The following is a 112,325-nucleotide window of genomic DNA, read 5'->3' as shown; positions in this document are numbered from 1 at the left end:
ATGGCGATAATGACCAAAACAAAAGTGACAGTTACCTCTGGTATTACGCACACCATTGCAACTGCTCGGAAAGTGTTTTTTTTTTCAGCTGCAAAGCGTAGTCCGGGACGGGATAGTCCTGCCGTAAAAACGAATTCGACATAAAAACAACCTCTAGCACACCCCCCTATACACCCACAGACAATCCCCACCCCGCTCCCAACCACTCCAACAACAATAAAAATGGAAAATTCACCGTATTCATCACCATCATCATCTGCATCGATTCCGGATGTCCAACATAGGCCTTCGGAGAGATGCCTCGCGTTGCAGTGGAACCTCCGTGGTCTACGCGCTAACAAGTGTGAGTTAAAGCAACTCATTGCGGACTATCAACTTGCTGTAATTGCCATCCAAGAAAATATGGTCAACGCCGAAACTCTACCCGCAGATTTCATTGGGAAGGATTACACACTATTGGTTGAAAGCGGTCCCAGCAATACGTGGACCCATGGGGTTGGCCTAGCAATCCACGAAGGGATACCTTAGGAAAACCCCAGATCCAGACCAATAAGGTATATTACAAAGGAGTGGCAGATAAGTTCTCGATATGCGATCAGAGGTGGCGAGTTAAAAGTTGTGACGTCACAAAAATAGTTTACGTTCGACATTCAGTGCGGATGTTCGACGAATTGTACTTTTTTCGAGTTTCTAACGTTCTACGGTTACCAAAAAACGCGAATGCATTCGTGTGGAGATAAATCATATCAAGCCTAAAAGTTAGGCATAAGCATACAAGCTTCTCCCAAAAATCCGGATGTTGAGAAACGCTGGCGTTTGTACTGTCGGGTACCAAATCTTCTCGCAATGTTTGAGGATTTCGAGCATAGGTTCTAGGCCGATTCCTGGCGCATTTTAGCATCGGAAGATAATGTATCAATTCATCATTCGTAGCGGTCCAAAAGTAATTGTTTACGTTTTAGCTGTTCCAACAATTTCTACACTTTCATCGGTGAATCCATCATCACGGACGGAGCAGTGTTTTTAAGGTAACACAAGATAGAAGCACCAGCTGAAAAATACGCTCTTTCGGCCTAATATCAAAATACATATTTCACACCATTCGAAGAGAAATTCATTATGAGTTGCCACCTGGACAAACCTGGAATCGCGGAAGAACTCACCCCAAGTGTTGAAGAGGATGACATGTGGACCTGAATTATGTCGCTCTATTGGTTTTGGAAAGAAACCCCAAAATGGGCATTTAAACCTATGAAATTGAAGACTCTCCCGAAGACGACTGCCATAAAAAAATATTTTGAAGATCTCTCTAAAGGTGGGCTAGTTTAGTTAATCTATGACACATGTTGTTCCTGATATTATCATAGTACAACAATATAATGCATTTTATACGATTTCAAACAAAATCTATACATTTTCCTATGCCAAACTGTGTTCAATTGGTTGTTGTGACGTCACGATCTCAGTACGCGAGAAATGTTGCTGCCCAACACTTGCAGCCACGCTCATCTGCCGCTCCTTCGTATATACCTTATTGGATCCAGACCATCTTGCAGGCGATAGCGATTCGCATGCAGATACCCACAGCTGTACAGTGGTTTCAATCTATCTTCCGTCTACTTCAGGACACATTGGTGACCAACTGGCAGAGCTTCTCGAGCAGCTGCCTGAACCAGCTTTGGTACTAGGAGATTTCAACGTACATCACCCTGCATGGGGATCCTGTCATGCAGACTCCCTCGGTCGATTTATTCCCGAAAAAGCTCTCATGAGAAAACTTGTGATCTTAAACGATGGTTCTCCTACTCGCTTGAACCTTGCTACTGGTTCCATGTCATCGATCGATCTATCACTTTGTTCGGACTTACTCGCCACAAAACTAGTCGCACAACAGTGATCACTTCCCTATCGGAATTTTTCCTCGTGTGGTCATAGTCTGCGAAGGCTAGGCAAAAATGGCTCTACGATCGCGCAGACTGGATGCAGTTCGAACGGCTAACTTCAGCTTCAATCCTACCCGGCGCTTCGGTCGATTTGAACACCATCGTAGAGCGAATACTGTCGGCAGCAAAGCAAGCATTTCACAGATAAGCGGAAAGACGGGTCCCAAGGCGGTACCATGGTGGTGCCCGGAGGTTAAATTTGCTATCAGACTTCAAAGGAAAACTGCGAGCCCTACGGCGGCTTACTGACGACGAACCGAAAAAACTTGAGGCCCTGCATGCGTTCCAGCATGCTCGAGCAACCGCAAAAAAAAGATGTCCGGGACACCAAAAAGCAATCATCGTGGCCAAGATCTCTCCTACAAGTTCGACGACGGAATTGTGGCGGTGCATCAACACACTGAGTGGCAAACGCCGCCATTACACTAAAGCTATTCGAGGCCCATCAGGTCCAACTGACGATCCTGCAGAAGTTGCTGAAATATTGGCTCACCACTACAACGAAAGGGCAGCAACCTCCAGCTACCCAGCAACATTTCAAATAGCAAAGGAGAAAGCTGAGCGCAGTTTCTCTAACCCTGCGACCGGTGTATATAAGGAATACAACGATAAAGAGAGAAGTCTCTCCACAGGCCCCGACTCAGTCGGGTACCCAATGCTAAGACGGCTTCCCTTGTCAGTAAAAACTGCACTTTTGGAGATGTTCAACCGGATCTAGCACAACTGTGTTTTCCCGAGCAGTTGGCGGACTGGTATCGTCATCCAAATACCCAAGCCAAACTCAACCGAAACTGGACTGGTGGCCTTTCGACCCATTACACTCATAAGCTGCATATCCAAGGTCTTCGAGAGGATAGTTAAAAAGAGACAAACTACGGAATTGGAAGCCAATGGACGACTCGACAGACGACAACATGCCTTCCGATCCCCACGGGACTGACACGCATTTCGCGGAGCTAGAAAGGTACCTACCAGACAAAGACGAACACTATTTGATCGCGTCGCTGGATATTTCCAAGGCGTAGGACACTACCTGGAGGCATGGGATTCTAAGGACGTTGAAGAAATGGCGTGGATCAGGACGACTATTCAACATACTGGCCAGCTTCTTATCGAATCATACGTTTCAAGTAGCGGTAGCAGGGCAATTAACACAGATAAATACACTAGAGAACGGAGTCCCGCAAGGCTCTGTTTTATCCGTCACTCTATTCCTCGTGGCAATGCAACCGGTTTTTCAAGCTGTTCCTAATGAAATCCAGATTCTTCTCTACGCCAATGACATCTTGCTGGTTGTGACTGGCTCTAAAAACAACGGCTAGGTCGGAAACTACTAACTGCAATCAACGCGGTCGTCAATCGGGCAAAAAGCATCGGCTTCGCAATATCGCCGACCAAATCCACCATCTTCTATGGGAGCCCCAATCTTCGCCGACAACCTAAGAAAGACACAACTGTTGACCGCATCCCTGTTCCAAAAACGAACCAGCTCAAAATCTTGGGAGATATCTTAGATTGAACTTTCAGCTTTAGAGCACACTATAGGCTGACCGTTAAAAATTGCGCCACCAGACTACGCATTTTGACCATCGTTGGAGCAAGAATAACTCGAGGTGCCCACGCACGCTTACTCTATGGAATTGGAATAATTAGCAGAGGAGACTCGACCGTGAAACTACTAACACCAACATACAACCGGATGGTCAAACTCGCTTCGGGAGCCTTCATCACTAGCCCTACACTCGCTATTTTTTTTGAAGTAGAATACTTCTCTCAGGAAGTTCGGCTACATAGGGATGTGAAATGAAAATCTAAAACTGGAAAAAGTGAAAAATATGTCCAATTTCAAATGCTAATAAATCGGTTAGTATTCGATGGATTTCCTTCGTTTTTGCAGCAATAGATTGGAAAATCTTCTAAGATTCTTCTCAAAATAAGATAATTGTAATTTTATTATTCACACTATTGTACTATTGAAAATAGTCAAGCCTTGTCAAAACGAAAAATTCGACCTCTGATTGGTCGTTATATGCTTGCTCCCCAAGCACGGTCGACAGGATCATATACCTTGCAATTGAAAACATGCTATTTGGCCTATATAAGAGCCTGTTTCAGCCGGAGCCGCTCATAATAGTTCAAGACAGCGACAACAGCAGTCGTCCTTCCTTAGCAGCAGCACTAGCCCTGTGGTTGGTCACCACGTCTCAGGAGCAGCGCGGTTTTTCTCAACGTGTGTCGCCAGACAGCCATTATTCCCCCCGTGTTGGGGCAGCATGAAGATTGCTATCAGGAAATCCAATTTTGGAAATCTTAATGCCTTTTTCAAAGCAAATAAACAAGTCATTGAAAGTTAATAATTTTTGTCAACGCAAGCAAGCATTCTGTGTTGCATCCTAGCAATTCAAATTTGTCGCACCCGTCGAATTTACTAATGTGAAATAGCTTCCACAGTGCATGTTGTCCGTGTATCTTAATTCCCCCAATGTTAGGGCAGCTCAAAGGTTTTAATTAGCAACCGATTTGAACCGCAAAATGCTTTTTTCAAGGCAAATAAAATAATTGAAGGTTAATAATTTTCTGGCATCAACACAAGCAGACATTCTGTGCGGGATGCAATCAAATACTGTTGTAGTTGTCTAATTTTTACTTTCACTTTATTTAGTAAACCCCCCACTGTAGAAGCAGCGCAAAGGCTGCGATCAGCATAACCGACATTGAATAATAAACTGCCCTGTTAGAACGCATTCACAAAAGCAGTTAGTTCGACTATGCAGAGCTAATATGAAGTCGATTCAATCAATCAGCATAAACAGAATTTCGTCGTCTGCCAGCTGCCAAGTTGCAACATGATGCAACACGCAACAGCGAGCAAACGAAATCGCTTGATGTTACAAACCACAGTAAGATACGGGATAAAACCGTTGCGTATGTGAGAGCACCATCGGTGTTTATTCGCTGGATACAAAAATCAAATGCGAATTGTGGAATAATTCGTCTAAAGAACATAAGGAAATGGCAAACCTGAACTGAAAGGCGTGGCCTACTACGTAGCACCCTTCGGATATAAAAGAGTGTTTTTGGGAAAACTAGCTACATTCATTAGTCGGAAGGTGAATTGGATGGACCGTCCACAATGTTGACAGCAGTAACAGCAGATATCGGCTCTCAGCAGTAACAGACCATAGCAGCGGGTCGCGCCTGTGGCTGCCTTCAAATTAAACACTTGTCCTGTGGTTGGTCACCACGTTTCAGAAGCAGCGCGGTTCTTCTCAGTGTGTGTCGCCAGACTGCCATTTCTCCCCCACTGTTGGGGCAACATGAAGATTGCCATCAGGAAATCTAATTTTGGAAATCATAATGCTTTTTTCAAGGCAAATAAACAAGTCATTGAAAGTTAATAATTTTTGTCAACGCAAGCAAGCATTCTGTGTTGCATCCTAGCAATTCAAATCTGTCTCACCCGTCGAATTTACTAATGTGAAATAGCTTCCATAGTGCATGTTGTCCGTGTATCTTAATTCCCCCAATGTTAGGGCAGCTCAAAAGTTGTAATTAGCAACCGATTTTGAACCGCAAAATGCTTTATTCAAGGCAAATAAAAAAATAATTGAAGGTTAATAATTTTCTGGCATCAACACAAGCAGACATTCTGTGCGGGATGCAATCGAATTCTGTTGTAGTTGTCCAATTTTGAAGTAGAATACTTCTCACAGGAAGTTCGGCTACATAGGGATGTGAAATGAAAATCTAAAAACCGAAAAAAGTGAAAAATATGTCCAATTTCAAATGCTAATAAATCGGTTAGTATTCGATGGATTTCTTTCGTTCTTGCAGCAATAGATTGGAAAATCTTCTAAGATTCTTCTTAATTGAAGATAATTGAAATTATATTATTCACACTATTGTACTATTGAAAATAGTCAAGCCTTGTTAAAACGAAAAATTCGACCTCTGATTGGTCGTTATATGATTGCTTCCCAAGCACGGTCGACAGAATCATATACAGAATCATATAATAGTTCTAGACAGCGACAACAGCAATCATCCCTTAGCAGCAGCAGTATCAGTGCAGTGGATACCAGCGATAGCGGATAGCGGCCACAGCTGTGGCGCAGCAATGGATAGCGCACTAGTTGCAGCGGATCTCAGCATCGATAGCAACTGGGCCAGCTGATGCAGGGACAGCGGATACCAATGGCTGCGTATAGCGGCCACAACTGTGTCATGGCTACGAATAGTTTGACAGTCGCAGCGGGTATAACTGACCATGAAGCTTTTATGCAATAATTGAATGAAAACTGCAATTGCAGCAATCTGCCTTTTTCAAGGCTACTAAATGTTTTTGGAAGAGCATAATGAATGGTTATTATAAAACTGCAACTGAGGTTTGATGCTGCTGCAAATGCACAGCAGTGTGATGTTTATTACGATTTGTTGATACTGTGCCTAACAAGCGGTAAATACGAAACAAATCCGATTTCAAAATGACTGACACGCAAGCAGCCGGGTTATCTTTCTTGTAAAAGTATTCTACTTCAACCTTGCGGTCGTGGCTTTGCACACAACCCTCCTGTGATTTTTATTCTCGCTTATTTTCCGTCGGTCTAGTTCCGCCACTGTTGTGGCCAATCACCGACGCCCAGGGAGGCGACTCCACACCCAGGACCCTAACTCACGACCCGTTTATTAACGGACCGGCGCCAACGGCTTTACTTCCTCATGCGATGGAAGGCGTGATCCCAGAGATTTTTCGCCTCAGAAAATCTCCCGGTGTCGGCTAGGATTGAATCTAGACCAGTTGGGTTGGTTGTGAGTGGATCACGCCACCTCACAACCATCGACACCTATGTCGGCGGTGGGATTCGAACCCAGGCGTCGAGCGTGGTTGGCGGAGACATTACCAACCACACTAGGCCTCCACCACACTCGCTATAATGGCCGAAGCTAGAGTACTGCCTATCGACCTGCTTGTTCTACAACTTCTAGCACGACTAACAATCCGGCTGCAAGAAAAAAACTGTGACACTTCGAACCTCCCAGTGGTCCGCAGAACTCAAGATCTTTTCACTAGGAAGACCAATTCGACCATTCCCAACACCTGCCGACGGCCAAGGTCAACAGACCGTGAATGGAACGCGCCGAAACCGCTTGTAATATGGGACGTGAAGCAACAAATAAGAACTGGTGTCCCTCTTTCTGATTCCTAAGTTGCATATCTGATATGTACCAGCATCAATTATTAAATTTAAAAAAAAAAGCCTTCAGCCTTTTTCAAATGTTACTACAGATAAGTTTTCGAAAAAAGAATTGCGAAGTAGCTTAGGCTTTGCGTAAGGCCTACAAACCCACAAAGTTAGGTTAGTAAGGCCTACAAACCCACATCTCGTCGAGTTAGCGCGAAATCTTTCTATTTTGTCGAAAATATCATATCAAGAAAACTGGGAACTCTGTCTGAAACCGGGTGACAGTTTTAGCAGCGCAGTCTATTGAGCTCAGGTGAAACTGACGCATGCTAGTATGTGTGCTGGCGTTGTGAATGCAATCCGAATGACATGCAGGAATATCATATACGCACACAATGACTTCGTAGCGATGTAATTACCACCACTCTCATAACAAGCTACCACCTTCAATAGATGGAGTGCGCTGTTTGATCAGGCGCTTGTCATTTGTATGGAATCGATCCAGAGATGCCTGTCTTCTTGATATGATGTTTTTGGTCAGAGTCAAACAGTCGACGTGGAACTTTTTTTCTGCCAGAAAAATGTTATTTACTTTTTTTTTTATTTTTCGATTGATGTTCATTCAAAGATTTTACTGTGTTGAACGATATTTTTTACATTCGTTATACAGCGTTTCCGTTATTGAAATCGCTGATATCAATAAAAATTCAGAAGTTTACGGCCCGTTTTCATTGATTGATGAAAGTAGGCGCCACTGTTTAAGCCGTTTCTCAGGATTGTGCTCCAACAATGGATTAATACTTTCGAAGAATGGTGATCGAGAAATTTATCAAGCATTAATAAATGCCCTAAAACTTATCCCTATTATTTTGATCACGCTCCTGATTTAGGAGTCACACTTGATTCTGGATTCTCATATCATCTTCATTATGTCAATATAATAACCAAGGTTTATGAGAGGGTCCTGATGGCCTCTCAGTCGAGTTGGAGCGAAATCTGACTTGATTTAAACCAAACTTTAATGAAAACATACAATAATTATTAAACTATCTTGAGAAAATCTACCGTTTGAAAACTTGCCTCAACTGCAATACTTCTCTTATTTCATGGAATCAAGTCTTTCGGTTCACAGTAACAGATTCACGCTGACATTTGTGTAATCGCAAGTAAACTCAGCTGTCATTCCTCTTTCAGGTGATATCAAAACAATGATTTATATAACGCTAAGTCGAAAATCCTCAGTACTCAGTTGACGACCGACACGGTTTAACTTGCAAGCTATTGATGATAAGCCAAACCGGTTTCTGGAACTGAACTCAATCCATTTTATCACGGGTTCACAGACAACAATGATAGACGAGTTCATTCGAAACCAGTTCAGTTCGCTATACAGCCTGGGAATGCGTACGAAAGTAGCATAATCTCAGCGCACAATACTGCCCGTTACTGTTCATCGTTATCATTCAAATACTTTCGTTCTTAATCATTACATTAATGCGTAGTTCAATTTGCTTAGCCTTCACTTCTAGTACGAGCCTAGATTGGCTCGGTCGTTGTACATTGAAAACTGACACGCGACGTTCCAACAAGTCAGTCGACTCTTCCGTAAAGATTAAAATTTGGGTAGATCTCACTAGTCACGAGATTTCAATAAACGAAAATAACGAAATTGTTGCACAGCAACAAAGCACTGATAATCCAGTATTCGGGGCTTTGAGTTGATAAGCTGTTAGTGCTTTGTATTTACGTACAAATACATTTTGTAGCTTGTATTGGACGAAACCGGTTCAGAACGAATTCGTCTGTTCCGGTCATTCGTTCAGGTTATTATTAGCTGTGAAAACGCGATAACATCTACCAATCGTCATACGGTATCGTTATTTGTTTTGGTTCCACTAACTTCTCAAAAATCAATTGGTTTTTATTAATCTCTTCTTGATAACCATGATTAATTATGTGATTATAAAAAGTATTCTGACAAAATTAGTTAGTAGAATCGGTTTCATTAACGAGAGAAGATTCACTTGTTATAGTTATTCGGTTAGTACTCACGGTTCCACTGTTAGCCATCGTTGAATCGCCACACTGTCGAAGCAGTAGCTCCAGTGGAGTTTCCTGCAGAAATCGAACAACTTCGGGCGATAATTTACCTGCAAAATCTCTCAGTAGTTGCTCCAATTGTTCACCCAAACGATCGGCCTGTAATTCACCGGATGCAGTCGAAAGAAGAGACGCCATCTGAGCGTAAAGATCGTACAAACGTCTGTCGAAAAGGTTCCGATTTGCTTCGGTCGACAGTGAACTATTCACGGTGGTCGTATTATGACCAAGAAATTCACCGCTCAACTGCCGGTTGATCTCCACCGCCCGCTGGATCACGCTTTCCGGTATGTGAACGCATCTTGCCAGCGAAATGCCATAATTTTTCACGGTTGTCCTACCTTCGGTTACACTGTATTTGTAACGTAGACGATTCACTCCATCTAGATCCGAAGTTTCCGTTTTCATACAAAGCAGTGATACGTTGTTATTCTGTTCCAGCGATCGCAGCATGTCGTGACAATGGGTGGTAAGGTAAACGAAAGGTCGCCCAATGGCAGCCAAACTTTCACAGGCAGCCCCTGGTTGGAAATCCATAAACTTAACAATATGCTCCAACAGTTTCCAGCGAGGATCAGTCGTAGCCGGACAGGGCGTGTCTCCAAACAGTTCATCAATGACAACCAAACTGTTGACGGTCAAACTGTTGCCGATAATTGTCATCTGTCGTGACATACGCTTCGAGTTGGACGAATCCTGTTCGACATTCTCGGCAGCCCCAAAGATGGCCATCAGCCGATCTGCGATATGGAACTCAGCCCGGGCAGCCGGTACGTAGCAACCCAGCTGGGCCATGATCTGTAGCAGGCAGATCATTTTTATGTAGACCGTCTTGCCGCTCATGTTCGGCCCGGTTACGATGAACACGTTGTATTCCGGAGTTGCTATCTGTAAGAAGGTTAAATGTTGAGGAAGTCTTTCGACCTCAAAGAAGGGAATCTTACGATGTTGTTTTTAATAACTTTTACGTTCTCGGCGTAGGATTCGAGAAGGGGGTGACGTGCCGCCACTACTTTGGTTGATCTTCCGAAACACGGGCGACAATAGTTGTCAGTTTGGCTGGCAACAGTTAAAGATTGCAGTATATCTAGGACGGTTACGTGTGATACCAATCTATAAACGAGGTCCACTTCCAACCGTATTTCCTCGATCAGCTCCTTAATGATGCAATAGCTGACGGTTTCAATTTCCACAATGATACCGTTAACTCGTTCATTCAGTACCTGAAGATGTCCGGTAGTCAAACTGAGACGTTGACCCGCCTGTTTCAGGACGCGGAAAGTACGCGGGAGACATCCATTCTCAGTCGGCTTTTGGTTGACTTGAATGTGAAAGCCGTAAGACTTGTTGCAGGACATTTTCAGTGCCATATTGTTATCACGTGATAACACAGCGACGTATTCTAAATTAAAATAAACATGATTTGAAACTGATTAGTAAGAACAATAAATCTGTCAACCTCTAATTTCGTCAATCATTTCCGAGTACAGCCCCCGAAGTGCGTCCAAAGTTGAGGAAACCCCAGATTTCACCAGAAAAAGACGATTATAGTCTGCGGTTGGCGAAACACTCTCGCTGGAAGTGAGAACCGTCCAAATTTTCTCCGACAGCGAGTAATAAACTGTATTTTCCAACGACTGCCTTATTCCACGCAAGACAGACGATTCGGTTGGCGCAAGTAAGGAGTTCAACTCGGGGACATATTTTAGAGCGTTGCGTAAAGTGGAGGCTTGATTCAAAACGTGGATCGTATTCTGTTTAGTGGTTTTCTGAAAAAAAAAAAACGTAATCGTGGAAGGTCACTATTATCAATTAAATAAAAAAATAAACAAACCAAATTATCGACATCCACCGAAAGTCTCATCAGTCCTCCAATGTCAACCAGGTCCCGTAGAATTCTTTGAACACCGCACAAAACGTCAACCTTTGCGAGCAGCTCGGCAACACCTTCCAGTCGAGCTTCGAGTGTCCGCTGACATGAGCTAGGTTCCAGCAGATTCGCCCGCAGGTGTCTCTTTCCGACTCCGGTTATAGAGTGATTCAAAACCCTATACAGTGAGTTCTTGTCCGTTACATTTTGCAGAGAATAGATCAACTCCAGATGACGGACACACTCGATGTCGATCGCTAAGGTGTTCTGCTTGTTGAGGTACTGAAACTGCAGCGATTTCGAGGCGATTCGCAGCAGATTACTCTCCAGGCAGTGTCTCACGAGGGCACCAATTGCCGCTAGTCCGTAGTACTTGGAGACAATGGAATCCTTCACAACAGTGTAACTAGAGGTACAATAACCTTCCAGGAATCTCTTAGCGTTGACATCGTTGAAGAACTGCCTGGGAAGTGGAACAATCTGGACCTCTGGCATGACCGTCCGTATGACACCCGGCAGGGTGGATGACTGATTGTTTAACGAGCGCTCACTGAAATATATCTAATTTAGGGTTTATATTTTTGTTTCAACAAAAAATTCGAAATTTTATACTGAAATTGAAATAAAATCAGACCACTGGAAAGCGATTCTGATTCGAGTGGCTAATATTTAAAAACAGTAGAAGATAGCATCTGAGACACGGTCGCACTACTGACGAAAGGTATTACGCAAATTGTTATGCACTTGATATTTTTGGTGACCCTGGAAAGGAGTGTTTTCATTGTCTGTGCGGACGAACACCTTAAAGTGGAAGTGTGTTGAAGCCACAAATGGCCGACTTCGAATTTTCAATGGCATACCTTTCTAAAATAGTAAATGCGTAACATGTGAAAACATATTCTCATGAGGGACGGGACACGAGGCATATGGACGCTAACTTCGCAATAGCGAGGGGGTCCTACAGAGCGGGGGGTATTCCAATCAACACAAAAATTGAGATTTTTCCAAAAAGACAGTAGATGAATAATTTACCCAACTGCAAAATCTGCGATGGTCGTGTCCAAGTGGCATGTACATTTCGTTTGGAATGACCCATATGGATATTTCCGTAATCGAGATGATGCATAGAAACCAAACATTGACCCTGGACACCATTTTTAACTTAAAGATGACTACTCGGGTGGGGAATCGTTATATGGAAAAAACGAAACTTGATAGTCGAGGAAGTCGATTGGTCTTGTCTCCGCTTAGCGCATTGCATTTTAAATTTATATGGATTTGTATAGAAAAAACAACATTTTTGCATTTTCCATTCTAACAAGCTCAAATGGCTTGAACCATAGGTTTCATGACATCAAATGGTAGGTTTTTTGATGCCTTACAACTTGGTCGAAGACATTAAATAGCTAGGGTGAGCCAATAAAATACTAGAGCTGTTCAAATTTGAGTATGTCGAAATTTATGTTGCAAATCATTTTTCTGCCAACGCTGCAAGTGTACCGGTGTCAGTCAGATTTCCATCAGAAGTAACCTTTGAAACACGTTGTAGATTCCACCTACGCCTAGTATGTTGACCTAAATTTGTTTGGTTGATCCAGCTGAGTGTATAAACTCGTTACGACAGGTTACTTCTGATGAGAGTTCAACTGACGCCGGTACATTGGTAATGTTGGCAGAAAACAAGATTTTCTGCATTTAAATCGACATAAATCGACATACATCGACATCAGTGTCTTCTGCAAAGTTGTTAGGCATCTAAAATACTATACTTTAACATAATGTAGTGCATTATTAGATCATTATTGAGCTCTCTAGAAAGGTAAATGCAAAAAAGTTGGTTTTACCATATGAATTTTCATACAAATTTGAAATGCAATGCGCCAAGCGGAGACAAAACCAATCGACTTCAGGTAAGTTCACTGTTGTTTGGGACCCCAAAAGGAACCAAAAAAACTTGGTTCTGGAAAATCGATCACTTTTCCCCACCCTAATGACTACTTTCAGTTTCTGGAAAACAACCAAACTAAATGAGTATCACCCAATATGGGTAATTCCGATGTCAGGTTGATGCCAGAAAAACAACTGGAAATGGCCGAATACCACTCAATATGAATATATTCAGAATAAAGGTGATTTACAGAAGCCAAAATTCAAGGATGTTGTCATTCCGATAAAACCAATCATTTCAAACGATTTGTCTTTTGACTTTGATCATATCCTATGCCCGATTCGTCGTGCATTTGTACATCGCAAGGAATCAATGATTTGGGAATGTTTTTTTTTTTTAAATAGGGGGGGGGGAGTTTGTAATGATTTATTTATGTACTAAAATATTTATTCAGAACTAGTATTGTGTGTTCTGCCACAAATGGTGACATTTCAACACTATTATATATATTTGTACGCTTTTTAGTATTATTGAATGTTATTAGCTTTCACAGTTAAGATAATGTAATTGTAGGAAAATTATTAAACCTACTTGTCAAGAAAAAAAAGGAATAAAACGAAACTTAAAACTATCTTACTGACTATAAAGTGAGCTAATCGTTGCAATTGAGGATTGCAACGATTTTTGTCGGAATTTGTTGATAATTTGGCTTGACATATTTTCTAATGTTTCTACATTAGTGAGCCTATGTAGCTCGTTCGTGCTAAACCAGGGAGGACGCTTCAAAATCATTTTCAAAAGTTTAATGCTTTGAAGTGTCTTCTTCCTGGTTGCACAACAACTTGTCCAGATGGGAACTGCATATTACATTGCTGGTCTAAATATTTGTTTGTAAATTAACAGTTTATTCTTGAGACAAAGTCCTCTAGACTTCTTCCTGTTGATAAGAGGATATAAACATTTGATATACTTATTGCACTTTGACTGGATATTTTCAATGTGCTCCTTGAAAGTAAGATTCTTATCATAAATTAGCCCTAAGTATTTAACTTGATCAGACCAATTTAAGACCACACCGTTTATCTTAATAACGTGGTTATGGGTGGATTTGAGAAATGAAACTCTTGGCTTATGAGGAAAAATAATTAACTGTGTTTAAGAAGCATTAGGGGAAATCTTCCATTTTTGTAAGTATGAAGAAAATATATCTAAACTTTTTTGAAGCCGACTGCATATAACACGAAGGCTTTTTCCTTTTGCGGAAATGCTTGTATCGTCACAAAACAGAGTTTTCTCACAACCTGGTGGTAAATCAGGAAGATCAGAAGTAAAAATGTTATATAAGATTGGGCCCAAGATACTCCCCTGAGGCACACCAGCTCTAACAGGCAATCTATTAGATTTACCATTTAGATAGTTAACCTGGAGAGTGCGGTCAGTTAAATAACTTTGTATCATATTTGTGAGGTAAAGCGGAAAACTGAAATTTGACATTTTAGCTATTAAACCTTTATGCCAAACACTGTCGAATGCCTTTTCTATATCTAGAAGAGCAGCTCCAGTCGAATAGCCTTCAGATTTATTAGTTCGAATCATATTTGTTACTCTAAGTAACTGATGAGTAGTGGAATGCCCATGGCGAAAACCAAACTGCTCATTTGCAAAAATTGAGTTCTCATTAATATGTGTTATCATTCTATAAAGAATTATTCTTTCTAAAAGTTTGCTAATAGAGGAAAGTAAACTAATTGGTCGATAACTTGATGCCTCAGCTGGATTCTTTTCGGGTTTTAAAATTGGAGTGACTTTGCATTTTTTCATTTCGTAGGAAAATGTGCTAGTGCAAAGCATCTGTTAAAAATTTTTACCAAGAAATTTAAAGAGTTTTCGGGAAGTCTTTTGATGAGGATAAAGAAAATCCCATCATCTCCTGGTGCCTTCATGTTTTTTAATTTTTTGAGAATGGTTCGCACCTCATTCAAGTTTGTCTCCAATACCTCTTCGGAAAGAAATTCTTGGGTGGTGATCTGAACATACTTTTGGTTTACTTCATTTTCAATAGGACTTACTACGTTCGAATTGGAGTTATGAACACTCTCAAACAGCTGAGCAAGTTTTTGAGATTTTTGTTCATTCGTTAGAAAAATGCAATCACCATCTTTAAGGACCGGAATGGGCTTCGAGGGTTTCTTAAGAATCTTCGAAAGCTTCCAGAAAGGTTTTGAAAAAGGTTTTAGTTGTTCAACTTCTCTCATGAAATTCTCATTTCGCAAGAGAGTCAATCTATGTTTAATTTCCTTTTGTAATTCTTGAAAAATAATTTTCAAAGCAGGATCACGAGATCTTTGGTATTGACGTCTCCGTATGCTCTTCAAACATATAAGAAGTTGAAGTTCACTGTCAATAATTGGTGCATTAAATTTCACTCTTGCCTTAGGAACTGATAAATTCCGGGCATTGAGTATTAAGCTGCTAAAATTTTCTAATGCTCTGTCAATGTCAGCACTATTTTGTAAAATAATATCATCATTCAAATTTTCCTCGATCGTAGAACGATATCTATCCCAATTAGTCTTGTGATAATTTAACACAGATCTAGTGGGATTTAAAATAGTTTCATGGGAAATAGAAAATGTTATGGGAAGATGATCAGAATCAAAACAGCATGAGTTAATAAATCACTGCATGAATGGCTTTGATTTGTTAGTACCAAATCAATTGTAGATGGATTGCTAATAGAAGAATAACATGTAGGACCATTTGGAAATAAACTGAATAAAATCCAGCCGAACAATCATTTAACAATATTTTTCCATTGGAATTGCTTTGAGCATTATTCCAAGATCGATGTTTCGCATTAAAATCACCGATGATTAAAAATTTAGATTTATTTCTTGTGAGTTTTTGCAAATCTCCCTTGAAATAATTTTTTCGCTCACCAGTGCATTGAAAAGGCAAATACACTGCGGCTATAAATAAAATGCCAATACTTGTTTCAATTTCAATTCCCAAACTCTCGATAACTTTGGTTTCAAGATGGGGTAAAACACGATGTTTTATTCGACGGTGGATAACTATTGCAACTCCACCACCGGCAACATCAATTCTATCAAATTTATGAACCATATAATTTGGGTTCTTTTTTAGTTTAGTATTTGGCTTTAAAAGCGTTTCAGTCACAACTGCAATATGCACATCGTGGACTGTTAAAAAATTGAAAAATTCATCCTCTTTCGCTTTTAAAGAGCGAGCATTCCATTTAGAAAATTTACAGCATTATTTAAAACTATTGCTGAATTTCAATTTCATAACAATATTAGTTGTAAATTTTATACCTTCTTGAACAGCCTCGTACATCGAGTTACAGTTCAACAAAACGGACATTAGCTGCAGCATGGATTGTTGTAGGTATTCAATCTTTTCTGGAGTTGGACTACCTAAATCAATACTGGCTGACTTTTCAGCACCAAACACGAATGGTTTGTTACTGTTTGAATTTGAAATATTACCTGTAAGGACACTGGCATATGAACAGCCTGGTGTTGCCTGAACAGGATTTTTTGTCTGAAATTTGTTATCTGAATTTAAATTATTACCTACAGACACACCTGCTAATGAAAGTGCTGGTGATGCCTGAACAGTACTGAAAGTCTTTTGATTACCCACATTGAGAACAGATTGTTTAGAATTCCTACGTTGTCTGGAAGCAATAATTTTTGACCTTACAGGACAATTAAAGAAATTAGATTTGTGATTTCCCCCACAATTTACATATTTGAAACTATTAGTGGTCTCTTTCACGGGGCAGATATCTTTCGTGTGACCAGTGTCACCACAAATCATACATTTTGCTGCCATATGGCAGTTTCGAGTTCCATGACCATAGGCTTGACAATTCCGACATTGAGTAAGATTATGGATTTCTCCATGTCTCTTGAAATTTTCCCACTTTATTCGCACGTTAAATAAAACACGTATTTTTTCCAAACATTTCAAATTATGTACTTTGGTACGATCAAAATGTACCAAGTAATTTTCCTGGTGTATTCCAGTTTGGTTAATTTTGGCATTTCCCCGTTTCATCAAAATTACTTGGTTGGGAGCAAAACCAAGTGATTCTGACAAACAATCTTTGATTTCATCAATACTTTGATCATTTGAGAGACCTTTCAACACAGCCTTAAACGGTCTCTCGTTTTTGGCATCAAAAGAGTAAAATTTATACATCTTTTCAGTCAAATACTGTAAAAGATGTTTATGGCCATCAAAAGATTCGGTCAAAATACGAATTTCGCCTTGGCGACCAATTTGAAAATTAACTTTCACATTCGATAGAAATGATGAAAGTTCTGATCGAAATGCTTTAAATACCACAATAGGTGGAACTTTAACCTTCTTCATAACGGCTTTATGCTCAGTATGAGAAGTTTGGAATTCTAGATCCCCAACAGAAGAAAGAATATCATACCTGTTAGTCGAAATTTCAGTGTCACTTGGAGGAGATGCCTCACGTTTCCTTGATGCCGCATCAAAGCGAGCTTTTTTATTTTTTCCAGGCATAACTGGACAACTTTACTACACTTTCACTTCACTATAGAATTTAAGTAGAAATATCTCAAACCAAATTAATTCACTAAACACTCGTTAACTTTAAAAACAAATTTATTACTTTGCCTTTCAACAGGTAGTCTTTTAAAAAGATTGCCTGTTGAAAGCAAAAAACAAAATTTTAATATCTCTCGGTAGTCTAAGACTTAGCCTCGAGCTGTTGGTGAAATGCGACCGTACTGTAGGACAGTTCAAGTCGATCTCGATTTGGGAATGTTCAAAAATATTTAATTGAACACAAAAATGGGCGGAACGAAGTTTGCCGGGTAAGCATAAAATGTTTGTATCCCCTTATCAACAGAAATTCTAGACCTTGTCTGAAAAAAAAGTTAAAGGGTATGGCTTGGGTGCACAAACGTAGACTTGCCGTGGGACTATGGTGGGTGTAAAGATTTAATTCTGCCAGAGCCATAGTATATAACACACATCAAACGTACAAATACCATACACAATAATCCATGAACATTTCACAAAAAAAAAACACATACACCTGTCATAAACTACAAATACCAATACCCACATGAACTGCCTATAAATGCATAACAGTCCCATGCAATTTCTCATCACTTTTTGTTTAAACCTCAAAAACTTCTTCACATATCCGGTGCTCTCAAAAAATCGCAAGAAAAAGCTTTTTGTTGCTAAGGGGCCATCCACATACCACGTGGACAGCTTTGGGGGGGGGGGGGGGGGGGTTTGCTAAAGTCCACGGTCCATACAATTTTTTTAGAATTTATATGGGCAGTTGTCCACGGAGGGGGAGGGGGGGTCAAAATCGTTAAAAATCTGTCCACGTGGTATGTGGATGGCCCCTAAATTGATTAAAAAATATGAATATCGGTCGGTCCCATGTTATAAATAAACGCAAAACAAGTTCAGTGCGATAACTAGCATAGCTAGCATAAAATATCACTGTCATAGAAATACTAGTTGAAGTACTAATATGAAAAATAATTGACTTGTTGCCATAAACATATTTACCTGGGATGAATGCATTTTTGCACACACATACACGTAATACACACACACGCTATACAAAAAAAACACACACACACCCAAACACACACACATACATACCCACACACATAAATACACACATACACACCCACAACTCACACACCCACAACTCACACACATACACACACATGCACACACACAACTCACACACACAAGCTACTTACACACACAGACACATACACACACATACGCACACACATACACAAATACGCACACACACATACACACGCCACTCGCACATACACATACACGCACACGCCACTCACACATACACACACAACCACACATACACACCCACACGCTACTCAGACATACACGCTTGATATACGACACACTATACCTACACTATCGGCAGCACCCAAACGGCTTACAAGTCTTCCAATGGTCCCCAGTGCCGTTCACGTCCAATTCCGGGCTGTATTCCAACAACGATACCTGAATTAGATTACCACTGGTGGGGTCCAACTCAGATCGAAGGGAAGCCGAACTGTTCGCCTTGACGGTCGACCAGGGAATGATCTTCTCTCAACGCGGAATGTCCTTTTATAGCGTCACTCAGTGTGGGGAACTTGGGTGATTGGGGGAAAACCAATCACGTGAAAGCATTTTTGCTTTCTTTCTTCATCGCTTACGTTGGGTGATGAATGCGATGCCAATTGGCTGGCATTGCTAGCCAATGACTGAATGCGTGAAATCATTTCGTCTATGTTTTTGAAGTCTGCGTTAGGAAAATGTACTAATCGTATTAAAAAAGCATGTGGATTAGAGATGCACTGAATATTCGGCTGCCGAATGTTCGGGCCGAGTATTGGCAAATATTGGATTTTGCCGAATATTCGGCCGAATATGCCGAATAAGCCGAGTAGTGGTGCTAATTACGGGAGTCACTTCACGGTGAAATCAGAGTGAAGTGAATAAAGTCCTATTACCTCACGTAAGTGAGAAAAACGTCGCAAGGTGACATCTGCCAAGAAATCTGGGTTATTATGAGTGTCATACGAGTGAAGTGGAAACGGAAAAAGCGACGTTTCGCGTGGAATTATTTCACGACCATTTTGAACGGTGAAATGATTCCACGAAGATGCCATAAGTCTTAATGTTGATTGATTTGTGATCTAATGGTAAATATTGGATTGATTCTTCAGTAACGAAACGAATCAGAATTTGATCCGTGCCTTAAAGCGGTCAAATTTTCTGCAGAACATGCCAAGATTTGGTGTTATCTAAAAAAAGGAAAAAACGACTTTCTGGGACTTAGAGATTTTTGAGCTGGGAAACAATCTCATTTCACTTGTCCTATTCTCAATTTCACTTCACTGTCAATCTCACTTCACGGAGGTGATTTTTGTCACCTCACTTGAAGTGGAATCGGAAATAGGTCTAAAAAAGTGAAGTGAGCGTGAGAGTGAAATATATTTCACCGTGAAGTGACTCCCGTAATAAGCACCAGTGGCCATTGATTATCAGAAAATAATATAAAAGTATAGTGCAAAGTTTTATGAACGGGGGTAAACGAAAACTGTAGATGTAACTTGGGCTTAGAAAGGAATATATCTCATTGAAACGGAACACGAACCGCAATCTCCACACAATATTTCATGTCTTGTCTGGATGAGGTATATTTTTTCTGAGCCAAAGTCACATCCTTAGTTCTCGCTCATTTCTCGCATTTTTTTTTTTTTTCAAAAACACTTAAAATGTACTTGTGACACAAACTTTTAAATTGTGTTAACCATAATCCTCAAAAACATTATTTTTAAACGACAACTCAAACAAGAACGAAGGTAGGCGCGCCACGGTTTAACGGGCCTTATTCCATAGGCGCAAAATTAGTTATTTCTTGTGCAATAGTTCGGACAATTTTCAATCGTTTTCGTACATGAACAATTGGAAAGCAAAAGAAACAAATTAAACTTCAAACAATGACCATTTGGTTATTTTGTTATCAAACGATCAACGTTGTGTTCAGCCGAATATACGGCCGAATATTCGTCTCACCGAATAATGGAAAAAAGGTTATTCGGTAATAGTGCTATTCGGTGCATCTCTAATGTGGATATTCGACCTTCAAACTTTTTCGCAATTTTCACGGAGTAATGAGAAAATGGTAACTAAAATTATCATGTTATAAAAATCTTGTATATTTTAGCTTTCCAACGATATATTAACTATAGAAATCGGAACAGTTGTTTGAGCGCTATTAGCATCTAAAATCTTCCATTCCACCAACCAAAATCGTTACATGTTCAATCCAGTTTTCACAGAATATACCTTAGTATAGTGAAGAAAGACGTAGTTCCACGTCAAAACTGTTAATGTACAATCAAATCTTCAGACCTGCAATGTTATGTGCAGTCCCCATCCGAACAAGTTGTTGTACAACCAGAAAGAAGATGCTTCAAAGGATTCAGAATAAACTTCTGAAAATGATATTGAAGCGTCCTCGCTGGTTTAGCACAAATGAACTACACAGGCTTACTAATGTAGAAACATTAGAAAATATGTCAAACAATATTATCAATAAGTTCCGACAAAAATCGTTGCAATCCTCAATTACAACGATTAACTCACTTTATAGTCGATAAGATAAAAGTGAGGTTAGGTTAAGGTTTAATTTTTAATTCATTTATTATTTCTTAGCAAGTAGGTTTACAAATTTCCTACAATTATATTCAATTAACTGCGAAGCAATTTCTATCTTTCAATGAAATAAAATTTTAAAAAGTATATATGTATAATAGTGTTGATATGTTAACGCTCGTGGCAGAGCATAATTCATCACAAAATATCCCCCCCCTCAAAAAAAAAAATAAAAAAATTGTGTTTCTTCTGCTCCTATTTTCCGATTTTTCTTGTAAGTATTGCAAAATTAAAATTCATCAGGAATTGTTTGAATTTCCGCATCATAAAACGATGTACAAGCACTATGGAACCATTGTTTACACTCTTGATTGCATTGTTAAGATTACCCGTTGCGCGAATTATATTTTTTTTTGCACTTCGAGTACGGTTGAACTATGTGAGTCGCCATATTGAAAATTATTCATAACAAATTATACATATATACCACGAGTAATTTCTCGAGGTACTGTTGCTCAACGCTAATTGGAAGAGTAAACAATCGTATGTCGTGCTTTGCTGATGGTTTTTTAATTCTGTAATCTATACGTAATATTAGCTTGAAGAAATATATACTAAATAATGCTATCAGTTAGTTGCAAGGCAAAGTCACACCAAGCATGGAATCTAGGAGTTCTACCAGATTTACTGTTGCGATTGCTTCAATCTTAGTCTTTCCTGTGATGTCCAGTATGGCAAACGTCACGATGTCGACTACACATTGTAGCGTTTCCGATACATCAGAATTATTTAGCTATATCGGAACATTCGAAGGTACTAAACACGTTGCAGGTGACATACGGTGTTACTGTGGATGCGCATTCGAAAACATGAAAAGCCATTCGAATATGAGTGGCTATTTCAGAACTCGCTTCGTACATTGTCCTACCAAAAAAATGATTTTGGAATTTGAATATATATGTGGCTGCTGTGGAGCTGAACTTTCTGAAAATTTCACTAGCCTCGACGGCTGGAACGCGCCACGTGGGGATTTTATAGAATGTGTGGAGAAAAAGCTGCATCGGAATAGAATCAGTGAGAGAGGAAATATCATCTTACTCAATTATGATTTTCGTCTCACCAACAGTGATTGATTTGTGATCTAATGGTAAATATTGGATTTATTCTTCAGTAACGAAACGAATCAGAATTTGTTCCGTGCCTTAAAGCGGTCAAATTATCATTTTTTTGCCCGATGAAAAAAATGCAAACTAGTTCAGGAAATTTTCGATACCGAAAAAAAAAACATTTTTTTCGATGCCGAATGTTTTAGAAATGCAGAACACGTCAAGATCTGGTGTTATCTAAAAAACGGAAAAAACGACTTTCTGGGACTAAGAGATTTTTGAGCTGGGAAACAATCTCATTTCACTTGTCCTATTCTCAATTTCACTTCACTGTCAATCTCACTACACGGAGGTGATTTTTGTCACCTCACTTGAGGTGGAATCGGGAATAGGTCTAAAAAAGTGAAGTGAGCGTGAGAGTGAAATATATTTCACCGTGAAGTGACTCCCGTAATAAGCACCATGGCATCTTCGTGGAATCATTTCACCGTTCAAAATGGTCGTGAAATAATTCCACGCGAAACGTCGCTTTTTCCGTTCTCACTTCACTGATATGACACTCATAATAACCCAGATTCCGCGGCAGATGTCACTTTGCGACGTTTTTCTCACATACGTGAGTCCCGTAAGAGGATTTTGTTCACTTCACTCTGATTTCACCGTGAAGTTACTCTCGTAATAAGCACCTATGATGATGACATTAATCATATTGATGCCATTAGTTTTTGTATGTAGTACACTGAACTTGCTTTTCAGGATCGTAGCAAGCTGTGACCGCGAGTGGATGAAAAAAAGTTCTCGGTTGTGATTTTTCTGTGTATTTCTAGAAAATTCGCTAATATTTTCCGATTTGTTGTGCTAAAGTGCTTAAGTACCGTAAAACGGGGCGAATAGAAACAGTGGGGCGAATAGAAACAAAACTTCCGAACTTGAAAAATGCGATTTTAAGTTTTCGATTACATTTAAAAACCATGCAAAAAATATTTTCTTGGATAGTTCAATAGTAAACAAGTCCTGCAAACCCATTTTTAGGTTAGCAGTACTACTGTCGGTTTGCTTAAAAAAATACAAAATGGGGGCTCAAATTCTGAACATTTCCGAGTACCAGAAAACTTTGTCTGTGGAAGCCATTCTGCTTCACTTAGAACTTGTTCGTGTGATATACTGGGTCGGTAAGGAATGTTCATTTTATAAAACGGACATTTTGAATAGACGATAGAAACTAAACGTTAACCCCAAATTTGGTGAATCTTCCTTTATCGTGTAGTTGAGTTTGTTGACATTGTGCCGGTGTTGTGGTTTTGGTGTCAGAACGGTTAAGTTTCGAAAAATGGCACGAATCGATCAAGATACTCGTTTTTTGATTATTCAAAAGTACTGTTCCGAGGGACTATCCTGTAGAAATATTGCAAAACTTGTGAAAAGGTCTAAGTCTGCTGTGTACAAGATCATCAGAAAGTTTGGAGAACACCATACTCTTGAAGATTTGCCAAGATCCAGAACCAGAAAAGGTGCGGCTAATCCACAAATCGAGCAGAAATGTGTGAAGCTTTTACTGTCCGATAAATGTGACTCTGTGCGAAAAATTGCTCAAAAACTCAGAGTTAGCATAGGAACGGTTCAAAATATCAAACGGAGGAATAACATCAGAACCTACAAAAAACAGAAGACACCGAAACGGACTAAGGAACAGCATGAACGGGCAAAGGAACGATGTCAGAGGTTGGATAGGATACTGAAAAAGCAAAGAAACTGTTGCATTTTAATGGATGACGAAACTTACTGTAAACTGGACACAACAACACTTCCGGGGCCACAATTTTTCAATTCTATTGTAGGCAGGGAAGTACCAGATGTAAAACGGTCGATTAGAATGGACAAGTTTGGCAAGAAAGTGCTGGTATGGCAAGCTATTTGTTCTTGCGGAAAAAAAAGTTTGCCCTATTTCACAATAGGAACCATAAACGCTGAGAATTATCGGAAGGAGTGCATTCAAAAACGTCTTGTTGCGTTGTATCGTCAACACAAGACCCCACCAATGTTCTGGCCAGACCTTGCATCCGCCCACTACGCTGCTGCCACTCTTGAAATGCTAAAGAAATATACGATTAAATTCGTCGAAAAGGAGAATAATCCACCAAACTGTCCAGAGCTACGTCCGGTTGAACGCTATTGGGCAATTATCAAGCGGTATCTTCGAAAGGATGGTAGAGAAGCACAGTCAATTGATGAGTTCAAGAAAATGTGGTCATCTGCAAGCCGAAAAGTTAAGCCAGAAACTGTAAAGAGGCTTATGAGTGGAGTTCGAGGAAAAGTTCACCAGTTTTATAGTTAGATGAACTTAGTTAGGTTTTACATTTTATACTTTTTGTTGAGAAATAAACCGTCATTTTGCAAAAAAACCGTCTAGAAATTGCTTGAAAAATAATAAAGATATCACCAAAACAAAGTGTCCGTTTGATAAAATGAACAGTCCTTAGTTAAGCATTTCAAGTTTTTACGGTGAATTAAGGGATTGCCGTAAGGTATTCATCACCACGTTAACTATGTTTCATGGAAAACTCGCGGTTCTCAGATTAACGGGGCGAATAGAAACAACGCCGTAGCGGCTATTTTTTGTACCAAAACATGTGTATTTAAGAAATGCTATAATGTTTTATGTGTAAAATGATGTCTGGAACATGTTTTGTGCATTTTCAGCCCATCATGGTCAGGACTTACCAACAAAAAAGTCCAAAAACGTATTCGCTCCGCCTGTTGCTGTTGCGATTTTACGCAAAAAAACTGTTTCCTTATCAAGCGGTTACGAATTATAGAATCAACTACTCTGTGATAAATCGGATGTTACTTCAATCCAGTAGACAACAACGCTTGTTTCAAAAAACTAGTGACAGTCTGATTTATCTGCTGCATGATGCTCGACATGGACTGACCCGAGAGATATGAATCAAGTTTTCAGTTCCACCAAGACAAAATGTTCCCGGAAGTCGTGTCCTAGATGAAACACCGAAAGATGCCAGACCGGTGGAAATGCTTGACCCAACCCCGAGTCCTTCTGTTTTTGATAAGGACTCTAATAGAACATATTCATTCATAAGATAACAAACATGAAGTAATAAACCGAACATTTCCACTATTTTGATATTTTATATCGTTTTCTTGCCTCTCATATCAATGAATATGATGCAATTGTTCTGTTTTCTTCGAATTAAAACTAGAATTTTCTATCAGAACAAGGTAAACGTATTTTATTAGCGAGTGTTTCTATTCGCCACATTGCGGGGTGAATAGAAACATGCAACATTTAAAAAAAATGAATTACTTATTTTATCAAAATGGACGTTACAACCTTAATAAAGGGAGGCAAGACCCATGTTTTAAAACTTTTATATTCATTCTATATTTTATAGTATTTTTTGTACACGGCAAGATATATCGCAGACTGTTTCTATTCGCCCCGTTTTACGGTACTTGGAGAGAATTTCAATCACCCAAAACCCATATTTTTCGCTGTTGTGCGTGGTTCTTTTTCGTTTATCACTGTGGTTCTTATAACGGGAGTCACTTCACAGTGAAATCAGAGTGAAGTGAATGAAGTCCTATTACGGGACTCACGTATGTGAGAAAAATGTCGCAAAGTGACATCTGCCGTGGAATCTGGGTTATTCTGAGTGTCATATGAGTGAAGTGAAAACGGAAAAAGCGTTTCGCGTGGAATTATTTCACGATCATTTTGAACGGTGAAATGATTTCACGAATATAGGGAGGTCTAAAAATCGTTTGATTTGTGATCTAGCGGTAATATGCATGGTATTTATTTTCCAGTAACAACGCGAATCTTTTCTTTTTTCCTGGAAAAAAATCGACTCTCTGAGACTTTTGAGCTGCGGCCAATGGAACGTAAGGGAAAAATTTACCTTCGAATTTCGTTTAGCGGTAGGGCTCAAAAGTTCCCACTTGTCGAAAAATTTCCTCATATAAAATTTCAGCTCAATCGACTTTCCGAGACTTAGAAATTTTTGAGCTGGGAAAGTCGCTCATTTCACTTGTCCTATTCTCTTTTTCACTTCACTGTCAATCTCACTTCACGGAGGTGATTTTTGTCACCTCACTTGAGGTGGAATCGAGAATAGGTCTCAAAAGAGCGTGAAAGTGAAATGTATTCCACCGTGGAGTGACTCCCGTAATAAGCACCTGTGCCAAAGAAAGCATACGCTTTTGTTTCTTAGCTTGTAATGCACACATTTAGGCAATGAGTTTGATCCAAATCACGTCAATTTACACTTAAAAGTTTGGTTAACGAATGCCGCAGATATGGTTAAGTTACAATAAACTATAATTATGCTAAAATTAAAGCAAAAAGTTGAATTTAATACCTGTTAAGGGGTTATATCTACCAAAAAAATTTTTTTTTTGGTGCTTATTACGGGAGTCACTTCACGGTGAAATCAGAGTGAAGTGAACAAAATCTTATTACGGGACTCACGTAAGTGAGAAAAACGTCGCAAAGTGACATCTGTCGCGGAATCGGGGTTATTATGAGTGTCATATCAGTGAAGTGAGAACGGAAAAAGCGACGTTTCGCGTGGAATTATTTCACGGCCATTTTGAACGGTGAAATGATTCCACGAAGATGCCATAAGTCTTAAAGTTGATTGATTTGTGACCTAATGGTAAATATTGGATTTACGATGGTAACAAAACGAATCAGAATTTGGTCCGTGCCTTAAAGCGGTCAAATTATCATTTTTTTGCCCGATGAAAAAAATGCAAACTAGTTCGGGAAATTTTCGATACCGGAAAAAAAATTTTTTTGATGCCGAATGTCTTAAGCAGGTATTAGACGACGCAAATATTTGCTATTTTTGGTACGATTTTTATTTGCACAAAATAAAATCTGTATTGAAAAATAGCAAATATTTGCTTCGTCTAATACCTGCTTTAGAAATGAAATGCTTTAGAAAAACGACTTTCTGGGACTTAGAGATTTTTGAGCTGGGAAACAATCTCATTTCACTTGTCTTATTCTCAATTTCACTTCACTGTCAATCTCACTCCAAGCAGGTGATTTTTGTCACCTCACTTGAGGTGGAATCGGGAATAGGTCTAACAAAGTGAGGTGAGCGTAATAAGCACCTTTGTCATTTTTTTATTGGCTTAAATCATGCTAAAACTATCCTAGAGTCAAAATCTACATTGCCCAAGTACTGATCTAAACTCAAATTTCGTTTAAATTTATTGTTACCGAACAACTTTCATGCTCCAAAAAAAAAAACATTTCTCGTTTATTTTGGTGATGCTCGTTTTTGTTTTTAATTTCGAGGCTTTGTAAACTAGTAGAAGTTACCTATGATCGATATCGTGTTTCAAATTTATAGTATAGAGGTCGCTGCATCAAGTTTCGACCGTTACAACGTCTGTACAGCACGTGTTTACCCACGAATTCCATTTGTTTAGTCGATCAGCCGTTCTCGTTGTGTACGTTCTTTGTTTGAGTTTTTTGATACTTTTTAACTGTGAGTTATACTCAAAAGTACTTAAATATGAGTGACAAGTTTGAGTTTTGCGTGGGATCGGACGCCAACTGCGACAAAGTCACTGAGCGTCGCATGTCTGATACCACGAAAGAGCGTAAGCGCAGCCTTAGATCAGATAAAATAAAAGGAAGAAGAGGAAGATAAAGCCCAGAAAGGACAACTTTGCGGCTCAGGGGTAGCTGACTGAAGGTTAAAAAATTATTAGGGGCTTTACTTTTGCGATTCTTTAGATTTATAGCAATTTGAAACTTTAAACGCGTTTTTCTCAAAACCGTGTTTTCAAAATCGGCGAGCAGTAGAACTGAAAAAGTTCACATCCGATTGACTTGAAATTTTAAGTGTAGCTTCTTCATTAGATTATCTAGTGAAGTACACATGATTTTAGCGATTGATTAACAGCAACTAAGGTTATAAACAATCAAAGTAGATTTTTTTTTGTCGAAACAGAACTTTTTTTTTTTAAACCGTTGCCATTTTGCGAAGAAAAATACTAAAAATATAATCATGTGTACTTCACTAGCGACACTTATGTAGATAATGAAAAAATTTTTGTTTTGATGTTAGGTGGAGTTGGGCACGACTTCTACTGCTCGCCGCGGAACAACTTAAAAAAAAAGCGGTTCACGGCAATCGCTGCACAACCGCCTTTTTGTAACAAAAATTGCGAAAAAAATATTTTTTCTATTCTGCAACAGTTGCTCAATCCAATGATATATTATTCATATACCTTACATCTCAAATGTCCTGTAAAAAAATTAATAAAAAAAGCCTTGTTTTTGAGCATTTGGTAGATATTATCCCTTAAGTGTATCTTCAGTTTCTAGTGCACTGCCATGTTCAATATGGCTGAAATGAATAATGGGTCGAATTCCTAATCAATTTGCTGTGGAATATACTTAGAAAAAGAAAAGATATGCTAAGTAAAACATTGTTCTTCGAATTGAAAAGAATAATGTCAATCACTAATTCAGAAGATCAGGTAGAATATGGTCAAGATAAAAAATCAGTTTCGAATAACAGTTTATACATAAATAGAAAAAAAAATGCCAAAATTGTGTAAGGCTCATATGCCCAACAACAATTATAGCTGAGAGTAGAAACAGTTATAATTTTGTGAAATGCATTACAAGTTCAAAAACTAACAAATAAAAACACAGTATGAGCGAGAATCGAACGTCTTACCACAGCCGGATCCAGCGCCTTCAATGATGTCAGCGCATTCGAATAGCAAAAGTTGTCACTGAATTGTGACATCCTTAAAACCGGAGCGACCAAATCGATGGCGGCCAATCCAACCTCCAGCACCGCATGTCCCCGACCTTCCGCAATGGCGCACACAACGTACGGCTCACCGGCTGCCAGTGTTTCATTCAAGGTGTCATGGATGCTTCCGAAAGTTCAGTTGTGAGCGTTATCTCCGGTTCACACAATAAAAAAAAAACGATCTTACCTTCGCGTGTTTCCCCGATCACAACCCGGTGGGATGTGACGAAATATGCGTGGCTCAGGTAAGGGATCCACCCGACGATCATTACGATTCCTGATAAAATTCATCCTGCGACACAACACAGCACGTGGCACTTTGACGGTTTTTTGACGTTCGAAGCCAATAAAAAGAAAACTCAATGTTTACTTTGTTTCCCCATAGCGCGTGTATGTCAAATGTATATTTTTTCTGTCTTTTCCTGTCATTAGAGAACAATAATACTTATCTTTACAAAACATGGTACTTATTATTTTTTACAGTTTCGGCTCTCTGCTTGTTGTTGCTTTTTTTTATCTCCGCTGCTTCTTTCTGCTCTCCTCCTCTCAATCAAGTTTACAAACTGCCACAAACGTCCACTCATCCGATTTTCGTTTCCTACTTGCTAAATTTGCTTTGCATATTCGCCCTGTTCCAAATTGCGCATCATCCACTAGTTATGTTCATTACACTCACAGTTAGCTCGTTTTTTTATTTATACAGTGCTTCACAATTTTTCTCACCTACGCGTTCAACAAGATGGCGTTTACCGCTTGCTGTTGTTGTTGCTGCTGTTTTAGTTTCACATTAATTTCACACCGTCCATCATCGCTTGCTGTGATGTCTGGGTTAGAGCTTCGCCCACTTGTGGCTCCGCTAGGAGTGAGTTTCCACGGTTTTTTTTTGCTTTGTTTAGATTCTTAATAAATAGTTAATACAGCAGTTTATGAAAATTACTTCACAATTACTGGCAAAAGTTTCACAGTTTAGTATGGGTAAACTAGTTTGTTTTTTTGTTACCTTTTTTTATACGTGTTTTAGAGTATGTTTCGCTGCTGTTCCGTGAATGTAGTTTTAGTAAATTCTAAATGCTTGTGGCGGATTCTGCATCGAATGTGATAGTAAGTTATACTAACTAAGCGATATTTGATTAATATTTGCTGTGTAGTTTTTTTTTATTCGCGAGCCTCCCTATTTCTAGCCAACCCGCCGAGGGTGCCGTGTCTCTTCCACACTTTGGTTTAGTTTGTTTTGTTTATCTAAAGGTAAGCCGATGCTGTCAATTATGGTTTCTTGTGTTGCTGTTGTGTAGTTTATTGCGTAAAAACTAATAAGCGTTTAGTTCTTTGATTTTCTCCCATTCGCGTTCTTCCTTTTACATATGAGTTTATATGCTTCTATTACATGTAAGCCGGGAAATGGTACAATCTCAAACAGTTTGCGTTGGAATTTATAAACTGGAAAACGTAAAGCAATTTCACTCTCTTACTAATACGTTCAATGGGTTTTTTCCCATCGGTAATGAATGCTTTATGATTAACAGTGGCGATTATTAGTGTTTGTTTGTTCCCACAAAAATAATGCTTTGTTAAATGTTAAAAGATTGATTCGTTACAGTATCGTTACTAAGTTGAAAGTTACTAGTGTGGTGAGTTGTCACCAAGGGAAACATAGAAATCTAGCAAGCCTTGCGATTTTTCTCCACATCACTTCTAGTTCGGCGTTTTTACTTACGCAGTGTCATAGTTGTTATGATGTATGTGTGTCGTTTCGATTCCTGCTGGGGTTTGTTTTCACTCTTGTTGTATGTGCGTACCATAAAAGCTTGGTTTATTTTCGAAAGCCTACTACGGTTACCAGCTGCAGTCGGTTTTAGTAACTGAATTTTCATTCTATGATTATACTTCTGTTTGATTCTGCAATGTAATGTTGGCTAGTTTTTTGTCTTTGTTTGCTTTCCTATCGCCTTTCTGTGGTTGGTGGTTTTGTTAACCTCTTTCTCTCTGTACTTATAACCTCCTAATACTATGCCGTTTCAACAGCATGTCGTTGACTTTGTATAAGTTTAAAGCAGTAGAAAATGTTATCGTTTGCTATTTGAGTAGTTATAATTTATTCAAAACAAGTTTGTTTTTTGTTAGCACAATGACCAAAAACCTGCTGCTTGCTTTCAATTTTCAAGAGGAAATTTTCGGAATCTGTATTGTTATAATGAGGTTGCTAAAAACATTAGAATTCCGGAGAACGTAATGCCGTTTGAGTAGGGTTGCTTAGATAATGGAATCGCTCCACGTTAGAATTTTTTCAAACACAATTAATTGAAATGATAATACGTGTTCAGTTTTACATTTTCAGTGTTGTTGTTCATAATGCATGTAATTGTATACCTGTCATAAGCCTAGCAGTATTTATAGCTTTTTTGTTTGTTTACTGAAAACACAAAACTTCAACCAGGTTAGGTTGATGATAACTCCCCTCACGTTTGACTAGTTTGCTCGTTTTATTCGATTAGTTTGCCGGACTTTGACGCGCCGCGACGGCTTCCACACCCTCAGCTTCAGGGTTGCCAAAGCGCGTGGAATCGCTGGTAGGAGCAGTAGGATCATTACCAGTAGCAGATACGGATAGTGTACCATGGTTGCCAGCAGGTTCTGCATTTGCCTCCACCATCGACGGTGACGAGGGGTTTGGTTGTGGCTGGTGAAGCGCACTTCTGGACTGGGACTCGACCGAATCGTCACCGTCGACGGGAATGGTGTTCGGTAAATCCTATCAGAGAAATAACTCTCATACTAGTGCGCTACCGGACATCGCCGCCGTCCGTTCGGCGCTGCGCTCCCGGTCACGTTCCGTCGATTCGGAGCTGTGGAGTGAAAAGAAATGTTAGAGCAGCTGTAGTCGATTTTTCTAGTTTTGTTTTGGATCCAAAAACTTTCTAAAAAAGGAAACTCAAAATAAGACGAAACCAAGTTCTCAGTCACTAAGAGTACCCAGGCTGTTCCATAAATAACTTAAAAACAATATTAACTCACCTCGATCGTACAGTTTTAATTTCGATCTCGTCCGAGGAAACTGAGTTCTTATTAGAGGACGTAGCCGAAGATCGTCTCGCTTTCCCGATGCTACTGTTGTCGTAGAACGTTTCCGTTTCAAGATCCGACTCTTGCTGCCAAGAGAAAATCGAATAACCATTAGCTACTCGTGACAATATCTCAATTTAACTTCACTTACGTGTTTATTGTAGTTCACTCGATCACTCGAATCCGACCCGCACGATATGCTCTCGGCGACGGAACCCGTGGAAACCTTATTGTTGAGCTGATTCGTCGGACTGGTTAGCGCGGGGTAACGTTTCGAGCAGACCTGGGCTTGGATGTGTTCGCAGATACGCCGGAAGCGTCGAATATTTCCGGAGATCAGGGTGAAGGTAATCGCAAACAGCATATCGTTCACATCGCCCTGCTTGCAGATCGTATTGATGTCCACCTGTATCCGAACGTGCCGCTGGAACATGGTCGGTCCCGTGCCGCCGCGTTTGTACTCTACACGGAATGACATCGGCGATAGCACGCTGTGTGACAGCTCGGTCATCTACGGATCAAATCGGGAAACCATATTAGAAAACGACCATACCATTCTCAGCTAAGTTAGGGATTCTCACCGATAGGAAAGCGTGGATAAGATGGGCTTTCACCGTTGCCAGGGGTTTTCCCTTAACCAACACGGTAAACGTTTCGTCCTTCTCCGTTGTCATCAGATTTCCGAACCACGACTTTTTCGTCAGCTCCGGGGATGATTCCGGGGTAAGGTGCACTTCTTCGGTAGATACTGGAATTAAAAACGTTAAAAGAATTACCATTTCGAAGCTTAAAACAATAGAAAATTCTACTTTGCAATTTCCTCCGGTGGAATTTTGGACTTCCCAGGAAACTGTTTTTGATGTTTGTTAGCCTCGTTTTCCACAGTTGACTTCCGGTCGTTACTCCTGCTAGTTGAGGGCTGCCGAGGATTGGCGAGCCGGGAATGGCGTTGATCGATGATGTCACTGGAAGAGAAAGGTTTTACAGGTTATAATCAAGCAAGTGGTGACCCAAAAACTTACTATTATTGGAATCCGTCTCCGAGAAGAGTCCCACCGTGATGGCCGGACCGGAATTCGCTCGATGGTGCACCGGCGACGAAGGATCAATAAGCTGGGACTTGCGGTCTCGGCTGGCATAGTTGGCATGTCTATTCACTACGGAGTTCGGCGAGGATGGAGGGTGAAGTTGAGCTGAAATAAGGGCGAATGAGTAATCGAATAATTCCACGACATCATTATGAAACGCCTACAAAGTGGTTGACTAGAGTTTATGACCACTCCCCGGGTCGGACTTTGATATGAGCTGCGTGACAGTGGAACGGACGAGGGCGAACGTCGACTACTACCGGTGTGACTGCGGCCATTGTTGAACGTCTGTCTCCGGGAAGTCATCGGTGAACCTTCACTAATCTGACCGTAGGAAAGACCACTACTACCGTTGATCCTACAGGTGTCGAGCCGTTTCCGGGGTGGATCGGCTATTTCGATGATGTCGTTCCGTGGTCTGAGCACGTCGTCGTCGTCCTCAACCGCCGGACGTCGTCGTTTCCGATCTAGCAGTAGAAAGTAGATAACTTTCTCCGTGTTGTGGCTGAAAGCAAGGAGAGTTTAGAATCGAATGGCAGTCGGATACGAATGACCTACTTTGGGCTTAGCAGCTCCTGTATTAGTTTGTCCTTTTCCTTGAAACAACCTAGCGAGCAGATTGCATTTAGAACGTCTGTATCGACGGCGGAGGCATTAGGGATGACGTGTGTTTGGACGACTTCCATCATTGGCAGCTCGAGCTCCAGTTCTCCCTTGCCGCCAGCGGTTACCCAAGGGTGTTTGTTGATCTCCGACAACTGTGAAGGGGCATTATTTCAAGATCAATTTTATTAAAAGAAACCAGCCAAAACTCACCGTCAATCGCTTCTCCGGGTTCACCTCGATCATGCCCTTCAGCAGACTCTGGCAGTCGGGCGGTACAAAGTGCGGAATGTGAAACACTCCCCGTTTCACCTTCTCCAGCAGTTGCCGCAGGTTATCATCGTCAAAGGGTAACGCACCGACCAGCAACGCGTACAGAATGACTCCACAGGACCACACATCCGCTCGTCGACCATCATATTTTTCACCCTGAAAGTAAGAAACGCAAGTTTTGAAGCAACTTGAAAAGATAACAAGAAAAAAAAACGAAAAACTCACCCGAATCACTTCCGGGCAGGCATAGTGCGGGGACCCACAGGACGTTTCCAGCATCGAGCCGGCCGGCTGCAGTGATGCCATTCCAAAGTCCGCAATTTTAATATTGTTCTTGTCGTCCAGCAGTAGATTTTCCGGCTTCAGATCGCGGTGGCTGAAAGAGGAACAGGTCGAAAAGAAAAGTGAATAAAACAATCACGTCATAATTGATTCGGAAATCCGACCTAAACTGGTGGTAGGATTTGGCAATTGAATTTCCTTCGATTAAGATTTATCTTTCAACTACTCGAGGAGAGAGGCGGCCATTGCTGACGGCAATCTTGGCTCTAGTTAAAAGAGTTACGTACTAAAGATTTTGGAAACCGTTCAAAATTTAGGACGATAAATAGTAGGGAGGTAAGTGGATTTAATTGCCATTAGCTTATCCTTTGCTCTCATGTTGAGTTTGAGTGTCGAAATAAGACCTGCATCCGAAAGCAACGGGAGATCTGCATCAGCATGCGTTGCTTTGAGGTTAATTGTTTTGTTGTCAATGGTAACGGTGAAAATTCAATAAACAGTTGAAATGGAGAACTAAAAGTCTCAGTTAAACAGTTTCTGGCTCCTGTGGTGTTTGAGTCAATATGTGTTTCCGATTAGTGACATTACCAATTAGGTACAGAATATATCATATTTCTGTGTACAGAAACTTCGTCTTAGTTATTGTCATCTTGTAAGTAGATTTTTTATGGCTTTGATCATTTTAATATAAACCAACAAAACCACGCCTTAAACCGTACAAATTCCTAAAATTATCACAGAAAAGACACAACTGAGAAAAGACGAATAGGATAATGAGATGTCGTCAATTTTGATGATTCAATTTGACACGCTAATGACCAGAGCCTGACAAAGTCATTTTCAATTGACAATTATCAGGTTATAGTGACGCTTTGACCCGTCGCTTTCAATTGAAAAGCTTTTGTATCATTTTCGAGCACTTTATGAGTCACATGACACACAGTCGAAAGCTCTGGCTGTGATTCTGACAACTGAAGGGCTTGGAATTGATACAAACGCTTTTCAATTGAAAGCGGAGATATCACTATCACTCTCAAAATCTCAATTGAAAATGGCGCTGACGGAGACAGAAGGCTTTCATACAGTATATGTGGGAAAGAGGAAGGAAATATTGATCGGAACTTGCGTAACATATCTATTGGATGCCATTGCCGTTCTAACTACGGCCTGCGGTATTAGAAAACTACCATCAAACGACGCGATGCGGAGCTAATTTCAATTGAGACGCTGAAGGAAAGAAGAGAGTCTCTCCCTCCGTCACTCTCTCCGTCGAGGGAAAAAATGACAGTTTTTTGATGACATTCGAGAGCGTCCCTCTATGACAGTAGTGGTACAGGTCGGACTCGATTATCCGGAAACTCGATTATCCGGAATTTCATTTTTTTTTTTGGTGTCCGTTTTCAATTTTCCTTTCGAAATTTTGCCTTTACCATCCCTTCTGGCATATTTGTTACCATTTAAATCACTTTCGGCATGTTTGGAACATGTTCGAATTAAGTGAAAATAATCAATGTCCAATTTATTTATTTTAGTTTGCTTTCCAAGATTTTACCCCTTTTCGCCTCAGAAATAACTTCTGGTTACGCCACTGCATCATACAAGTAAAATTAAGAAATAAATATTTATTTTATGTTCGTTAATCGCAAAATTTCAATATTTTTCGTGTGATTCGATTATCCGGAAAACTCGATTATCCGGAATGAAAAAAATTTCGATGTTCCGGATAATTGAGTCCGACCTGTACTGGCAAAAAAAAAAGACAGCCGACAGAAAAAATGTTTAGCGACTATCACGTTGCCGTTTAGTTCACCATATACGAATGTTTGTTCTTTGCCGTTTGGTATGCGATACACAATCCTTCAGTGCACTGCAGTGGAATTATTTTGACCCAAAAAACTTGATTATAGAGCCACAGTGTCTTCAGCAAAGTTGTTCCATTGATTTTTCTTCATGTTATAAAAATTACAGTTTTGTGGTCAATCCACTTAACAGTGAAAATCGAATTTTACTTTTTTCAATTTTACATATAAAATTTCATCATCTTCGGCAAAGTTATAGCAAATTTCATAAGAAACAACTTTGTCGAAGACACCATACTTCTATCTGCCTAATGGACTTATGTGGAGTTTTCTACAGATTGTTACTAAAAATCAGTTTTAATATAACTTTTAATAGTGATTTTCTATAATTCTTCAATGTTTTATAACATTGTTTGCTATAATAAAATGAACAATTTCTTCAAAAGAAGTGTATTTTTATCTCACATATTTTTTTTAGTTATTGATGATTTCTACTTCAATAATGCACTTCAATAAAACACTAATGGCCGTAATGCATCAGATTTCGAACACTTAAGCTATGATGGAACTTCTTGCACTAAAAAATCAACAAAAAATGAACTCTCTCATCGATCTTAAAGGTTTAGCATGCTGGTTATTTTATTGTTGTTGCAATTAAGTGCCATTTATACAGATTCAAACACATTTTATACACAAAACAAGGAGAATTTAGAAATCGGCTTTGATTCAAGCTCCGAACACTTCAACGTAATCACTAAGAGATAGATAGGTAAACCGTCTGAATACTGACTGTCACTTTTTTCAACGCCTGCTGATTCTCCGGAAGTGGCCCTACAGCAAAGAACCATACATCTCTGGGTGAAGGACATACCAAGGAACGAAATCATGCTTTTTATTAAACCAGCTCTAAAAATTTGGTTTTTATTGTGAAGTGTTCGAAGTTTAAACCAAAACGGTACTTTTTACTCAAAAAAAATGATTTGGAGCCATAGTGTCTTCAGCAAAGTTGTTTTGGTAATTATTCTGCATTCTATGAAAGTTAGAATTTTGTGATTATTCTACCCAAAAGAGAGAAACGAATTTTATTTTTTCTATTTTTCCTTTTCTTTTTCCGACTCTAAGCAAAGTCATGCTATTTTTAATTTTAATTTAAGGAGTAAATGTAGTAATGAAGATAGAAAATTAAACTAACTGAAAATATGATTGTAGAAACTACGAAAAATATAGTTCAGCAGGTGGGACTCGAACCCACAACTTCCAAATAATAGTCTCTACTGAGTAAATGCACGAAGTGCGAGAATTGGATAAGCGATACAAAACTCGATTCTAGAACTACGTCTTTAACGTTCTGCGGTGGTGTAACGGGAACACATCTGATTGGAAGTTGTGGGTTCGAGTCCCACCTGCTGAACTATATTTTTCGTAGTTTCTACAATCATATTTTCAGTTAGTTTAATTTTCTATCTTCATTACTACATTTACTCCTTAAATTAAAATTTTCTATTTTTCTATATAAAAATTCACTTTGCTGAGTAAAGCTTCTGCATATTTTATAAGAAACAACTTTATTCAAAACACCATATTTCTATCTGCCAATTTAAAGGAACTATTGTGAAGTTTTCTTTAGAATGCCCTTAAAAATCTTTTTTTTATATAACTTTTTATATTAATTTTCTAAAAATTTCGATGTTCTACAATGTTTTTCAATATAATAGGACACATGAGTTCACCAAAGGAAGCTTATTTTAATCTCTTATAATTATTTAGTTATTGAAGATTTCTGTTAAAATAGTGCACCAATTTACTTACAGATATAAACACAGGAGACACCGAGAGACAAATGCTTATATCTGAATTGAATGATATTTTAGGTATACTTTAATATAGAAATGGTTCAGTCTGCAGGTATTTGCAGATTTCGAAGATATCTGTTAGTAAATCAATGCATTGTTTTGATAAAAATCGTCAATAACCAGAGAAATATGGGCGATAAAAATACACTTTCTCCGCAGACATTTTTTTTTTTTATATATAGCAAACAACATTGTAGAACATTGAAAAACTATAGAAAATCACTTCTAAAGGTTATATTGAAAAAACTGATTTTTAGTGGCAATCTGTAGAAAATTCCACATAAGTCATATGGTGTCTTCGACAAAGTCGTTTCTTATAAAATGTGCTACAACTTTGCCGAAGACGATGAATTTTTATGTGCAAAAATGGAAAAAGTAAAATTGGTTTTTCACTGTTAAGTGGATTGATCACAAAACTATAACTTCTATAACATGGAGAATAACTAATGGAACAACTTTACTGGAGACACTGTGGCTCTAAAATCAATTTTTTTCGGTCAAAATAATTTCGATCACGTTTTTGCAGCTTTAGAAACAGTGTGCACCTTGGTGAAATTTAAAATATCTGTATAAAAATCTGCATATGTACTGCATATGTCCTTCTTGAAAAAAAAAGGAAATAACTTGTTAAACATTATTCCAGTGAGCATACACACGCTTACACGTAACAAATAAATATAATAAATCCTCCAACACGCTAAACATCATTTATGTTCATTGTTGTTTTTCGACAGTATCTAGAAGTTTGATAGGCGACCTCATGAAAACCAAAAAAGCTGTATAAATCTGTATTATTTCCGGAAAATCTGTAACCTGTATATGCAGATATCTGTTTCATACAGATACGTAAAAAGTCTGGATAAATACAGATAAATCTGCATATGTGGCATCACTGGTGCACAACCGCCGAGTTTGCTTTTATTTGCCCGAAAGCTGTCGGTAAGGTGCCGAGCAGTCTGTTTTTATTTTTGCTTCTTCTCACAGCCTTTTTTTAACAGCCGTCACACGACATCCATCATAGGCAAATGAAAAAAAAGAGGGAAAATGTCTACGGTGGATTCGGGCTGTTACCGAAACACGCTGTTTGTATAGTGCGGACACAAACGTCTGTTTAAAAGCCAGCTTCTTCTCTTTTCTACATTCGCAATCCCGAAGACATCCTCCAAATAATGCCGAATCGACACACGGAGTACATTTTTCGTTTCCTTCTGTGATGCTCTGTTGCCAATACGTTCTCAATGTGACTACCGGTCGGTTCTGAATAAATGTTTTTAGTAAGGTTTCAACCAATAACATAAAACCGTAAAATGGGGTAACATTGATCTTTTTTCAATGTTTTGTGACTGATTATATTTGACTACTTAAATAGTCTTAAGGGGTCATATGGAAGGTTAATATATACTGTTAGATAATACGAAATAAGTTTTCGCGCACCGTCAACAAATTTGCATCAATGGAAAACGAAAACGTTTTTTGTGCTTCGATAAAACGGAATGAAAAAAAAAGTGGAAGAAATGAAACCAAAATTGTCTTCAAACAATCGTTCTGGTACACACAGGCTTGTAAACGGTCAACACTATGCTTTGAATCGTTTCGTCAGTCTGCGCCGCAGTGGGCTTTTGCTCTTGAATGTGAAACTCGCATCGGCTGTCGCACACAGAACAAAGTAGAATAGCAGAAGTGAACCTCAGAGGAGGCAGGAACGTTGTTGTCTGCTCCGATGTTAAGTTGTCCGATTTTATAAAAACGAACAGGCGCACATTGTTTTTTGTTCTTGGCTGGCACCACCACCGTCTGCAGCACGGAGCAGCAGTTGCTAAGACACTAGGCTGTAGACAAGGAGCGAAAGATACATTTCGGCTGTTTAAAGTAGTTTTTTCTGCTACGTTGTCGGTTGTATATTTGAGCCTGCGGTTTTATTTCTCTCGTCTAACATGGACGAAGAAGTAACGGACTCCCACGATTCCGAAGACTGAATCTCGATCGATTCACCGTCTAATACAGGGTGTACAAGGTACCGCGGGCCGACTGATTCATCGGGCAAAGTTATACCCGGAAGAATATCCGGATCCCTGGATTGTCTTCCTTCGGCCCAAAGCAAAGACATTTAATACTCAAATATTTAATAATAATTTAATGCAGATTTGTAGGGATCTGACATGGTTTTCAGCTGTGACCGAAATCGCTAAAGTTCGTCCCAATAAACTGTGCGTTTTATTGTCATTCCTCAAGGAAGCAAACGAGATTGCTGTTTGTAAGCTTTTCATGCTGGGGTACCACATTCCAGTTTGCGCAGAAGAGATCGACGATGTGGTCACCGACTCGAGTCTGACCGTCGAGGATCTGCTGAAGGCTGGAACCGGCCATTTTAAGGATTCCAGCCTTCAGCCGGTTAAGATACTTGATTGTAAGCAATTGCACTCAGTATTGCTCGATAAGGGTATAAAAACTTACACCCAATCAGACCCTCTTTGCCACTTACTGCAACACTAAAGAATGTTGTGGCAAATGAGCAACACGCGGATGATGCCTGCTATAAAGACGCTGAAAAGGGCCTCTCTTTTGGGCAGACTTCGCATGACCCGCGTACAAACAGCGTCAAGACAACATTATGCGGTCTCTGGAAGACCGCTCAAAGCGCACTTTCGCAGAAATGCTTGAAGAGGCAGCTGCCACTAAACTAGCTTTTCGTGAATCTTTTCGAAGTTTTGTCGTCTGATGAACCTGACTATGACGATTCAATTAAAGAACTTTGTTTTGCTGAGCCCGGGAAGTCTGGGAAGAGAAAAGCTTTTCTCCTCCTGAACTTCCGAGGAAAAGTCAAAGGAGATACTAAAAAAACTGCTGGTGAAAAGCCGAATCAAACACCTCCAGCATTGGTAATGCTCAATCCCGGAAAGAGTTTCCAGCACTTCCATCAAATTGTCCAACTGTTCCTTCTTTTTCGCCTAAGATTTAGCCAGAATCTGGACTGCTGAAGTTTTCACATATTGTGGACTGGATTTTTGAAAATTTCAACATAACTGATCCCCTTAAAAGTCTTACGGTGGTATTTCTACTTTCGATCAATCGATTCGATTCAATAGCTGCTCTACAGTGGAATTGTAAAAGTATCTTCCCCAAAATTGACTCACTCATAGTTTTGAGTATTGAATATAAATGCGACGTATTTTCTCTCTGCAAAACTTGGTTCGCCTCAACTATGAATCTTAACTTCCACGATTTTACCATTATTCACCTTGACCGTTGACAAACCATTCCGAAGACTGAAAGTTTCTATGATAAAGGAAAAAAAACCTTGACCGAGATACCTCAGAACCAATCGTTCTAGAAGCTCGGTCTTATAGTGCGCGGCGTTGATTTCCACGTTTTTCTCGATAAACATACGGCACTCCATATCATCACTGACGAAACACTGGAAGACAAAGAGTTTCTTATCAGAAAACGTTCACTCCCTCACTATCTTGATGGCTGCTGGTGTTGCCAAACCACTAGGCTTGAATCATGATTTAGCCAAGAGAGAAGAGAAGTCTTTTGTCAACTACTCTTGCTCATATGAGCTGAATTTCAGCCAATTTGACCTAACGTTTGCGGTAAAACAAATGGACTTTTTTTCAGATGGTGATGAAAAAACTAAGACAGATAAGCTAGGCATGTTTTAAACTCTTTCTCCGTTTTTTTTATTAATTCCTCCTCCGTTTACGCGACAAAATTGTTGGAATAGATCTTGCGTTTCAAGTTTGTCCAGAAATTCTCGATGGGACGCAGCTAGGAGACGTTGGGCGGATTCGCTGACTTCGGTACCACATCGATATTCAGCCGCTCCATCTCCTCCAACGATCGCTTCGAGTAGTGGGCCGACGCCAAATCTAGCCAGAACACTGATCTTCGCCTTTATGGTATTTCTTGATGAACGACGCAACTTCTGGCAGATACTTCGTACTATAAATTTCCCCGTTCACGGCCAGCCTGGAGCAAAAGAAGAACGGCTTTGACATCCTCTTCTCGTTGATTGTCAGCCACAGCAGCACCTTCTTGGGGAACTTGGTGTGTGAAATAGATTCACCTCGGAGCTCCTTCCTTCGTGGGAGAAGTAAAATACGAAGTACCCTGCCAGTCGTTGCCATCCAGGGTAAGATAGGTCTCGTCGTCCATCACCATCGCCACGTCGCGATTCGCCGAATCGAATTGACCATCTTATTCAACCGCTGTCGCTGCGTCATTGCCTGCAGCTCCGAGACCAGTGGACGGGACTGCCACTTCCTGACATGTATGTCCATGTTCTCCAGATACTTTTCCACTGTTTTACTGCATGCACCAACCTCCTGGCCAAGTGTACGCAGAGATGTAACCACTTTTCTCTCGGTCTTCCTCTTCAGCATCCTTTGAAGCTTCTTGTCGCTCAGGGTTGTTGGCCGTCCGGAACCGAGCTTTCTTTCGATGCTCTGATCGTTGTCCAATAGTGTCAAGATGTTGTAGATGCCGGAACGGGCATACCCAGCGTCCACAAATTGCCGCACGATGTTCGTTTTTGACGCGGCGGAGTACCGTTCTTTGAACGCACACATTTCTGAACGGAGTAGCTTCACTGTTTTTGATAACTCATGGGTTACTATGATTAATGATGCATGAGTAGTTTCGTCAGTGCGATTAAAAGTAGACCCATGAAAAATCGGCAGTTTTTGTCCATATTTTTTACCACAAACGTTATTTTGGAATCCAAAATGGCATCGAGGATCGTTTTACGGTCTCTAGATATCATCCCGGTTCTGAAAATACCCATATTGGATGGTATGTGACGTTGTATTATTTAATTGTTTCTATGGCCTCTAGAAGCCCGGAAGGACTATATTGAGAGCATATCACTATAACACCCAAAACCTCAAATATGGCCTGTGGAAGTAATTTTATGAACTTTAGACCAATAGTTGTGGGATTCTGTTCAAATATTCGTTAAATTTCCAGTTTCGGAACGTATCCCCGAAAGACAGGATTTCAGGCCATGAGGAAATCCTTTCGAAATTTCTTCTTATGAAACCCGGGTATCCCGTCGAACACCTAACGGTTAATTTACATACCATTGAGAAGGCCATGAGAAACCGATACATTAAATTTGAAGCGTTTCTTCCGTTTCGAATGCATTTCAATGAAACGTATCACTTTTGTTAGCGTTGTGTGAATTTAACAAACTCGTTGCCTTGAAAGTTGAATATCTCTGCAACGGCGCATATTGCACTTTGTGGATAAGGTTCTTATGTAAAACTTATGTTATTATGTAAAACTAATGTTCTTATGTAAAACTTCCACTGAACACAGGGGTGTTTTGGGAAAAATGCAATTATAGTTTTCAAACACAAAAAAATATTACTGGCAACAATGTTCACAAAATCTGATGATGCCATTTAATTGTAAATTTTAAACCTTCAAAAATAGTATACAACATTGTCTCTAACTTTTACGATTTCTATGATGATGATGATTTTTCAAAACATGGAGAGTAATATTTTGTCAAAAAATGGAAAAATGGAGGACCCCGCAATTGGCGGGGGGTTGTCCGATTGACCTCAATCTTTGGATTTTTTTTTGTTTCGACCTGAAACAAATCATATTATTCATTTTGGAGTGAATCAAAGAGGGTCGTTGCATTTGCTTGTTCAGTTGGTATGGAACCCATAGATAAAAATCAACGGAAACCAGGAAATGAAAAAGTTTGTCAATAGAAACTGTGGAACATTAGGAAAATGTTATAAAAACTTTCAGAAAATAAAGCAACAAAAGAAACTGTAAACATTTCAAACTTCGAAGACAATAAAAGAACGTCATGAAAACGCTAGAAATCGAACCAAGACATCATTTTTAAATCCTAGGAATATAAATATTTATTGAACCAGAGTGAAGCCCAGAGGCTGTAAACCAACATGTTGCTTTTTTAAAATCCAAGATAGCAAATTCCGGTTTCTGGAAAAAAAGTTTAAAATGGCTAAATATGAGAGTGATCCTACAAACGAAGAAAAAAGTTTTCTGGAGGACTGCAAAATAGGTCTCCGTGGCGGTTATAATTTCATTCGACCCAAATTTCTACCCGGCGAGTGACTTTTTTACGTTTGGAAAATAAATCTCACGGGTCCAAATCTGGAGATTACGGTGGATCGGGCAGCAATTCGCTGACTAATTTGCCTTTGACGACGATGGAGATGTGAGTCAGTGTATTGTCATGAAGGAAAATCACTTTTTCTACTTCAAGCGAAGGCTTTTTTTCTGCAAATCGGCATAGAAGCGACCCAAAAACTCCCTGTAATCGTTTTGCCCTTTCCCATGTAGTCGATGTAGATCGTACCGTGTTAATACCAGAAACGGTGACTATCAGTTTTTCGACCGGTACCTCGGTTTTTGCCATCCTCGTAGCAATTCCGCCGGGTAATGTCCACTGTTTTGACAGCCCTTGGTCTCTGGTGTGTACCAGTGGATCCATGTTTCGTCAACAGTGAAAAAACGACGCAGAAACTCCTTCGGATTGCGTTTAGATAACTTCAATCAATGTTCTGAAGTGGTCTCATGGTTGCGCTTGTTGTCACGTTATCCTCCGTGGTAGCCCGTGTTCTTTTTCCATTTTTTATAAAATCCACCGACGCGCTCGCTTTCACGTGCTAACAAAACAATTTTGACAGTAGCTGTCTATAAGAATGTAATACACGATAGTAACTCTCTCTTGCGATAGTGGCGCATTTGGGCGGTGAAGCTCCTAACATGGAAATTCGAGGACGGAAATAATGGGCAGAAGCTGGAAATCGCCTTAAGACGACAGTTTGATATCTTATGTGGCTTTGAATCGACATGAAACCATGAAAAACTTTAAGAAAAGACACAAATAACAAAAAGGGTTGAAACAAGAAGAAAAATAATGGAACAACGAAACCATCCAGGTAAATAAATGTTCCAGTTGTTCTCAAGTGGTGAAATCGATATTCATATTCAACCAGTTTATTGCTCTGAATCAGGTTGAATATACTGTACACAATCAAAGTAGGCAACGGATGCGGGTGTTTTTATTTTACATCTGTTTAAACGTTAAAAGAAGTGGCAGCAACTGGAGAAAACAGAACGCAACAAACCACTTAACAAACGCATCATTTCTTGCTCATTTTAGAAAACCTTGAGAACGACACTAATTGCTGACAATCGGATATCCTGGCCTAAGATATTGCACGTGAAGTCGGATGTTTTATACAGTCTGTTCTCGATGGAATAATGTGTGCTGATAGCGTTGTTCCTGAAGGCTGCTGGAATGCTGTGTCAATTCCACAGGTTTGATTTCATTTATGGTTTTCTCTTTTTATGGACGCTTAGCAGTATAGAAAATACACATTTTACATCTGATAATTCTAAACAAAAATTAGAAAGGTGTATTTCACAACCGTTTATTGATAAAATCAATACGATGAATATGATAGAAGATAACCACATTAAATGTTCATTTCACGAAGAGAAACTCAGGTTGCAGTATGCATAGAGATATGGCACGTGCCGTTGATATTTTCGGAGTTCCAAACTGGCAACGTTTCGCAAAAATATTCTAACAAATTCAGTAAGAACTGCTCATGCAACAAAACAGACAAGTGTCATCCAGGATACAAAAAAAAACATTTTGAATTTTAAATTGTCACCACTAAATGTACTGTCTAGCGAAAAAGTCCTTGAAAAAAAGCTCCAAACCCATTGCCATACTAAATTCCGTTCATCAAGCGGCACAAAAACAGGGTCACTAAGTCAAACCGCCTCTGATTGCTTTCCTACCCACTCACTGTACCACCCCATTCCACTAAACAGTTCTTCACAGTTTAGTATTTTAAATACCGTGTGATGCCGAACTACCGCTCCCCCACCCTTCAATCTCCGCTACAGAGCGTTCGAAGAAAAAGTGCCTTGTATTACGTAAATGAGTTTCTATCACGAATGGATGCATAGGTCATGACACACTAAATAAACGAGTAACCAGCAACAGCAGTCTGGCACACAGAGCCTACTGTGTCTCGCAGTGACCGTCCTTTTATTGGGTCGCCTGAATATGTTTTCGACATGAAAGGGCTCCTTATTGGCTGGGACGGCTAGCGGGTTTTGGATAGCCTATGAAAAGTTGTGTCATTTGCATTTCGGCCCCCTTGAAGCTCTCTAACCCCGGGGAGAGTAGGGGTTAGATAAATTTGACGATCTAACGATACCGTTTAGTGGCACCGCGGGACACTATAACGACGCTTCCTGTTTGACCCTTCCACTCTCGTCTACCAAGCAATGATGCGACATTGAAACTACTTTGATGGAATAACATGCATCAGAAGAAGAATTTTCTTCAAACATAAATTTTAGTAGAGGCTACGAGCACATTAAATGGTGAAAATATGCCATAAACAACAGCTATAAATATTAACTTTTGTGATTTTAGGATTTTTGACCTATTTGAAAGTCATAAAGTAGGTGATCTCCGATTATGCCCATAACATAATCAGTCGTTGGCTGAGCATTTTATTTTCCTAGACTTCTACACTGGTCAGACGACAGGTCGCCGCCACTTTTGCTTTCTCGTCCAGACATTTGCTGGCGTAGTTTTCTCCCCAGACTCAGACAGAACATGTCATCCAGCTTTCTTTGTTCGCCTTTTCGCTTTTACACCGCCCTTTAAAACATTTTTTATTTCTCGACACGACGAGCAATTTATTCGCAGCTGTAACTTGTTTTCAGTTGATACATACTGCTTTCGATTCAAACCCTGGTTGAAACTTCTCAAATAGCTGGCAACGCTGCAGGGGGCAAGAAAGTTTAAAGTTTGAGAAAATAATCAAAACAAGCGACGCGTTCATTTCGAGTTATCTGCTGTCACCCCCGCATGACTCGGACGATGTTTTTGTTGACATATAGTATTTTATGAAGCGAAAATCAATATTTGAGCGTGATGAAATGTATTGTAGAGAGTTATTACCGGACTAGGAAAAAAAAAATCCAGTGATTGGATTTGGAAGAGGTTGATATAAACGACGGGTCCATATCTGCAGCGTAATTATTTTAAGACGGTGACGTATGTGAATGAGAAAGTTGGCAACTGCAGATGTAAATGCGGATACGAACTTTTATATGACGGTTAATGCGGATATTAGACTTTCAATTCGAAAACCAGGTTAAATTCTCTAAAAAACTATAGAGATCAACTATAGAAATCATGTCAACATGTTTTCTCCAATAAAAATTCTTTTGTAGGTTTCGTTAAACTTTCTCAAATTTGTCAGCTGGATTTTATAGAAATTTACCTAAGAGAAATTCCACAGAATGATGCACAATCACCAGTTGTTTCTAATGTAAAGGTATTCAACGATAACAAAAAAAAAAAAACAGAGCCAAAAATAGAAGCGAACTTCGCGTTTGAGTATCGTGATCGTGTGGTAAAGAGATGAATGTTGAATTAGGCTGTGGTAACTTATTTTCGTGATAAAAGTATAAACCAGTTTTTCCCTTTCACATATTTTTATGGTTTCAAAGTACTAGCGGAATTTTTGTCCTACGGTGTCCGCTTTTATTAGCGTTTTATTCAGTTTGCCTGACACAATGTTTATAAGTTCTGCAAATTAACAGAACAAGGTACAAATTAAGCGCATCACTAGGAACTAATCTTGAAATGAACTTTTAGCCGTGCATTATTTCAGTCGCACGCTCGAAATTAGCAACGGTTTATGGTACCCTCGTGAGCATAAAAGCGCTTAGTGCGCAATTTTGCGGCTTCAGTGTGCTTTCTCTCGTATCCGTGCAGTCGCCCAAAATGGGGACAATCCTCGAGGCTATACTAAAAGCGACAAAATACTATTATGACACCTCGCTGGACGAACCGAAGGCGAAGGAAATAGTTGAACGGATAAATTTTACCGTTCGAGATAGAAACGAAGCGGCCATGCTGATTGCTTTTCTGATCGTCGAAAGTGACGGATTCACCTGGACGGAGAACGACAGTGTGGAATCATTCTTTAGTCCCTATCATGGGCGTGGCTATATCAAGCTTAGATGTGGATCTAACTATAACGATGCATCTCGGGATCTGTACGAAGACGATCGGTTGCTTAAAACTCCGGATTTTGTGGCTACCGGTGCAACTTTCCCAGCTGTAACGAGTTGCCTGGACGCTTCATTGTGGGTTTGGAAAAAAAGAGTGCAGCCACTGCTGGCTCGTTTGCCACTGGTCACTTTTTATATGGTCATGAAAGCACTGATTGGAGAGGGAGACAAAGATTCAGTTTCTCTCAAGGAACGGTACGACGTGTACGTCATAGCGGCTAAACATCTGGGCTTGACAGTTGGACTGACACCTATGCAGTAGGATTTTCAAGGACCTGCTGTTTGCTCTCAATGGGAACAACAGTTTAAATGTGAATTAAACTTGGATATCTGTTAGTTAAGTGCGAAATAAGCGTGATTTTGCAATATCACCAGCGTGAATTGTTGAAGTTGTTCAAAATTTACATCTCCTACGATTGTAGAAAAGCTCGAATCAAAAAATACATTTTTAATAAATTTTTAAGTAATTGAACAAATGAAACACAAAGTTATTTCTAATTACACGTCTAGACTAATGAAATATATAAAATCGATTTTAAATCACACATCACACGTCTAAATAACTGTAAATCGCTGATAAAGAAAGCCTTAGCGACATCTCTTCTGACGTTGAGTGAATCAAAATGGATTAACCGGCGGCGCTCTCTATAACTGGGAAGACTTTTCCGGTCATGGCATAGCAAGTGACGCAGCGCAAAACCTATAAACTTTCGTGAACCGTCTCAATTCTATTGATACCATTTTGGTAAAATGGCGTCATTACAACTACTTCACCGTTAACCCCACTGAAGTGCAGTATAAAGCCTTCAAGCAGTACACATCCTGGAAGTATTTATCAAACCTGAAGATGAATCCTATCTGAAGATAGGTTTTCGAAATCACGTATGACACCTTTTTTTATTCTCGCTTATTTTCCGTCGGTCTAGTTCCGCCACTGTTGTTGTTGTGCCAATCACCGACACCCGGGGAGCCGACTTCACCCAGGACCCTAACTTACGACCCGCTGATTAACGGACCAGCGCCAACGGCTTAACTTCCCATGCGATGGAGGGCGTGATCCCAGAGATTTTTCACCTCAGAAAATCTCCCAGTGTCGGCTAGGATTAAATCTAGATCAGTTGGGTTGGTTGTGAGTGGATCACGCCACCCCACAACCATCGACACCTGATTTTTTTAAATTCGGGGAAGAATCGAGAAGTCTACAAGGTCTTTAACGGTATCCCCGTGTTTTGAATTTGTGTCGCTCATGATTCATTGAAGGCCAGCTGTCATTTACGCCCGAATGAAATCTCAGAGCATTTCAGGACACATCGTCCATGTACATCACAACCAGGAATGGTTCAAGATGATTACTTTGTGGAACGCCAGATTTCTCTAGTAACAGGACTAAACATGGTCACTTATTTTTGCGAAAGTACTCCGATTAGTGAGGTACGAGCACAGCCAGAATGAAAACTACTTTCACGAAGCAAGTATGGCGGTATTTCTGCGATTATTGCAAACGGGCCGTTTGTATCCTTTGGATCGTCTCATCAGTTCATAGGACCAGAACCCTTCTGTGGTCTATCCGCTTGTTCCCTTAGAATGGAGCTAAAAGCATGGGAAACTCTGAAAGTGGAATCCAACTGGACAAACACCTCCATCGGTAGGCAGTCGAAACGGTTCATCACTCCGAACGTTTCTATGACTCGTAAAATACTGGATCTTTCAAAAAAAGATCTAAGCACGTATACTGGTTTAATAACAGGGCATTGTCCGAGCCGTTATCATTTGAAGGTTATGAAAAACTTCAAGATGATACATGTCGAGTATGTGGCATGGAAAAAGAAGACTCGGAACATCTGTTATGCCGATGTCCGGCAATTTTTATCAAAAGATATAAGTTCTTCGAGAGAGGTCTTCTGGAACCCTCTGAAATCTGGAGAACAAATCCCAGTACGGTTGTGCGCTTCATACGAAGTATAATACCGGACTGGACTAATGCTATTGGCCAGACTATAACGACCACTTCCAATAGTGATACGTTATCCTGACTAAGCAAAATTAAAAAGGGGGAATATGTCACAAAATATCAAAAAATTGGTCGCAGTGACGAAAATACCCAACACGGAAAAAAAAATCCTTTTTGTAAACCGGGAAAACAAGAGTTTTCTCATCAGATTGTGAAAACACCATGAGTAAGCAAAGATCACGGTGCGTATTAGCTATACTGGAACATTTCATCCAACAATTTCAGTTCAATGAGGATGACTTGGTATGTGGCTTTAGAAAACATTCAAACAAATAACAGATCAGATTTAACAAAACAAAATGCAAATCTATTCCATTAGAAAAAAATTCTCGTAGTAGTCTTGATAAGTACCATTTAATTGGTTCTTGTGAACAAAAATGTTAACGACTGCTTCCAAAAGCGGTGTTTACTAACTTCCAATAATATTGGGTTTGTTTTGGAAAATTCATTACACTTTATTTAAAATATTGAAACGTTCCAACGAAGACTAAGAATAAATAGTTCGATTTCACAGTGGTATTTCCAGTTTTCAAACACGAAATGATATAATTTATATTTCGTACATTCGTATTGCTCAATTTGCACGCTTTTAGATATCAGTGCAGAAAACTAATGCACAGTAAGTTTTGCCCACTCCCTTACATTACTCACACAGAAGAAGCCATCTTCACAAAGAATGCCATGGACGCTCATCGATAAAAAGTGTCTTTGACAGCTACTTGTGCTTGGAAAAAGTGAATAAGCATTGTGCTCCGGCACTAGAAAGCTTATTTCGATCCAATCAAGCTTATTACCTAAAATTAGCTGCAACTGGTAGGTAATCAAACACTTATTATCGATCCTGATTTGAGCATTCGACGTACAATGAAATCTACAATACCTTTGCATGACTTCCCCTTAACAAAAATAAATCCCTCTTATCAATAAAACTGATTAGAAGGACGCACGACGAAACTTCTTTAGGGAAGTGTACGCAGTGAGGAAGTCCATACAGGAAAAAAAATAAGAGCGCCAATAAGTATTCAAATAGAGTAGGTTCCAGGGTTTTTTTTCACAGCCGTTGAATTGGCAATGGCAGCATTCAAAAAATTTACTACGATTGGATATTAGGGTGGGGCAAAAAATAAATGTTAGCTCCCATGCATTTTTCGTGTTCCTTATGGGTCCTATAACAACTGTGTAACTTTTCAGATCGATCGGTGAAACGCCCGATTTGCGCCCGAATTTTAAAGTTTCCATACGATTTTATATGGGAAAATCCACTTTTTCAATACTTATTCTCTAGAGATGTCAAGTAGGCTCTTAAAAAAATATCAATACATGATATTTGTAGGAAATTTTCCTGTGAAAAACTCTTCTGAAGACCATAAGGCTCTACGATGCTTGTAGAAACAGCTATTCACCCCAAACTAATTGAATGTTTGACGGATGGCTCACCATTGAAATTTTCCAGCAACACTGCTACAGCATGCTGCTATTGCAAACTTGCTTGAGTATGAGAAGTAATTTCGCGTGAAATTAATCTTCAAAGTGTGATTTTTGCTCATAGTATCTTCGGGGAAGCCTCCAAGATAAATTTAAGCGATATCATTTCTCATCACATGGTTGAATTTGCAACAGTTTTGGAAAAGTGGCTTTTCCCGTATAAAATCGTATGGAAGCTTTAAAAATCGGTCGCAAATCGGGCGTTTCACCGATCGATTTGAAAAGTTACACAGTTGTTATAGGACCCATAAGGAACACGAAAAGTGCATGGGAGCGAAAAAATAACACCATCGCTTTTTCCCATATAACCGTGTCCCAGACTATTGGATATAGGGTAGGGAACATATTTTAAGCAGCTTTAGGAGCCGCCTGTGTATTGAGAAGAAATACTTGAAACTTGTTGGATGAAATACAAACATAAGTATAACAATCTGTTCTCCATCTTTTTCTCTGTCAGCACTTCAGATTCTAAAACCAGCAGCAAACTTTAACAATAATCAATTGAAGTTCCCTATCAAAGGACACTATTCCAATCACCCTGAACCTTTTAAGCAGTTTACTTGTGTTTTGCAAGGGTTTGTCTTCGGCACCCAAATAGCGCCTGAATGCAATTTTTTTCATTTGATGTTTTTTTCAATGATTTTTTTGTGTTGAACCGAATTTTATGTATTCTTAAGATAGCTAGTTAATCAGAGTTTTCGTCCCATCATTGGAATTGTCGATATTGTGAAAAATTCAGGAGATTGAGGCCCGTTCATTTCGACTAATTAGAATAGATGCCACTGCTTAAGCCGTTCCTTACCCCACCTTCTGTACTGAAGACTTATTCATACCGTCATAGGCAATGAAGCATAGAAAGGATACTCTTGGCTTCCTTATAAAGTCTCCTCAACGAATCTATCGTTCTCCTCGTATTCCGTTGGCACGTGTCCTCAATATTTTCTGATTATCAGAACTGGACTCGTCAAGGCACACCAAGCTTGATAATTCCACTCCATGATATGGAGATGCGGAAAGTTTTTTCGAATTCTGTTTTTGCTTCGTCTAAGTGAAGAGTTGGTGAGATTAAGTTGGACAAGCCATTGCCGTTTGTCCACTCCAAATTATTTTGAGTCTCGAGTGCAGGCCCTTCAATCTTCACCTTCATGAGTGCGTCGTCAAGCGACGATGACGCAACTCAACTTCGTCTTCAACCCGACTTAATATCAACTTCGTTTTGTTTCATTTCCCTCTCACTGAGCACAAAACAATCGTCTTTCACTCGGTACCTTTTGTTTCGTCGTTTCTTTTTCGGCGTATTCGTATCGTCAGTTCAGATCGAACTGCTAGAACTGAGGCTTCAAGGCAGCAACGAAGAAAGCAGATTCGAGCAAATTTTGCTTCAATTTTTTTTTTGCTTCAATCGTCAACTGCATGATGACGATGAACCGAAGCAAGTTATTTTCTTCGCTTTGACCTGTGAGGCAAGGACAAGCATGTTGGGTGCTGTGATTGATGTATTTGGCTTCAGGCTTTGCAAATCGTTGCGTGGAACATTTTACACGCTACATGTTACACATTACATGTTACACGTTATACATTATATGTTACACGTTACATATTTATTACATGTCTCATTGCACGTGTTATTTACATTACGTCCCGTCCTGTTTACATTCAAATCGTATGTAATATGTTACAAATCTCATAAATCAGCTTTAATGCATAATTTTCGTAGTCCTTATTCCTGCTCCTATATGTCTAAGGCCATGGAAATACTAGCGCGGTCTGCGCTGTGAAGGCGACTCGCCCTATCGCTGGTTAATGTACAGCTCTACTTAGGGCTGTACATTAACCCACGGCAAGGCGAACCGTCTCCGCAACGCAGAACGCGCCAGTATGTCCACGGCCTAAGACGCAGCAGCAGCATCAACGCTTTGTTTGTCCAAAGTAATTTACCCTCATCCATCCAAGTGACGATTTCATTGAAGCTGACTATAGTTGCTTCAGTTCGATAATGAAGGCGACGACGATTGTAGAAATTCATTTTTAGCAATATTTTCGTCAGTTGAAGTTGTTTTTAACTTCATCCGAATGACGGAAGGCAAAGCAGAACGCAAAAGATTACACATGCAACAGTCGTGTGGAATATGAAGAGTGTTCATCTTCTCTTCGGCAAGCACCAGCCGAACTGAGTTTACGAGGTTTCAGTAGCAGCGAGTGAGACGAAGGAGTTGCGTGTTCTCCTTTTGGTGCTTCATTCGACGATGTTGAGGCCTGGTCGAGTGTACTGCTTTCTAGAAAAGCATCTATTTTCTTGGTAGTTGGAAATCAAGTTAGTCATAGTTGAACTGTGCTTCCGGTAAATTAAGCAAGTTTTGCCTTTAAAAGCCCAGGTAGAAATAGCTGTGAAGAGCGAAGTACACGGTATTGTTCGAAGCATGGAGCGTGCTTAAGGTACTTGAGAAATTGTAATCAAATTTAGTTGTATTATAGATTGCCACACCCTAGAAAGTTGTGGTCTTCGGAGAAGTTGTTCAAAAAGTTTTAAAGGCTTTTATTCGGTGCACAGTTAGTTTCAAAACTTGACCGCAATGCGGCGTTGGTGTGCATGTAGTTTTAAGTATTTTGAATCTTATTCGCCTCGTGAATCCAACTATTTAGAAAATTGTCGTCTTCAGCCAAATTGTTCAGGACACCAAGACGTTTAATTTGGTACACAGCTTGGTTTGTTTAGACGGCAACGCCCTTATGTGCTTGCAGTTTTGAGAACTTTAGACATTATTTATCTTGTGAATCCAAACAGCTAAAAATTTGAGGATTTCAGGAAAGTTGTTCAGGAGGATAAGGATCTCTGGTTGTTATACAGTTTGGTATGACATTTAGCCGATACGTGGCGCTAATGTGCATGTAGTTATGCGAACTTCAAATTTTTTTTTCGAGAATCCAACTATTTCATTTTTTATGGTCCCCGTTTTCTGTGGTTGGCGATGTCGATCGGCTAGCTCTCCCACACGGTTGTGATATCGGGTTCAATTCCCGATCAGGTCGAGGATCTTTTCGAGCTGGAAATTTCCTCGACTCAGTAGCCTCGGTAATGCAACAGAATCGTTATGTTTTCCAAGCATCCAGGCCTAGGATAATCAACCTAGAAGCAATAACGGTAATTTATGAGTGCCGATTACCTTCGAGCATGGCATAAAGTTACTAGATTTTTGTCAATTTTAATTCCCGAAGTGTTTTTGTCTCCCGAATGAGCTAATGTTTCACGGGAAATCGTTTCGAAAAACAAGCCAGATTCGTCACAATTGTTAATTTGATCAGCAACCAAGCCATAATTCATCAGGTAATTAACAAACCCTTCGTTAAAAGTAATGATTACCTGAAAATTTGCTGACAATTTTTCGCCGCTAGATGGCGGCGCTAGGTAAATTATACCGCGTTTTTTTTTATAAAAATTTTCGTATATCTCAGAAACATGATAAAACCGAAATGTTTTGCGTGATGCATACGAGCAGACTTCCCGTGCACGCGCTTTTTTTTCAAGCGACGAGAGAAATCTTTCTCTCGCTCGTAGAATTTCCATGCATGTGCGACGAGACGAGACACGTCACATGCAATTTGCAGGTTGCTCTTTCGCTTCTCTTTCGGTTCGGATTGCGATGCGCAAGGCGATGTTTCATCGCACTACGAACTGAGCGAGACGCCCGTACTGTACATACTTGATACAGCTCGTGCGCTACAGCTCGTGAGACTTTCTCGTGTACACAGACTTCCTGTACACGCGCTGAAACGACGAGAGGTTTCTTTTCTTTTTTTGCTTCGGTAAGAGACTGCGGCGCACCACACTTGTCTCATCGCTTCACGAACTGAGCGAGACGCCCGTACTGTACCTTAGTGAAACTGTATATTAGAGAAATGACAAAGCACTCACCGTTGAGGAAACTGTCAACATCAAAACGGGCGAGCTGTATAATTTTACATTGCCGTTATCCGTTTTGATGTTGACAGTTGCCTTAACGGTGAGTGTCTCTGCGTCTCTCTGGTGTATAGGCTGCCTACCGTACCTACATACGATATATGCCGTCAGACCCTTCTGAAGGTGTATTAATCGGAAGAATTCATAAAACTAAATTACTACGATCAGATTATCACGAACCTTCAGAACCTGATTTGCAATAGCTATACACTAAGGTCGCTTTTACGCGGTTTTTTTACGTGGATTCCGGAATTTACGCGGTATTTTTTTTTCTTGCGGATTTCGGTTCCTCTTCACTCGGATTGCAGAATTTACGCGGGTTTTTTTACGCGGATTCCGGAATTTACGCGGTTTTTTACGCGGCATGTATCCCCCGCATTAAAAGCGACTTTAGTGTACTCAATTCGAAAATTCTATCCAACATCAACATGTACTAGAAAATATAAACAATTTCAATGGTTTTACTATTTTTAACTCCCGAAAAACTTATGTTGTAATTTCAAACCACATTTTTTATCCTTAGAACTACAAAACAGAGTTCTATCATAAGATAGTCAATGACATCTAAACCGACGAAAGGAACACTTCTGTTAACCAACGTAACACTCTGCATCCGGTGCATTTTCGTACCGTTAGCATAATAAGTATAGTAACAAAACGTTCTTATTTCATGTTAACAAAAGTCGGATGAATTAATCATAGAATTTTGAATTGATAAATGAATGAACTAGGTTATATCATTGATAATTCTAACGGTGTTTTGATGCATGCTGCTATAACACCGTAAATGAAAAAATCACAAGAAGGTTGTATGCAAAGCCACGACCGCAAGGTTGAAGTAGAATACTTTTACAAGAAAGATAACCTGGCTGCTTGCGTGTCAGTCATTTTTTCTAGTAAATAAACGTTGACCGTTCATTGGCAGTATTGTAATTTCTTTTTGTCTGATATTTTGAATGAAGTTCATTGGATATTTTTAAATTTTGTGCAAATGAGAAGTTGAAGTGCTGCCGAATTGTAATATGCACATTAAATACGACATCATTAAACGGGAACGGAACAAAGGCTACGGTTATGCAGAACGCGAATGCCGGCGCGATGCGATTCGCCTTACCGTGGTGAAATGTACAGCTCTTTTTAAGGCGAAGTAGAGCTATACATTTCAACAGATTTGCGTTATTTGCGTTCTGCATGACCGTTGCCAAATACTAAGCGACGCAAACACGTAATAATAGTCAGAGTATGCATGTAGATGAAGATAATTAACTTTGGATTATAGCGCAAAACGAGAAAATATTAACTCTTCAAATAATCATTTGTGTTCTTCATATTTCAGTTGTTCAATTTAATATCCGATGAAATGTTTGTTTATTATCTGATGAAGCTCTTATATAGGCCAAATGATGCATTCCCAATTTACTAGGTCCATAACTCTGTCGACCGTGCTTGGGAAAGCGCGGTATAACGACTAATCAGAGGTCGAATTTTGTGTTTTGACAAGGCTTAAGCGTTTTCAATAGTACAATAGTTCGAATGATAAAATTGCAATTTCATGCATTTGGTAGGAATCTTAGAAGATTTTCTAATCGATTGCTGCAAAAACGAAGGAAATCCATCGAAAATTATTTATATTTATTTATTTATTTATTTATTTATTGGCATTTGAAATTTTTCTCACTTTTTTCAGTTTTAGATTTTCATTTTACATCCCTATGTAGCCGAACTTCCTGAGAGAAGTATTCTAATTCAAAATTAAATCTTCATTAATTCATTTGTTGTCCTTATAAGGACAATTGTTCAATTTATCATTGATACTGAAGACTAAGGCGCACGGTCAACACAATGAGAAAGGTGTTTTCACATTGAAAACTAGACACGGCTTTACTGGAGGAAGTGTTGGCAAATGCATGTACCGCTAATACCACCGCTATCATACGAAAGCGCGTCGTTTCATGTGGGGAATATCAACAAAAAAATGACGCGCGTCTTAGCATAACCCGAACTGTTTCGCCGTGCTGCTCCCATTTACCTTTACATCGGCCTCAGGGAAGTACCGGCTGCATCTGCATCTACCGCTGAGGCTGTCACTATACTGCTATTGGTACTAAAAGCTACTAACTCTTCAAATAAGTGTGTTATTTGTTCTCAAAAGAACAATTGTTCAATTCAAAATCGGATTTACGCAATCGCATCTCTGTAATATTACCGACAATAATATTCTTCTGAACAAACTGATACAACTTTCCCATTAGGCCTCTGCCATAATAGACGCGAACCGATTCGCTCAGCTGTTGGTTAATGTACAGCCATCAGTAGAGCTGTACATCAACCTACGGCCGAGCGAATCGGTTCGCGCCGCTTTTCGCGTCTACTATGGCAGAGGCCTTAGAGAAAGTTGCTGGCTGATGTATTCACTTCATGCAAGCCTGCTGCTGATGCTTCCCGCTACCACACTGAAACAGCATTTTAGTGAAGGGAGTGTCGTTGCATCAGCTGACCCTGCTACTATCGATGCTGATATACCCGCTGCAACAGCTACGCTATGCATAGCCATGCCACAGTTGTGGCCGCTATACGCTGGCCCAACTGCTGAGCAACTGCAACGCTATCCGTAGCCATGCCACAGTTGTGGCCGCCATTGGTATCCGCTGTACCTGAATCTGCTGGCCCTGCTGCTATCGATGGTGAGATCCGCTGAAACTGCTACGCTTATCCACAGCCATGCCATAGTTGTGGCCGCTATCCGCTATCTAAGGGAGGACTGCTGTCGTCGCTGTTCAGAACTACTATGAGCTGCTTAGACTAAAACAGGCTCTTATATAGGGATGAAAATAGGAATGAATTATTTTTCTTACGTGGTGGAATGATATAACTTGAAAAATATGTGTGACTTCATTCTGGTTCAGAGCGATCATTTGATAAGCTCCACCTCTTTTTTCAGTTTCTAAAGTTTTTCCACAGTTTCGTAGCACGGATGCACAAAAATGATTTCTTGTCGAACCGGACCGATAGCACTCTTATTGAAGCAACAAATAACATGTTTTGTGTCGTGTTGCGCAGCTTCGTTGAAGAAAATGTTCCCGTCCCCGTGTCGCATGTAAGCAGATTATTGCGTTCAGTAGACAGTAGATAGTGTATCCAGCGAATAAACACCGATTGTGCTCTCACACACGCAACGGTTTTAACCCGTATCTTATTGCGGTTTGTAACATCAAGCGATTTCGTTTGCTCACTGTTGCGTGTTGCATCATGTTGCAACTTGGCAGCTGGGAGACGACGAAATTCTGTTTATGCTGATTGATTGAATCGACTTCATATTAGCTCTGCATAGTCGAACTAACTGCTTTTGTGAATGCGTACTAACAGGGCAGTTTATTATTCAATGTCGGTTATGCTGATCGCAGCGTTTGCGCTGCCCCTACAGTGGGGAGTTTACTAAATAAAGTAAAAATTAGACAACTACAACAGAATTTGATTGCATCCCGCACAGAATGTCTGCTTGTGTTGATGCCAGAAAACTATTAACCTTCAATTATTTTTTTATTTGCCTTAAAAAAGCATTTTGCTGTTCAAAATCAGTTGCTAATTACAACCTTTGAGCTGCCCTAACATTGGGGGAATTAAGATACACGGACAACATGCACTGTGGAAGCTATTTCACATTCAGTAAATTAGACGGGTGCGACAAATTTAAATTGCTAGGATGCAACACAGAATACTTGCTTGCCTTGACAAAAATTATTAACTTTCAATGACTTGTTTATTTACCTTCAAAAAGGCATTTTGATTTCCAAAATTTAATTTCCTGATGGCAATCTTCATGCTGCCCCAACACGGGGGGAATAATGGCTGTCTGGCGACACACGCTGAGAAAAACCGCGCTGCTCCTGAGACGTGGTGACCAACCACAGGGCTAGTGCTGCTGCTAAGGAAGGACGACTGCTGTTGTCGCTGTCTAGAACTATTATGAGCGGCTCCGTTAGTTTTTTAGTTAAACAATATCTTTATTCAATTGATTTGCGTTTTCTTACATTTTTAAAATTTTTAAGTGATTTAACTCTAGTTTTTCAGGCTTTGGTCTTTAAGGTTTAATTTTGTAGTATTCGTTGTTGTTTTTGCTGTATTGCAAATTGTATTAATTTACCGATTCTATCGGATTGGGTCAAATTGTAAAAGAGACTACTTAAACTAAATTAAAAATTAAATAAAACCTAATTAATCAGAGCTCGTATGAGCTGGTGTTCTGATGAGTTGGCACTAGTGATCAGCCATACGTAGGCATCATCGATGCGCTCCTGGATGGTCTTGCAACTTGCGAGTCGGTGTAGCTCCGTTATTCTAGTGTCCCATGGTGCATCTAGAATCATCCGTAGGAAGCGATTTTGAACCACTTGCAGCTTCTTCTTGTGTGTCTCTGCACATGAACCCCACATCGGCATGGCATAATTCACTACAGGTGCGATGATTGTTTTGAAGACCGCCAACTTGTTTTTCCTTGACAACTTTGATCGTCGGTTGATCAATGGATACAGCGATTTAAGGAGTGCAAGGCACCTTTGCTTTACTTTTTCTGTGTGTATGTTGTAGAGTAGTTTTTCATCAATGGTGACTCCAAGGTATCCAACAACTTTGGACCACTCAATGGGGCATCCGTTTATGTAGATGCAGCAGCCAGGTGGTGGCGACAGCTTAGGAGAAGGTCGGTGTTTGAAGACAATGGCTTGACTTTTTCCTTCATTTACCTTAATTTTCCAGCTTTTGAGATAATCAACGTATGCAGTAACTCCTTTCTGCAGCCGATATCTGTAATTATTAGGAGTTCGACCATTGGCCATGATCGCACTGTCGTCTGCATATAACGCCAAACTGCAGCCGGATGGAAGTTGCGGTATATCAGAAGTGTAAACACTGTATAAGATTGGACTCAGCAAACTGCCCTGAGGAACTCCTGCTGGAACACTGTTGATATCCGAGGTGGCGCCTGCAAGATGAACTCGAAACTTTCTGTTGTTGAGGTAGTTTCTTACCATTTTTACTAGATAAATCGGGAAACTCTTCTTCATCAACTTGTGAACTAGGCCGTCGTGCCACACGTTATCGAAGGCTTTCTCTACGTCTAGTAGCATCATTGCCGTGTTGTTTGATAGCGTTTTGTTTCGTTTAATTATTTTTTCCACTCGAACTAGTTGGTGTACCGTTGAATGACCTTTCCTAAATCCGAATTGCTCCGGGGCGATTATTTGATGCTGGTCTATATGTACCATCAGTCGATTAAGGATGATTCTCTCGAATACCTTGCTTACCGCCGATAGTAGCGTGATCGGTCTGTAGCTTACCGGTAGTGTAGGGTCCTTACCAGGTTTCAGAATGGGGATTACTTTTCCTGTTTTCCATCGAGTCGGGAAGTGACAAAGTTGGAAGCATCTTGTGAAAATCGTGGCTAAGAAGCGGTAGGCCTTGCTCGACAATTTTTTGAGGACTAGGTTGAAAATAGCATCGTTTCCTGGAGCCTTCATATTTTTTCCACATTTTATCGCCTTGCACACATCGTCCTCAAACACTTGATCGATGCGTTGCTCCTCTACACTCAACACATTTAACTCGACGATTGATTGCTGAACAACTGGTTCGTATGGACTCGGCATATCGGTTCCCAAGTTGTGCGCTTCCAAAAGCTTACAGGCGATTGCGTTGGTCTTCTCTAATGGCGATACCAGAATACCACTAACGTTGTCTCTCAGAGGGGGAACTGCTTTCGGCTTCTGTTTCATTATTTTGGCCACTTTCCAGAACGGCTTTGTGAAGTCTCCCATTTGCTCAATTTCGTCAGTGAATTTCTGGTTTCTTATAATACTCATCCGGTCGTTTAAAAGCGAATTTAATTGTGTCATTTGTTGTTTCTTTCGAAGACATCCTGTTCGCTGGAACTGCCTTCTGACAGCGTTGCGTAGTCGAATAATTCGTTGTGTGTGTGAGTCGATCTTGATAAAATTTTGTCTCACTGGTACCCATCGGATGCAGCGATCTTCTGCGGCATGCACGGCATTTTCAAACATAGCTAGATGGTTGTCGATCGCTTGTTCGGACGGTAGTTCTAGATTTTCGAGCAGCTGGGAGTCCACCAGTCTGTTGAAAGCATTCCAATCAACTCGATGGTAATCACGCCTTTGTATTTTGGGTGCTAGTGAAGGAATGCAGTCTAATTCACATACAACAGGATAGTGGTCTGAACTTAGTTCGCGATGAGTAACTGGTTTCGATAACGGTAAATCCGACAGGAAGATGTCCAGAGAAGATGTAACTCTTGAGGGTGACAGAAACGTTGGGTTATCAGGAAAGTGGATGGTGCACGTTCCCGAATACAAGTGGTCAGCAAGGAGGTTGCCATTCTTGTTGCACCTCTCGTTTCTCCAAATAGTATGCCGTGCGTTGAGATCACCAGCTACTACGAAGCGAGCTCTGTTGTCTGTAAGTTTTTGCAAATCTTTAACAAATAAGTCGGATGTGCCGTTGCTGTCTACACACTGCTGCGGAACGTAGACTGAAAAAAACTGTTATGCCTCCTTGGTGGGTATGTATTTTCACACCGATCGCCTCGATTATGTTAGTCTTCGGATGCGGTAGAACGTCGAATCTTATATTTCTACGGATGATGATAGCTACACCGCCTCCGCTTGAGTTGGGACGGTCTAGTCTAATCACAGAATGAGAGGGAAGTGAGAAGTTAATGAATGGATTGAGCCGGGTTTCCGTAATCACTCCCACGTCGATGTTGGTTTTAGCCAAGAAATTAAACAACTCGATCTTTTTCGCTCGGATTGAGCGAGCATTCCAATTGGCAAATCTGATGCTGCGGAGCTCAGTTGACCCCATAATAACAAACCATGTAGCCTAGGACCTGGATTTGGTCCGCACGTGTTTTGCACTGCTTCAGTCGACCGCATAGCTCGGTAAAGATGGACCATAGCTCTGCGGAGCTAAAAAGCGTTGACTCGTTCACTACATTTGCGTAACTTGAGGAGGGCTCTTGCATGCCAGCTCTTATCCGAGGGTCTATGCGACGCGTAGTATTCCCGGCTACATTCGTGGGCTGGGAGCCCACAGGGTTGAGCAATCCTATCGGTTCCATCACTTTGGGCAACGGTGGAAATTCAGTAGCATCTAGAGCTGGTGCTGCTGGCCTTTTATTGGGGGACTTCCGCCCCGGTTGATTTGATTTTGTCGCTTGCTGTCTAATCCGTATGTATTCTGCACGCTTGGGGCAGCTGCGGTCTGTAGCTGAATGGGCACCGTCACAGTTGGCACAGTGTTTGGTTGACTCTGATTTCTTCGGACACTGATCTGAAGTGTGTGCGTCGCCGCAGTGATTACATCTGCTTTTCAAATGGCAGTTCCGTGTGCCGTGGCCGTGATGCAAGCAGTTCAAGCATTGGGTTACGTCTGCACGATTGTTGCGATAAGCTTGCCATTGAACAATTATGCTTCCAATGTGTGTTATTTCACGCAATTTCTTCAATGTGGTAGACCCCTTCAGGAAGTGCACTAGGTAAAAGGGGTCGGATTCCTCTTTTCTCCTTATAACATGGACAGCTTGAGCCTCGAGCCCATATTCACTTTCAAGCTGTGACTGCAAAATTCCTGGTTCTGCTAATGGTAGACCGCGAATGATGACCCGGTAGGGTCTTTCTCCTGGTTTGTCATGTGTATAATACTCGTAACTGCACATTTTTAGGTGATCTTGCACCTGGTTGAATTCTTGCGATGAATTACAAAGCACTTTTATTCCGAACCGCGTGAGTTTGTATACTGGATTTACTCCACACTCGGCGATTCCAGTAGATAGAGTTGAGAAATTCACATTTTTCACTACTAGTGGCGGCTGTTTTTTCCTACCGGAACCATCCGATAGGTTGACTGTTGAACAATTCGATTGATCCTGTGGGTTTGTTACCAGTGAAGCGAACGGGTTTTGCTTAAGCAGCGTATCTTCGTCCCCCTCGGAGTTTTCAGCGGATTGCTGACGGCGTCTTTTCCCAACGTTCGAGTCATCGGGTGGTCCAGGGCGAGCTTTTCCCATTGCTCGTGTGAGATCCAGCAAACTGACAAGTGCTGGGGATGGTTGATCCTGGTGAAGCAATATGTCAAATATACTGTACTTCAAATAACACTTAAACACGTCTTGTCGAGTCAAACGACTAAACCAAACTCATGAGCGGCTCCGGCTGAAACAGGCTCTTATATAGGCCAAATAGCATGTTTTCAATTGCAAGGTATATGATTCTGTCGACCGTGCTTGGGAAGCAAGCATATAACGACTAATCAGAGGTTGAATTTTTCGTTTTGACAAGGCTTGACTATTTTCAATAGTACAATAGTGTGAATAATAAAATTACAATTATCTTATTTTGGGAAGAATCTTAGAAGATTTTCCAATCTATTGCTGTAAGAACGAAGGGAATCCATCGAATACTAACCGATTTATTAGCATTTGAAATTGGACATATTTTTCACTTTTTTCGGTTTTAGATTTTCATTTCACATCCCTATGTAGCCGAACTTCCTGAGAGAAGTATTCTACTTCAAAAACATAAAATCCCCTGCCTGTTTCCTTCTGCGCGAAATCAATTTCCTTCTCGCATCATTAGCACAAAGCAGCATGCGAGGCAAGCTCGCGAGACGAGCCCACGAGAATTTGCACGCAAGCTGTCTCAAGTACGCGACGCCCATGCACCGCACTCGTTAAGTTGAGAGACGAGATATCTTCGTGTACGTCGCAATAAAAATTCCCATGCGACGAGACATGGCTCGTACGAATGGTAAGTTTTCTCGCTCGCACGCTGCACACAGCACGAAGCGACTGAATGAGAAACGAGACTTGTAGCGCAAAGCACACTGTCTCTTCTTTGTGCGAGCGAGATTTCAGGAAGTCTGCATACGAGAGTGAAAAAAAACGAAGCGTGATAAAATCGCCACATCAGTGTATTGCATTCGAGAGTGAGCAATCACAATAACTTTTATTCAAAATTCCAGCTTATATGAGTATTGCCGGAACCGAGATGATATTAATCGACCCCAGTTGCCATTTTAAATTTTTTTAGGGCCACCACATTATTTCCAGAAATTTACACTGATAAATAGTTTTGGATAAAATTTATTAACATTGAAAAAATAGTCCATCGCAATATTAGCGTATTACACTCAAATAATTCGCAATCACGAGTGCATTCTATTTAGTTCTACGTCAGCCTAGCGGTCGTAGCATCTGTTATTCAAACTAAAAATTAGATGACGGGCAGAATTGAACATCTATGGGTAAAAATCGCTCTTGAGCCACTGCCACTTTTCATTGGTGTTCTGTACTTGCCACCAGATAAAAGCCGAGACATTAACTTTGTGATGCTTCATATTGATGCTGTCTCTGGAATCAGCAGAAAGTTTAGCGATATAGGAAAGCTCGTCTTGCTGGGTGACTTTAACCAACCGCGCCTAGCTTGGAAGAGTTCTGGTAGCGGGTATGCCTTTGTTGATCCTGTACAGTCACAGCTTTTTTTGGCCAGCCAATCCCTTCTCGATAACATGGCATTCCTCAGACTACAGCAGCATAATTTAATACGAAACAACTTAGACCGTGTTTTAGATCTCGTATTCTCCAGCGACTCCATTATGAAGGATGGCGCCGTCTCTTTAGCAGTTGAGGAAGTTGTACCAATTGATCCTTATCACCCACCTCTTTGCTTCACTGTACTTTGTGAGCCTACTGTTTCATTCCACCAAGATATCGATCTGACTGAACGTGACTTTCGTCGTGGCGACTACGACACTCTAAACGAATTGTTGTCCGAGGTTGATTGGTCTGAGGTGATTCAAAATTCTGACGTTAACTGTGCAGTAAGCTGTTTTAATCGTACTATTCAGAATTGCATCGTTCAAGCAGTACCGCTAAAAAGGCCGCTGAAAACCCCTGTATGGTCCAACAAGCACCTTCGCATCCTGCGTCGACGGCGCTCCAACTTGCTGAAACAGTATTGCCAGCATAGAAGCTTGTATGCGAAGCGACAATTTGACGAGGCGAGTCGAATCTACCGTGGTTATAACCGTTTCCTATACAAAAGGTACGTTGGCGAAGAGAGGAGGATCTCCGGCGAAACCCTGAACGTTTTTGGAGCTTTGTAAACTCGAAGCGTAAAGAGAATGGTCTTCCTATTCTGATGCACCTAGGGAATGTTCATGCCGCTTCTACGGAAACCAAATAGGCTCTTTTTCTCAACAATTTGCTAGCTTGTTTGAAAACCGGGTGCCCACTGCGGAGGAAATAGACATCTCTGTCAGTCTAGTACCAAGAGACGTGATAGATTTCGACGTATTTAATATTAACGCTACGATGGTTGAAGCTGCGTTACAGAAACTGAAGCAGACCTTTAAGTCAGGCCCCGATGGCATTCCCTCTTGCATCTTCAAAAAGTGCAGCGCTTCCTTGACTGCTCCTCTCCAGGCGATTTTTATTAGATCACTTCAACATCAAGTATTCCCTTCGGAATGGAAGATTTCCCATATGCTGCCGGTGCACAAGAAAGGCGATAAGTCCGACATAGCTAATTATCGTGGCATAACTTCTTTATCAGCTGGAACAAAATGCTTCGAGATCATCCGTGGACACTAACCTGTGCGAGTTCACATCATTTTGTATCGTCGCAATGGATGGTGGAGCTCAAGTTGATGCAGTATACACCGACATCAAAGCCGCATTTGCATTTGCAACAGACAGCTCTTCGTGAAAATTGGATCAACTGTATCTGAAAGCTTGACCCCCTTCTCTGGCGTGCCTCAAGGAAGCAATCTGGGTCCACTGCTGTTTGTGATATTTTTTGATGACGTGACGATACTTCTTGCGAATGGTGAAGCACTAATCTACGCTGGCGATTTGAAAATCTACCTGATCATACGAAACGAAGCTGATTGCAGAGAGCTCCAGAAACTACTGGATAAATTCGTTCATTGGTTCAAGTCAAACTTTCTGGTAGTGAGTGTGGCAAAGTGTTACGTGATCTCATATCGACGACTTAAAGGACCTATCCTATACAACTATGTCATTGGTGATCAGATGCTTGAACGGGTTGACGAAGTCAGGGATCTTGGAGTATTGCTTGACTACCAACACACATTCAAGCTGCATTATTCCGCGATAATCAGCAAAGCCAATCGTCAACTAGGTTTTGTTCTGAAAATAGCAAACGACTTTATTGACCCCATCTGCTTACGTGCTCTCTATTGTTCCCTAGTTCAAGAAGGCTATCACGTTTTCGACTTCAATGTTTCTTGTGTCAGTTTTAATTTCAAAAGGACAAATAGTTGTTTAATTTAATATATGATGCTAATCACATCTCCATGCTATCCGCGCTAGTGGGAATCGAGCGCTTTTCTGACAATACAGTAGAAAGTTGTTCTCCTTCTTTGACGACTGACAGATTTTGATTGCCAATATCCCCGTTTGTGTATTGCAAAAATACGGCAGAGCATTTCACTGGAGAAAGTGCCGGCCTATGCACCTACCGCTGGTGCAGCCGCTACCGCAGAGGCAGCTTTTTGCTAGAGAAAAAACCCGTTTTGTCCGTCTCTCTTGCTGCCCTGATACCTGGTGCTACCTGCTACTGCTTAATTAGGACCGTCCTTGTGCCCCTCCGCTAGTAAACTGATTGGTTTGAATGAGTTTGATGAAGCCCAAAGAGTGCACTCCTGGTTTACTAGGTATATAATTCTGTCGACCGTGCTTAGGAAATCAACCATTAACCCTCTAGTGCCCAAATTAATTTCTCGACGGGCTTCGGTAAAATCACTATGAATCAATATAAACACTTTTTAAGTATTTATTGAAGCTGAACTTCCTGAAAGACTTAGTTCTAAGTCAACAGAAGGTGGAGCCACTCATAACATTGGTCAAAATAAATTTCGCGAATCATTCATTTGAATAGGGTACATTTGCATAACACTTTCCACCGCAGGTCACCCTACTGAATTAAGACGTAGTCCTACGTCAAAACTGCAGCAGTATGAGACCGTCAACTTACGTTTCGAAAAATTTATCAAAATTTAAAATCAATATTACCGCAACTGGTGGTGGAAAAAAAAACAGAATGAAAGCATCGAAGCAACCTCCGCGAATGGTCGTGAAAAAGTTCTACGTCGAGTTTTTCTCGTTTTTTTTTTTTCGTTCGCCATGTTATGTAGGTAGTTATTTCACAACCAAACTGACGTACCACGAAATTTATCTACGTGGATCAAAATAACGGTCAATTCAACGAGTTTCAGTTATGCGGAATATTCCCGCCGAAGCGGTGGTGGTGCTGATGTGATTTTTCCCTTTGAAGTCAGTTGACAGTTGTCAACAGAGCTGCCAGATTTTATTTTGAAAAATCTGTATGCACCCGTAAAAAAAATCTGTATTTTTCTGTATTTTGTTCGTGTGCCTACAAGTGCTCTGATTTGGGGTAACTGGGCTTGGCATCCAACCCTAAACTTCACCTGAAACCGTAAATAGGTTGGGTGAAATTCTTGAAAGAAAACTCAGGTCTATAAGCGTGTTTTTTTTCCTATGAAAGCAATCTAATCAGGTATTTTTGTTCCAAAGCTTTCCCGCTTAGCCAAATGTTAGATGTCCAGAAGAAATGAGAAAGGCAATTTCTTGCTAAGTCAATGCCGGACGCCCAGCAAAAGTCGAACAGAAGTAATAAAAGGGCAAAAGAATAGCGTTGGTTGTCGTCAACGCAAATACAATATAAATACAATCAGCCGCAAATATTCTACGTTGGGCGAAGAAACAGATTTTAAAGCCTGCTCGCACCAATACGAATTTCCATTTCTGTCAGACTGCTTGTGAAAACCGAGAAATCAAAGAAAAATATATTGCTTTCTTTTTCTCTCACATAAACAATCCACGAGACAGTTACGATCAACTGATTTCCGTTTTTTTCTTCAACAACAGCCTCAGATATGTTTGAGAGATCGCAACGTGAATACAATCCGGATCGAGAAGCGTTAAAAACAAACGTTGTCCGATCAGTTGCTCTAATATTTAAATGGCAATCCTTTAAACAATAATAAAATATTACTTCAGATTATTTTTCTCCGACATTAAAATATTCTGTATTCGGTCGGTGGGGTTTTGCAAATTGAAAAACAACAATAACAAACGTACAAGCAGTTAAACGCCACCCGTGGATTGCCTTATGCGAATCGGCCAGTATGGCCGCTATTTGGGAAATGCATTCGAACAAATGAAAACTGATGCTCGGATCTGTTCGGATGAAATGTTTGTGAGGCCGACCTTCCAGTTCTTTAGTTCGAACACTTTGAAATTCTGTACAAATCTGTATTAAAAGTCAAAATTCTGTATTCTGAATCATTTCTGTAACGTGGTCAAAAAATCTGTATAATACAGAAAAATCTGTTTACTTGGCAGCCCTGGTTGTCAAAGGCCGCGCTGCCAAAAACAACAGAAAGGCTGAAGGTGATGTGATGCGGGATATGTTCAGTAGGTCTTGCACAAATTGGTAGGAGCCGCACTTTTCTTAGAATTTTGTATGGAGTGGTAAGTCTGTTTATCTGTGATGTCCCAGTGTTCATTCATTACACTGAATTTTCATTTCCTTTTGTAATATGCAACACCCAACAGCAACGTAATAAAATGTTGCGTAACTGAGTGCGGCATCTTCTGTTATCTGCCCCATATGCAGGGCTAGTAGCGAGTCACTTTTTAGTGACTTTGTCACTATTTAGAGCCTAGTCATTTAAAAGTCACTATTTACGCTAAAAAGTCACTAAAGTCACTATTTTACGACAAAATGGTCACTAAAGTCACTTTTTTAGCTTTAAATGTATAAATTAACTATTTTTGTATTGCAACATACTTTAGAAAGCTTGCTTCTCATTTACAGAATATTTGGACAGTTCGGTTTGTAAGGCGTTTTTGTTAACTTTTCCATCATAGAAGTTTCATGCCGGGCAATGTTTTCAAATTTCTTATCGAAGTGAACAGTGCAGAATAGTTACGAACGAATTGTCTAAGAGCTGCAAAGGAATGTAAAGGTTTATTCTACAAGCTTTTCGCGTCTTAAACCAGTGTTGTGCGTGAAATTACGTTTGTAGTTTGATTTGCTCGTCTCAAATCAACTGTTCCTCCTGGTTGAAGTGGATTCAAAAATTTCGAGCTTATATTGTGCATAGTCGTGTTGAGGTCTCAATTCGTAGGATTTTACTTTCAATCATCCGAACCTACCGGTGTTTACCAGATACCATTTCGAAATTCCATAATGATAACCCGTTCTACGCATATTTGTCCCATGCTCCAGATCAAACAAACGAGTGTTTAGTGGGACGAATTTGATTAGAAAATGTCAAGTGGGTTAAATATTCGTGGGAAATCATTGATGGAACAAACAGGCTTAGTATTGTTTTTGCAGATTTTCGGAACGAACAATGCTATTTTTAATATATTTTGAAAAACCCCTCCCTTAGTTAGCTTAACCAACTTCAAACGCTTTTAGAAGCTGTCACAGGCGGCACGGATTTCCAGATTTTCTGGATAACCGCTTTAACCGCTTTACAAGTTGGAGATTTTGTAAGAAAAAGTTTATTGAGTTGAGATCAGGTGAACTTAGGTGAAGTCTTTCGAATTGTCCCTATACCATCCTTGAGTCAAGTTCGCAGTATGCGCTGATGCACCGTCTTGCTAGAACATAAAGTAATTAGCTCTAGAGAGTTTTCGAAGACACGGGGTGACTTTTTTTTCCAAAACTACCGTTTTATAATAAACAGCATTAAATTCTGCGTCTTTGTAAATGAAAATCAGAGGAAGTTTACTCGCTTGCAAATTGCTCCCGAGACCATCACTAAAGCTGTACTCTGCAATCGAGGAACACTCCTTTAGAACTTTGAACCAGTCACACTCCAGGAAAAATAATTTCTCATCAGAAACAATGAACTCGCGAACAGCGAGTTGTGAAGGTATCATCGAGCCTCGTTTTCTAAAAGAATCGGTCAAAATATTGTTGACCGATTCAATGGATATACTCAGATGGTGGGAATTCCAAACTGATCGTTATCATTTCGCCGACACGCTTCCTCATAACAGTCACAATTTTACGACTTGCGGCATCCTTGCAGATCGTGGCCGACAGAATTTTCAACGATCCCCCAAAGAGAATGTCTCCTTGTATTTTTCGATGGTTTAATAAACGAAATCTCGCTTAGCTTCACACGATTTGAGATGTTTGAATATTGTGCAAGGGCAGTCACTGACCAAAAATCGTTTTACTACGACTTTCCGGATTTGTTACATCGCACATCAAGAACTAAATACAACTGACAGACCACCAACACACAAATGCGTATTCGAGAGCAGCGTTGCTAAACGAGCGAGAAGCAAAACATATCCACTCCTTTCTGCTCGAGACTGAGATGTGTGCTACGCTTCTCCAGTCGTTCGCACACACACTTTCGAGAAACTCTTTATTATCCATGCATTTGCCAGAGCAGCAGCCAGCGTACAGCCGCTCGCGAATTCCCTTTTGCTTTTTTACTCACGCCAAATACGCGAGTACTCGAATAAGAGTACTTGACTAGGAGTGCTTGAAAAAATGTGCCCGAAAACGAAAATGCTTCGTTCACCGACTCACGCATGCGGCTTGTCCATCGCTAAACTGATGCCAAGCAGTTTTGCATCGTGCACCGACGAGCGAAAGTGGGGTGATAAATCTATATAGAATCGCATGCTTGAACGTGTATGATATTCGACCACCTACTCGCAGTGATGCCACAATTTCAACTGTATTTCGAATCTCAGAAAATCACCTTGGTGGTATTTCAATCTGTATAAATATCTGCATATGTACTGGACATATCCCTTGAAATAAAAACACAATTATGCACACGTTTATGCGTAACATATAATGATAATGAAACCTCCAATACGCTCAATAGCATTTGAGTTCTTTTTCGATTTTCAACTATATCGAAAAGTTTGTTTCGCGATCCACGAAAATCAAAAAAAAAAAAATCTGTATAGTTCTGTACTATTTCCAGAAAATCTGTAATCTGTATATACAGATATCTGTATAAAAAATACGCAAAAATCTGTATAAGTACTGAAAAATCTGTATATGTGGCATCCCTGCCTACCCATCGAAATATTTTTTTCGCCACTCCGCTTTGTCGTACCTTGTTACTCCGTATCGTCATAATGCGTCTTGACGGTTGTGCTCGCGAGAAAGGGAGGTACACGCGAGTGGGAAAGTACGCGAGCGAGAGTGCGTGTCGGCCTATGAGAAAACTCGCAAGCATCAACGCTCGGTAGTGTGAAATGAAAAAAGGAAAAGAGAATGAGAAACAGTACGACAGGAGTATCTCTAGTGTGAGATTTCGGTAGCGGCGAGAACGCCACTTGGAGTATCGCATGCTTTTTGCGAGCGAGTTTAACAACGCTGTTCGAGAGTGCATACATTCGTGTTTTCTGAAATTAAACCTTTAAAAAGCGGACCAAACTGTACGCCAGCAACCATACTATACCACACAAAGATGGGAAATTTTATGAGGAAAAACTTTCTAGAGGACACAAAAATCCTAGCTTGAATCGTTGTTGAGCTATTCGAGTTTTACTATGGAAAGAATATCGTAAAATAGAAGAATCTTCAGTGTATGCAACATCGAGTCAATCATTCTTGACTACGACTGCTTAGCGACATTAGTTTGTTTGAAGCTGTATCAATATACATAGTAGGCGCTGCATATTAACCAGTGTTTATTCCGTTCCTTGAAGCCTGAACGATGTCGACCAAAAGAGACATTTTAACAGGCGATTCCCGAAAGAAATTGTCCAAGATAAATCAGCCTTCTGAACCAGAGAGCTTCGTGAGGATAAAAATAAAATCTGTTTCTGAGAGTACTGATATTGTTGCATACAATAAAATCACAAACCACTTATGGTATCTATCGGAGATTAATATTTGCCTGGCATTTTTCGACAACGCGGTTAGTAACGATATAAAGCGAAAAATGCTCATAAATTTATCTAAACCGAGTGATAGTAAAAATACGTTTAGAGTGAAAAACTTCAAACCGGAATTTCAGTTCGACGATTTCGTCGCTGACCAGTCGCTCCAGTTTTAAGAAATTTTAAAAGTAGAGGCAAACGCCCTACTTAAAGAAGACCCTGAAAATTGGAGCAATAATATTGAGTACATGAAAATTAAATTGATTTCGGGCCATCTACCAATGAAAAAAAGTATCAACTTTTGTTAACCGTGGCTAAAAACCGTAAATATCAAAATAACTCCGTCAAGGCATCTGTTGTCGACTATTCAAATAATGTTAATAATAATTCATTTATAACGTAAATAAACAGCTAAAATAATCAAACAATTGGATGATATTTTTATTGTTTTGTGAACTTTTGATTCACTGCATCTGAAAGTTACTTCATATAAAAATAATAAAAACAGAGAATTCGAATAAATAGTACTGAGAACTGGGCTCACTTATCCACTATAAAATCTTGTCTGAACTAAAAATCAAACCTAGTAGGCGATGGTTATACGACGTTTTCGTTGATAAGTTGACTCGTTGTGCACACACTAGAGATTATCCTATTTTACGATATTCTTTCCATAGAAAAACTCGAATAGCTCAACAACGATTCAAGATAGGATTTTTGTGTCTTCTAGGAAGATTTTCTTCATAAAATTTTCCATCTTTATATGGTATTGTATGGTTGCTAGCGTAAAGTTTGGTCCGCTTTTTAAAGGTTTAATTTCATAAAACACCAAAATTAAAAATTTTCAGAAGAGTTAAAAAATTTGTAACATTGAACTTCGAGCCACAACGAGCCAAAGCAATTTTTTTTCTGTTAGTTTGGATTCCGGAGGATGCGTAAAAAATATATTTGGATTCGGTTTAACAGGATTGTTAAGTGATGAAATCAATTTAAAATAAAAAAACATGAAAAATTGATTTTTTTTTTTCATAAAACTCAAATTAGCACAACGACTAAACATTATCCAGTGTTGTCGCCATACAAAAGATTTTTTGTAACACCATAACCAATCATTTTCCGGTTGAGCCCCCAGAATATCTGACAAAACGTTATTTTGGGACACCCTATTGCACATCCTATGTTCTAAAGACATAAATTTCAGATAAAATTTAATTCATTTATGGTTCAACAATAAATTTCAAAACCCTCTTTTGTATATTTTTGGTCACTATTTAGTCTCTATTTGGTCACTATTTTAATGAAAAAAGTCACTAAAGTCACAATTATTTTGCTCCAAGTTCGCTACTAGCCCTGCATATGACATTCAAACGCATAATTCAGCCTTGAAAATTGTCAAGTCCTAATTATGCAAAGATCCAGCTTCTGCTCAAACCAATTAGTTTACTAGTGGATTGCCACTAGGACGGTTCTAACTAAGTAGCAGTAGTAACGACATCGGTAAGGGATAGCAGCAGCGTTATATCCGATCACTGTTGCAAGAGGTACCTTTCATGCACACTGGATCGACCAATAGCAAGCAAAGCAGCAGCAGGCAGTGATTTCGAATATCTCGCTGCTTTTTATGGCGGACGGACCAACAGAGTAAACATCACCTTCGACAACGCTAGATTTTAGATTTCTCTTTTGTGCTGGAAGCATTTCAATTAAAGTAGTGAAAATGGGTTTTCCACAATTAGTACTACAGTGATCGCTACTACTATCAAGCAAGGGAGTGCTATTTACTGCTCTAAGAACTGTAAGCAACATAATAAGAAAATACAGCACCCGTGATTGGTTCGCAGTAACTTTACAAAACGAATAATGAACAATTTATCACAGTATTGGCATATCGTCGTGTTTGTTTGTTTCAACTTGCACAACTCATAACTCATATTTTCGATAAGAACGGGCTTGAAAATTTAAAACTTCACATTCTCTTTGAATTTATTTGGGTCAATACATGCGAAGAAATAATATCGTTTTGTAGTACTGCGAAAAAATTTAGTTTACTAGTATCCGCAATGTTTTTTGGCCAAAAAACTAATTTCTCTTCATTGCAGATTGCTATTTGCATGACGTATGGGATGATTCTCGTTCTGTTGTTACCTAGGTAGCATTTTCTACACTCAGCAAATTTTAGTTACATGAATATTACTATCGTTTTCAAGTAGATTCTACGTGGTTGTCATTTGAGTTCATCGTGAGCTGGTGTGATGAATTATCCCATGAATCTTTTTATTTAGCCGGCTACCGACGACATGAAAGATACGGAAAACAATCTTTATAAATATATTTTTTTTTCTATATTATTTTTCAAACTATTTTTTCCAAATTTATCTAAATAACTTTGGAAAGTGTCTTCTGAAGTTTTCTTTTATAAATCTATATCTATATATCTGGAGAGAAAAGTTGTCAATGAATAACTTCTAGGAACTTGTCTGAACTTTCATTCCAAAAATAGTGAAAAAAATTAATTTGAAATCCTACACCGGAAAAATTTATTTTAAAAACAAAAAATGAGCAGGTCATCTCACATTTTGTTCAACATAAATTTTAAGATCGACAATTAGGGACTCTTAAGGAAAAAAAATTCCATAACTTCCATTCTGTCGAAAAACCGTTCAATTAATTACATCGTTGGCACTACATTGTATTGCCTAAGTTAATATATTTGCAACACTATGTTGCAATAAATTTTAAAATAGGTTTTTTATTCTGAGAAAAATAAACAGTCGGATTGTTTTTGTTCGACAATTTCCAAACAACGTCAACTTCATCAAATGTGACCCTGAATCCTTATCCAGCTCACAGGTAGTTCATAACAAACCGAATCAACAAATTGAAAAACTCCCTAATTGATGATTCGCCTTTTTACCGGAGGAAATAATTTAACGAGTCGTTGGAAACTGTTTGAAAACCGTTTAGGAAACGAATCGAATTCTAGCGTACTTACTTGAAACTAATTTTAGATTATACTTAGTGGCATAAGTAGCGAGTGTTTTGTTTCTCTCTTTCCTTAACATTCGAAACGGTTTTGTGACCTAGCTGATGCCTATAAATGCGCTCTGAGCACCTTCCTTACTTCAGTACTCGGTGTGTTTTTCCCCCACAAAATGGCCAAAATTCTTTGGGCTCTTCTAAAAGCGACTAAATACTATGTTGATGGTTGCATGGATGATTGGAAAGCAGAGGAAATAGTGAAACACATAAATTTGTGTGCAAGAAGCCGTAATGAGACGGCCATGCTGTTAGCTTTCATGATCGTAGACAGTAAGGGATTTACAAAAACATGGTACGGTACGCCAGGATTTTGGGATCCCTACTTCGGACGGGGCTACATAAGGCTGAGAGGTGCAGCGAACTACAAGGATGCGTCCCACGATATCTACGGTGATGACCGCTTGGTTAAAAATCCTGAACTTGTGAAAATCGGCTCAGGTAAGGTTGATGTAACGTGTTGTGTCTCGGTGTCAACCTGGGTTTGGAAGAGAAGGGTCCAACCCCTGTTGGAGAGTACACCGATGGCTACCTTCTTTATGATTTATAAGGCACTTTATGGCGAGGGAACGGAGAATTCTGGTCACTTTAAGGATCGTTATGAAGCCTATCTTATAGCGGCTAAACATCTGGATGTGTGGGGACCAACGCCTGCTCATTAGAAAAGTGAAAAAATGTCGCCGAAAAATAAAATCTTGTTCTAACTAGAGTCGCCTTATCATCACATCCGATATTGCTTCCCCCAGCAGCAAGTAGCTACTTGGCTCAGTAACCATTGACATACCTTGTTTCGGTGACCGGGTGTTTCATTGACAACGGTCGTTAAATTACATAACCTCAATAGTTCCCGATGTTCATTAACTTAATTACAAAAGCTTTAGTTATATTAGCTGTTGCCGGATATAATTAGATTCATTCTTTGGAAATATAAGAGAACTTCAGCATGTCATCTGCACAGAAGCAGAAAAAAACTTTGTTGTGAACTTGCACATTATCAAAATCATCAACTCACGTTTGCCCTAAAAATATTGCCAATTCAGCGGTAGAAAACAATTAACAATATGGGAAAATAGATTCTAACTTTCGAATGAGTTCAAATGGAAAGACTAAAACAGTCTAGCTCACAATCCATAACGAAACAAATGAAATCAATAATTTTTTTATTTCTCTTCTCTTCGAAATAGTACGTTTTAAAGATGAGCATTATATTTTTTGATGATTCACTCTCAGAACGGCAGTTCACGGACAGTGATAGCAAGAAAAAACAACAGCAGAGGCTAGCGCAAGCGAAAATCATTGAAAAACTTTACCAACTCATTTGCTCTTAACCCCATAGTTAGCGGATTTTCGTTTTTTTGTTCGTTTAGCAATATTAATATTGACTTTTTTTAGCTAGTTTTTATCGGCAACACAAAAATTGATTTTTAAATATTTTTTTTTTGTCGAAGAAATTTTTTTCGCAGAATATATATCTTTAGTTTATGAATGCCGTTTTTGAACAGCCCAACTCAACAACTGTGCAAAGTTTAATCAAATAATAAAAAGTAATCAGAGAATAAAGAACAAAGCAAAGAACATGATAGGTACTCACCATATCGAGTGCGAGTGGCAAAAATCGAGCGCCGAGATGATCTGCCGGAAGAACTTGCGTGCCTCCTTCGGCGTAAGGCGGCCCTTTTTCACCAGATAGTCGAACAGCTCCCCGCCGGAAACGTGCTCCAGCACCAGATATCTGCAAAGCATGTGACACAACATCGTTTGCTTAGAATGGAAAGTCACTTTAGCGCACCGCATCACGCCGTGCCGGTTGTCGTTTTTCCTCTATAAACACACTACACAAGCACACATAAACTTTGTTTATCCCCGAAGCAGCCGAGAAGCACAAGGCAGCAGCAGCGGATTATACCGGCAAGGCGATACAGGAGGTGGTAAAGGAGGACACTTGTTTTGTGCTGCATTATTGATTGACTTTTCAATATTTAATTTCTTGTGCTTCGGCTGGCCTTCCACTTGCCTGCCGTTGGAAGATCCGATCGAAATATGAGTGGCTATATTAGGGTGATAAGCCATGAGTGGATCATTTTGGGCTATTTTTAGGATGCTTTGATTTTTTCACTATTCAATATGACGTAAAGAAATTTACTTCGATCGAAACTGTCTTCAAAAAAGCTAAAAAAATATAGCATACTGATAATCCGCTAACAGAATAGAAAGCCTACCATCAAACGTAGATCTGCGAAATTATTAGGCATTTGATAATACTGATTTGATTGGAGTAAATTCTCAATTGGTCTAGTTTTAAACACCGCTTACGAGAAAAAATAGATTCAAAATTCTTCATTTGGTCTAGAGCATTATTATTAACAATGGCTCAACACCACTTATCGTACTTGTAGAAATCCCGTTGCTTATCAAAAAAGGCTATAAGGTATACAAAAAACATTCAGTCAAACATTAAACAAATTAATTCAAATTCGCAACTTGTTTGGTGGCTAAAACAAGATTTGAGATGAAAAAGATGATTAACTTCATTTGGTGGTGATGCTTCTTATCTAGGGCAAACCATAACTTTTAGGCTTAAAAAAAATGTGAAAATTCTAATCATAGGTTTAGGTACCAACCAAATTGATTTCTAAAAAGTCTTATTTCCAATATTTATGTTACCAAAAAAGTAAAATGCTAACTTTGGCCCTGCATTACTCCATTGCCATCAGTGTCATACGTATGCAAATAAGATAAGCGCTCTTGTTAGTCAATTATGGCAAGTGCTTTCTAGAGTCTGTATTTGCGGCGATTCTAGAAATTATCATGAAAACTCCGACGAACTTTTTTAAGATATTTTGATGAATCTCACATTCAAATACACTTCCACCTATTCGATTGATGTTTTTGATTTGATATTAATTTAATGATAGCTCAGCTTCAACAACTTTTCGTAACGTATTTTGGACTCGCCACTGTTAATTTATTATTATTAATTTATTATTATATCAAGTCGTGGCGATTAACGTGAAAAAATTTAATTCTATTTCGTTTACCAGGAAACATAGCATAAGACAAAGAACAATCACTATAGACATGAAAACCTCTTGAAAGGAGCAGTCTTGTAAGAGATCTAGGAATCACGCTCGACTCCAAATTAACCTTTGTTGACCATTATAATAACGTTATATATAAGGCAAGTAATATGCTTGGATTTATTAAAAGATTCAGTTTGCACTTCAAAGATCCATTACACCATCAAAACATTGTATGTTGCACACGTCAGGCCCCTGCTGGAATATTGTAGCATAGTCTGGTCGCCATATCATGATATACATGTAAAACGTATAGAATCAGTACAGAAGCAATTTTTGTTGTATGCTTTACGGAAGCTAGGTTGGACCTCTTCGCCTTTACCTATTAACATACAAGGCGACTTATAGAATAAGTCGCCTTGTATGTTAATAAATCTTGACGGACTTAAAAAGCGACGAGAGTTCGCAATGGTAGCTTTTATAAACGATGAAATTACACAATGAATAAACAGCCCAGAAATCTTGGCGAATTTGAACTTATATGCTCCTACTCGTTCTCTAAGAAATAGAAACTAAGTTAAGAATGAAATGTAATTAATATGGTCTACTTATGATTGACGACAAATAAAATAAAAATAAAATAAAAAAAAAGATCGATCAAAATATCGAACTATGATTATGGAACAATCAATATTTGAGCATTTTTAGCTTTCCGCAAACTGAAAGTCCGCCTTTTGGGTTTCAGAATGGTGATTTTAAGTTTCTGATCAGTTCTAGAAGTATCAATATTTCAAAGTGTTTGAACATTTTTATGTTTCACATAGCTCCGCAGAATCCGGGAATCGTGAATTTGATTTCGTCAATTTTCTGCTAATTGGTGTCATCAGTTAAATCACATTAAATTTCAAATGTCGTCGGACTTCGATTCGTTCTGGTTCCGGGAATATCAATATTCAACGGATTTTGAACAGTTTCCTCGATTTTATCAGAGAATCATTTTCTTAGGACATCAGATCTCAGTTTTCAGATAAACGAATAAGTTCAAAAAGTTCCTATAATGCTCGAAAAATCGTGACTTCCTTATCATTAGACCTTCTTCTTCTTCTGAACCTCTACGGTATTTCATTACGTTTCAACCTACTATTTTTTTTTTGCTTTTGACCATCCTCACAATGACCGAAAGGATTTAATTGAAACCCGCAATATAATTAGATTTATAGATTTCTTCCGGACATGAGATTGAAATATGGGTCATTCCATGTCAAGTGTCCGAGGAAATGCATCGACCATCTCCGATTTCGACCAAAATTTGTGAGTCGAAGTATTTTGGGCCGGAACTCGTAAGTACAAAGTGTTGTACCGATTGGTGGACCCCTCGGCCAATGGGACTGCCTCCACTTTTTGCGAGTTCCCCATGAGAAAAGTGTAACCAAAACTCTCCTGTAACCTTTCGTGAAAATGATTCTAGAGCAGGATTTTTTGCGTTACATCATTAACGGATACTCCACTAAGGTACATCTCTTCGATTACACAAACGCCTGCTAGGATACTATTTAGATAGCAGCAATTTATGTAGAAGCGCTTTCGTGCGTAGACAAAATCCAAAATCTTGCAATTTTAAAAATGCTGTATCTCTGGAACGCGACATTTTGTTTTTTGGTGATAAGTGATTCCTATGTAAAATCGTCTGCTAAACACATTGGCGTGGTCAAAATTAAAATCGAAGGGGGGGTATTTCAAGGAAATTGCAAATTAAGTTTTAAATCGAAAAAAATGCAATGTTGGCAACACTGCAGAAAAAAAATTACCACGTAGTTCGATTCTACATCTAAAACCCTTCAAAATGATATGTCAATATCACTTGTAGTTCTTCAGGGTCCTGAGATATTCACAAAATAAAAAAGGTGTTTTGCTAAATTCGCAAAAAGAGGAGGCAGTCCCATTGGCCGAGGGGTCCACCAATCGGTATAACACTTTGTACTTATGAGTTCCGGCCCAAAATACATCGACCCACAAATTTTGGTCGAAATCGGAGATGGTCGATGCATTTCCTCGGACACTTAACATGGAATGACCCATATATTAATCAATATTTTTTTTTTATAACTAATACAATTACAGTAAAAAAAAATCTTTACATTTTTAACCTAACCTAATTCTAACGATCTTTTTAACAAATATTTATATGGTTTCCGAATTGTTGTTTAAAAAATGTTTTATGTTTCCATCTCATCATGCTTCAAGGATAGACGAACTTTCATCCTCACATTTTGCTTCAAGGTTTTTATTACTTCTAATGCAAAAAATACAACCAACACCTGTTTAAACTTCCGGGCATCATATTTTATATTGCAAAGTTGATCTGATTTTCGCCGAATGCCCGATATCATAAGTCGCTATCTTGATTTTTAACCTGTCGGCCATCCATTTTCGGTTTCTACGCATCGGCCTGGTTCGTAAATATTAATACTGGAGGGCTTGCCATCGCGGATTTGAAAATAGGGGCCACCATCATGTTTTGGTCTCTGAATATCGGCTTCTGGCCTCCAGACATAACCAAGGGTTTGGAAATTACCGAATACCCATAATGCATGAAAAATCTTGACTTCTTCATGTATTAGAAGAAGCTTATGTCCAATCACTATAGATTTGATACGCATCTCCGTCGTATTGGTGAAGGTGCTGTGGTGAAGGTTATCACGACATAGAGCACGTTGTTTGGTCATGCCCTGTACACCGTGACGCCAGATCTAAATTAATAACTTCCCTCCGGGCCGAGGGTAGAGAACCAGCTGTCCCTGTTCGTGATGTCTTGGCGAGTCGCGACCTACCCTACATGTCCCTTGTATACATTTTCCTGAAATCCATCCATGCCCAAGTCTAGTCCCATTCCTTTCCATCCACATTCAACAAAACGGCAAGAACACGTCATAGACCTCGATTTTGGAATCAGCAACTGAACCCCCCACGAATCCGCCAGGACCTGAGAACCCGAGGCCTTTCGTGATATCTTGGCTTGAACAACAGCGAACAACTACAACGAAGCATAACCAGCAACAAAACCCCGCACAATATTTCCAGGACCCGAGGATTACAAGCCCCTGTCCCAGCTCATGGCATCGTGGCTTAGCAGAACAAATCCATACATGCTGCATATTCATGGCCATTCGACGATCATCAGACGACCATTCAACTACAAAACATTGATTTAAAAATATATGCTAGTTTTAAGATAGACTTAATTTCAGCTCGTAGTCGGCAGCGAGGATAAAAAATTTGCTTAAAGATTTTAAGTCATCAGATATAATTGGCGCCGTTAAACATTAAATTGTATTTGTGCCGTGTCAAATAAACGATAGATGAAAAAAAAATGTATTAGAAGAATTATTTTTCTCCTCAATATGTGAAAAGAGCAAAGTAAATATCCACCGGTCACTTTTTGCTCAGCATGAGTGTGCATGTAGATTTTTTTTTTCACCACACTTTTTCCTTTTTGCTTTATGCTGTGTTCTTGTTGCTCGCAGAAAAATTCATACACTTGCTGCTTACGCCACAGCTGAGCGAAACAAGAGTAGTTAATTACTCTAGAGATAATACACAGAAGTACACCGCGGTGTTCACTGCTGAGATAAAATCGAAAACATTCGAAGAACAAACATGCGTGCCGTGTGGCTGGATTATTTTTTTGCATTTTAGAGATACACTAAAGTCGCTTTTTACGCGGGGGATACGAGCCGCGTAAATTCCGGAATCCGCTTAAAAAAAAAACCATCGTTAATTTTGCATTCCGAGTGAAGGGAAACCGAAATCCGGGCAAAAAAAAAATACCGCGTAAATTCCGGAAGCCGCGTAAAAAAAACCGCGTAAACTCCGGAATCCGCGTAAAAAAAACCGCGTAAATTCCGGAAACTGCGTGAAAAAACCATCGTTAATTTTGCATTCCGAGTGAAGGGAAACCGAAATACGGGCAAAAAAAAAAACCGCGTAAATTCCGAAATCCGCGTAAAAAAAACCCATAAATTCCGGAATCCGCGTAAAAAGCGACCTTAGTGTGCAATGCAAACAACGCAATCTTATTTCTTGCCTACATTTTCCCCTCCTTTGATATTTGCCTAAGAGACAAAGACAGTGAAAACACTGCAGTGAGCTCTGTCGTGTAGTTATTGAGCGTATTGTCCTTTCGTGTGAGAAATATCACACTAATTTTTTTCGCAAACTACTCAGATACACACTTGAAATGCCATAACTCGAGCTTTGTTTATAATACGTCTGGCCATGAGTTTTTTACATGTACAATTTTCTCAGAAACACGGTGAAACTATCAAAATTCAAATCAGAATAAACTCATTTGCCGGAAAACACAATAGTAACCTTAGAAGAATAATTCTCTGATGTTTAACTCAATTCATGAAGGGTCGGTAACATGAGGTGTGCACACTCGAGATGGAAGGACTCTCATGATGTTTTTTTTCTGTGTGGACTTATCACTGCGACCAGAGATAAGATCTATTGTGATATTGCCCAGGTTGCTAAAGTCCTTTGACAACCGAATGGCCTTATTCTACTAAGATTCGAACCCACGAATTAATTGTAATTTGTTCATGAAGTGTTTTTAAAATTTTTAAACTTGAATCAACTGAATTATCTAGGAAATATCTTAGGCCTTGCCTAATACTGTAACAGTTGAATTCGTAACATCTCGTTCATGACAGCTTGTACATATTTATTTTTCAGACACAAAAATGAATAAAAAAAGCTCTGTTTATATCATACTGGTAAATCCTCTGGAGGAATTTTTTTATCAAACACTTTTTTGTTTTTTTTTTCTGTAGATCTAAATCAACTGCATTCATTCATAAGGAGTATTGATGTAAGACCCATATTCGATTTGGTTCCAGTCAAATATTCCGTCACAATTAGGATGTGATGGTTGTATTTGCACCCGATCCCAGTTCTGCTCCAAGTCCCATACTCTACCAGGTTTACTTTGCCTAATTGTAAAGAGCTCCAGAAGCCCCGTTTCAAATAAAGCATAAATGTTCAGCAGTTGATTAGTGTTTAGTAGGGTGTCCCAGAATAACGTTTTTAAAAAAGTCTGGGGGCTTAACCAGAAAATGATTGGTTATGGTGTAGCAAAAAAACTTTTGTATGGTGACAACTCTGGATAATGTTTAGTCGTTGTGCTAATTTGAGTTTTATGAAAAAAATCAATTTTTCATGTTTTGCCTTTCTACTATAAAGGTATGGCAATCACTGGAAAAACCGAAGGTATAAAAGTGGTCCCAATGGCCGAATGTCATATACCACTCGACTTCTTTCGACGAACTGAGCATTTTCTGTATGTATGTATGTATGTATGTGTGTATGTGTGTATGTGTTTTCTCACTCACTTTTCTCAGAGATTGCTGGACCGATTTTCATAAAATTGATTGCAAATGAAAGGTCTAGTTGCGCCATAGGTTGCTATTGAATTTCATTGTAATCGGATTTTTAGTTTAGAGGTTATGTATCAAAATGTAAAAATTACGAAACATCAATATCTCAGAAACCACACAACCGATTTCAATAAAATTGGTTTCAAATGATTGGGCTGTCCCCGGAACCCTTAACTTTTGAATTTCTTTATGATTGAACATATGGTTCAAAAGTTATGTAAATAAAAGTTATCCTGAGGTTGTTTAAACTCACTCATTTTTCTCAGAGATGGCTGAACCGATTTTCACAAAATTAGTGTCAAATGAAAGGTCTAGTTGCCCCATAGGTTGCTATTGAATTTCATTGCAATCGGATTGTAACTGTGTCCGTTGTTCATAAAAATGTGAAATCACATAATGAAAGTAAACATATTGACTTTCTCCTAACGATCACTGGCTAATTAAAAGGTAGAAAAGTGGTCCAAATGGCCGAATGTCACATACTACTCAACTCAGTACGACGAATCGAGCATTTTCTGCATATATATATGCATGTATTGGTGTATATGTTGGTGTGTGGGTGTGTACGTGTATATGTGCACCTTTCTTTCGCACTCACTTGTTCTCAGAGGTGGTCTGACCGATTCTTTCTATCTTGGTGTCAAATGAAGGGTCTATTTGCCGCTTAGATTGCTATTGAATTTCATTGTAAGGCCGTTACAAATTTTATTTTCATTTTATGTCACCCCCCCCCCCCCCTCCAAAAATCTTGAATATTGGAAGGGGAAGAAAAAAAAGCTCAAACCGTTTTGTTCATTTCATTGGTTTTCCGACAGCATAAATGCGTAATTTAGCAACAAACAAGTCAGGTGACAGCGAGAGTGTCGTCGAAAGGCAAGTGAAATAAATAATAATAATAGTAAAGTGTTATTTTTCAACATTTATTTGAGTGCAAGTTACAAACGTCATAACTTGCACACAAACTTTGATCAAAGATATTTCTTTTTTTTCGTCTCGGTGTTATTTATTTTTTGCCACCCCCTCTGCTAACTTTGATAACCTTGGACATAAAAAGAATTCGAAATTCGTATCAGCCTAATCAAACTTTTACTTTTGGCGCTGCGTCAGAATGTGAAAAACGCTCTTATATCTCAGAAGCTATGAACATAGTTGAATTCAAATAAATGGGCTTTCAAACCCTTAAACCATGAATTTCATAATGTTTAAACATGTGGTTTGAAAGTTATAGGAAGAAACGACCCGCAGACTGTTTAAAACTATAGCTACGATCAAAATATGTGGCCTCAAAATCATTTAAATTTAATATTGTACTATTTCAATGTTTACGGCCTTGCTCGGGATTGAAGTTGAAATTAAAAGTCATTTCTATCATTTCACTCTTTGCCTTTCTCCTAGAAAGGTATAGCAATCACTGCAAAAACTAAAGGTATAAAAGTGCTCAAAAGGGCCGAATGTCGTATACCACTCGACTCAGTTCGACGAGCTGAGCATTTTCTGCATGTGTGTGTGTGTTTGTAACGCTCTCCCAATCTCACTCGATTTTCTCAGAGATGGCTGAATCGATTTCAATGAAATCAATTGCAAATGAAAGGTCTAGTTGCCCTATAAGACCCTATTGAATTTTATTGTAATCTGATTTCTAGTTTAGAGGTTATGTATCAAAATGTAAAAATCACGAAACATCAATATCTCAGAATCTACACAACCGATTTGAACAAAATTGGTTTCAAATGAACGGGCTACCTAAAAACCCTCAACTTTTGAATTTTATGAAGATTCAACATATGGTTCAGAAGTTACAGAAAGAAACGTGTTCTGGAGACTGTTTAATCTCACTCATGTTTCTCAGAGATGGCTGGACCGATTTTCATAAAATCAGTGTCATATGGAAGTCTTGTTGCCCCATAAGACCCTAATGATTTTTTTTTGCGAACGGATAATTACTTTTCCTGTTTTGTTTGAAAATGTGAAATCCAGCTATGAAAAGAAACATATTCTAATGACTACTAGGGCTCACTCACTTTTCTCAGAGATGGTTGACCCGAATTCCACAGAATTAGTATCAAATGAAAGGTCTAGCTACCTCGTAACACCCTATTGAATTTTGTTGTAATCGGAATGTAACTTCGTCTGTAATGTATCGAAATGTGAAAATCACTAAACTTCATTATTTTAGAAACTACACAACAGATTTGTACAATATTGATATCGAATGAACGGGATAGTTAAGAGTTAACTGATGAATTATGATTGAACACGTGGTTTCAAAGTTTGGCTCCCCCATACGTTCCCTTTTCATTTGATTGTAATCAAACTCAAGCAACCGTTATGTTTTAATTTGTAAAACAACGAAAGTCTATTATCTCAAGTATTACACGACTTTTTTGAACATAACTAGTGTCAAACAAACGAGTCATCTCTCAAACTTACAAAAAACAAACTTCATAAGAAAGTTTTGTAAAGAAAAAAAATTCAAAGACTATTCAACACTATAGCAGCTTTGATCAATATATATGGCCTCAACATGATTTTAATGTGGTATCGTACTATTTGAACGTTCCCGGTATCGCTCGTGATTAAATTGTTCGAAATTAAGAGTCATTTCTTATGTTTCGCTATTTCTGAAGCACTAACATTACGTCAAATTTCATATTTTATACTTCAATCACAACATCAATATTTTAGAACCCAAAGAGTGAATATACCTTTTTGGATTTAAGCATTCATGTAAATCTATTTTTACAAATAACAAGTTTGAATGAGAAAGGCTGAGTCTGACCGCTAGGTGGATTAATTTAGGTTTTTTTTCTGTAGATCTAAATCAATTGCATTCATTCATCAGGAGTATTGATGTAAGACCCATATTTGATTTGGTTACAGTCAAATATTCCGTCACAATTAGGATGTGATGGTTGTATTTGCACCCGATCCCAGTTCTGCTCCAAGTCCCATACTCTACCAGGTTTACTTTGCCTAATTGTAAAGAGCTCCAGAAGCCCCGTTTCAAATAATGACATCCGTTGTTAAAACACAGCTCTACAATGACAGCGTAAACGTTCAGCAGTTGATTAGTGTTAACAGACCTAATATCATTTTTACAAGAATCAGTAAGCCCCGACTTATATTTTTGTTGGCTTGTCTGAATATATCCGTGGCATTTAAATTCTATTCCATCTTTTTATTCCAGTTTCCAGAGCACATTTCGGAACTCCACAAAATGGTTCCGGATCAATGAAATATGATCCTGAACTTTCTCTTGCTGGACTGTCGACTTTGTTATTACCTTCAATACAGCGATGTCCAGGCACCCAGTATGGAGCTACTTCGTTATTACTAGCCAATTGTCTAATGAAAGAATCCACTCCCACACTAGTTATGCTTTCAAATAACAGATTTAGGTATTGAGAGATACTTGACCATTAAAATTTTTAAAAAACCTGTATTTCATTGTTGAACAAATATTCACGCATTCAGTAACGGCATGAATCTATGCCTGAAATACTATTCAACTATGTTGCATTGATATAAATTCACTGATTTAGGGTGTAGAATATCGATTCTAGATGTAAAATACAATAAAACCTGAACGCAAACTCGGGCCACCAAATTCTCAACCGCAGCGGCTTGATTCAACCACTTGGAAGGGAGTTCTGCTTAAGGATCCTTCAAAGTCCTAAAAGATCACCATCTAAAATCTTGTTATATCGTTTGAATTAGAGGGCACTTTTAAGCAGGTAAGCCTCTACAGTTTGTTTGGTTTCAATTAAGCAGTTTCCTCATTGAGTTAAGGCCTCCATTGAAGTGAAGCATATGTTTCGGACTTGTGGAATGAGTCCAATGGCTAGCTTTTGGTCGTAGTTCCCATGTTTTCCCCACAGCTCTACTACAAACCCATAGGGTATTTCTACGCTTAGTAATAACCAATACAGGTTTTTGTCCAACGCATTTTAACACCAGGAGATTTAACTTCCTGCAAAAACGGAATCTGAAAACTCCATTTATAGAATTCTGTTTGAAATTTGTTTTTCTCCTCTTAATAAATGGATCGAAGCAAACTGTGACCAAGAACGATTGAGAAAAAGTTTCACGTTTTTTTTTTAGTTTTATTTTGTGCAGAAGCCTGTAGTTACAATTAAATTTGAAATTGTTGCCTATCTTGACTGTCCGGATAGCGGAGAGCACAGGCGTGACTCACAATCCGCTTGCATGGTCTAAGTTCTTGTTAGGACCGACAGTTGGATCGAAAAGCACGATCATCGTTCTGGGTGTGCTGCTTCTCCGATGATATTCTGCTGTGCGACGTGAGTCTCTGTGCTATCTACAGATAAGTACACAGTTTATTTTGTTCTTATATAATAGTGCTAGCAATTTTCATAAATTTTGGAGAACGCGGTGGTAGTGGACAAGATTTCGCCTGTCCAAGAATTTTTAAAAAGATTTTCCTCATTTCATATATTTCTCGGGTTTTAAATGCAAGAAAGTCAGACAAATTTGATATTTATTAGGTGATGTAATGAACCTTTAAGATAACCCGCGAGATTAGGACATATCTGATCACATTGCTTATAACGGTTAATCCTGATTGAACTGTTAGGCTTTGTGTACATGGGACTTTGATAGTTTATATATTCAGCAGGCCTCAAATCATAATTATTATAAGTATTCAGTAAACGACCAGAAAGCTTGCGAAATAAACGAATCTCTAGAAAATGATTCACATTCGGATTTTGAAATATTTTCGCATATACAGTATTCACGGAAATACTCTTCATATAATTACATGAAATATCTCCAAATTTAAACGTGTCTTAAAATATAGATAGGAACCTAAATATTCCGCGCATCACATGTTGTTGCTTGCCAGTTAGTGTGGCCCAATAGATGTTTAGTTTGCGCAATAGGCTTTGTTATATTCAAATTTAAGTTTCGCGTAAAATATAGCATCATTTACCAAAACGTGACCAGAGCTTTGCACTCATTATAATACAATACCTAACCTGTGATACTCTTAGAGATGCAGTGGTACTCGCGGTCTCTAAACAAAACGAGCACCACAACCCCTTTCCTTCCTTAGTAGTACCACCTTTTGGTCGAGGTCGGCGTCGTTATTGGTCAGTGGTAAAAGTTTTATGAACCAGTGAAAATTGCACAATGTAATGCTAGTCCCAGACACCATTCATCTGGTTCAATTTGCATTTTTTTTGGTTCGACAAATCACGGAGTGCAACTACGAGCAGTCTACCTAAGCTAAGCTAATGTCGTCGTCGGGTTTAGAAGCCCTTTAATCCCTTTCATTCCCGTCTTAGGACTTTTATTTCCCCTGATGGACTAATACTGAGAATATTTTATCTTTTTCAACAGATTTATAAGGTTAAAAAGCTTGTTTCACAAGCTTCAAGATAGGCAGTAGCTGACAATAATCGGTATGACTCATTTCAACCGTATCAACTGTCTTTTTAAAGACGGCCAAGACTATTTGAATGGCCTTTTGAAAGAATTTCATGCATTCTCGCAGATGTTAAAGCATTGTTAACCTCTTCACAGATCTTTCTCCAATCCTTTTGAGACGTGCAGTCTTGACTCACTATTCAGTCGGAGTTTTCTTGTACCGGTCCCAGTCTGAAATAACTTCTAACCGATCGAACCCCAATCCTCAATTCTACCAATTTTTTAATTCCCTCAAGAAACGACTCTACTGGGTGTTCTTTGTTGGCCAGAACAACTGGATTGGAATGATGAGATTATTAAGGAACCTATAAAAATTTTATAGAAGTTTTGATATTCAGAAGAAAATGAACGGTATCCTATAATAAACTAAAGTAATGTATCATGATTGGAACAGCCCGAAAATGTACCATGATCTGAACAATTTTTATATGTAAGTTTTCACTATTTGATGAAAAAAAGTGTATCAAATATTCAGCAAAAACATCAAGCAACTTCTTTTGAAGCTGTTCAGAAAGTTCCATTAAGATTATTCAAGTATTACTATCAGTGAAAAAGGTTTTTTAAAATGATTCATTTTCGAACACAATTTTCCCTTCCAATTGCTAACATTTTTATTGATTTTATTGCAATGAATTTGGTTCCGTAAAGCTAACGCAATAAAATCGTACCGAAATGAAATGATGATGTCATATAGGGCCTCACGGGAATCTGCTCCGGTATGGCCATTCAGGGGACAACTTATCAGATGGACTCGAAATGGATGTAAATTGATTCCTGGAGTAAATCGACCGGATACTCATATTAAATGGTATTCTAACATTTCAGCTTGTTTTATAGAAACCGCAAGTCACCATCTTGAATTTTAAAAATTTCATAATATCATTTGGAGCCAATTTCCAGACTCTGGGCATCACCCTGATTCTTAAAATACCAATATTAGGTAAATATTGGCCATTTTATGCTGATTTTAGGGAACCAGAAATGACGCTTCAGTTCTGTGGGCATTATCCCGCTTACGAAAGCACTCATGTTAAGTGGTATTTGGTCAGTTTTGGCTTCATTTTAGTTCATCTTAGACTTTAACATGGCATCATGAAATAATTTTTGGTTTCTGGGCATCATGTTGGTTCCAAAAACACTCATATTGGATGATATTTGACCTTTTTTTTATCTCTGATTGGCCGAAATCTGCGTTCAAAACAAGGCTCAATATTTTTCAGTAGTTAGCATCATAAAATCAAAATTTTCCTTATGTTGGTGGATGCTCAGCTAATTTTCCAAACGATTACTGCAAGAATGGAGGAAATCCGTTGAAAACTGACTGAGTTGTAGGCATTTTAAATTGGAAAAATTTTGTGGCGCTCTCGATGCTTTCGATACATTAATTTGCAACCCCTATCGCAAAATGTTGTCGTAAGATGTAGTTCTACGTCAAAAAGACCTTTTGAAACCTAAACAGGAAAAGATCACAGAATGACGAAAAGACGGTTTTGAAGACCAGAAAAGGTTGAAACATGATCCCAAATTAAGATCAGATTAGCGATTAAAATGCCTCTAAGGACCCAAAAAAACTTCCTGAGAATTGAATGACAGAAAACGCTTCTAGACAAAAAAAATCATCCCAAATTAGGCTCAGAATAAGGAATGATCTTTTCAAAAGTTTTTTGTCTTGTAATCGAGAAAATGATTCGTTCCTGAAGGTCGTGAAAAGTAGGAAAAATGCCATTCCAAATTTAGCTTGGAATGAAAAAAAAACAAATAAGGATACGAATGATACCAAATTGATTTCAAGATAGCGAAAAACGGCATCTAAAGGTCTAAGAACGCAAATCCCATAATTGAATGGTGTAAAAACGTTTCACAAAAACACATCCCAAATTGAGCTTTGAAAGTATACTTTTTTCAACCCAAAAAAGGTTGAAAAGGGTTCCGAATAAAACTAAGAATGGCAAGAATCCTTTAAAATGCTAGCAAATTAAGTTTATAATAAAAAAAAACTGATTCTAATTTACAACTCTTAGAGCTTCTAAATGCCAGTACCATCCACAAGGAAAACATCCCAAGCGCTTCGAAACGCTTTGAAGGGCCAAACCAATCGTCGTTTTGAAAACAATATATTTTATAATTAGTGACCTTCACCATTCATATTCAAGAACAATGAATTGCGTCCGAACTAAAAAGCCTTTCTATGTGAGCTTCAAATGTTTTGGCAACATTCCCTTAGAATGATACTACAATCTTCAACTATTAATTTTCATTATCACTTCCAGAACAAGCTATTAAAGATATCTGCACGGATAATTGTACTCGATCTCTTTTTTAATTTTTTATACTAATGACACTGCTTACAAAATCATAATGAAATTTTTTGAACATCAACCAAAAAAGGTTATTTGATAATACTGAACTGATCCACTCATAACACATCACCCGATGGGGCTTAGTAGGCCGCTCGTTTGATTCGTATCGTAAATAAAACAGAAACCCACAAATGGTGTGGCGACAAGAGTTTTAGCAACGAAAAAAGCAAAAACAAAAAAAAAACTATCAGACCTAGAGCATTAATGTACGTGAATAACCCGAACCTCAGCCGGGGGGCGGGCTCTGGAAAGTCAAAACTTACAAATATTTCCGATTTTCATAAACGTCCGTCAGACCAAGGACGTGTGGGTGGTCAATTAGTTTCATTATAGCTATTTCTCTTTCCACCTGTTCGGAGTCGGATCAGGTTGGGTCGGAAGCAGGCGTGTGTGTGTTGTGAGGTGCAGAAGAACGGATTTGTTTTCCATTCCGAGTGTCAGTCGTTGAAGGTTTCATAATCATATATATACGGACAGCCGTTTTCGTTAGTATCGGGGATTCCCGCATTAGCGCGCGAGTGTATTTTCCACACGAGGCGAAAGAAGAAGAGGAAGAAAAATCGAGAAAAAAGACAGAAAAAGGATAACAAGTAAATTAATTAGAACGATTTTCGTTGCCATCCTTGTGGTGTGGAGTTCTTTGTTCCACGAAAGCGGATAATTACTTTCATCAACACTGATTCACTGAGCTTTTCCCGGTTGATAATTTTAATTGCCACTTTTTTCGCGGTGACACAATGCACTCCCAGTTTCACGAGGCCTGCAAAAAAAGAGGAAGGAAAAACAAAATCGCCAAGTGAGATGTGTGTTGACCTTCGTCGGGCACTGCTAGGCTGATATTGATGTGTTCTGCATAAATTCGAGAGGACTCGAGTGGCACGATCCTCTTACCGGTTTGACCTTTCCCCAGCGTTCGCTCCAGACGGTAAGGCCCCACATACTGGTGGGCCTCCGTCGATGGGATGCTGTTTTCCTTTTGAACTTCTCTGCTCATTTTGGACGAAATCTAGCGCTTCTTGCTTCTTGTGTTTGCCTAAGCAGAAGGAGTAGTCCTCTGGGGTAGAGGTTTAAGTTTGCTATCCAAGAAATCTTCGGCTAAAACCAGTTGTTACGAATGCCACCACTTTATTGGTTTCGAAATACCACGCACACGTTCGTCACACACAAGTAGGGCCTCCCCCTGAATGGCGAAATCGAATTAGAAATCGACAAACTTTTATCACAATAGCACTTTCAGCCGCATAACGACTAGTCACCACCGAATCCCCCGATTTCCATTGTCGTACGGGAAATAAACCATCGCTTAGCCTTAGTTTTGCACTTTAAAACCGACCGAAACAGACGAAATTCAGTGCTTTGAATTCTCCACCTTACTGGAAAAATCAATATTTCTACGTAAACGCGAGGAGCGCTGGCGGAGCGCCGAGAGCCGAACACCGAGCAGCAGCCTGTCAGCAGAAGCAGCAAACTCGGTTGAAAAGGGGGCAGCAATCCTGTTTCTTTTCTGACTTTCTGTCGTTTTTCCTGCTAATCAAACGATTTCTCCGCATCAGAGGAGCTCACTTTCAGCACTTTTAGCCCACTTTCACAAAACTTTGCACGATCGAAGTAGGCCCCGCCGTTCCGTTCCGTACCGACCGTGTGTTCGACAATGCCCGACGACGGCGCGACGACAATGGTGAATACGATGGAAATCCTGTCCGAAGGATAAGCGCACAGTCAGAGTTGCACTTTTCGCGACCGCCACCAGACTGCAGCATGGTAGCGAGCGGTGACATTTTCCTTTAAGAAAAAAAGTTTCTCCAAGAGATACTACGGGAGAGCGAATTTACATGAGGGTGTGTGTGTAAATTAGTTTTCCTCCGGTCGCTTTCACGAGTCAAGACAAGGATGCGTTTCACGTTTGTCACTGTGTGCGTGCTTTATTGCGTGCAATCACAAAACCCAACCCAACTGAATAGCCCACCCTTCTTCGGCCAGTGGTGTAATGTGCGGTGGGAAGCAAATGAGTGCCGCCGTTGAGAGAGTGAGTTACCAATTAGTTTAAAAGGAAACAAAAAAGCGTGCAGTGTTTGGCGTAGGTAGGGATGAAGAGCTGGTATGTGCAAATATTTGCCCTCCCGAATGACACGAGAAGCAGCAGCGGAAACGTCTATCGTAATGTGTTTCAGGATTTCAGATAGCAGTCAGTTGTCAGTTAGTGGTGGATACAGGATACAATAAAGAAGCGCCTTTCGACAATATATAATGGGAAATTTGAGCTCAACTTCAATTAAACTTAGTTTTGAATATGTTATCAAAATTATTCGTAGTTTCTTCTTTAGTTCTATATTGAGGAATATCGATATTTTGCCAAAATGACATTCCGCAAACTTTTAGAATACCTTGAAGATACTAAAATTATCAAAGGAGCAAAGTACAAAAAAACTAGCAAAATTCCAGCAATCATGGAAGAGCTATGAGTTCATTAAAACTGAACTTGATGATAGTCATGAAAATGCTATTAACACTTTCCTATATTGTCAAAACAGGTCTTTCAGAAGTATTCAATAGACTCCAATTGAAATATTTGATAAAGATAGTGACTGATTAAACTCATGTGATTTGATCAAAATGCCATTCAAAAAAACTTCGAAGAAAATAATGAGTGGGTCATTTTATCTCAAGTTTCTGAGGAAATGCATCGACCATCTCTGATTTCAAACAAAACTTGTGAATCGATTTATTGTATTATTTTATTTATTTATCCAGAGTTTTGTGCCGATTGGTGAACTCATCGGCCAATGGGACTGCCCTCACTTTTTGCGAAAAAACAACTTCGAATCGAACTACGTGATTTATTATTTGCCAACATTGGTAAATCTCAAAATGCCTTCCTTAAACCTTGATTTTGACCACGCCAATGTGCTTAGCAGGCGGTTTAACATAGGAATCATTTATCTCGACGACTCTCCTACATTTCTCACTATAGAGAAAAAAGATTGATCCGAATCATTAAAATTGCACAATGAATCAACAAAATGGGGCGGAGAGTGACCGACCATTCTCATTAATAAAAGATGCGATCATATGAGCGATGAGTATACTATACAGAATGATTGGATCCTTGTTGGAAGTATTTCAGGGGTTAACAGAGCGACATAGTAGCTCTAACTTTGAATGTATATCACTGAGAGCAATTATTTTATTCTCATTCGAAATCTGAGAAAATTTCCTGCTACATACAGTTTTTAAATGTCTGAAGAAATGCAAAATCCTAGAAGCAAACACGTTAAAAACTGGCACAGTTTTGAGAAAATTTTAATGTTTTCTCACAAATGAATGTAGCTAACATTCCTGTTTTTAGCTTGAATTGAACGTTTTCAACCGTTCTACTGTTCGTTCTTTGGCACCAAATCTCTTTCTACTTTAGCTTTCGAGAAATAACAATTTAAATGCAGTATGTTTGGTGGAAAACCTGCATCAATATAAACTGGCTATTAAATAAGCTTGGACATAAAAAGAGTTTGAAAATTGTATCAGCCTCATCAACAAAAAATAAAAACAGAAAGACCTTTAAACATCGAGCAAGTTATCAAAGCGACACAAAAAGCCCAGGTCATCGCTTGTTACTCCTTTGCTTAATTTCCTAAGTGCTAGAAACTAATGCAAAACTGTTACTTATGTCGAATTCGTTGTTGTGACCTACACCCTACGTGCTACTGTGACGTCACACCCGCGCGGAAAATACCTTATGTTCCGTCACGCAGGATTTTATCATACGGTACATTTTAGCTTAGTCCGAAAGAAAGTAAAGCCTTCTGTTGAATGAAATGAAAACAGGTAGAGTGTAAAAGCGGGACACGGCCGTCCGCCGTTGTCCCCCAAAAACAAGACCAATTGTAAAGAAAACAGGAAAGATCTTGAAGAAAAAACCGCCAACGGTTCTGCTATGCAAGCGTTGGCGAAAACACTTTGCCTTCCGCGATGAATAGTCACTAAGCCACCGAGGCATTGAATAAACAAAAATAGAGAACTCGACAAACGGTAGCGTCGCTCAGCGTCGCCCATGCTCACGCGCGGGTTCTTAGCGCTCACGCTAGCGCACGTGTTTTGGAGCACATGTTATAGCGCTCTCAAATAGTTAATTGTATGTACTAAAAGTTAAGCACGAGAAAGAGACAGGCCAAGACATGCCATAGGCCAGTATAGAACAGCTAGGTATGTGGTGACCGGATCGAAGGGGAAAAGTCTCTCTCTCTGAGTTACCGGTAGGGTATATTTAAGTAGTGATGTACGAAAAATAAAGTCAGTTAGTCCACCGTTATCTTGTGTATTAATTCCGCGCCAAAGGCGCGTACAGGGATATCTAGTAGAAGAATTCCCTGGTAGGTTATAACCTACACATGTGGTGACAGCGCGTGGTCTTTTCTGCGCCATTGAATCTTTTCTTTAATCTTCGGACGTATCTCTGGAGTCAGACGCGGTCGTAAACTCGGTCGTAGTAATCACGCTAAGGAAGCAAAAAGAAAAAGTAGTGGTTTAAATATCTGTGGTTCAGTGAAAAATGAAATAGTTTTTCGGAGTTTTAATCCAAGTAGTGCTCGCGGAGGAAAAAGAGTGTGTTATTTAAAAAAAAAAAAAAAAAAGGAAAAAAAAAGAGAACTGAAGAAAAAGTACTTAACGATTTATCGAGGTCAGCAGCTTGGAAAGTAGTGCTGCTAGTGAAAGAGAAAAAAAAAAAGAAAAACGAAAATCGAGAAAAGACGTTGACAAAAAGTGTTCTCTTTTCTCGCTTTTTGGCATGGAAGTGAACTGAGTTGGTGGCAAACCCAAGCGAGTGACATTCGTATGCGGGGAAAAGGTGCTGTGTTTTGCTGCTGAAGACGACTTGTAAAGTGCGATCGTTTTTTTTTTTTTTCATGTAAGTGTCAGTTTCGACATAGTGAATTGTCGTATTAAGAAGGTGCCGAAGTTACGTAGTGGAAATTGAAGTCAACAACGATGACCGGCCCTGTGTCAAGGATACTCGGGTGAGTGAGTCATTTCCTTTTTTATTATGCGGCATATTGCAAAAGCAGAATAGGTGTTAGACGGTTATGACCATAAATGTCAAGATTAAAAGAGCTTAAGGATTATGTCTACCAGGAGTACCATAATCTGAGCAATAACATAAACAGGCCGAGAACACGGGCGGCAGTCGCTAATAGAAGAAAATTATTAAGCGACGCTTTAAACGACTTTTCGGAAATTTTAAAAGAGTATGAAAATTCGAATTTAACGCCAGAACATTGGAATAGATTAACAGATCAGTACACACTTGTTCAATCGAAAGTGTGTCTGGCATTGAAAATCTTAAATAACTCGGCGATTGTTCCTGAGCCAAACAGAAATAGAAGATTATCAGAAAATTGTCTTGAGTTTGGGACATCAGATCTTGCAGAAGATCAGTTGGCGAACTTAGAGCGATCGGTGATTTTTGAAGATCCCCCGCTTTTATTGACCCTTGTAGAAACTCAGGAATCAAGGGGTGAGAAGCACACAGTGAATTAACATCTATTGAATCTTTTTTTTAAAACTGATAGAACAAAAAATTACCAAATATAAAACCATTTAGGAGCTATTGACGATAGAAGAGAACGACGGAGAGATACACATTAGGAGACATAAATGACCTTGGAGACTACATTAGGCGAACTACAATCGTAACAATTCTTCAGTGGTTCGTAATAATAACGATTTACAGGTTATCACATCTACTTGGGTCGAGAGGCCAATTTGTATAAACAATCAATTCGCGCCGCTGCTGCGCGGTTGATTTTATTTCTGAAACGGCAAGCAATAAAACTCTCGGCATGACAAGTGCACGCAAGCGATTTTCGTTCATTTGCCCAACAAAATAATTAAAGTGGCAGAGCGGGAAGCAAACGGGCGGTAACACCGTTAACAAATCGAATTTAAGAACGCAAACAGATACTCGCAGAGTTGCGCACATGGAAATCACCTTAATTATTTTAAGAGAGAATTTTAGCACACGGGTGGCTACGTTATCGTTAGCAAATATAAAAAGGGTAAAGTCGCATTTCATTAATGTCCAATAAAGAGCGTGAGAGCGGTAACTACGAATAGCGCGCTCACACGTTGCATACAAAAGTTAGTCAGTTGTACTAATTGTCGGGTACGCTGTCTCTGTTTATGAATTTTGCAGTGTTATTGCGATCAGCTGTGCCAGCCACGGCCAAGGTCGTATTTTGTAAGCATCAATTTCAATGGCCATTGGTAAGAACGTTTTGCTACCATACATGGCTTACCAGTAGCGGTGAATTGCAAAGAGGGTAAAAAATGGATACATCTATAAGCGCAACGCGCGCAGCGATGGTGACATATCCACCGGAAGAGTAAATAGTAACCGACGGCAGAGATATATAATGTTGGAAGTTTACGTTAAAATATTATTCCATGAATAAGGAATGGCACCTTACGCCATCTAATGTAAACATTTACAATCTTTGATTAATTTAATAACACTAAATAGAAATGATTATTATTTTTTTTAAATAATCATTTAATTATTATGAAAACCTAAAGTTATTTATTTAATTAATAAAGATAAACGTTGAACCGTTGACACTAAATGGTTCGAAACTTGGTGTTCAGATTTTTTGGTGGCGCGACGAAGAAATTAGAGTCGGTCACGCTACGTTATCACATCTGGTCAACAGAATCGTTAGTGATACCTAGGAAAAAGAGGAAGAAGGCTACATAAGCCTTTTATTGTAGTAGTATTTATTCTGCCCTTATAGTATTTATTCCGCAGTACCTTTTATTATTTTTTTTTTCTTTCAAGAAAATATATATAAAAATTTATATTCATGATGGAGTACACGTTTCCAAAAGCAGATGCCATGCAGTGCATCCCAGAATTTGATGGATCGCTAGACGGACTAGAAGCTTTCGTTTATCATATCGAGCATTTTGCTCGGGAGATACCAGAAGGAGTATCACACGCTCCACTGGTTTATATTATTCTATTGAAACTAAAAGGCAGAGCTGCTGCCGCAATACATAGAATTAACGCAAATGCTTGGCCACAGGTTAAGCAGAATTTATTAAAGGAATTTGGGGATATTATACGCATCGAGGCAGTTATAAATCAAGTAGAAACATCGAAACAGGAAGCGAATGAGACCTTTCCTGATTATAAAAAGAGGATATTGAAAATTAAGGAGCAAATCGACTCCTACGAAACTAATTGTACGAAGTCATGCATGATAGTTAGTCTTCGATTACATTTTATGGCGGGTTTGTGTGACACCGCATTAAAAGAAGCTGCTCAAGGTAAACGAGCATTGAAGTTAGAAGAGCTGCTAGACGACTTAGAGGATTACTACCATGAGCGTTATCACATCGCGGAAATAGAAAACAGAATACAGGGCCTAGAATGGGTCGAATGCGCTTAGACAATTTGATAGTAGCAGAAATATTTTCACAATTAATTACGAAGACGCTAATTGTAGCAACAGCCGCCTGGGAAGAAATGAATATTATAATCACAAAAATAGGGATAGAATAATCTACAAGCAAAACAATTATGACAATATATGTAGATCTAGCGACGGTAATCGATACAATTACAGTTATCGCACCGCACGTTCATGTCGGCGGAGTCAAAGGGGCTACGCCACTGGTTGGAAGTATAATTATTACGGTCAAAATGGACCAACTGATAGGAGGTACAGGAATTCGTATACCCGGATGCCTCAGAAAATGCTTATGGTAGCCAACATAAATGAAAGAAGTAGTAATTTGCAAAAAGAAGGTATTTTGGATCCTGTTGCACAGGAATATTTTAACGAGGATTTAGCAGAAATTTGCGAAGATGTTGACTGGCGGAGATGTACCGATGAGCCCAGCAATATAGAAATAGCCGATTGGAGGACCGCATGCAATCACATAAGAGACAACAGTGCTTGTGTGGCTAAGCGAGTATATTACGATGTCAGAGGGCACTTAATGTTAACCCTACTGGCTAAGCAGAATGTCAAATTTACGTTGAACCTGATCTTAGATACAGGTGCATGTGCGAATATAATTAATGCACGCATTGTGAATCTTTTGAATGTACCGGTAAATACACAGGACGTAACCACTTTTGGAGGTATCGGCCAAGACATTGTGCGTACCTCAGGTACAATTATGTTGGATTTAATAGTCGGAGACTTTTTGATCCCGACGCAATTTCATATATTAGAAAATTTGCCAAGCGACGGATTAATCGGCGCAGAATTCTTAAAGAAGCATACGCTTCAAATAGGAAATAATTTTGATTACATAGTGTTCAAGAAACACGGAAACAGAAGTCCGGACGACTTGAGTCCGTGGAGTATGCCCAAAGACGAAGTCCTTAGTCAACATGTTTATGTGGCAGCCAGAAATAGAGTTATGGTGCAGAACGAGTTGCGAGATACTAGCAACACAGCCCGCAATGAGGCTGACGTAGACAAAAACGAAATAAATAGAGAGCACCAAACATATCGAAATGAAGAGCCGAAGAACAATTTTCTTGACTCGAAGAATACTATAATGCCCGAGTTGGACCTAGACTCGAGGCTTGACTATGACCTGTTGGAGCACAAGCTGACACCAGAGTCAAAAGGAAATGCAAGAATTGAAAAACTACGGCAAGTGCTGAATTTGGCGCACTTGCCTGATAGAGAATTCAGGACAGTGAAGAATATGGTCGAAAGCTATGCGGATATATTCTTTTTCGAGGGCGACAAGTTAACTACTACTGACGCCGCCGTACACACGATAGAAACTTCATCGGAGGTGCCTATCAATAAGCGGCAATATAGATTTCCGGAGGCCACGAAACGGCACATTAATAAGGAAATCGATGAAATGAGGGCGCAGGGTATTATTAGACCCAGCACTAGTCCCTGGAATGCACCGGTGTTATGTGTACCAAAAAAGCCGGATGCTGACGGAAATAAAAGATACAGAACTGTGGTAGACTTTAGATCATTGAACGAAGTTACCAAGCCGTTTGTATACCCAATACCTCTTATAAATGAGATATTGGATAATGTTGGAGGAGCAAAATATTTCTCCTCAATTGATTTAAAATCGGGGTTCTATCAAGTCCCGATAGACCGCCGAGATGCGGCTAAGACGGCGTTTTCCACTCCCAAAGGCCACTTCGAATTTACACGGAAACACGGAAATTTACACGGAAACTTATGAATACTGTTCTCTTTGAGATAGGGGACGTGAAAGCTTTTGTCTACCTCGATGACATTATAGTTTTCGGTGACACTATCACCGACCATAATGATAACTTGCGAAAAGTATTACAAGCTTTGCGCAAACATAACTTAAAAATAGAACCATCAAAGTGTCAGTTTTTGAAAAAGGAACTGGAGTATTTGGGTCATGTCGTTAATGAAGAATGCATAAAACCCACCAATGCAAATATTAAGGCCATTCAAAGCCTTAAGCCACCCACAAACGTAAAAGGTATAAGGTCATTTCTGGGAACAGTAAATTTTTACGGGAAGTTTATCCCCAACATCGCGGGAAAGCGCAAGCCGCTGAATGATTTGTTGAAGAAAGACGCTAAATTTGTGTGGGGAAAAGAATGTCAGGAAGCGTTCGAATTCCTTAGAAACGCGCTGATTACAGAGCCAGTTTTAGTCCGGCCAGATTATCAAGACACTTTCGTTATTACGACAGACGCTAGCAATTATGCTATTGGAGCCGTCCTGTCGAATGAAAAATCCATGCACCGGCCGATCGCGTTCGCGAGTCGTGCACTTGTAGGTGCAGAGACCAGATATCATATCATAGAAAAGGAACTATTGGCTATTGTATGGGCCATAGAATACTTCAAACATTACATTTTTGGTCAAAGGTTTATCGTTTACACAGACCACAGACCACTTATAGCGATTTGGAGGCTCAAAGAGACATCTCCAACGCTGACAAGATTGAGACTAAAGTTGCAGGGTTTGGAATGCAGCATCAGGTATAAACAGGGTAGCGAAAATATAGTCGCCGATTTTTTGTCACGTTTATCAGATGGGACGTGTCAGGGGCAAGAAAGTTCACCCCACAGGCAGATAGCCATGATTACGCGCCAGCAGAAACGCCTGCTAGAGCAGCAGAAGAACGCTTCGGATGATTTGAACGGCACAATACAAGATTTGAGTGCCATAGACATTGCGGACATCGCTGAGGACGAGGATGAGCAACAACTCGTCAACATTTCATATGATGACTTTTCACAGGCATTATCAAATGACCTGATACCAAGTGAGACGGTGGAAGTCTCGAAGAGAATATTGGACGAGAGGAATATCGAAGCTCGTCTTGTCATTTTGAACAGTCGGACGGCGTACAGAGAACTTCAGACACTGTATCAGCTGTCACAAGGATTGAAAGACTACGTAGAGGATGGTGTACTCAAATTTAAAGACAAGAAGGCGGGCGGTTTCATAGTAGACGGCAGCGAAAGTTCATTAATCGATTGCCGGAAATTTTTTTCACAATTTTTAGATAGCTTCAATAAAAGCCCCGCGGCAGTAAAGGCAGCCGGGGTCATTCACCTAATATCATTCAGAAAAATCAAGCAGCAGGAGATTCTGCAAATGATTCAGTTCCTAGCGGGTAAGCTAGAAAAACAAATAGTATTATATAATGCTAATAGCGAGCGTACAGTAATTGCGCCAGATCAAGTGGAAACAATTTTAAAGGAATTTCACGATGCACCCTTAGGAGGGCACGTAGGAGCGCGACGAATGCGCCAAAGAATTGGCACACTTTTTACGTGGGCTACGATGAAACGGGATATCGAGAACTACGTTCGGCAGTGTGATTCCTGCCAAAAGAACAAAATTGGAAGATCAAACAAGATACCGATGCAGATCACCACAACCGCATCGGAGCCATTTGAAAAATTATACATGGATATAGTAGTATTACCCGAGTCCGACTTAGGAAATCGTTATGGTCTGGTCATGCAAGACGACCTAACTAGATATTTAACTGTCGCACCTATGGAAAACCAAGAAAGCCAGACGGTAGCGAGGACTTTTGTAGAGAATTATATTTGCAAATTTGGCGTACCGTTGGAGTTAGTTACAGATAACGGTGCGAATTTTGTAAGCACACTCATGAAAGATGTGTGCAAAATTTTGAAAATTAAGAAAATAACGACGAGTCCGTACCACCCACAAGCAAATTTGGTGGAACGATCTAATCGGGAGTTAAAAACTTACCTAAGGCAATTTATTGGCGGAAAACCGCACACGTGGGATAACTTTCTCCCATTTTTTACGTTTCAGTAAAATACTTCAGTAAACTCATCAACGGGGTACACCCCTTTCGAATTGTTGTATGGACGTACAGCACGCATTCCCACCTCCATTTACAAGCGGAATGGAGTGGACAATTTGACATATGAAACATATACACAAGAGATGAAAAAAATATTTTTTGACCTCCACGCGAACGCACAAGCCAACCTGAAAAGGAGTAAAGAGAACCGCAAACAAATTTACGACAGATCATCTAATGATTACAAACCCATGTGGGGTGAACAAGTATTAGTGAAGGCCATAGCGACTGGTGCAGGCCAAAAGCTTCAGAACATATGGAGAGGACCATATGAAGTAGTGGACATTCCAAGCGAAATGACCACAGTAATTAGAAACGGAAATCGTTTAGAAAAAGTTCATAATAACCGGCTTAAGCGTTATTATGACTGAATATATGAACTTAAACTATGCTGTTAAGGTTAACGGACAGAATATATTTAATGAAATACGATATTGGAGGGCATGAGTTATAATAGCAAGCACCTAAAACTGTATGAAAAAGTAAGGTGGAAGTAAAATATAGGCGTGAAAAAAAACGAAAAGTCGCCGAGAAAGATGAATGATTTTATTGAAGAAGCAGAACCAAACGAAAAAAATATACTGAAGTTAAGGCGTGAAGAAATAGAAAAAGTCGCCGAAAATATCAAGAGCCTTTCAATGACAGGAATCAAAAGGCGTAACAAGGTTTAAAAAAGGAAATGACGTGAAAAAATACGAAAAGTCGCCGATAGAGATATACAGCCTTGGAGGATACCGGTCAAATGGCATAACACAATTGAAAAAATTAAAATACGAATGGAGGCGTGAGGGACGAGTAACCCAGCCGATAACAGTTAAATAAATAGAAAACTTGGGGAATTTGAATGACTAGAATGACCTGGAAGGTGGTGATGGAAAATTAAAGAGTTAATAGAAATTGAAACAGCATTTGTTTGTTTTTTGTAAAATGCAAATGTAAACATGGGAAAATTATATAGTGAACAAAGACCTCATGAAAACGAGATTTGATTAATGGCTGATGGCCCAATGAGAAAAGAAAACCGATTAATGAAGTATTGGATTTTTTTTTCTTTTTTGAAAGGGAGAAAACTTAAATGACGGAAAACAATAGAACTAGGAGAGACTTTGGACAAGAAGGCTAAACCTAACGGACAAGGAGACTGCTGACTTTAAGAGATTCAGACTATTCTAATTTTAGTTAAGGACGAGCGAATGTAGACAACGGGGGTGGTTACCCAAAATGATTGACGGGAGTGCAAATTGAGTGAGAGAAAAACAAGGGAATAACCGGCCCAGGATGATTGAGTGTGCGAGTTTTCGTTTATTTCCTAACCTTCTTATCTTTCAGGAATCTCTAAAGCGGGCGGTCGCACCTTCGGACGGAAGGGGGAGAGGTATTATGCAGGCAACTGCATACTAAGGTGAAGTGTAAGTAGTGTAAGTATGACAGTATGACAGTAGCAAGAGACAAATCGAAATTTAAATAATAACAGATTCAAAAAGAGATGCAAAAGATTAAAGAATAAAGCAGATGAGAAAGTGACGGGACATTTTAAGTGCACATAGATGATGATATGAGGTGTTAAGAACACGCCAGTTATTAGACGAACATTGTAAATCAAGACAGAAGAAAACGATAAATATTTAATCAACGCGGTTTGTACAATGAAAAGATTTATTTATGAATCAGACAGGAAATACTTGACAAAGGACAAGAAAAGATTGAACCAATGCGGTTTGTTCGATGAAAACATGATGAAACAAAAACAGAGAGATAAAAAAATAATACATTGTGCGGAAATAGATTTATTTTATTGAAAACTGTTATTAGAAGAAGGAGGAAAATATTTGGAAAGAACGCAAAATGAAGAAAATATGTAACCAAAGCAAAGCTACTTGATAAAATTGAAGAAAGTTATTTGAAGAACATAAGCACATTTGATGAGAAAAAAAACTAATAATGAGCCACAAGACAAGTTAAACTGATATTTTAACGCGGAATAAAGAATAAGAAAGCCTAATACAGATAAATGGAATTGATACGTGACGCAATGATTTGTAATGTCAAACAAAAAAAAAACATCGAATACCAAAGTTAGAGAATGTATGATAAAAAAAAGTAAACAATGCACATTTTGTTATGTTTGTAAAATTGAATACTAATAGAGATGAACAACTTAGTAGGGGAAGAGAAACCAGATTATGTCATCCGAAAAGAAGAATAATACGGGCCTAGATTGTAAGCAGAAGCGTAGGGTAGAAAATAGAATGTAAGAAGCCCGTACGCGAGTGAACAGTAGTTTTAAACAGCAAGTGGAAAAAGTAACGAAACCAAAAAAGAATTGATAAAATAATGGCAAAAAAATAATGCACCACTTGCTAAGTAGGGCAACTAGCATCTAAGAATTGACAACGAGACGAGTTCCTGATCCTCGAAGACGACCGAGGTGATTACAACGGATGCTGAGATGGGGACATACCATAATGCCCAGTATGACGCGAAAAGGGAAGCAGACGGTTTTGAGGGGAGTTGAACGGCGGGTGTCTATGGTCGAGATGGAGGTAAAGCCAAACGATATTACCAAGAGGAGACGAGCAGTATCCAGTTTTTGAAGAGGCCAGATGTGCAACAGAATTCATTCAATGCGGCTCATGGTCGAGCCAGAATCAAGACTTCAGCGCGAAGAAGAATACAGCAAACTACACAGCAAAGGGCGTAATAATCTGTTCCAAATATATATTACTCATTGAGAGTTATTGACTTCTACAAATAAGGATTCGAGGTCAAAGCCAAACAAGCAAAATGACGCTATAAAATTTTGCTCGTGTTTAATCAACTATGTTCTTTCCGCACTACGATCTGAAAGTGTGCGCACATATGTTAGCGGGTAATTGGACACCCCGCGCAGACAGTTAAAGATGATAAACCAAGTGACTGCATTATGCAACAGAGCCAGTGGCAATCGCAAATCTTTTCGCCACACGGCGCGTAACAATACTATCAGCCAAACAAAAATACAGCCGATCTATGTCAAAGGGACACGGCTAACCCAACATTAAAGTTCAACAACACATTCTGAACAATCGTAAAACAACCAGCTGAACTGCAGCCTTAAATTAAAGTGCAATGATAACCATTGAACTATTGCAAATAACCCGATGAAGCCCTAAAGATGAGTTCGCGAGGATTACATCACAAACAACCGATGAGAACCTCTACTGCCAGACGCACCCTCCCGTTTCAAACCCCCTGTAACCCGTCGCTTGAATCCGACAGCCAAGCAGCGGATATCTACAAGGCGCAGCGCACCAGGCGAGCGAACATTTGTCAATTTGTTATGAAGAAAATCCATGTCTGAAAACGTTAATTTATGTAGAAATGATATGTATCACTATTGTAATTAATTGATTTTTACGTGCAAAGGGAAGAAGGAATATCATGAAAACGAATATGTATATAGTAGCATAAAAACGCGAAAAATATTTGTTATGAAAAACACACCTATCGGCCGTCAGAACGGACCATGTGACCATCATCTCTTCTAGATAATGGCCAACTAGGCGGGGTGGCAGATGTGACGTCACACCCGCGCGGAAAATACCTTATGTTCCGTCACGCAGGATTTTATCATACGGTACATTTTAGCTTAGTCCGAAAGAAAGTAAAGCCTTCTGTTGAATGAAATGAAAACAGGTAGAGTGTAAAAGCGGGACACGGCCGTCCGCCGTTGTCCCCCAAAAACAAGACCAATTGTAAAGAAAACAGGAAAGATCTTGAAGAAAAAACCGCCAACGGTTCTGCTATGCAAGGGTTGGCGAAAACACTTTGCCTTCCGCGATGAATAGTCACTAAGCCACCGAGGCATTGAATAAACAAAAATAGAGAACTCGACAAACGGTATCGTCTCAGCGTCGCCCATGCTCACGCGCGGGTTCTTAGCGCTCACGCTAGCGCACGTGTTTTGGAGCACATGTTATAGCGCTCTCAAATAGTTAATTGTATGTACTAAAAGTTAAGCACGAGAAAGAGACAGGCCAAGACATGCCATAGGCCAGTATAGAACAGCTAGGTATGTGGTGACCGGATCGAAGGGGAAAAGTCTCTCTCTCTGAGTTACCGGTAGGGTATATTTAAGTAGTGATGTACGAAAAATAAAGTCAGTTAGTCCACCGTTATCTTGTGTATTAATTCCGCGCCAAAGGCGCGTACAGGGATATCTAGTAGAAGAATTCCCTGGTAGGTTATAACCTACACACTACTATCTCTTTATTCATATGCGATTTGACATCACACGCGTATTGTTTTCCGAACTACACTACACCGCAAAAACCAATTCGATGTTACGTTATTTATCCAGGCATCAGAAAACAAGGATTTCACAACACGTAACACCCCTCGCTGTTACGCTATGCTTTTCTTTTATCCAAAGGCCAGCATGCCATGATAAACTTCAAAAGCGAGTAGGTACCGCAGAAAATCAGTATTGCAGAGCATGAGTGTCACGCACACTCATAAAATTTTCTCAGTGCCACCCTTCATGAGTGTCATCCCACCCCACAAGCCCACTCAATATGTTGATAGAAGAGAAGAAAGAGAGCACAAAACGAACGAAAGAACGAAGGATAATGGTTGAGTGTTGACACTGTACACACCGTCAAGCCACACCACAGCACGCGTAATGGCAGGCAGGATAAAGATTTATGCGAAGGGTGTAAATGTCAAATTCACCAGCAAAGCAATCGCAGAGTCGTCGGCGATGATGATTCATACTTTGAATGACCGAAGGATGGCAGAATGTGCATCAATTCGTATAGTAACAAGTGCGCAGTATGCAAACAATGGGACCCTTGCCTGTCGCAGAATTGTTGATAGATTACAACACCGGGAGGAGGGATGCGTATTCTGTATCCGGAAGCACTTGGTGTCTTCCAGTGTGTATGGCTATTTGGTTCCTCTAGGGTAAGTGTTGCTGTTTGTTACACGCGACGCGATAGGCCACAAACTATTTGAAAGACTCGGATTAAGGGGTTATATACCTTTTTGGTCGAGAAAAATGAAGGAAGTTTGAATTTATTTTTAGGTGCATAGCACCATTTTCATTGCATCAAAGTGGTAAAAAAGATGAAGGAAATCGGTTCAGTAGTTTTCCCGCAATCAGGATCACGGCAAAGTCATTTTCCGAAAAAAACTATTCCGAGATAATCGCGTGTAAAGTTTCAAGTTTAGCTTATGCGGCCGTGGCGAGGCGCGTTGCAAATCGCTCTAACTTTTCTCCTATTGCTCAGATCTTCATGAAAATTTGTGGAAATGTTCTCAAGATGTTGTATTTGAAGAAAAAAATTTTTCCGGTTTTTTGAAAACTTAAAAGGTATATAACCCCATTTCAGAATCTTTTTTCTGCACAAACATGATTTAAAGAATTCTGGAACTTTAAATTAAATTGTCGATTGGTTATTATTCTGTCGTTAGGATTTTTTTTGTTTGACAGGTGTTTCAACGTTTCTGATTTTTTTTTTACTGTTTATTTTACCTCTTACCCGGTTGAATTGATGTTTAATACTTTACTATTTCTTTAGTTTTGATTGGCATTTCAAACATTTGATTATTTGGCTATCAATTCTTGAATTTTCGAATTTCGCGACTTTCTCTTTAATACGAGTTTGTCTTAAGCCGTTTTAGTTTGTGATGTTTCCAGCGGATAACTTTTATCGTTCTCAAATTTTACAGATTTACTTTTCTGCTACCTGCTTCACACACACGAGGACAATAATTTGAGGTTTTAATATAAAGAAATGTAAAAAAGGGTGTTGAAAAAAAGAAAGTTTCCAACACCCTCTTTTACATTTCTTTTTTTTTAAACCTCAAATTATTGTCCTCGTAACTGCAAACTTTTTATTTTCTTTACTTTCTTTTACTTTCAATTGTTTCAAACCTCTTTTTTTCTAACTTTTAACCTCTTCAACTTCTCCCTATTTTTAATCTTTGAACTTTCAATCTCTTTAACGTTTGCTTATATAATATTTGGATGTCGGTATTTTTTATATTTTCTAAAGGACCATCCATCAATGATGTCACGCACTTAGGGGGAGGGGTGTTTATAATATTGTGACATATGGGGGAGGGGGGTTTAGTTTGAGTGTGACATCACATTTCAACTCAAAAAAAAAACTCATAGCCATACCACAGAGTTCAACTCAGAACTATTTATGATAATTGCATCATTACTTCATAGTACGATTACTTTTTTTGCTGAAGGTTCACTTGAGATAAAATAAATTTATTTTTTTTTAAGTTTAGAAAACATAATGTTCGTTAGTTCTATTTTGCCGTGCATGTTTGTTTATGAATGACAGCGCATTTCTATTCATTTTTTAATCTCTCTCAATCCTACAAAAATTGTGACAAAACGCAAATAGGAATGCTTGGTTATTGTAACATGTGGAGAAAATTTGAATTGCGAATTGTTTTACGAAGAGGGACTAAATATGGATGGTCTTTTAGGAATCAGCAATGTTATTGCAGTTACTGCAACAACAAAAAACTACAACAAAATTAACAACAATTAATGAATGGCCCTAACTTGTTATATTTTTAATTTTGCTTTTTTTTTATTTAAAACTTTTTATATTTTTTACATTTATCTTTTCAGCTTCTCGTTTACAACCTAATTCTTTAACTCTTCCACTTTTAACTTTTTTTTCCACCTCTGAAAACTTCTAGCTTTCGGTAAAATATTATAAATTTATAAATTTTTATATTCAATATTAGTTTTTTAACTGCTCAAGATTTATACTTCGTGTTTTTAGTGTGTTTGCTTATAGACTCCAGGATAAAAGTTTCTGTATGAGAGTACTTCAATATCACACGCGACGGGCGAATTTGGTAATCTAATAATAAATTATTCTATATGAAAAAAGTCACCCTTACCAATTTTTTTCAAACACCTAAAAATCTGAATGTTTCCAAATTGTAGATTGATTTTTATTAAGAAACTTCAACAGGTTTGATAAACTTATTATTTTTGAATAATGTTCTTAAATTTCAACTAATAGTCCTTATAACTTTGATCTTTTTTTTAGTTTTTTTTTGTGTTTTGAACGTTGTACATTTCGATTTTTTATATTTTTGACATACGACATACCGGTTATAAATTTTGTTCAACGTTTTGATATTCAGTGTTTTTTTTTGTAGTTTGCCATTTTAACTGTTTACTGTTATGATTTTGAGATTTTTTTATTCTATAACTAACATTTTCTGGTTCTCTAACTTTGTTGTCGGTTTTTATCTCTTCTTTTCTTCTTTGGAATAGTATTGATTTTTCAGTTAAACTTTTTGATATGTCATCTTCAGCTGTTAATTTTTCGACTGTTTATCTTGTAACTTTCACAATTTTGAATTTTTAAGCCAACCGTGTTTTATATTTATTTCTTCAGTTTCTAATCATTTTTACATTCATCACTTTGTCTCTTCGTTACTATAAATTTTTTACTTTTTATTTATTTTAAAGTTAGAATTTCAAACTTTCGAGGTATTCAACTTTTTATTCTCTCAACTATTCACTTTTCTATTTTTCAAGCTTTCAGTTTCTTACATTTTGACTTCAGCCATGTAATTTTATAATTTTTAAAACTTTTCAACTTTTACACTATAACTTTTAAGGCTTTCAACTGTTCTTTTTAACTCTTTGATTATTTGCCCCCTCAAATTTGCATGGGTTTTTAATTTTTCATTTTACGTTTGTATTTTTTTATTTCTTTAACTTTTCAACTTTCAGAGTTTACAAGTATTCAATGTGTTTTACTTTCACATTCAAACTTTATAATTTTTAAGTTTTTCGACATTTTAACACTTTTAATATGAAAAGTTTCAGCATTTGAACTAATTAACTCTTTAGTTTTTCAACTTTTTTTAATATAACGTTTCTACGTATTTTACCAAGTTTTCAACTCGTTTGCTTCTCACCTTTTATACGCCTAATCGCTTAATATTTACAATGTTTATTATTTTAAATTAATATTTTAAAATTTTCATTTTTCCACAATTTTCCTAACTTTTCAAATTTATTACTCTGGACTTTCAGCTTCTTACATTCTCCTTTCATATGAATATTTTTTTTGATTTTCCAGCTTTTTGACCTTTTATTGTTTAAATGTTTGATTTTTTAACTTTTTTACCGTTTACCTTTTTGATTGTTTACCATATAAGCAGTTTTCAACTGTCTACCTTTTTACTTTTCAAATTTTCTATATATTTTGATTTTCACATTTAAACTGTATAATTTCATGTGCATTTCAACATTTTGCCTTTCTCTTTATTACATTTTGGCATTTTTATTATTTTATTTTATTTTTTAACTCTATTTACTCATCCCTCTAGTGCCCAATGCCGCCTGTAAACGGTCTTCAGTTGAACCTCTAAAAAGCATCAATCAATACCTTAAAAATGTTTATAAAGTTCTATAGTGATTTTTTCGAAGTCCGTCTGAAAATTAACTTGGGCACTAGAAGGTTAATATTATACCTTTTCAATGTTTTAACATATATTTTTTCAACTTCTTTTTACTTCCTACCGTTTCTTCATTTGATTTTTTAATCTTTTAATTTTCGAACTTTACACATTCAAGCTCTGTAATAATAAACTTTTAATTGTTTTTTTTTTTTTCAATATCTTCAACTTTGACTTTAAAAAAAAAATTATTTTTTCAAACTCTCTTTTTCGACTAGTTCCGTTTATAGAATTTCCAACGTTAAAATATTAGACTTTTTTAAGTATTTCGACTAACTTGTAGACCCTCCAATTTCTCACCCTTTGAGCCTATTTTACGGTTTGATATTTTAACTTGGCATCTCTTTCAACCCAATTTGTTTTTCTGTTTTTTTATTTCTTCATTCATTTCTGTTTACTGTTTTTTTTTTTATTTCTATCATTACATTTTTGGATTTCCTGTTTTTCCATTTTTATTTTTTTAATATTTAACTTTCTAGCTTTTTAACTGTTTAAGTTGTTAGCTTTTTTGTTGTTCAATATTTTTCAACTTTTTTGTCACTTCTTAATTTACCTTCTTATCTTTTCTACTTCTTAACGTTTC

General features: G+C 39.0%; 3 protein-coding genes across 3 annotated transcripts; 1 reads left to right on the top strand and 2 right to left on the bottom strand.

Moving 5' to 3' along the window:
* Positions 1-9,109: 9,109 nt before the first annotated feature.
* LOC129720594 (mutS protein homolog 4-like) lies at positions 9,110-29,414 on the bottom strand. The gene is made up of 6 exons (XM_055672083.1): positions 29,283-29,414; positions 29,015-29,219; positions 11,061-11,657; positions 10,686-10,995; positions 10,171-10,628; positions 9,110-10,114 (listed from the first exon to the last, which is right to left on the bottom strand). The coding sequence occupies exons 1-6, from the start codon at positions 29,384-29,386 to the stop codon at positions 9,110-9,112; spliced, it is 2,679 nt and encodes an 892-aa protein (XP_055528058.1). The 5' UTR covers positions 29,387-29,414.
* Positions 29,415-29,460: 46 nt separating this feature from the next.
* Positions 29,461-93,616, bottom strand: LOC129722253 (serine/threonine-protein kinase BRSK2). The gene is made up of 14 exons (XM_055675565.1): positions 92,774-93,616; positions 92,548-92,642; positions 92,146-92,231; positions 77,214-77,354; positions 34,345-34,495; positions 34,060-34,275; positions 33,802-34,001; positions 33,408-33,748; positions 33,178-33,348; positions 32,965-33,120; positions 32,737-32,903; positions 32,307-32,666; positions 32,108-32,241; positions 29,461-31,938 (listed from the first exon to the last, which is right to left on the bottom strand). Exons 1-14 carry the CDS (start codon positions 92,874-92,876, stop codon positions 31,863-31,865), a joined length of 2,397 nt encoding a protein of 798 aa, XP_055531540.1. The 5' UTR covers positions 92,877-93,616; the 3' UTR covers positions 29,461-31,862.
* LOC129722255 (uncharacterized) lies at positions 47,836-48,655 on the top strand. The gene has a single exon (XM_055675566.1). The coding sequence runs from the start codon at positions 47,859-47,861 to the stop codon at positions 48,408-48,410; it is 552 nt and encodes a 183-aa protein (XP_055531541.1). The 5' UTR covers positions 47,836-47,858; the 3' UTR covers positions 48,411-48,655.
* Positions 93,617-112,325: the final 18,709 nt, after the last annotated feature.

The sequence above is a fragment of the Wyeomyia smithii genome, chromosome 2 (assembly GCF_029784165.1).
Source record: "Wyeomyia smithii strain HCP4-BCI-WySm-NY-G18 chromosome 2, ASM2978416v1, whole genome shotgun sequence".
In the NCBI taxonomy this organism is placed as follows: domain Eukaryota; kingdom Metazoa; phylum Arthropoda; class Insecta; order Diptera; family Culicidae; genus Wyeomyia; species Wyeomyia smithii.
Note: the sequence above shows the minus strand (reverse complement) of the source record. Positions and strands in the feature narration are given on the sequence as shown.

Bases quoted from the DNA above. Each gene is read 5' to 3' on its own strand.
- LOC129720594 (XM_055672083.1), bottom strand. From the start codon at position 29,386: ATGAATTTTATCAGGAATCGTAATGATCGTCGGGTGGATCCCTTACCT. The intron at 11,658-29,014 runs GTAAGACGTTCG...ACCCTAAATTAG, and splicing joins AGGCGCTGGATCCGGCTGTG to ATATATTTCAGTGAGCGCTC. The intron at 10,629-10,685 runs GTTGACAGATTT...ATTTTAATTTAG, and splicing joins AATGATTGACGAAATTAGAG to AATACGTCGCTGTGTTATCA.
- LOC129722255 (XM_055675566.1), top strand. From the start codon at position 47,859: ATGGGGACAATCCTCGAGGCTATACTAAAAGCGACAAAATACTATTAT.
- LOC129722253 (XM_055675565.1), bottom strand. From the start codon at position 92,876: ATGAGCAGAGAAGTTCAAAAGGAAAACAGCATCCCATCGACGGAGGCC. The intron at 77,355-92,145 runs GTAAGTTTTGAC...CATGCTTTGCAG, and splicing joins TATGAAAATCGGAAATATTT to ATATCTGGTGCTGGAGCACG. The intron at 32,667-32,736 runs GTGAGAATCCCT...TTTGATCCGTAG, and splicing joins TTATCCACGCTTTCCTATCG to ATGACCGAGCTGTCACACAG.